The 121,896-nt window shown below is 24.3% G+C and overlaps 4 protein-coding genes, 1 long non-coding RNA gene and 1 other non-coding gene across 25 annotated transcripts; 3 read left to right on the top strand and 3 right to left on the bottom strand.

Annotated features, from left to right (window-relative positions):
- Positions 1 to 857: 857 nt before the first annotated feature.
- On the bottom strand, positions 858 to 50,712 carry LOC726887 (ras-related protein Rab-32). 9 transcript variants are annotated; one of them, XM_026445389.1, is made up of 7 exons: positions 20,131 to 20,740; positions 16,941 to 17,595; positions 14,253 to 14,693; positions 10,695 to 11,260; positions 4,220 to 4,448; positions 3,278 to 3,603; positions 858 to 1,705 (listed from the first exon to the last, which is right to left on the bottom strand). In XM_026445389.1, the coding sequence occupies exons 2-7, from the start codon at positions 17,278 to 17,280 to the stop codon at positions 1,592 to 1,594; spliced, it is 2,016 nt and encodes a 671-aa protein (XP_026301174.1). In that variant the 5' UTR covers positions 17,281 to 17,595; positions 20,131 to 20,740; the 3' UTR covers positions 858 to 1,591. The 9 variants fall into 9 exon arrangements, with proteins under 9 accessions (XP_026301174.1, XP_016772350.2, XP_006559095.2 ...); XM_016916861.2 differs by lacking the exon at positions 20,131 to 20,740 and having other exon boundaries at positions 10,713 to 11,260; positions 16,941 to 18,060; XM_006559032.3 differs by lacking the exon at positions 20,131 to 20,740 and having other exon boundaries at positions 16,941 to 18,058.
- A 737-nt stretch (positions 50,713 to 51,449) lies between these two features.
- On the bottom strand, positions 51,450 to 55,562 carry LOC727228 (conserved oligomeric Golgi complex subunit 1). 3 transcript variants are annotated; one of them, XM_026445684.1, is made up of 10 exons: positions 55,240 to 55,562; positions 54,881 to 55,048; positions 54,519 to 54,804; positions 54,229 to 54,430; positions 53,731 to 54,147; positions 52,747 to 53,653; positions 52,403 to 52,679; positions 52,122 to 52,331; positions 51,900 to 51,946; positions 51,450 to 51,719 (listed from the first exon to the last, which is right to left on the bottom strand). In XM_026445684.1, the coding sequence occupies exons 1-9, from the start codon at positions 55,374 to 55,376 to the stop codon at positions 51,905 to 51,907; spliced, it is 2,646 nt and encodes an 881-aa protein (XP_026301469.1). In that variant the 5' UTR covers positions 55,377 to 55,562; the 3' UTR covers positions 51,450 to 51,719; positions 51,900 to 51,904. The 3 variants fall into 3 exon arrangements, with proteins under 3 accessions (XP_026301469.1, XP_026301470.1, XP_026301468.1); XM_026445685.1 differs by lacking the exon at positions 51,900 to 51,946 and having other exon boundaries at positions 55,214 to 55,560; XM_026445683.1 differs by lacking the exon at positions 51,900 to 51,946 and having other exon boundaries at positions 55,240 to 55,560.
- Positions 55,563 to 55,952: 390 nt separating this feature from the next.
- LOC727223 lies at positions 55,953 to 66,283 on the top strand. Of its 9 annotated transcripts, none has more exons than XR_001705757.2 (19): positions 55,953 to 56,350; positions 56,431 to 56,618; positions 56,686 to 56,862; positions 56,941 to 57,080; positions 57,184 to 57,380; positions 57,457 to 57,596; positions 57,706 to 57,816; positions 57,893 to 58,207; positions 58,293 to 58,386; positions 58,476 to 58,551; positions 58,622 to 58,882; positions 59,000 to 59,182; positions 59,299 to 59,451; positions 59,581 to 59,714; positions 59,787 to 60,122; positions 60,213 to 61,923; positions 62,084 to 62,840; positions 63,137 to 63,367; positions 64,370 to 66,283. XR_001705757.2 is itself a non-coding variant. In XM_016916761.2 (18 exons), exons 1-17 carry the CDS (start codon positions 56,129 to 56,131, stop codon positions 62,824 to 62,826), a joined length of 5,181 nt encoding a protein of 1,726 aa, XP_016772250.2. In that variant the 5' UTR covers positions 55,953 to 56,128; the 3' UTR covers positions 62,827 to 62,840; positions 64,370 to 64,502. The 9 variants fall into 9 exon arrangements, 5 of the variants coding, with proteins under 5 accessions (XP_016772250.2, XP_001122933.3, XP_016772248.2 ...); XR_408163.3 differs by having other exon boundaries at positions 55,954 to 56,350; positions 62,084 to 62,809; XR_001705756.2 differs by lacking the exon at positions 64,370 to 66,283 and adding an exon at positions 63,537 to 63,898 and having other exon boundaries at positions 55,954 to 56,350; positions 62,084 to 62,809.
- Positions 66,284 to 74,905: 8,622 nt separating this feature from the next.
- Positions 74,906 to 92,615, top strand: LOC409835 (E3 ubiquitin-protein ligase MARCH2). Of its 2 annotated transcripts, XM_026445551.1 has the most exons (8): positions 74,906 to 75,052; positions 78,027 to 78,204; positions 89,457 to 89,743; positions 89,832 to 89,999; positions 90,509 to 90,680; positions 91,102 to 91,276; positions 91,440 to 91,630; positions 92,063 to 92,615. In XM_026445551.1, the coding sequence occupies exons 3-8, from the start codon at positions 89,701 to 89,703 to the stop codon at positions 92,256 to 92,258; spliced, it is 945 nt and encodes a 314-aa protein (XP_026301336.1). In that variant the 5' UTR covers positions 74,906 to 75,052; positions 78,027 to 78,204; positions 89,457 to 89,700; the 3' UTR covers positions 92,259 to 92,615. The 2 variants fall into 2 exon arrangements, with proteins under 2 accessions (XP_026301336.1, XP_393326.4); XM_393326.7 differs by lacking the exon at positions 78,027 to 78,204.
- A 5,888-nt stretch (positions 92,616 to 98,503) lies between these two features.
- Positions 98,504 to 99,745, top strand: LOC107965573. Its single transcript, XR_001705651.2, has 2 exons — positions 98,504 to 99,135; positions 99,525 to 99,745. It is a non-coding gene; the product is annotated as an uncharacterized LOC107965573 (long non-coding RNA).
- Positions 99,746 to 101,641: 1,896 nt separating this feature from the next.
- TRNAH-GUG lies at positions 101,642 to 101,713 on the bottom strand. Its single transcript has one exon. It is a non-coding gene; the product is annotated as a tRNA-His (tRNA).
- Positions 101,714 to 121,896: the final 20,183 nt, after the last annotated feature.

Raw genomic sequence — 121,896 nt, 5'->3', positions numbered from 1 at the left:
TTTTCCATTGAATAGCGTTCTTTTATTAGTGATAGATATACTATATCGATTATTCGTCGCAGCAATCTCGTATTAACAAAGGCAAGAGTCTTAGTAAGCAGTACTTGATTTCGATCAATATTTAACAATAAAATTGCCAATAAAAGTTTTCAGCTTTCGAACTTTCATCGTCATTCGTTGCTTTACAATCTTCTTATCACTTTCATTTATTTTCAGGTGGAAGTTTAAATATAAAATTGTAAGCTAAGAATGCTGAGATCAATTTGTTCAAAAATTAAAATTATTTCATTTTTAGAATATAGAAGAAAAAATGATTATTAAAAATGATATCAATATAACAAATTAAAAATACAAATGAATATAGAAGATATAAAAAGAATTTTAAATAAAATATATAAAAAAAGAATAGTTTAAAATTAAGAAGTGGAAAATAAAAATGATTCTTTTCTAAAATTTAATTTTATAATCTAAATACTTAATTTAGAATATAAGAAAAATCCATTATAAATTTTCAATTTACTTTTTTCAATTTTTCAAATAAAATTTTCTAGATATGTATTATACTTAATCTATAATTAAACTGAATAAAAATAATTATATTCTATTTAAATAATTTGAAATATTCATAAACAACACTATTAACTTACCATTACCATACAGAATTACTAATTATATAATGACAGTAAGTATTATATGTACATTTTCAATATGATATGATAAAAATAAATAAGTTCACAGAATGTAACACAACGTATAATACAACCAAGAAAAAAGTGATTCTATATATAAAAATATATTATAAATAAATAATAAAATTTTTCATATGAAATTTTTTCCATTTTATATATAATATAATTTATATGTAAATAAGTTCGATTTTCTTGAAAATATTTGAAATGAAAAAAATGTTCTTACATTAATAATTATTTTTATGTATTAGAATAACCTCCTGTCAATGACCAATTCGGATTTAATTAAATTCACATGTACATAAGTTTCCAAAATAAATTTTCTTTCAAAAGAGATCTTTAATAAAAATATATTCTACATTTTTCATATATTTTTGGATATATAGAATCACACTTTTCCAGATTGAATTAAAATTACTATAACACTCTGTACAATCATTCTTATTCAAATAAAATTTAAAATTAATAATTACAAACTCAACAATAACTCAAATATAACAAAATTCAAAATTAATAATTCAAACTGCTAAATATACTATTCCTCAGCATTCCAAGCTCCACTTCCACCAATGTTACTTTTATCCCGCAACAAATGCTTGTATATATGTACAAAGGTCAAGTGGAAGAACTACACGCGATTTATCATTAGTTTTCATCCAACGACGAAGAATCATCGACATCCCACGAAATATGACCATGGTCGATGAAATACTCGCCATTAAGGTATGTTTCACGAATGGGACGTTGATTACATGATCGAAATGAAATCCAACGACAACGATGACGGTTGACATGGAGCAATCGAAATGGTATTTTCGTGTCATGGCACCGATGGCTATACGGTGATGGCAGGACAACGATAACGGATCCGATGATCCTGCTATCGGTAAGTTACGGATTCGTCAGCAGGAACAAGATTTCTTTGAACTGTTCGGTGATTGATTTAACGCGAAACGTTCACCGTCCGTTTGGTCCTGTGAACCGTTTCCTTTCATCAGTTGATCGTTTTGGAGGATCTGAAAACAGAAATGTAATAAATTTATTAATAGGTTGAAGTTAATTAGAGTGATTCCTAATCTATATCTCTCAAAGAATTGTTATTTTTATTAATAAAAATCATCATTTATTTATTTTAGCATAATTTAACATTTTTCATAACAAAAATGAATTTTGTTCAGAATTTCAATCATAAGATATTATACAAAATATTATATTATACAAAAATTGTCAATTGATAATTATTTATTAAATTATGAGCAATGCAGATTTGTGTTAAGTTATATTTTTCATACTATAATCTTGCTTTATTTAATTTTAATTGGTTCTAATTTAATAAGTCAGGCTCAATTGACATTCTTATGTACCAATTTTTGAGTTTGTATATCTTTAAAATCGATTCTTCTATAAATATATTAATACCCAATGTTATAATTCATATTAGTTAAATAAATTTGTTTTTTTTTCATTATATATATTACATTTAGAATGCCTCAAAATGTATTTCTATTTATTTATGTTGTGTTATATACAAAAATGATTATATATTTCTATTTTTCATAAATTATGTAAATATTTAACTTACAATGATATAATAATACAATAGATTTTATTAATAAATGTAAATATATTCATAAATTTTATTAAATATTTATGTAAATAAATATTTCCTTTCATGAAAACAAATTGACAAAAAAAATAAATTGAAATTTTTACATTATCAATCTTTCTTCTACTATTAACTAGCATTTTCAAAATTAATTAACAAGAAATCGTTTTAAAAATTGTTTCGAAGCAAATCAATATCAGTGCATAAGAAAAATATTTTCATCTTCCAACGATGATTACTTTTGCAATAATGATATTAATAACGAATTATATATTAATTTTATAAGAATAAATTTACTAGATCTTCTAATAAAATTAACTTAATATGCTACTATTTTCTGTTATACATCAAGAGAATAAACAGAAAATATAAAATAAACTTATCGACACGCAGATGGTGTCATTGCACTGAATTAGTTTCCATCGGATAACAACAAATTAACTATGCGTCATAAGACGATCACTTTGAGAATACGTCATTGATAAATCCACGAATAACAGAGCGAATAATACATGAGAACTGTTAATCGCGAGGGCAATATTCCACAAATAACTTGCGCGTAGATCTTGGAGTTGCTATCTTTTATTAATTGAATTTCGCAGTCGAAATAATGAAAACAATTCTAAAAAATATTGATTACTCTAATATATACTTTATGTTTTAGATTTGAACTTTGTTTATTCGTTGTGTTATGATTTATCATGTTTCATTCATGGCGATGATGATAGAATAGGCTGTCTAATATTATAAATTCTTTTACTTTAGAAACAATCATTTGTGATTTATTAATCTTAAGATTGAAAAATAGAGTTGCATTTCAAGAAAAAACGTTCACAAAATGATTTTAAATCCTTAAAGTGTAATTGTTTTTTTCAAAAATCCTATAAGTAAAATAGACTTATCACATGATGTGAAATATTAATTAATTTAGAAATCAAAAAAATTGTATATTCCCTCTTTATGTAAACAAATTGTTACTCACTTTATTGACAAGAAATCGTGCAGCCTCTTCAATGTTAATGTTCTCCTTGGCTGAAGTTTCAAACCATCCGGCAAAATTCTTCTCTTTACAATATTCGTCCATTTTCGCGGGCGAATTCACCAGGCCCTCTTTCTGCTGGTCACATTTGTTCGCTAAAAGGACGCAGGGGATCGGTGAACCGTCAGGAAGTTGAACTTTCGAGTCTAAATCTTGTTTCCATTTCACCACCGCATCCAAAGTCGCGCTTCTCGTTACATCGAACACTATGAACGCGCCAACTGCTTCTTTGTAGTATACTCTCGTCATGTTTCCGAATCTCTCTTGACCTGAACATTAGTGAAAATAATTTGATTTGATCGATATCCGAATATAATTAATATTTTTCTAATTACAGCCCTATTTAGAGAAATATAATCTTGATAAATTAAAAAGATTGAGCTTTATATTATCACAAGTTATTTTACTAATTTTTTGAACAAGAAGAAAATAGATTATTTTAATTACGCAAAAGAAAATATTTTTGTAGAAATAACAAAAATATAATAATTATAATAGAAATTTAAGTAAGAATATTAAGAATCAGAAATTTTAGATCAAAAGTATTTTTTTTTAAAATATTCATTAGAACAAAAGTTTTCTAAATTTGTTTTAATAGACAAAAAAAACTTGAATTCCTGTAATTGCTGTTTGGCGCCAATTTCAAAATTGTTTTACTTAAAAATTATTCATTTTTATCTATCGATTTTACTATCAATTTGATTTAAAATTAAATAATAAATATATTATTCTTATAATTTTACTACAAATATCAATAATAAATAATTTTACATTTTACAAAAAATTTTCTGCACTTGTATTTGACATTTTCTTTTTATTTAGATTCTCGAATTCTACGAAATATGTTAATATTTATAAGATAAAAATTAAGAAATTATGACAAACCTGCAATATCCCACAGCTGTAACCTTATGATAGTGTGCGGGTCCCAGTTCAATACTTTCAATGCGAAGTCGACGCCAATCGTCGCGCGATAATGTTGGGAAAAGAATTGATGGACGTATCTCTTGATGATGGATGTCTTTCCGGCGCCCAACTCGCCGATTACCAGAATTTTATACAAATGTTCTCGTTTCTCGCCTAATCCGGCATTAGGCGAATTATTCTGTGACGACTGCGCAAACAAAAATAAAATTTTTTTTATTATTAAAAAAATTCTTTAAGAAATCTTTATTTAAATACGTTTCTTTTTTATCAATATTGAAAATATCAAATACATTTTTGGAAATATAAATTGGAAAGAAAATTTATTTCTAAATTATTAATCATTGATAATATAATTTTTATTAAAATATATATTCATAATTAAAGATTCTTGAAAGATATATAGTGTTTATATATAATCTTGTAAATTATTTGTTAAATTAAAAATTTTCGAAATTTATGAATATGATATAATTGTTGAAAAAATATTTGAATATAATTTACGATCTTATAATACTCATAATGTATATAATAATATTATAATTTTAAAATTCTTTGTCAATATTACATTTCGTTCATTACGATATATTATATTAATTATTCAATAATTATTCATCATTACATAATTAATTAAATATAATTAATGATATTGTTTAGTTACCAAAAAAATTATTATGGTCAAATTATAATAAACGATCTGGTTATCTTAAGTACTCTCATTGTTTTGTCTTAAATCCAGTACTAAAATGAATATCACTTTTCTCTCTCTTATCTTTGTTATGCAACTACATTGTTCGCTATTTGACACAATTGTTGTATATAATTAATAAAAAAAAAATAACAAAATTAACATATTTTTAGAAATGACAATGATAAAGCTCTTCGATTTATTTTAAATAAATTATTTTTTGAATGATATTTGTATTTAAATAAAATTTGTATTAAAGTTTCAGTTTAATTTTAATTTAAATATTAATTTAATTTTGTACAATTGAATTTGAATTTTAAGTACAAAATAAGTAAATACAAAATAATAATTTTAATAATTATTGGAACAAGATTTAAAATGATTCCATATTTTATAAGAAGTTCATGCAACGATGTTGCATCTTTGAACTTACTACTACTTTAGTTATCTTATCGTGCCACGAAGAAGAAAGGAAACGAAGATTAACGAGTAATAAACATTTTAACAGTGTAATAAGTAATAAATCACAATTAAAAATATTTTACACACTTAACAATATTTACTCGTTAATTCATATATTTCATCACTAATATAATTCTTCTCAATAACCCTATATTAAATTTGACTTTTAATTTTACATACAAACACAAAGTAACACAATTTTATAATTATTGTATTAAGATTTGAAAAGATTAATTTGCAATTTGTTTCAATAAAAATTTTCGTAAATTTATTTTAAATCTATTATCGGTTATAATATTCAACGAATTTCTGCAAAAATTGAAGAAAACACTTTTACAACTACAAAGAGAAAAATAAAAGAAGAAAGAAAGAATTGAATTAAATAACCAACCTTGCACCATTTCCAATTTTTTGGATTTATCTTCAAGTCGGAGAAATTTAAAGAACGTGGAAACTTTCGATTTCTTTGCTCGCCCACCATATTGTTTTCAATGTGCACACTCGAATTATTCGTTCACGAATAGCAATAGTTTGTAGCCTGATCTGAAACTTGACCGATTGTTAGTGAACCGATCGACGAACAACACACGAATGATTCACCGACGAGAATCGAGTGGAATGCAAATCTCCGTCTTGTGTCAAAGTGTGTATTGAACTGTCATTGGTTTAGCGTTTACATATATTGGAATTATTTAAGTGCAGGATAGTGTAGATATTTTTAATACATTCGATATCATTTGCTTAATTATATGAGAATAAAGTATTTATTGCATTATATGCAATATGCATTCAATATCGTGTGATTAATTGTGAATTATTTATTGTTTTTTTTTTTTTGACGTTTTAATTAAGATTCACGTTCGTTATCATATGAATTATTATTAGATATTTCGCGACTGTTCATCTTTTTCAATTTATCGATTTAAAATTTGATTATTATACTATCTCTATTAAATGTTTTTATATTTCTTCATTTCTTCATTTATACATTTTTCTATAATTCCCTTATTTCTTCATCATTTAGGTACATAATTTTTGTATATTATTTCTTCATTTCTTTATTATATAATTTCTTTTTAACTTTCTTTAAAATTTTTAATTATAATACAATTATATTTCATACAAAATTTTCTTTTTTAATATGGTTATCAATATAAATGAATATTAAATTAATAAACAAATAAATGAGCTATATTATTTTAATACGTAAGTATTATATGTATGTAAGAGAAATAGAATTGTATAAATTGCGCATTGTAATAAAATAAAACGACGATCAGAAATGTGATCCGTGTTACGTGTGGTTATACTCATGAGGATAATCCGCCATGGAAAATACCGCACGAAACCGTAACCATAAACTCGAAAGTAATAATAATAATCTGTTATAAAAGAAACCATAATGTGTGTATAAAATACCCTATAATATTGTGCTATATTTAGTAGCAAAACTTAAATTTTGTTTAAAAATTTATATGATTACTATTATAACATATAAAAATACTTTAATATTACATTAATTTTTTGTAATTAATATAATTATTTTAATTCGTGACTTTATTTACAAATGTAAATTTATATTATGATTATTATATCTTTATATCTTATATTTATTTATATAATTAAGAATTTAATTATATTAATTATTATTTAAATTAATTAAGAATTTAGTAAGTGTATACTAAATAATTAATTTTCTTACATTTTTTTTATTAAAATGAAGAAATCGAAGACATTTTACTATTCTTATTAAAAATATTTCATAACTAAATTTCATTATAATTGAAATATATAAATATTATGAATAAAACAATTATTATATTATGAATAAACGATATTATATTATTCATATATTTGTTCAGAATTGTGAATATTATCTTAAGATTAAATCAATATTTAAAAAGTGCTAGTAAAATAAGATCTTTTCAATGCAATGACACTATATTATTTTGAAAAATTATATTTTTAGATAATATAGATATTATCTACTTATCTTTTAAAGAACTTTTAAAGAAGATATTTTTAAGCTTTAGTATTTTAAATAAATAAAGATAATAACATAAGTCTTCAGAATTTTCCATAGTACAAACCATTGTTACTTTCAGGTATAATTCTCAGGTATAATTCCATTGAAATACCCTTTAAATTTTAAAAATTAAGACTTTTGTGATAAAACTTTAGAAAACATATTTAATATTTAACTTTAATACTTAAATTTTAACAATTTTAAGAAGATTTTAAAATATAAAATTAAACAATTGCAATTAAAAAAAATTATTTTATATCTATATGATTTAATAATTTTATAATTGTAATTTTTATATATTAATAATTTATTCAAATTTTAAATATTTTAAATATCAAATAATATAATGATAAATATATTATTTAATTAATAAAGATATGTTATAAATCTCAATAATGTGAATAAATAAGTATATTGTACAAGAAAAATATAAATATCTTTTTTTACTTCAAATATTCTTGATTCAATTTTCTTATTAATCTTGTACTTTAAAGTTTACAATTTATCAATGTGAATAATAAATAATAATAAAAATAAATATGAAAAATGAAATAATCATTTAAAAAGATTATCAAAGATAGAATTAATTATTTTTTTGCTATTTTGATCCCATTCACGAATTTTTTATTTATAATTCAAATTTTTCTCCATTCGTTTTCAATTTCTTTTATTATTTATGTACTATACTATTACTATACTTGAATCAGAATTTATTTTTTATTTTCAATTTTTAATTAAGAATTTAGAATTCTCTCTATTCCAATTTCTAATATGATTTAAAATTCCCTATATTCGATCTCTAATTTAATTTACAATTTTTCATTCTAATTCCTAATCTGATCTAAAATTCTTATTCTCTTTTTTAATTTAATTTAAACTTGCCTCTATTCTAATTCTTAATTTAACTTAAATCAATAAATTCTCTCTTCATTCTAATTTTAATTCAATTATTTATTTTTAATTATTATTTAATTATTATTTAATTTAGAATTTCCTTTATTCTAATTATTCATCTAATTAAAATTCCCAATATCTTTTATATTATATATATATTTATAATTACTATTCAAAATTCTCTATTTAAATTCTCTTTTCAATTTCAATGGTCAATATGACTAATAGTTAAATCTTTAAATTAAAATTCCATTCACTTTAACTTCTAATTTAATTTGGAATTATTCCAATTTCTAATCCGATTAAAAAATTCTTACATTTAAATTTATTATATTCTCTAATCTAACTTCTATAATCCCTTAGCATTACTCATTCATACAAAATTTACCAAAAAAAAAAGAACACTTCTTGAATATAATAACCCTTCTCCCTTCTTTCCTTTCGAGTCTCTTTCGCCACATTTTCCTCTCGAGTCGAAGCTGAGACGTGCTTCAATTAGGCTTCTCGGCGTAGTAGGCCAAGATAGAGGACGCTACTGTCAAGATAGAACACGGCAAACCATGTAACTCAAGAATATCGCATGAAAAATATACAAAAGCGATGGGAGTAGATACAACATGTTGGAACCGCAAACCAGGACCGCAGAACGCGCTACGCGCTATGATTTCTGCATCATAACGTTACACAGAACATTTCTACGGACAAATAGAGATAAAGAAACGTAGATTAGTGTTTTGAAATTGTGTCAGGTGTCGATATCGAGAAAGGGAAATCTGATTATGCAAAGACAACTTTGAATCGAAAAAAAAAAAAAGCAGAGCTTGATCGATAAGTTTAAACAGTCTCGAGTTTCTTGTCCTTTTTTATATCTGTATTTTTGTATTTGAAAAAAAGATTTTCTTTTTTTTTTTCTGATGGTTGGTTTATGAGAAAAATTGAAATGCTGATAATTCAATCTGTTTAAAGATAGAATATCATAATTCATTATAAAAAGAATCGATAATTGAAATCTAGAAAGTAATTATGAAATATTAATTTTCTCAATTTGATTCTAAATATTAATTTTAAATTTGTTATATTTTTTTATTCATATTATCTTATTTTTGAAAGATATTTTTTCATAAATAATGATGTATAAAAATATATCTTTTAATATTATTATATACGTAATATTATTATATATATGTATTAAATTTTAAATAAATTTAATAGAAAATATATAAATAAAAATATTAAAAATTTTGATGATAATGATTTAAATGAACTATTATTAAGTTTGATTATTATTTTCAATTATAGTTTTTCAAAAAAGTTAACGTTTTTAATAAAATAATCTGTTTTACTGTTTCAATTAATACTTTTTTTTATAAAAAATAATGTATTTGTATAACGAATACAATTACGTCTTTTTAATAGAATATATGTATTTTTATAAAAATGGTAATGAAAAATATAATAAAATGTAGCCAAGTGAAATTCAATATCTATAATAAGTAGTAGAACTCAAATTTTTTTCAGACAAGTAGTAAAAGTCTTTATATAAATTATAGATATTTATAAATCAAATAAAATTTATATAATAAAATTTTGTAAATTATTAAGAAACAAAAATAGAATAAAATAGTCCAAAATATAGCAGAAAAGAAAGCTTAAAAAAAGTGTCGAAAAAATAAGAAAATAAAATTAAAAGAAAAGCCAAAGATACTCAAAAACATTCAATGCAATAAATCATCTAAATATAAAAAGAAGAAAATAAAAGCAGTCTTTTCTATTAAAATAATCCTAGCAAAAAAGAAATAATAAATAAATAAATAATAAAAACAATCAATTAGTAGTTGAATAATACTAAAAACGAATCGAAATCTGATTTTTAATTTCGTAAAAATTCGTGAGCTCGAAATTTTCGAAACTCAAAACACTTAATTTTTTCCTTCTATTTTTTTTCTAAAATATGAATACTATCTTATCAAAATCTAAAATTTTAATATATTCTGATTTTTAAAATTTTGCAAAACTCAAATTCATAGAGAAACAGTAGTAATAATTTTTATTTCTATTCACAGAGATAAAAATGAACCAATAATCTTAAATTCAATTGAAGTATTATCAGTTTTAAATAAAAAATAAATTCATCCATCGCTAAAAATCATTCTCATTAATAACAAATTATGATAAATTATACAAATTATTCTTCATTTAAGTTTCAAAAGTATCCAAAAATTTCAGGCTTCGCGATAAATGTTTCTTTTTTTTTAAATTTCAAAATACTTTTTGACATTTCGAATTTTCACATTCCTATTAAAAATGTGTTCCAACAGAGGAGAGCCAAAAGAAAGAAAAGTTAGGGTGAGCAATTGGTTCCTCACCATGCTCTCCTGGCTGACCTTGCTCTTCTCCATCGCGTTGTCGGCCATCATGGGCCCCATGTTGGCCACGTAATTATCGCGCTGCCTCTCGTAACTCTCCGTGTAATCCTCCTCGATACCAGCCAGATAACCAATCCCTGTCTCCTCGTCGAACGTCCCCTCAAACGTGGAAAATGTGTCGAACTTCTTCACGCTAATATGCCTGGCCTTCTTCTTCTTCTTGTTCTGTTCCACACGATTTTCCTCCTCCTTGGCCGACGTTTTGTTTTCGTCGTCAAGGGTAATGGCGATCACCGTCTCGCCGGAATCCGAGTCCTGAGAAGTCTCGAACAAACGGCGTTGAAAAATTGCGCGTTTCTCTTCCAACAACGACAACTTCCGCCTGACTTCGCGGACCGAGGATTTAGATATACTGGACTCCGATTCGGATTTCGTGTTCAGTTTGGGTTTCTTAGTCGGCTCGTTCGAGGTTGATCTCGAGACCTTTTGCTCCGACCATTTTGAAATTGCGTACGGAAGCGTCGAGCTGCACCGCGCTTCCGGTCGAGGTGACTTCTGCTCGGAATCTGCGCATGCACCAGACAACGATACCAGGTTCATTCGGACGAATTCGAATGAGTTTCAATGTTGAGTTGAAGTGGTAATGATAATGTTTGATGTTAATTCTTTAGCATGTGATTTGGATTCAGTTTTGATAAGGATGTTAAGTCAGAATTCAATAATTCAGTTTAGTGTAAATGCAGGTGGATATAAGATTATAATGAACGTTAAAATTAAGTTCATTTAATAAAACATAATAGAAATATAAATAAATAATTTTAAAAGATGATAAATATTAATAATATTAATAATAAAATTGTTTTAAAATGATGATGCACGAAAAATTGGAATTAAATAATTGAGTTAAATTTAAAAAATTCAAATAAATGGCATAAATTATAAGCTAGTAAATTATAAGAATTGAATTAAATGAAATTGCAAGTAAAGAGTATTTATAAAGGTGAATTAAATGAGATAATTTAAAGTAAACAAGTTTTAAATAAATGATAAAGAACAGGTTGAAGTTGAATAATTAAATTCTGTAATTTCTTAAATATTTTAATATCAAAGATAAATTTTATTAATAAATTACTAAATTAATCAAATGAAGATAATTTAAAATAATTGAAGTAAAGATGGACTTGGAAAAATAGACTTGAAAAAATTGTTATAAGTGTATAATATAACAATTGAATAAATTAAGTACTTCTATTTATTGATTTATTTTAAAATTTTAAGATAAAATAAAAGTTGAAAAATAATTTCATTAATATAAAGAAAAAATGAAAATTTTAAATTTAATACTGTTATCGTTTTAGAACAAAATTTTATTTGAATTATAAAAAATGCAATTAGAAATTGTATATTCATTCTGGAAAATTAAATAGTTGAATCAATTAAAAGAATATTACATTAAATTTAAACATGTATTATATTATACTGTAATTGATAGATAATTCATTTAATAATGCAGTTATTATCTAGGTGTTATTTAATTGAGTTAATTAAAGTATCTATAAAACTAAAAATAATTAGATAACGAATCCTACTAAAGTTAAATCCTACTTGAAGTTGAGCAGCTAAGTTAAAGCTTAATTATTTTTGACATGATTAGTGATTTATTGGATGAAACCATTGACAGAGGTGTTAATGATATTAAGTAAGTGATATGGTAAATTAAATAATTAAACAAGTAAAATTCCAAAAAAAAATATGATTTGTATTGTCTTTTTTAAACAAAACAATTAATAAATTTATTAAATAATAAATTTTTATCTCTTGAATTTAAATTATTAATTACATTTTTATGGATTTTAGGAAATATTAATATTATCGAAAATAATTTTGTTTACAAATAGTACAATGTCATAATCTGAAATGTTATATTATAGGGAAAAATATAATTCTAAGATATTAAAAATATCTGTTTATTCCATTATATTCTTTAGTTACACAAAAATTAATCATTACACAAATACTATAAAAAATGATGATTGTTATAATGTTGTTTAATATTAGTTGTTTTGAATTCTCAATGAAATAAATTGTTTCCTATCATGTATTTTATTTATTTATTTATACAAAGAAATTATTTTTCAATACAAAAAAATAATACAAAAAAACAATATCAAAATCACATAATAATTAATTTAATATGTTTTTCGTAATACAATAATGCTATAATTATCAATACAAATTATTTTGAATAAAAAAAGTAAATTTCAATATATTAGTAATAAATTAATTAATGACATATAAGTCTTTTAAATAAAAATTCATTCATTTCTTTTAAATAAGAATTTATAAGTCATCAACTTATTTTTTTTTTAAACTTAGATAGTAAAAAGAATTAGATAGTAAAAATCAAGTTTCAAAATATCAATTTTGTCTTTAAAATATTTGTTAATCTTAAATTGAAAACAATCGTTCAATGGAAAAAATATAAAAATAAAAATTCAAAATACTCCAAAAGTTTTTAAATATTTCTTTAATGAAATATCAAAATAGATACCAACAAAAGAATTCAAGGCTTTCAAGAAAATATAGCTGATCTAATGTTAATCCAACGACTAATCAATAGAATCAGTAAAATTAATCCAACCACCACAAGCCAAAGAAACCTCAAGAACACACTAAAACAATACTCTTTCACACTCTTTATTATGTAAGTAGATTCTGTCATTCAGAAACTAACTTATTATAATTCAAATTCTTGTTCAATGTAATTAACAATTCCAGATTATAAATCAAATAGCAAGAAAAAACTCAAAATCATAATAATTAATCATTTTAAATCATCAATTAGAATATAATTGAAAATTTCAAATCATCAATGAAATAGTCACTGATAATCAAAAATTATCAATCAAAATATAATTGAAGACTTTAAATCATCCAATTAGAATATATCTAAATATATTAATCATCAGTTATACACATAACAATTGAAGACCCCAAGACTCAAATAAAATCAATTCAAAATCATTAATCAAATAATTGATAATTCTAAATCATTAGTGAGAAGATAAATGAAGACATCAAATTATATATATAACAATTGAAAATTCCAAATTATCAATCAAATCATCAGTTATTAACAATTGATCACTTCAAATTATTAAAATATAACAGAAGATTTCAAATTACTATCAAATAACAATTCAAAATCGTCATTCAAATAACAACTAATAATTCAAAATCACTAAATAAAAGATAAATGAAAACACCAAATCATCAATACGCATAACAATTTCAAATTTCAAATTATCAATCATATATACTTAAATTCCTAAATTCCCAAATCAGTTAATAAAAATTGACAATTTAAAATCATCAATTAGAACATAATTGGAAATCAATCAGAAAGCATTAAATTATCCCTATCCACATCCACCTAGAGTCAGAAGGAAGAAAAGTTGCAGAACAAAACAGAGTGGAAGTAAAAAAGGGGAGAAAAAGAGAAAAATAGCAAGAGAGAGAAAGAGAGAGAAGACAGAGAGAGAGAGAGGGATCGCTCACCGTGCTCACTCGTCAAATTGAAGCTCCTGATGGTAAACGACGGCGACTTGCTCTGTACTACGGTCACGCTGCTCACCAGTTTCTCTTGCTTCTCCGGTTTCCTCGGCTCTCCCTTCTCTCTGTCCACGTCGTACGAGGGTTCTACGGCCTCGTAGCCGTCGCGATGGCCGAGCCTCTCGACCTCCTGCCTTTTCCTCCCGATCCCGGACGAACTGTCCGAGAAACTAGGCGACTCCTGCGACGATTGGCTCTGTGGACGGCTGTTATCACCACCTTCGGGCGTGTGCCTAGGCTCTTGCTCGGTGGACAGGCGAAATTTGTTCAGGCTTAATTTGCGTACCAGCGAGTTCGACTTCTTCTTTTTCTTCTTCAAGGTCGTCGTCGAGCCACCACCCTTGCGATCATCCTCCTCCTCCACCGGGCTCTGCTTGCGATCCGTCTCTGTCACGCGAGAGAGAGAGAGAGAAAGAGAGAGAGAGAGGGGATTTCCGGTCAGAGAACAGATTTCATAGAGAAGTTTTATGGGATTGTATCGAGTTCGAGGTTTAGATTTTTTTTTTTTTTTTAGATTTCTTGGTAAGCGATGAATGATGTCCGATTTAGGGGAATTGAGTTAGAGTCAGTCTAGTGATTTTAATTGAAGAGATATAATTGATATTATTTATTTGATAATAAATATCAGATATGGTACGTTAAATTGTTAAGAAAATATAATATTTTGCATAATAATATATTGTTTTTAGTGATAAATATTTAGTTTGATCATTTTTAATAGATATAAAAAGAAAAATATAATATTTGGTAAACATTAGATTAGTGAACATATTTATGAAAATGTAAATATAAATATGTGTTGATGAACAGTGGATGGATTAAAATTGTGAAAGATAATTTTGTGATTTAATTAAGTATAAAATATATACTATAATAAATATAATTGGTATAGAATACATAAATATATAGATATATATACATGATTGGTAAAGGATATGATGTGAAAGTAAATATAATATATGATTTATTGGTGAGTAGTTAAAGAATGAATTGGAAGAATTGAAAATGGTTTTATGATTTTACAAAAATAAAAAGAATATAATAGATAAATATAATGGCAATAGATGGGTATTGATCGAATAAATAGGTAAAAGTAATAAATGTATATGAAGTATAATGCTAAATTAATGCTTAAGAAAAATATAATGCATATTATAAATTTAGAACTCATAAAAAAAATTAATAAAATACTTTATGTATTTTCTAAAAATAAACTAAAATAATAAATACTTGAGCAAAATGTGTTATATTTGTATGTGAAAGATTTATGTTATATTATTTTCTAATTAAATTATCCTATTGGGTCAGAGGTATATTTATTTATTTTTAATTGACTAAAATTAGCACATGAACAGAGCTAAAAGTTATGTAAATCAAAAAATAAGTCGATCACAGAAATCCATTATAATTAAACAGCTCTTGATAATATCGTTTGATAATAAACGAGATACAATGCAACCATTAAGATGATTAACATCTCAAGGAATTCAGAATCAAAAAAATCCTATTGATCACTTTATGTGTCAAGTATTATAACGATTAAAACAAGTATCTTTCAAAGAAAAATATCCAATTTGAAAAAGAAAGAGAAAACTTTATAATATTGAATCTTGTCTTAATATTAAAATAAACCAATATTCGTTTTTTAAAGAAAGATTATCTCTAAAATAAAAAAAATAATATTTTGTAAGAATAATAAAAAGATAATAAAAAGATAAAAGTCACAAAAAATTTTGTGTAATTGTCAATTATTTATAAAATAAATAAAAAAACAATGTATGTATGAAGAGACAACTTCAAACAATTCTACGTTCACAGAAAAAAAATCTCAAAGTGAGATGATCATCTAAATAATTATAAATATTAGCAAATTAAAATTGAAATTAAAATTAGTAGAAAGTAAATTTTATAAAAAAATAATTTTTTAAAAATCAAAATAAATATAATAAAACAAAAAAATCTTTAAAAAATTCTACAGAGTTCTTTCAGATCATCAAAAAGACAAGTAAATCCTGAAACCACCTGAAGAAGCCTTAAAACAATATTCCCACCAATAGCTATCGTCAAACCAATACCAATCATCCTCAAAGCAAACAATAACCAACAGAGATATACCAGTGATTTTCAATTTATTTTAATCATTAAATTTTTTTTCTTTTCTTCAAAAAAATTAATTCTAATTTTTATAAATACAAATTATTACTACAATGTAATAATTTGTAAATATTTCATTGAATTTTACTTAAATAAATGTGTCTCTTCAAATATCAATTGGAAGATCTAATTTAAGAATCCTAAATTCTTTCCAAGGAATATAAATAATTTTTTAAATTTTATTTTTAAGTAAATTTTTATCTTAAATATTTTCAATTATTAATTACATATTAATACAAAATCTATTTAACTATTCAAAACTTCAACATCTAATTTCACCACAAAACTTCAACCTTATAACCAAAACTCTAAGATCATAGAAAACTTCACTAACCCTTGCAAATTTCATGACAAATCAAATCAACTTCATAGAAAACGACAGAAAATCAAAAAAAAAAAAAAAAGGAGAGAAAGATAAACATTTCAAGAAATCACAACAATCCTCCTCAAACTCAAAGGACCAGATTCCAAAAAATGAACCTTTTTCCTCGACATCCGGCTGAAGCTCGGCAGCCGGCTCGTCCAGCTGCCTGCTCTTCTTCTTAATCTTGAACAATCCACCCTCTTTGCGGAAGCTGCTCTTCAACGCGCCGAATCTGCCCCTCTTTTTGTCCTCTGTGGCGGTCGCGTCGGTGGTGGTCGAGACGGTGGTCGTGCCAACGCTTGTCACCGTGTCCAGGCTGGAACTGCTATCGCCCACAGTCACGTACTCGCCGGAAGTGCTGCACGCGAGCCTGTTCCGCTCCTCTTCGGACGAGGAGCGCGCGATCACCGTGTCCGGCGAGCTTCCACCCTCGTTTGCGCTCTCGTTCCGATCCATCCGGGGTAGAAGGGGGCCAGATTAATGGGGTAGGAGTGGAACAAGTCGATTTTCTTGATCTTTTAACGATCCACGAGTCACGATTCTCACTCTGGCGGGTTCGAGAGCCAGTCCACGGGCTGGCTTCCTACAGTCGGCGTGGAAACCTTAGAACAACCGCCTTTCTAGGTTCGATCCGGTCGGCCACCACGGATAATCCGCCACGTTTCCCCCTCTATTTCTCTTATTCTATTTCTCGGCTAGTCTGTCCTATCTGAACGGATATATATCTATGATGGATAGGGGAAGGAACGCCTTCTAAGTTCGGTGGATGGTCTATTGAATGATTTGTCATGTATGTAAGTACATACATATGTAATAGGGGATTTATAATTGAAGGAATATCTTCTGGATATATATAATTCTGATCTTTGTTATGAATGGAAAACTTGTATATAAGTTGTATATTATGTATATAAGTCTCAGTTGAAAAGACAATTGAAAGTCTTTTGGATAACTATTTTTTTGGATACTTTGTTTATGTAGAATGTATTTTGATGAATGGGAGACTTGTAGTTAGAGAATATTATTTATTCCATTGATTCTAATTATATTGTGATAAAAAATTTATAAATGAAGGAAAATGTTGTGGTTTTATGTTCTTTTGAATATCCTATTTATATAAATAAAGAAATTGTAATTGAAGAAACATCTTTTAATTTCTAATTCTATTCTATAATGAAAATGTCTGTATGATAGATAGGAAATCTCTAAGAATTGAAGAAATAACTTTTTATCTACCTATATATCTTATGTAGAATATTTTTATGATAAATAAATAATCTATAAAAAACGTTTTTTGAATTTGTTAGATATTTTCTTAAATATTCTGGTCTATATATGATATAAATAGAAAACTTATAAAAAACAATTGAAAGAAATTAATAAATATTTTCTTGAATAATCTGTCTTATATTATAATAGAGCAAATCTATAAATGTCTTGTATAATAGATATTCTTTAAATACTCTATTTTAATATATCTATACTATATCTTTGATGGACTTATAGCTGAAGAAATATATTTTGGATTCAATGGATACCTACATTCTTGGGTACACTGTTTCTAATAAATAAATAAATAAATAGAAAACTTAATATAAATTGAAGACTGATAAAATTGAAATAATGTTTTTTAAATTTTAATTAAATAGATGTTCTCTAAATATTTTGTTTTATTTTCTATAATATGTCTATAATAAATAAAAAATTTATAATATAAATAATTTATGTTAATTCTATATTCAATACTCTTTTTTTCTGGATACTCTATCTTATGCATATTATATCTATAGTGAATATAAATATCTGAAGGACGCTTCATGCGAATAGAGATCAGGTTTGTTATGGGTAGAAAGTTAGTGAAATGGAGAAGCCTGGGAGCTGTGACTATTCGCGATTTCCTGGATACTGTGGTAACTCAAGGTTCTTTGACACTAGGTCAGGAAGGAGGTCGCTACTTGAGATCTTATAAATGGATCATTAAAAAATACTTTCAAAATGATTACTTCGTCAAAATAATTTAAAATAAAGATAATAGATATTATTTTTAAAAGATAAAATTTTCAATCTTATTTAAAATTTTGAAATTATTGATTTCTTTATTATATTTTATTTTAATTATCTTCAATTATTTTCTTAAGATTGATTCTTTCATTTCTAAATTAAATATGAAATAGATAATTCATTGAATACGTAATTCATACTTAATCAGAACATTATATTACTTATATCAATTATTATATTAATTTAATATAATATAAATAATATAAATATATAAAATTTAATAAATATTATAATTTATTTAAATATCCAATTGTATATATAATAAATAAATAAGTGTCTTTATATTTTTGAATTCTTTTATATCTTTCTCAAAAATAAAAGATAATTAAGCGAAAGAAAAATATTCTACTTTGTAAAGATTCTACTTTGTATATTCTGTACTAAATTCTGTACTCTTGTTTCAAGTTTCTGAATAAAAAATGATTAGAAGAATCTTGACCTCGTTTCCTGTGAAAAAACTGAAGGTAAAAAGAGAATAGGGATAAATAGGTCAAAGTTTAACTCGATGTTTTTTTACATAGAATTGAAATCTTCCTAAAAAACCATACAAATTATAAATTCTATTTATAATGAAATATAGTTGATATTTGATTTTTAATATTTATTATAAAAGCAAAAAAATCTTTACAAAGTAAAGAAGTGAAGAATTTTAATTATCTAAATATTTTATAATAAAAAATGATTAGAAAATATTAGAAAACATTTTATAATAAATAACAAATAATAACGTATAACTTAAACTCGAAATTACATTTAAAAAATTCAAGTTTGAATCGTTTTTAGTAATTCTATTAATTTTTTTAAATCACTAACTAAAAAAAATATTATCAACGATATATAATTTAAATATACAATTGTCTTTTTGTTTTTTAATTAAATGTATTATTTTATTTTTAAATTATCAAAACATCATTATACAATAAAATACTAACTATTTAAATTATTCTCATTACTAATAAATACTTATAATTTTGTATAAAATTCAGCAAATACAGTTGGATATTTTCATGATATATTCATACATATCAACTAGCAAGTAATTTCTATTTAATAATATTTATATTTCTACTTTTCCATTATCAATTCCTATTCCCTAAAGAAAAACAAAAAAAATCATAATCAATATTTTTTCTTTTCTCATAATCAAATAAAAATTCCAATCATAAAACAGATCACGTGTCCTATTCACCCAGCCCAATTCACGAAACAGAACTTTCTTTGAAGGTTCACTAGCGGAAACCTTACAAGAATTCAATCGACCACCTCGAACATCCACCATCATTCGCACGCACTTCCGCGCGTATTATACGAAAGCATCAGAACAAGAAGAAACAAAAGAAAAAAATAAAATAAAATAAAATAATTGAAAACAAAAAAAGTTGAGGAATCATTCGCGACACTAACGATCCCACGCACGATACCGCACTAAAAGCTCATATAAAAATGTAAGGAGGACACGAAGGGAGGAGCGTTATGGTACCCCTCCACAAGAAGGTGTTTGTTCGCGCATTAACCAACCTCGAGACGAGTTTTCCGCGCTTCTTGATCCCCGTAGACGGATCCACGACGCCGTGACAACACACATAGGCGTAACATGAGTGTCTTGGTCTTTGGACATAGTGTGTGGTGAGCCGCAAGGTCTTGTCATGCAAGTATCGTCCCCCCGTGCTTATTGCGGCTCCACTTCGTCGAGTAAGTAGTACGTTACGTAAAAAGTTGATTTATAGAGTTGGATGTTTTGGATAGTAAAGAAATGGATTGAAGTTGAGATTATAAGTGGTTAGATTATTAAAAACTGGATTTGTAGAAATTGGATCTTTTAGAAAGTATGGAAATGGATTGTTGTCAATTGAAATTGTTTTAGGTTAAATATTGAAAGAAATGAAATTCTTGGATTGGAATTTTGAAGATTTATTGTTAAATATTATTTAAATATTAAGAAATATAATTTTGGAAATTAAATATTCTAAAATATATAAAAGTAAATTGTTACATGATGGTTGAAGAAATTGATCTTTTAGGAAATATGTATTTATCAATTAAAATTATATTAGATTAAATATTGAGAGAGATAAAAATTTTAAGAGAAACGTTAAAATTTTGAAGATGTAAATTATTGGATTAGATTAATGAATAGAATTTTAAAATATATTTTAGATAACATAGAAGTAAATAAAAGATGATAGTCGATAAATATAAATAATTAAATAAAGAATGAAGTTTTAGAAATTAGATCTTTTAGAAGAATAGAAATAAATTGTTATATGATTGTTATATTAGATTAAATATTTTGTGATTGAAGTTTTAGAAGATAAAGACTATAATTGTTTAAAATCAGATATTAAAGAATAAAAGTTTGAAATTTAAATATTAAAAAATATTACGAACTAAATTATTAAATAATTTTTATTTGTATATAGTCAAGTATTAGAGAAATGAAACTTTTGAAGAATTGAAATTTTGAATGTAAACAATTATTATTTGGAATTGCATTAAATCAAACATTAAAAAACTAAAATTTAGAAATTAAATATTTTAGAACATAAAAATTGTATGAAAATTATTTTTAAAATTATATGTGACTAAATATTTAAAAAATAGAATTTTGAAAATTTGATGTCTTGAAATATATAGAATTAGGTTTATTGCTATTTAAAGTTACATCAGATATTAAAAGAAATGAAATTCTGAGAATTGAATATATTGTTATATTATATGATTTGAATTATATATTATATACACAATATATATATATATTGTGATGAGTTAAAAGAAATAGAATAATATATGGATTTCAGTAGAATTTAGTTTTCCTGATACAAAATATTGTAGTTTGTATAGATATTTAATTGTTGATTGTCTAATTATTGATTATCCTAGAAAGATGATTAATATTCTTATACATATTAAAATTAGACTTTTGCTTCTAGAATAAATTACAATTGTTTCCTTGATAGGAAAATATCTATTTTATGAATAATTTTTTATATATTTATTTATTATATATAATTTAAAGGAGCATTAAAAAAATTCTTATGTATATAATAAAAAATTAAAAAAATGATCTATCAAAAAATAAAAAATATATAATAGCTTTTATAATTCAATAAGTATATATTAATTGAAAAAAATTCATTATTTTTTTTTAAAACAGTTCGTTCTCCTTTTACTTTTGTTCTCTTTCTCTCTCTCTCTCTCTCTCTCTCTCTCTCTCTCTCTCTCTCTCTCATGCACGCGCCTGCGTACATACACATAAATATTATACATAATTATATTGAAATAAATGTAAATTATGATATGTTTTAAATAAATGAGTTAAAATAATAAAAAGAATATGAAGAAAATATGAATCACTTTAGTCAGACTGACCGTAGGATATTGAATAACTTGTAAGTAATTCAAATAATATCTTCATTTAAAATCTACGATCTAATCAAGCTGAACTTGATATCTGAATGCTAATAATATATTAATATTTTAATTATATAATAATCAAGAATCAACAACAAGAAAAAATATCAATTTTCCAATAATAAAATTCATTGTAAGATATTTGATACCAAGATAGAATATAATGATATTTATTACATTAAATACGTCACATTTACAATGTTTAAATTATCTTTAATATCATATCAGTATTTAAATCATTATTGTTCTTTAATAATGATAAAAAAATAATAACTATTTAAGTTATTCAAGTTATCAAAATAGTTATCACTCTCTTGATGATATATGTATATCAATCTTTCTTATAAAAAATTCCCAATTATTTTTTCTTAATCATATCTAATATCAAATATTATTTACTGATAAATATTATTCATTACTAATATATATTCCAAAAATTAGTTTAAAATTAAAATCAGAAATTTTAAATGAATGATATTACTAGATAAATAAAATAAATTTAAAAAAATTATATTTTTCATTTTTTCAAGTTAGATTCTAAAAATATCAACTTCAAATCTACTGTCCAATATCGTTATAATTTTCATTATATTTTTCAGTCATGTCGGTTCAATTAAATTAAGTTAGATTAGATTTTTTTCTATATATATATTTATTTTTTAATAAAACTTATTACATTTATGAATTTAAATTTCTTCACTCTTTAATCAACACTTTATTATGAAACATATAACTTAAGTAAAGCTTATGTTTTCAATTCAATTTCAAATTAAAAAGTACAAAAGTATAAAAGTAATGTTCAATCAAAGATTTTTTTTTTAATATCATAATTTATTTATCTATTTATCTATCAGGTATTATAGTTTATTTATTTATAAATCTTATTTTTTCTTATTCATTCTTAATTATTTTTTATCATAATAATTTAATCTAATCTATATTAAACTAATTTAATATAACCTAAATTTAATTGAAAATAATAATTATATTAATTGAAATTGAAATATAATTTAAACTTTTAATTCAAATTTTTTTTTAAATGTTGTAATTTTTTAATTTATGGACCTTATATTTTTTTATTTTTTTTATTTTTAATTCATTATGATAGATTTATCATTTTAATAATCTTATAATATATAACAAATTCAAAAAATCCATAAATTAAAATTTATAATTAAGCGTCTGGATAAATTAATAGAAATTTGAAAAAATAGACTGAAATTCCAATCAAGAGTTAACTTTCATCTAATATTTTCTAAATATACGATATCACGTGTTATTTTGTTAATTAATGATATTAATTAATTTTTAATTTAAAATATTAATAAAAGACAGTCGATCTTTTTGTTATAAAACAAATAAGAGATTCATACATGCATCTTGTTTTCAGTAAAACTATAAATATTGAGTGTTTTATTATTCAAAAATTCAATGTCTAAATGCAATGAAGAATTTGTTTTATTTTGAATACTTTTTTATTTGTTAACAATTTGATTAAAAAGAATGTAAAAAATATTAAATTATACTGCAATTATCTTCACTAATAATTATCTTCATTAAATCTTATTATGTTTAAAAAAAAATTACAAATGAAATGTTGTGAAGTCTTAAAATTTACGCGCTTTATTTGCAAATATGTATAGTAATTACATGCTATACAATATTAAAGAGCTAAGAAATTATATAATGATTTCACAAAATATTACAATCATATTATTTCTAACAAAGGTAAGTATAAAGCAGGTTCAAGTCAGGCAATCTCGTTCAAATTACAAAACATAATTAATCTTACCAATTACTAATGCTCATTTGATCTATGAGAAAATGAAAATTGAGAAGATGAAACAATGATAATTTTATTTTTAAGGACGATCTCGACGACTATTACTCCACGTTACAATCTTGTTGTCCTCGAGGGATGCTTTATGTAAGATACTAGTTTCTAAACGATTTCATTAAACACGATCTTTATCTTTTACGAGTTTTATCACAATTTTTTGATTAAATAACAAGTTAATTAAAATTCATTTAATTATATCATTTAAAAAAAGATTAAATTCTTTGACAATAATTAAATTTTTATTATAACTATGATTTAAATTTTTATATTAAGTAGATATATAATACATTAATATAGATACATTAGTAGATATAGATAATAGGTATAAATATTTAATTTCATATTATTTAATATTATTATCTAATTTATATTATTATATATAGATTAAATCTAATTTTATTATAAATTTATTTATTATCATTATGATTTAAATGTTTATTTTGTTTTAGATAAAGATGAAATCTTTTGTAAATTTTATGAAATTTATATATGTGTTATATTTTTCATTTCATATGAATTTTTAAATTTCTTTATTATAATTGTGTATATGTATAATTTAAAATTTTTTCCAAAAAATTATATTGGTAAAATCAATAAATTTTTTATAAATCAAAAAATTATTCTTTTCTTGTAATTGAAATATAATGGAAATTTATTTGCAAATAAAATTTTTATTAGTATTTCTTTCTTTTTTTTTTTCTACCATATCAATCTTTTTTTCTCTTGTCACGCAAGGGTAGATTATCATACTATTGATTTCTAAGAAAAATATGCCGAGAAAGTAGAACTAAATGCAATTAAAATGAAAAATTATTAATAATATAATGAATTTATTATATGTATATAAGAAATTATTATATTCTTATATATAAGAAATTATTTTATAATTTATTTTGATAATCATAAAAGACTTTCTATTTCTTTTTAATTTTAATCTTTCTCTTTTTCTTTCTAATCTCTTCTCTTGAAAAACAAAACATGATTCTCTATAAAAATTCAAGAAATCCATATCCAGTATATTTGAAATCAAATTTATTTTGAATTTCATTAATATTTTAATTTACTATGCTTCTTTTCATCGTATCATGTTATAATCATTATTACATAATTAGTTTGCATATTATGCATCTTTGTAATTGGCATGACCTATCATTTGATTAATTAAGTTGTCTATAATGATGAAAGAATCTGTTGTTTTTACGTAGAAATAAAATTATTTTTACACTGTTGATGAATCGTCAACAGATCTTTTTATCCTTAGGGAATTCATGTTTTTCTGTTTTTTTGCATATGAATTTGCGTTCAAGTGGCGAGTTGATTTCGTTATAAAGAAAAGAAATAAAATAAAATTGTATTTTCATTGATTCTTCTCTTCTTCCAACTATATTTCAATTTTAGAATAGAACAATATTGAAGAAAAAAATTACAAATTACACTAAATCATTGTTTTGTTAACAATTTAATCAAAACTTAATCGATTTAATTTAAGATTCGATTCGAAACCAAAATGATCCATTATTAGAGTTACAAAATATTTGTTTCTTTAAATAAAAACATAAAAATTAAAATCTATTAATGAAAATTTTTTAATTAAAATAAGAATAATTTCCATAATGATCGCAGAATCTTTTTTTCAAAATAAAAATCATTTCTCTATTAATAAAATATTTCAGTATATATTTATTATGATATATTTTATTTTAATCAATAAAATTTTTATGCATCATTTTACAAACTAAAAATATTATTTTATCGAAATCGATGAATCACAAGATATAATAGAAATAGATATCGCAAACTTCGATCTAGAATTATTTTTTATTGCTATCCATTGTCGACAAAGAAGATTTCGTAGTCATAGTGCGTGAAATGAATAAATGACTTCTGGAGAAAGAACGATCAATAGATCATGGTGATTATCGTACGCCTCATTAATTCGTCACGTTATATCGAACAGAAGAAGCGTTTCGTCCTTGACAATGTTAATTAGTAGGCTGGTGTAATTATGAATTTCTACTCGTCCGAGAAAATGTGTTTCTCTTTCTCTGCGTGAAATTCTTCGTAACTATTTATAATGTAATTTTTCAATCTACAAAATCTAAAATTCATATGATTTTATATATTTAAAATTTATAAATTTTAATTTAATATTATCTCAAATATAATATTACTATATCATTGGTGAAATGAATTAATTTAGTAAGAAATAATAATTTTTTGTAATTGAGAATTCATAACTATGCATATAAAGATAAAAATTATTCATTTTTAAATTGAAATTTGATTTGGATAAATTTTTTAATACGTGATATTTCTTTTTCTAATTTAAAAAAATTATAATATTAAACTTTTAAGTTAAAATTTTTATAATGTAATACTTTGTTTAATTTAAAAAATTTTGAGCTTAAATTGCGAATAAAATAAAAATTATAATATAAAACTATTCCTTGATTTTTTTTTTCATTAAATAAACTTCTACGAGTTATTAGCCTTAAAACCTTGACCTAAAAACAATCTTTGATCCAGTTTTTCAAGTTTCACAAAACTTGGAAAACTATTATAATGTATCTGAAATCACTGCATCGGCATATCCTAACCTATAATAATTAAAATTGCACTCTTCGAAACCTACTTTATCATTCTTACAAATTAGAAATAATAGCTATACAATTTGTCATTGAACTGTAAATTTTGTATATGAAAAAAAAAGAAGAAATAAATATTAATTTTAAAATCTTCTTTATTAAAATAATTTTATATATAGAAACTACTATGTTATTTTTATAAATTTCTATTAACAATTTTTAATATAAATATTTTAATCATAAGAAAATATAAATATAATTAACAGTAAATAATAAAAATCTCATTTTTTTATCAATTCAAATTAATAGTAAATTTATTATCAAAAATATTGATTTTTATTTTTCTTTATTTTATTTATTATTTATCCATTTTATTCTAGTTATGGATATTAATTTATTACATTTTTCATACAATTGTAATTTATTACATTTTTATACAATTGTAAAAAAATGCTAGAAAATATTTTTAGAATAAAGAATAGTGTAATCATGAATTACACTCGGATTAACACTTGTAATAGTATCTATATATAATGGATTTATTTAGTATGTCGTATGCATTAGAATGCGTCGTACGTAACATTCTAGAGAATGAAAAAAGGCGAAATCCCAATAGAGAGATCAAACAATTTGAAGGACACGTGATTTATGGAAATTATCATGAATAATCATGAAAATTTCCTTATTTATTTATAATGTAATTTATAAATTAAATTAAGATTTTTATTTTTGTCATAAAATCAAAAACTTACATAATTTCAAGATTTATTTTTAATATGTAAAATTTCTAAAAAAAAATAAACTTTATATGTTATCATATATTATATCAAATATCATTAAAAGTTAATAAATATCATTAACACAAATTATAAATGTTTAATTTATTTGTTACATAATAACATATTGTTTACTATCATATTTATTTTTTATTAGAACTATTAATTTGAAAATGTTTAAAATGTGTAAAGATATGTCAGCAGTATTCTTTTTCTGATAATTTAATCAATATATTAATTGCAATTCTTTATATATATATAACAAAATATAAAATATATATGATTAGAGGATAACTAAATTTTTTTAATATGTTTTTTCATTTCCATATTGCAAACAATTTGGATTATTGGATTAATATTGGATAATTAACGTGTAAAACCCATAATTTCTATATATAATAGAAAATTTGATCAAAATGATTCAACAGTGATATAATATCATAGAAAAAATATGCTCAATATCAATCATAAGTTTAAAAATTATATTATATTATAAATATTTATAAAGATACATTAAAAAAAAAAAATCAAACATTCAATTTTCCAAAGTTTATAATATTATAATTTATATTTATATTAATATTATAATATTATATTTTTATAATATTGATAATTATTAATGATTATTTATAATCATATTTATAATATTATTAATAATTAATAATTATTGATATATTATCAATAATTTTGAAACTTAACAAAATTTTCTGCACTCATTATGTAACTAATATGAAAATTTATATTCTTTCATAATAATATTCATAATAATTATCATTAATTAAATTATAATATATCATTAATTAAACGAAAAAAAGCAGAAAATTGAATCAATTTAATTATATTAAATTAAATAAATATTTACTGCATTTTTTCGGAGTCACACTGTATATAACTATGAAAATTTACACAGTTTGCTTAACAATAGCGATTCGACAACAGCTCAGGAAAGATTGTTCGCGGTGAAAGCTTGGATAAAATATTGAGTAAAACAAGTAAGGCAAATTATGAGCGACGTATATCTTCAACGAAGGGGAGAATCCCATGAATATCTGAGGCTGTTGACTGACAAGACGTCTTACAAGTTCTGTCTTGTTATTCTACTTCACCTGCCATTTTCTTCATATATACGTACTCTTATAAAAGTAAGCGGCATTACAATTTCTGATAAATATCAATTCGTGGAAAAACAAATCTGATTTTAAATTATAAAAAAAAACTTAATTATTTTTAACAATATAAACAATATAAAATTGAAATCTAACAATATAACTGAAATTAATCAATTTGATTTTTGAATATTTCATTTTGAATCAATATATAAAATTATTTATGTTAATAAACTTAAATTATTTATAAGATACAAAAATAGTTTCATAAATTTAATTCAAAATAGAAATTTTATTTGTTATTTAATTATTAAATTTAATTTTAATAACATTAATATGATATTTTGATTAATAATATGTGAATAAATTTATGTAAAAAAATTTAATAATTACTTTCTTCATTTATAATATTTACAATTATTAAGTTGTCATTTGTATAAAGAAGAAAATGAAAAGTTTCTGATCTCACATTGTATGAAATAATGACAGAAATAAATGTGTAAGAGTCTCTAATTATAGATAAAAAAAGAGAAATGATATACCGGAAATAAATGTCAAATGATACTGGTTACAGAATAAATTATACTGTTTCCGGTGTTTTTGTGTCTCTAAATCTAATTATTTTCATTCTATTCTATCGAAAAAAGATTCTCACACGACGATAAATTCAGAGTAAATTCAGAGAAAGTACAATAATTCGACCCTGGAAAACATAACTATGATTCGCATATTCTCACGCATCGTTTCGTATGCATCTCGTTAATTATGAGATCAAAGTTATTGTTATAGCCATTCTTCTTTTCTTTTTAATTCACGAGTTTCAAGAGTAGATCATATATAATATATTTATATGCTATAAATAATATATAAAGTATATCAATAATTTAAGAGATGATTCTATAAGCTAAAATAAAACGAAAATTAAGAATAAAAAAAAATAAAATTTGCTAAAGAAATCATAATACAAATGAATTTTACAATCATTTTTTTTTTAATTATTTGATTTACAAATCAACAATTCTAATATTAAAATTATAATAATATTATAATTTAATCTTACATAAATAATTTGATCCAAGTATATAATAGCTTATGTAAAGAAAAGGTGTAAATAACAAAGAATAAAACAAATGTAATGTAAAACCAATTAAAATTATGCTTGAAGATTGATAAACTGCAATAAACTTTGACGTTCAATCAATGGTAAAACGTATGAATGTATCATTTATATTTCTGTACAAATGATGATTTATAATAGAATCTATTATTTATTGAGATTCATCACAGGATAAAAGGCAAGAAAAATTTAATTTTAATTTATTATCGATCTTTTTATTTATTCTGTTGATTGATTAGTAGAGATATTATATTTATGAGATATTATAATTATGAATTAATGAGAAAGATACCAAAATTTTTTTTTCATGTTAGTTAAAGATACAATATCTTAAATCTAAAGTTACTTTTTCTTTAGCAAATATAATGTGATTTTGAACAAAAAATATTGATTTCCTCTTTTTGAATTTCTTTCTTCTTTTTTTTTTTATTAAAAAATCAAAAAATTAAAAAAAATTAAGAATATCTTAATTTCTTTATAAAAAATATACATTAAATAAATAATATTTAATTAAAAATATAAACTTTTCTTTCCAATTCTTATTATTTTCAATAATTCTCAGAAAATTAATTTCTGGAAACCAAAAAAAAAAAAAATACAATTTTGAAACATAAAGAAAAAAAATATCAAAAATCAAAGCCTACCTTTTTTGTTTTGGTAGTCTGTTGCTTAGTATTCTCACTGAAGTTCATGTTTAAGTCGATGTACAAATAATTATTATTCAGTAGTTGCGGAGGTGGTTCCATGGGGGGTGGATTCGCCTCCTTTTTGTGCCTCAATCGTCTCTCGGTTCTCTCATGCCTGGTTCGAAGAACCATCACTACATTACGATCCAACATTGTCGATGAAGAGGAACCAATTAAATAATACTACGATGCGTTCTAATACTTTCGGTATTTTATAATTTCCAGTAAAAATACTCTGAACGAGTCTATATGAAGATTTTGAATATTTTCTGTCTTTGACGTGGATACTTTTAATCAGTCTTTATATATTTTATAATATATTAATTATAACATATTTTTTGACAAAATTATTGATTATTAATATGTTGAAAAATTGTATTCTGATTTTTAATAGAATTTTTCATTTTTTTCTCTAAAATCATATTAATATATTTGGATAAATAATTTTTATCAATGACTTAATTCTATCATTGTTTGTAATTAGAGATATTATATTTGTAGAATTACACTTATACTTGAAACAGATCTGCTTAAGGAGATTTTAATTTAATATCATTATTTTTCAACTTTTAGATCTCCATTTATAAAATATATTTTTATTAAAATTTGTTAATACTTTGAAAAAATTACTTATAACAGCAGTTTCAAGTTTCTGATATCTGTGACTATAAACAATTTCAATCAGTTGCACTTACAAATAAAATTTTTCATCTACAGATTAATAAAGTTCTTCAATAAAGTCTTTTCAGAATCTTCAAAAGTTTTTATTTTTTGCAAATCAATGACAAAATCACTATTTAAATTATATTAAGATATTTTTTGAATACAAAAATTCCTCCTTCCTTATTTAAAAAACATTAATATCAATAATACTCCAAAATTTATAATTGGATTTAAATTTATTGTATTCAATCTTATTTTTCATTCATTCGTTTTTAAATCTAAGAATCTTTAAAGATCTTTCAATATTAATCAATGATAATTTAAACAGTTTTTTTCTTAAAGTCTATTCAACACATATTATACTAAAATATATAATTAAATATTATATTATATTAAGATCTTTTGAATGTAAAAGTTCCTTCAGTTCTAGTCAAACAACACTGTTATTTTAACAATTTTTCAAAAATTCAATTTATAAAAAAACACAATTTTATTAACAATTGACAATTAAACTTAAATTCACTGTGTTTAATTCACCCATACAACAAAACATCATTTGACAAAATTCTTATTAATCACATTTTTCATTGTAATGAAAAATACCACATGAACTTGATACTTATAGATTTTTCAACTTAAAAACTCACAGAATTTTCACTGAATCTTCTTCCAAATTCATTAGGTTCTTAGATCCTTATTTCCAGTAATAATCAATATTATTCCAGTTCTATTAAAAACCATTCCAGTTCAATTTCAATTGCTTCAGTTAATACACAAATTAAATCATTTATTCATGGCATGGCTAACTTCAATAAAATTTGAGGATGTGATTGATGAATCAATTTCAGGTTATCGAAGATTGGTTTATATTAGGATTCCAGTTTTAAAACTCCAGTTCATGGTGAATGAGGTTATATTCGTCTGGAATGACGTAGACAAAGTGGCAAAATTAGATAGAGGAGCGTGTAAGAAGCGTGAATTTGTGAAACGATTGCGTGGATTGTGCGCTACTCGGGCGCAAAGTCCCGGCATTTATTCGACCGAGGTTAGACTAAGATGACTGTTATCATTGGCGACACGTTATCGCTTTGAGCGATAGAAAAAAATAATGATACTTAGGCGCCGTATAGCCACGATTGCTTTTCGATGCGCGGGATACGGCGCGCAGAGATTGGTCGCGTGGCATATTGTTTTCTAAATAACACATTATGGATATCTATGAAATGACGCACTTCAATAAATATTCTAGATTTTATGGGTATTAAAAAACGTTTCAACTTTTGTAATATTTATATACGATAAAAATTTTAAATTTTTTTGAAAATTTCATTAATATAAAATTTCTATGACAGAGAATTTTTTAATTTAATTAAATTTTAAAAAATTTTGGAAAAATTTGGAGTTTCCTGAATTTTTGTGAAATTCAATAAAGACAACTCGATTTTAAAATCAAGTTAAAATCTTGAAATTTGAATTTATATGTATTTAAATTAAACGAATATCATATTGAAGTTTCAAATATTTCAAAAATTTAAAATTTGAAGAAAGAATTGTTTTGAATTTTAAATTTTAATATTATTATTCAGTAGTTTAATTTGAAAAAGAGTAATTATCTTGTCAAGAAAAAGCTACAATTTAAATATTTTAAACATTCCTACAATAAATAAAAATAATTGTAAAAAGAAGATACTAAGGTGAAAGTCTAGTTCTCACGTTTCAGTTTAACTTTCTCACACATGAAATAACCCTGAAAGAGCCTCGACGTTTGATGAATTTTTGAACGGTAAAAACTTCTATAGCTAAAAGTTCCTTTTAAAAAAACCTAAGATACCCATATATAATAACCATTTCGTTTCCATGAGCACTTTACATTTTCAAAAAACTATAAAAATTAATACAAATTTCCTATGAAATTCCTATGAGAATAATAATTATTAATATCAAATAATTAAAATATCAAAGTTCGAATACTTCATATAACTAATAATAACAAGTTTAGCAAATCGAATAATTTGAACGAAAACTGGAATAATTGGAATAAAAACTCAAATATCACGGATAATTCAAATAACGATTCAAATAAATAATAGCTCAAATTTTTTCAAAATTAATTAATCATTCGTTATTTTTATATAATTCATAATATCAATACATTATTATCTACACACATGCGTGAAAAATAATTTTTATACGTCAAAACATCAGATTATCCGGTACAAATTAAATCATAGAACTTCTTCCTTCTGACGTATTTATCTAACATCGACACAGATCGACCGTTTCGTGTCAGTAATTTTCGACCCGGTTCCAGAGTGCATTTCGTGCGAACATTTCGCATACGCAGTTAACCATCGCAATATCGATTTCAGTGTGCCCCAAGTACCGGAAGCCTTATTCGTTGCGCTGTTACCTGCGTCGCCTGTACGCAAACAATTGCATCATTTCCACTTGACAAATTTCCTCATCGATTGAAAAGCAAGTTTATCGCCGTGAAAAAGTTTCGAAAACTCTTAACGGAAAACTTGTTTATCAAAAAGATCGGAAAGAATCTCGTTAGAAGAGAATCTTGCTGTGTTAAATCGAATATTTTCAAATTTTCTCATGATGCACATACATATTTTTAAATATAAATTAAGTATAAATAAGTGTAAATATAAATTAAATTTTTTTAGAACGAAAATTTCTTTGTTCAAAAAGTTTTTAGATATGAATTTTCATAAATATTTGGGGAAATTTTAAATCTTAAAAATTTTAGTAAACTTTGAAGAAATTTAGAGATTTAAATTTTAAGAAATTTTCGAAAAAATCTTATTTTAAATTTTAGAAATATGAAATTTTAAATTTTAATAAAATGTAATAAAATTTAAAATCAATTAAAATCATGAGGCTTGGATTTTAACAAAATTAAAAAAAGATCAATATCTTTATTTTCAAATTTTTTCTAAATTTTTTTCACTGTTTACACTCGAAAATTTTCAGAAAAGAATTTTATAACAATCATAAGATAAATCATATATATAATCATATACAGGATGAAATATCTAAAATTATAATTATCTAAATATAAATATTTTTAGCAATAGAAAAAAGCATCAGACCAAATTTGAAATCAATACACAGAATTTTATGAAATATGAGATTTGGGAAATTAATTCTGTACATCAAAGATAAAAATCGAATCGAAACTAAAATGCAATTCCTAGCACAATTTAAGATTATAATAATCTTTGAATAATTTATAAATATAAAATTCTATTGACCATAGTCAATCAATTAAAACAAATGCAGTTTATTATATAGTATATAATTATTGTGTTTAATTGAAAACTTTTTGCATTAGTATAAAGATACACACAATAAAGAATACAGTGACAGATCAAATTTTAAATAATACAAAATGATTTTCATGCTAACATAATAATCTATAACAGAAATATTTTAACTAATAACTTACGATGTTTAATAAAATTATCATCATGAAAGAAAATACATTATATTTATTTTAAAAATTTCAATAATCAATTTCCAGAATTCCATCAATATATATACATCGCTTATCGAAGAAATTTTGATCTGTGTATTTTTCAATGCAATAATAATAAAATCAATGTTGAAAAATATGAGATAAATTAAAACAAATACTAAAAAACTGAAATATCTTCATAAGGAAATACTACTTGAAGATACTACTTCATTCAATGTTTAAATGATAGACAAATATTATTTATTGTTTATAGTCAGATTTGATAAATAAAATATTTATTTTCCATTAAAATGCAATAAATATCGAAAATGATTATATTCTATTTTATCTTTTTTATTTTTTATTGCTTACATATTCAAAATAGTATTTTTTATATTTTATGTTGTATAATAGTATGATTTCAATATATTATATTGTAATAATGTTAAAATTAAAATATTGTTTAAAATATGATATATTATTTTTTTATAATATATAAATATTCATTTTAAAATAATAATTATATAATCTAGCATTAAAATATAATATATTTTAATATTATTTTTTTATGTACCTATTATATTTCAAAGAAATATAAATATAATTAAATATAATATAAATATTTTCAATATAAATTTTATAATAAAATGTATAAATATAGAAATATTTCAAAATCATTTCTGCTTAAAAAAGTTCTAATTAAAAAATATATATAGACGCCTAATTATCATAATGTTGTTTGAGATTTCTAATCAAATTAAAGAGACAAATATAGTCATATTAGCTGTGGTTCAATGTAATCTCAAGAACGATAATAAATCATTGTCTTTGCATGACGACGAAGAGTTAAATTCTAACCGGATTGCGCGCGATTTCTCTTAACCTAGAAACGACCCGCGATAAATTTTCTACGCGACGATTCTCGAATTAGATGATTTTATATAGATAAAAAATTTGGTATCGACGAATTTTTATATTTGATTAATCTTTCTGAAGCTATTTTTAAATGTTTCGGTATTTCAGATTTGTTTGTAAATTTTTCTTAGTTATTTCGTGCTTTGTAGTTTCTAATCTTAAATATTCTAAATTTCTAATGTATCATAATCATAATATATATATATTAGATATATATTATATCATAATATTAGATATATTGTGATATATATCATAATATTAGATATATTATGATATATATCATAATATTAGATATATTGTGATATATATGATATATATATATATTATGATACATTAGAAATTATATATATATACACATATATGTGAAAGAAATTTGATTTTTTAAAGAGGAAACAAGAAAGAGAGATAAATTTTTTAAATTTTTAATATATTTTGTAAAATTCTTTTTTTAATCTTTTTAAATCTTCTAGATATTTTTTAGCTTTTTTAATTTCTTAAACCAGATTTCAGATTTTTAAAATTTTTTAATTTTCAATTTCTTTTCAATTTCTTTAACATTTTTAATTTTTTCTAGAATTTTTAAATTTGTTCTTAAGTAAAATTGTTTCTTAAGCATTTCTCAGATTTCCTATTAACTTTTTTAAATTTTTCATTTGAATAACAAATTTAATATTAAATAAAGTATATAATATACAATATTTCATTGTAATATTAAAATATTTTCTTTAAATAACCATTCCAATATTCCAATATTTACTTCCAATTCCCACAAATTTCCTATTTGAATTGGTTATTCAATACAACAAATTATTCTGCACATTTGTCAAATAGTTTATTTACATCAAAATAATTCGTTTCCATAAATGAAAAATAAAAGAAACATTGTCAAACGCATGAAAAAACAATCAAAAAAATTATTATATAAAATATGAACAGAACAAACACAATTGAACAGCAACGATCAAAAGCAAAATTTATTTTATATGAGAAAGTTTCGAACGGATGTCACAATTTTGTAAAACGATGATTGCCTTCCGCTTGCAAAAATAGGGAAACTTCAGCGATTATTTTACGCTTTATCCGTATATACGGTTCAATAATCATGCGTATTTAATCAAAGCTAAAAAGAAAAATATAAAAAAAATAAGCAAAAAAAAATTTTTATACGAGTTATCGTTATCGATGACGTTCAATGAAATTTATTCTTAATTTATTTCTTAATTTCTTAATTTATGACTTGGTAAGAGGAAAGGATGATACTAATATCCTGAATTTATAATGATTATCATAAATTAGCAAATGGATTGTTAAATTGAAATTTGGTTTGGAGATATATATATTAAATTAAAAAAAAGATACTTATTTTTGGATTTTTTAGATTTTTTTAATATTCTTTAAATATTTCATTGCATTGTTTTTTAATTTTTTAGGATCTTTAGGTTTTGTAGCAATTTTTAAAGTTTTTTCTTAAATTGTTTTATTTTGTTTAATTTTCAAGGACATCTAATTGTTTTAATATATTTAAATTTTACATGATTATCTTTTTAATATTTTAAAAATTTTTTAATTTTTCATATTTTTTATTTCTGCATCTATTTTTATTTTTTAAATAATTCTAATTCTTTTGCTTTCGTTTTTAACTTGTTTCTTAAATATTTTTAAATTTTTATCGTTTTAGTTTTTTTTAACATTTTTATATTATATATTATATATTATATATTCACGATTTTTTTAAGTTTTTTCAGATTAAATTATTGTTCTTTTATATTTTCTTGAAGCAAAAATTATATCCTAAATAATCAATCGCGAATAAAATATTTAATCAATATATATCAGGTGTAAATTTAATCAATATTCCCAAAATTTTTAATTAAGAATCGGAAATGGCATGAAACACGCCACTTTTTATCTCGTTCGATTGTCAACAAGTTATTTCACAACTAATTACTATTAAACGACAAAAATCCTTTCGCAATAGGCAAGACATCGTTTCGACGATTATCTGAGGCATGATTATCTATCTTAATTAATCAAATTTGCGGTGTTCATTTCAAATTGAACGATCGATAAGAAGGTTTAAAAGAGGATGGACCAGTTTTTACAAAATTAGTCACGACCTTTCGTGACACACGAGTCGATAAACGACTTGCTAATTAGTCGATAATGAATCATTTTTAGCGAAAAACATGAAAGAGAATAACAACCAAAAATGCAAAAAAAAACTTGGTAATTACTATTTTAAATGATTAATTTTGTTTTCAAATGTCTACATGATGTCATATCGTATTAGATGTATAAATGTTGAATTTTTGTGGCCTCCATTATGAAATAACATGAAGAAAGAAAAATAGAAAAGAAGATTGATTCGAAATGTGAGTATCACAAAGAAGGTAAGTACAAAAGAATATATAAAAAACAAAAATAAAGAAAGGAAAAAATCAAAAATATACATAAAAATTAAAAATATAAAGAAATAACAAAAAATGAACAAGAAAAATCTATAAAAAAAAAAAGAACGAAAAAAAAAGAGAAAAATAAAGAGGAAGTACATTTCAAGTTTAAAAATGACGTCAATAAGTCTTATAGTAATAAGTTAATAGATTCATTCATGTATATTTATTACAATAATGAAAATCGAATTAGATAAGGGCAAAATATTGAATAATTTAAATCATTATAAAAATATAGTTCAAGATAATTTAAATAGAAAATTCACGATTTAAAAAAATTTATTTATAAAATTTTATCAATAAAAAATACAAGCAAATTTTTAAGTTATTGTTGCATCAATTAAAAATAGCAAATTTTTATTTAACAGAGAGTTTTTTGCTTTCATTTCGTACAATACAAAATAAATATTTGATTTAGAAATAGTTATAGAATTTTATTACTAAAAAGTAATAATAATTTTGTAAATTTTTATATCACAACAGCAAATATATATAATATATACAAATATTCATGTTTTTAGTAGAACTTATTTTCGCAATCCTTTTAATACATGTACATATGTAGTAACTACTAGAGTGCATCGACGTATTAAAATCAATAAGATGATGCAACTTCGCATGTCGAGTATCTATGCTAAAATAATAAATCATAAATTACTAAATTCTTAATAATGATTATTAGTAATATTAGTAATATAATTCTTACTTAATGATTATTTAGTAATATTTATTAAAATAAAATTAATAAAACAATAGAACAAATAAGATATAAGAATATGAAAGAGAATAGAAATATAAAAGATCAAGATTTCAATCTATATTTGAACTACTCAGAAAGAATTGAAAATGATCAATTTAAAAAAAAATTTTTTGAAAAGTTTTATTGTCAAAATGTATTTAGTTCAATCTTTTTGTTGAAATTAAATAATTTATTTAAATTTATTATCAAAATTTATTTAAAAATGAGCAAAATTAAAAATCAAAATACAAATAAGTTTTTAACATTTATTCTGTATTAACATTTTTTTATTTAATTTTTGTTTTCATTTTAACAAGAAGTTGTGCATATATATTTCATTGCAATTCATTTTGATTTGTGGTTTTCGAAAAAATAAAAAAGAAAATCAATAGATTATTGTACAATAATCATAATTTTAGAATAATAATAAATATTTGATATAAGTATATTGTATTTTTGATTATAATAATAAATATGAACACAAAAGTTAGGCAAAATAAACTTCATCTTTTGAAAAATTCTAACTTTTGATATCAAAATATTTTATTAAAATATATGATTGACATTTAATTTCAAAAAGCAAATAATCTTAATGAAATTTATCAATTTGTTCTATGTATATAATTAGAAGAATTAAAAATAATGAATTCATAGTAATATAAGATATTCGAAATCTGAAATATTGCTACTAAATCATTGTTAATTACAAAGAAAACAATAAAAAAAAATAGCCAACAATCAGAACTTGAATTATATTTATTAAAAGATAAATAAAAAGAGTAAAAATAATTGTTATCTTAATAATTAACGTTTTTGGAATGTAATAATAAACTTTATATATATAATAGTTTAATCTCCATGTTTCTTGCATCAGAACTTCCTATATTACATCTGAATAAGAAATAATGATTTAAATACTTTATCGGTTAGAGACAGAAAACTGATGGTGTTTGGTTGATAACTATGGCTGTAAGAAGCGGATTCGTGATTACACCATTAGTCGGGGTCAAACTTGATAGCGAGTGATAAGGAACGCGTCGATAATCTCAAACAAACGAGAAATAAAACTTCGAGACTTACGTCGTTCGAAAGTCTTTGATTCATTGGCTTCCAAGTAAATAGTATCTTTCGACTAATTGAAATATATTTGGACAATAGAAATTAACTGACAGTATAAAATTCCAAAATAGAATATTTTGAAAATTTTTTTCTTCTCTTTTTTTGATTAATCTTGGTCGAAATAAAAAATTTATAATAAATGATTCAAAACAGAAAATTGAATATTGATAATTAAAATAAGCAAAAGTTGAAAATTAATACAGAAGTTGAATATTGATAATTCGTGAGTCAAATTTGATAGATATTATTTAATTATTGGTAAATAAAAATGTAAAATTAATAAATAGAATGTGGAAATTGAAAATTAATATTTAGAAATTCATAGATGGAAACTGGAATATTAGTAAGTAAAAATTGATGGATATTTAATAATTATTAGATAAAAATTAAAAATTGGTAATAATTGGAAATTAACAATTTAAAATTATTAATGTATTTATATTCTAGCAAATAATTGATATAATAAGCAACTAGAATAAAACTTAATTTAACCTAATTACTATAAATTATAAAATATTATTTTAACTTGAAGTTCAGATTATAAATTTTTTTATATTTTGAATTAAAAAATTTCTTGAAAAGTAAAAATGAATTAATGAAACATAAATATTAATATGGATTAGTATTTTTTAATTTTCATTCAAGAAATTCCTCAATCCTCAATATTCACAACGTGTGAAATAAGCACTCTCTATTTTAATTCATAGAAATGAAAATGAATTGCGCTGCAAGTTTCTGAATCACGTAATTATATCCTATCATAGAAATATTTCTTTAATATGTTTCGAGTGTAAAACGCACGTAGTTCGACAATGTTTACTTTCCAACTATCGTAGGTTTTATCTGGTCGGTGCATTGCCTCGATATCAACGACGATTTATAATTTTTCTTTTTTTTTTTTTTTTCATTTGAAAATACGAAAGAAAGATAAGAGTTAAAGGTTCAAGGTGCCGATCAATTAGGAACTTGATCAAACAAATTAAATACCAATTAATCTTAACGATTATAGACGACCAATGATCTCAAAATTCAATGATTTCCTCTTTCTCGATTTTGCTATTTTACTTAGATTTTTTTACTTTTATCACTATTAATTTCAATATATTGATAATTTAATATATGGTTGCATTTCGAGGATATTTATATGATTGAATTTGGAATTTTTTAAATTTTACTTTTTAAAATTTTGAGAATTATTTGTAATTTATGAGAAAATTACTTTAAAAAAATTTATGTTTTTGAAAAATTTCTTGGAAAAAGAATTTTTTTTAGAATATTTAATTATAAATATGAATATTTTTTTTGAAATATTTTAAAGTACGTAATATTGATAATACTTGATATCTGGAAGATTTTTGATAAATTTCTTTATCTTTTTAAAATTATTAATTAAAATATTTTATCTTTAAATTTTTAATTAAAAAATTATGATCAAGTATTATATAAAAGACATAAAATTAAAATATGACTCATATGTATATATGTATATATTTAAAAGAAACAATTTTCTCAAAAAATAATTGACACTTTAAATAATGATATATCAATAAATATTTTCAAAAATATATACAATATTACTATTTACAAAAAAAAAAAATATTAAATATTATTTCATTCATAAAATAATTATTTAATAGTAATTTATTTAAAATAAAAATTATTCTAAAATTCTGTCAGTCATACATATATTATTAATATTATATTTTAATAATAATATTATAGATTTTTTTTAAACTAACTTTAAACTTCAATAAGAGTATATAATAAAAAAAAATAAGAAATAAATTATTTTATATTTATATCTATAAAAATACTAATGTTTATAAAAAATAATTTTAATTATGTAATAATTGATATGAAATTAAAATATTAAATATTATTCTACTTAAATAGAAGCTCTTCTAAGACTTTGAGTAATCACGTGTAGTAATAACGTAATAGTATTCGATTTTTCTTTCTACCATCAATAGAACATATAATGAATTAAAAGGCACGGCTCAATTAATCACGATTCAAATAAGATATATCAACAGTTGCACACCTCGTTAAACACACCTATCGTCTGTTATTATAACGTTGTAATAAAACGTAAGACGTAGTTGTGTTATTGATACACGTGTTTTTTACATGCAATTGACATATTGTAATAACATCTTTCTATACAAATAACCATAAATTAATTTACATAATAAAAATTCATCAAAATGTTAATCTCCAATAAAAAACCAAAAAATAAATAAAATTCATTAATTAAAATATTATTATTAAAATTCTAAGCAATCAAAATGAGATACGTATGAATAATTAGTAAAATGAGAAAATAATCAATATAGTAATATTAACAAGCCATTAAAATTTTAACAAAACACATATTGATAGAATTAAAAGGAGTCCAATTATAACCGTGAAATTTAATTCCAATCAAAATTGCGCGCCTCTGACTCGCGGTCAGGTTCATTTAATTCAATTTAAAATCACTGGAAAAGTTTTCAGTAGTATTACCCCAGTGTGTGATCAGACTATCTCGAATCAATTGTCCTCGACTAACATACTACGCATACAAGGTTTTTACGATTCAATTTGTTTCATTTAAACATCACGAGTATTTATAATAATAACAATATTGCGTTTTAATTAAAGTTTATTGAAGTTTATTAAAGTTTTTTTAATGCATATTATTACATATTCATATAATAATATATACATATCATTTTAATTAATATTTTATATAGCTATACGTTTATTTTTTCATTTTTTATCTACTAATGTTTTATATAATTAATTTTTAATTAATATAGTTTTTAATTAATAATTACAGATATTATTATTATATAATATTTTATTAATTTTTTGATGCAAAAGAAATATTTGTTCATGCATAATAAATATTTTTCAAGCTTTCTTAATTAATGTTATTTTCACTAAGTTTTATAGTTTATATTAAGTTATATATTAATTTAGATATATATTTAAATATTTATTTTTTTTTATATTAATACATTTTGCAAATTTTATATCTTATTAATATTTAATATAGTTTTATTAATAATTATATATAATTGTATATATAATTATTAATAATTACAATAATTACTTATAACATTAAAATTTTGTAGCTTTTTATATTAATAACATAAATATAAATATAGTAATATATATAAATATAATAATAATTATAAATATAAATATAGTGGTTTTATTTATTTTTAAAAGAACTTTATTAAAATATTAAAAGATACTGAAGAAATGATACAATGAAAAATAAAAACAAAAAATATCTATTACAAAGTATAGAAATTTTGAAAGAAAGATCAGAATGAATCAGAATGAATTCGATAACAAATACATGAAGATCACACGGTAGCAAGATAGGCCAAGTGATAACGATAACGAATCGACAAACTGTTGTTTATCAAAGATTTTTAATTGTTTCTTTTATGAATCACACAATTCTTTTATCCATTTTTATCTATTATTTGTATCCATTTGCAATAAATTGATTTTTTGGAAAACCATCTTTTTAGAAACATGATATATATTTTATTAAAAAAAAAATTGACAAGAATAATAATCTTTATTATTATTAATTAATCTTTTCAATATTCAAAAAATTCAAACTATACAATCAAAACTTAATTAAATACAAATATATCAATATTTTCTGAATTTATAAAAGATAAAAAAAAATATCCAAAAATATTATTTTAAATTTTCTTTTTTTTTTACCATTAACTATTTAGAATCGTCTATTTTTTCAAATAAATATTTATTTTTCATAATTTTTAGGGAAAATTCTCTTTTTCACGAGAAAATTTTTAAAATAATCCTTCGAATAAATGAATCGTGCTTTATTTATATGAATATTTTTATAAAATTTTTTTTAAAGTTAAACGATTGGAAAATTAAAAGAGGATTGAATTATTCTGGCTGATAAATTTTTAGAATCGATTTTACAATTATGCATGAATATTTTGCCCTGGGTGCTTTTAAAGTATTTGCAAAATATTAATCCCAATGGCAATATAGAATACATGCACACGATATCCATTGATATTTCTGTAATTTGCAAATGAATGGTGGAATAATTCGATCAAATTGAATTTTTTATCGATTTGATTATAAATATTTATATACACATATTTAAGAAAAAATATTTATCTTGAAAAATAGAAATATTTATATTTATATAACATTAGAAACATATTTATATAATAATTAAAATTCGATATTGATAATCTTTATTTCAGGAAGTTTTTCAAAATTTTTCTTTCCAAATGATTTCCAACAGAACATTTAAATCATTTTTAAAGAAAATTGAAATACCATGAAATTAGAAAATATTCTAAATAAATAAATAAATTGCACAGAAATTATTTTGAATTCGAATAAAAAGAAAATACAAATATAGCTCGATTTACATCGTTTCGATGTATTACTTTTATTATTATGAGTTCATATATTATTATTATAATTGTTCATATATTATTATTATATGAACGAGAACATATCGTTCTTTGATTATTCATTCATATAATAATTCCACATATTTTTTATATTTAATCACGTATATTATTTATCACATAAGAAATTTTAATAATTAATTAAAACCTATTTCTATTATATACAAGTAAATAAAAAAGAAAAACCATTTCAAGCAAACTCTATTTAAACAATTTAGAAATCAAACATTTCCAAATGATTATTAATCGTCTTTTATTTCAAATTTTTTATTAATTTACATTTTAACCTAATTTAATTCTATTACGAAACGAATATCGTTAGAAAGACGAGACAATTTCGCTTGAAATTCGTTTAAATTTGAAACGAAAATCCGCGTTTTCACTATTTTTAAAAAAGGGAAGTTCTCGCGTTTTCTGCATGTCGAAATAACCACAAATCCGATCCGATCTGGGTTATCGACGTCTTCCACGACGAAACTCGATCGTATTTCGTATTCTTTCGCGATACGTTCGATCACAACTTTAATCCGACCGGTTTGAATAAAATCAGAAGGAAAAATAATCGAGGAGCGGTTAAGCCTTTTTTTAACCCTATTTCAAATGCCTGATTTTCAATGAAATAGCGAATGATTTTAAAGGAATTATCGATGAGGATTGATTGAAAGAACAGTTTATTTTTTTGAAAATATTTAAAAAAAAAATTGTATTATTTTGAGAAAATAAGAGAAAAAAATTTATATAGTTTTTTAGAAATTATGTATAAGATTATGACAATAATGAGAATTAATTTGAAGAATTATTTTTGATATTTTATTAAAATAATTTGAAAATTTGTAAGCATTCTAAATTTATCTAATTTTGAAAATTAAATTTGTGAATTTGGGAATTAGTTATAAAATATTTGTGTTTTAAAAATTTTGTAAAGCATTTCCTTAGTTTTAAAATTTAAGTTCAGTGTGAAAAATGAATTGCTTTTATTATAAATTTATATATTATACATTTATAATAATTTAAGTTTTTGCAAGAGATACAATAAATTTGTGAAACATTTATGTAATTTTTTTATACAATTTAATAATTTGTTAATTTTTTAAAAATATTTTATTATTTTATTATTTTATTATCATAGAATTTAATTTTGCAAGTCAAAATAATTTTTAAATATTTATTGTATGAGGTTAAGATTAGATATTGCTTAAATAAAAGATGAATTGCGATTGTACAATTCGAACAAAAGATAATAAAAAAAAAATAATAAGAAATTGTGAAAGTAAGATATTTTATTTAAAAAAATAAAAAAAATAATCGATTTTATGATTTATCATAAACAAAAGAAATTGACTCGAAAATAAATTGCAATAAATCAAGAAAAAAACAATTTTGATATAGATGAAGCTTGAAAGAAATAAATATATGATTTTCAAAATTATATATACATAATATACTATAATACCATAATATAATACTAAATAATATACTAAAAAATACTAAAAAATAGAGATAATCGCGAATCGAAAATATAAATTACTTAAATATTTTTAAATCATAATATAGAAAATGAACAAATTTAAGAAAGACTTAAGATCCATATAATAGATTTAATAAATTATATTTATCAAATTTCCAAAAAAAAAAAAAGAAAAGAATATTCTTCCATTCTCATTCACAAAAAAAATAAAATAAAAATAAACTAAAGAATAGTACGAAAATTGAATATAATTATTTTTTTTTATCAAATTTTGCAGAATAAATAATTTTCCATTTTCTTATACATTGATTTCTATTAAATGATCGTCATCAAATAATTGATTCCTCAATTTGCTTAATTTATCCGATCTTGAATCGATATCAATTTCAGCGATAATTTCAATCATTGATCGTTTATCAAGCTTAGGCATCGATTCTTTCTTTTTCATTCCGATATTTTTCCATTCAATTCTGTTACGTTTCAGGTTGGCGACAGTCTTCCGACTGATTAGATAAAATAAAATCATTTCAAGGATTATCGAGACGAAATATCGTAAAGATAAAATTTTAGTAGTGAAAGCTTAATCGATTAATAAGTTCAATTTTCTTGATCACGAAATGATAGACGATATATGATATAAATTGAAAGTAGAAAGTAGATATAATTTTGAATGAATTATTTGATAGATATGAAGTCATGGTATAGTAAAATGATAAATTAATAGTATAAAATTAATAGTAAATAAAAATAGTAATGATGCAGATTAAATTTTTCCAATATTTTGTATTTTTAAATAAGAATGATTTGATTGAAGTTAAAATACTTTTTGCGAATATTTTACTGATAGAATATATATTAACATTGATAAATATTATTAGATTTAGAACAAATATATAAAAAATAAATGTAAATGGTAATTTTAATGTTAAAATTTATAAAATTTATATTTTATAAATTATTATTATAATATAATAATATTATAGTAATTATCTTTTTTTATCTTTATTAAAATAGATATAAGCTAACTTCAATTTTTTTAAATTTTATCATTATAAAAATATTCATATAAGAATGGTTTATTAATATTACTAATAGTATTTTGAAATTTTCTTACAAGATTCTAGACTTTTATCTTTTTCTTTTTTGTATTATTAGTACTATACTATCAGCAATATAATATAGATCAGATTCAGTAATATCCAACAATAAAATGAAAATAAATTGAGATAACAGATATAGAATGAAAATATAATACGATATAAAATAATAATATAAGATAATATAATCTGATATATCTGTAACAAAAAATAGGCATAGGATAGATTTATTGCATCGATAAGTTTATTATTGATTGTTTAATTATATTAGATTTCTTCTTCTATTGGACAGTTAAATGATGATTATTTTTTGGGAATGATTTTGTTAGTTTTATCAATCAAAATTTGGAATCAATAAAATTTTTTACAATAATAATAAAGTGTAATATAAATCAAAATTCTAAATCTATAAATATAATAAGTATAATAAAAGTATAACAAAAATAAAATTCATATTAAATTAAATTTTTTGTATCATCATTGTAAATTTTTTATATATAGTTAATTTAAAAAATTTATTTCTCACTCTCTTACATATTTATATAATTATCACTTAATTGTTTATTTATTTTCATCATTGATCTTTATAATTGAATTCAAAAATAAAAATAATTAAAATCACAATAATTTATTTATAAAATATATATAATATTTATTTTTTTCTATTTATTGTTATTTATAATTTATTATAAAAAATTTATCTTCTTAATATTTTAATAAGAATTTAATCAAAAAAATTGAATATTAACCGATTAAATATATATAATTAAAAATTATTAATTTTATATTATATATAACTAATATTATATATAATTAATATTAAATGTTTTTTTATAATTAAATAATTAGTTAAAAAAGTAATGACGATCCTATTAAAATGGCTAATAAAATAAAACACATTTGAATTAATTTTTATCTTTTTAAATGTTATTTGATCTATCTAATATCATATCATTGATATATTAAAGATAACAATAATTACAATCAATTGTAACAAACGAAAACAACAAAAAAAATAAATAATAAACATACATATATATATATATATATATATAATAAAAAAGAAATAAAACAAATTTATCTTGAAATTTGCAAAATAAATTGAGAATTATGCAACAAAAAGAAAATAATTTTTAACAATTTTTAAATACTTATAATATAATATTTAAAAAAAAATTATATCACATAATAAACGATATAAAGAAATTTCATTAAAAAGCAAACAATTTATTATAGGTTTTTAATATTAAAATAATTTAATAATATTTTTTAATAATAATAATAATAATTTAATATAATTAAAATAAATAATCCATTATCTTTTTTCTAATCACATTCTAATATTAAAAATATTATAAATAATGCATAAAAAGGTATAAAACTCAATTAAAAAATATATATTAAATGAATTACTTTCACTATCGTTATATTATTCATGTGAAACAAACGAGAAAAAAATAAAAAGATCATTTCAAAAGAGAACATTCAATTATTCAAAAACAATTTAAATTAATTGTAACGTGATGAAATTTTGAAAACGGACACTTCGTTGATTCAGATTTAGTTTTTGCAAATAGACACAAAAACGATGCAACAGGTGATTTCAGTACAACAATTTTTTTTTTTACTCTGAAATAATAATATATTCGAATAATTAAAAATAGAAAATCTATTTAAAGATTTTAAAAAATTTTTTAAATAGTTTTCAATAATTAAAAAATAAAATAATTATCATTTATGATTAAGTATGATATAATAAATAAAAATTAATGAAATTACAAATTATATATAATTATATATAATTATATTTTATAAATTATATATAATATCCTGCAGCCATATAGCATCATTATTCTTACGAAACATTCTTTTAATCATCTTATGCAATTTAATATGAAAAGAGAAAACATTAAAACAGTAACTTGTTTGTGGTAAATGTTACCAAGTGGAAAAAAAAATACTCTAGTCTGATATCTTCACCATCTATTTTTCTGAGAGCAAATAAAGAAATTGAAGAACCAAGGTTACAACGATAAAAAAGAAATATTTGTCAAAACAAGTAAAGAAAATTATAAATTTATGCACATAAATATATTATTACTATAAATCTAATTGTTCAACACTAATATAACGTAATCCTATAAATTAAAATTATATTTAAAATTCTTTGCTAAATCTGTACCATGAATGTTTTTAAAATTGTTAGAAAATTTTTAAAATGTAAATTTTTCTATGAATGAAATATTTTTTACTTTTTTTTTCTTTATAATATACAATATAAAATGTTATAAATAAAAGAAATATATATTTATATTATTATATTAATTATTATAATAATTCAATTATCATTTAATCATTCAATAAAAAGTTATACTTTAAAATAATAATGAAATAATAATTGTGTTGTAACCTTACATTTGAACGAATAAATAAGAATAAATAAAAGATAAATATGGTTTATGAGATGAATTAATAAAAAGACAGATCGACATGTGTTATTTAAAATATATGATTCAATTGACGCACTTCCTCTTTCTCAGATAGCAAAGGTGAAATGTAACATTTCACCAGGGAAATGACCGCGTGGTGCCGCATCGCAACTGTTTCCGCTCAATATCACAAGTGCAAAGATTTTTTGTTCTCGCGATGCAGCCTACCGTAGAGTTGGCCTTTATCCAACCTCTTGTCGTTTGTTTTGATGGTGAATTTTGCCATCATATAAAAAGAAAAGTCGGTCATCAACCTAAATGTTTTTTATCGATTTTTTCGAGCACTCGAACAATTAATCAACAAAAAACCACATGGATTAATTTTCATGATATCATATAAAGCTTAATTTAGTTATTTTAATTTTCTATTATTATAAATGTTATTGTTTTATCTTCTTTTATCTTTCTTGAAAAATGTAATTATAAATTAATTTATAATATAATATAATATAATGTAATTATAAATAAAAATAAGTAAATATATATTGCAATTTCAATATTCATTTTTAGACATTACATGTATGTTATATTCCATTTATAATCTGAATTTAAATTTAATTATAATATTTTCGAGTTTAAAATAATGTTCTTGTCGCTAATACATGCATATTAATCTCTTATATTCGATCACAATTTACATATTCTATAGATGGCATAGATTATCATTTACATGAATTAAAATCTGACAAAAAATTTCTAACATATTTATCTAAATTTCTAACACTTAATAAAAATAAAAAATCAGTAAATATCATGTTTTACATCAATATAAATTGATGAAAAATATAGATTAATAATACGCTAATCAAAACATTACGACAATAACTTATCGCTGTTTCAGAGACATTTAAACAACTTTAATCTTAAGTTATTCTTCGAGATTAAAATTATAATGATTTCAATACATTGAAATTTCTCGTAAAAATTTTAATATTATATAGCACCATAATGAATTATGTTATAAAATATTTCCAAGTTTTAAAGTAGGATAAAATTATCTGACATTATTTGATGTATTTAACGTTTGCATTATTCAAATTCAATTATTTATTCCAAACTTCGCGATATATATTTTCAATGCTATACAACCACTATAGCAGACGACTTTTGAGACACGCAAATTCCCGGGTAGTCTGCTAGAATTTCAAAAACAGCGCGCGAAACGTCGCACGCACCGAATCGTATGTTTTTCTTATGAGCGGCAAAACGAAATTAAAAAATGTTTTCACTCACCATTTGATGCCGATGATGATACAAAGTGTCCAAGCGATATTCTTGAAGTTGAAGGGTTTCGTATTGTTGCTTTTTCTTCAAATGTGATTGAGAACGCCTTACGACCGATATCACCACAGATGGGCCCATCCGGCCATCTTGCCGTATACCAAAACGTGTACTACACTGCGCTGGCGTATTTTGCCACTTGTCTCTCCCTCTTGCCCCTCAAAAGTAATTGCGTAACTGCCCGCGATACTTTCAGTCGTTCCATCTTCATCTAGTTATCGATGCGTCCTCTTCCTCTATCTTTATCTCTTCCACCGGTGGCGCTACAAACGCTCGACAAATTTTAAACAACGCGTCGCGGTCGATGATCAAATTGAAATTGAATCCACGTATATGTACAAATCGAATGCTTGAGTTTGTATACGATCGGAAAAATTGAAGAGTTTTTTCTTTCATTTAAGACAATTTTAATTCATTTTTATCATACGCTATTATGAAATTATTTCAAGATTTAGGAAACAAATTACATTCATATTTACTACTAAGTGTGGACTGATATTTTATATATATATATATATATATATATATATATATATAATTACACGTATATATAATTTTCACTAGTTGAATACTTATTTGTTATTTTACATTGTTTTTATTAAGTAAAAATTATAAAACAATTTCGCATGCGATCGATGACATTTGAAATTTAATACAAGAATTGTCCAGCTGTGGCGCTAGCATACGGTATAACCTATCTGTACCTGAGAAAATATTTGAAAATTAAAAATGTGCAGGATTATATAAAATTATGACACAGTGTTTGTAAATAAACTTATTATTTAATTTCTCAGTAATTTACAAAATTTTTTAAGCGAATGTTAAAAAGTTAATGTTAAAAAAAAATTTTTTAAAAATTATAAAGAAATGTAATTAATATTCGAAAAAAATCATAAAGATTTAAAGGCTATATAAAATATTTTATTCAATACTGACATTGCTGTCAAAAAGGCAATTGAATAGTAAGATATTTACATGAATATACTTAGCGTATATATACATATAATAAATATTTACAATTTTTATATCAAGTTAAAAATTAAATAAATAAATTAACTACTACCAAACCAATCTGAGCCCATTGCCCCAAAAAATGCCGCTGCCCCAGATTTGATTGTAGCTCCTGCTGAATCACTTTTTGTAGTTTCCTTGCTAGTAGTTTTTTTACGCTAAATTAACATAAAAAATTAAATAAAAATTTTACATTATATAAAATTTAAGTCTTCTTTTAAATATTAATTTCAACAAAAAAATATAATTTAACACATCTGAAACATATGCTTCGTTAATTTGTTAATTTAAGCATAAGAACTTTAACAAGATGTAAAGATGTAAGATCGTTTTCTTACCACAATCAAATGCGCGAACTATGTATGTATGTGTATATTCTGGCAATCTAAAGGTACATGAAATATCTATCATGAAAGCAATCTATATGTATTTACATGAAACAAATATTCATGTATAAATAAGCAACAAAAATAATTTCATAAAATAATATTTAAATGAAATTTTATATAATTCAAATATATTTAATAATATATTTTTGAAATTAAAAAAATGTGATTTACCTGTGTTTTTTCTGGAAGAGTTGCAGTAACAAGAGGTAAATTTTTCGCTGGAGCTGTTACAGTTAAAGGTGGAAACCAAGGTGCTCCTGTATATAAAGCTAATACTGTTGGCAAATCTGATTTTACTCCTTCAATATTATTATATTCGCTTCGTGCACCTAAAATTGAATGTAACTGTTCCAAATGAGGTATAAGATTTCCTAATATGAGCTGAAAATGAAAATTGAAATAATTAAAATGTGAATGTTGATTAAATGTTGATTAATTAAACAAATACATACCAAAGATCTTTGAACACTTTTCTTCACATTAGTATGAATGAAAGGATTAAAAACATCATAATCGAACGGATCAATTTTAGATAATATAGTTTCACATGATTTGTTTGAGAGATCAATTAGAATTTTATTTTCACGAGGTATCATAAGTAGACTAGAGTATTTTATATCAAATAATACTTGAAAGGCTTGCTTTTGAGAAAGATTTGCATCATTGAATACAATTATATGATTTAATAATTCCGTTACAACATCTTCTATAACTTCATGTAATACTTTTCTATAATAAAAAATTAAAATTAAAAAAATTAAAATTTAATTTATATAAATGATAATTTGAAACTTACTTTGGGAGTGTGTGCGGTATTATTTTATTTAAATCTTTATTAATAGCAGTCAAAAATTTCTGCAAGTGAATGGATGGCTGATATGGTACTAAAATTTCCGATTTTATTCTTTTACCCTCTCCTGAATCTTCTTCAATGGTTACTTTCTCCCATTCTGATATAACCAAATGTATTGGATAACCATGTAATGATTCTTTCGATATAAACTTTTCCCTATGTTCACTTATTTTAACTTTATATGTTTTAGCCCAAACTGACCAAATAAAAGTACTTTCTTCTTTTAATTTATCACAAATTGTTTGCCATTTCATATTTGTTATAGTTAACCCAGATACTTTTGAAAGTGTAAAACATTTATTCAGATTTGAACTCAATGTTATCAATGCTAAAAGAAATCTTGCCATTACAATAGCATTTACATCACGTTGACCATAGTCAGGTTTATCATTTACACATGTAGTTTTTGCAAAATTGATAAAATCTTCGATCATATTGGTACTAATTGTTTGTAAATATTCTTGAATCTCTGCACGATCAAAAAACGAATCTGAAATTAATGATATATTTGTGGATAGTAGATTGTCTTTAATAGACATTACACGTTCTGTCTCATACAAATATTGCTCAAGATCTGCGAGTAAAACGTGCAAACTTGTATCAAAATTTTCACATAATTTAAGAATATTTGGCGAATATCCTTTGGTTTTCATCAATAAAGATCTTTTACTATCTAGGCCACCATTTTTAGTAAGTTTCTGAGGAATATCATTTGGCGAGTCTTTCCAGATAAACCATCGCAAATCATGTTCTGGATATTCAAATTTATCATAACATATTTTGCCTAAGAGTTCAATTACATCAGATTTTAACGTAGTGATAGTTTCCATCCATTTATCATTTATAATACCTGATATAATTAAAAATATTAACAGTATTATTATTTTCAATTTAATAACAAAAAATATATATATCATATTTATGTACGTTTTACTCTTTGAGATATTAAAGGTTGGAAAAATTCCATCCAAAAAGTTATTCTTGGAAGAGAAAGCTCTTCCCATATTTTATTCCAATTTTCTGGCAGATTGATATTAACAGCTTCTTCACGAACATAATATAAACCTCTTATAGATATTATTAAATCTAAAAGTTTTGTAATTTCATGATTGCAAAATTCAGCTACCCAATGAAGCCAAGATTTGATCCTCTTTTGCAGATCTAATATACAAAAATTTTCAGAATTATGCACAGTAAATGGTTTATGTTGTTTGGTTACAAGAGGAAGAAATTCTTGTAATAATTCTTGATTTAAATCTAACTGAGAAAGTAAAGAATATGCTTCTTGATCTTGAATTTTTATTAAATATTGTAAAATAAGACCTCCTGATTCACCTTCTGAATCTGTAATTTTTTAATCAATATTTAATTATATATATTTAAAATAATAATAAGAATAAAATACATTATATATGTTATAATTACTTATAAAACAAGAATAGATTAAATTGATTGTTTGAATTAATATTTTAATACATAATTTTATCTTTGTTTTAACACTGTTATCATTTTCATCTGTAACAATAGATTTAATAGCCTGATTGCGCATTGATATTAATTTATCCAATAAATCTGAGAATGAAGTTCCATTTAATAATACAAATGCTGCTAAACAATTTGCTATGCTCTAAAATTTAAATAAATTTTAATAACATCATTATAAAATTATAAATAATATACAAAATTTTATAATATAATATAAAATAAATACTAACCCCTGGCTGCACATCTAATGATTGTAATACATTGTTACATTTATTTAATATAATATTTTTAAATTGGCTAATAACATCCCATTGCTTAGATACAATTGGATATTTAATTGATAAATCTGTACTTCCCACTTCGAATAACAAACTGTAATTTATATGCTGAGCTATTAAATACAATTGTGTAGCAAATAATAAATCCTTGTTTTCAATACTAGACCAAATATATTGAGGTACATCCATCAAGATTTTTATTTGAATAATAATTGAATCTTGACTTGCTTCTACATTTCTATAAAAAAATATTATATAGTAGTACAAAAAATAAGAAAATTATATACTTCATTTAATGAAATTATTAGAAATACTTTTCATCATCATTTTGAATTGAATCAATTTTAAATCCAATAAGATATTTTTTCTGTAATTCTCCAAATTTGTTTTCAATATCAATGATTCTTGAAATTACATGTTCAGAAGTTATCTTCATTTTTCTAATTGTATCTGCAGCCAATATTAGATCACGATATCTTTCCCTAAAAATATGTAAATACTTAATAAGTATATTCGAAGATTAAAATATTAACCTTTGGTAGCAATATATATGGAACTTTATTATTTAACAACAATTTAATTAAATATTTAAGAGATATATAAATATTAATTTATACAGAAAATAAAAGAGAGTAACAACCAATTACTTTAAGTCATTAAAATAGAACTTTACCCAACTAAAGTTCTAAGTTCGATTTTCTTTCTATCACTTTCATGTTGAATTTTCTTTTGAATTGCTTCGATCTCCTTTATTGTATATTCCTCAAATAATTTATTAATATCTAAATCCAAGTAATTTGTTGTTGTCATTTTTATGACAATTTGTCTCCACGTATCTTGAACTCGGCTATTCCCACGTAGCAAGAAATAACTCGTATTTACTTCGCATTTTTATCTACAATATTCTGCAATATATTGTCAATTATCAATCAGTTGTAAGAGGGCAGTATATGTATTTTCCTTCTTTTCTCAAATGATAAGTTATTTTTGATATTTTTTTTTTTTTTCCTTTAATCTTATATCGTACATTAAATTTAATTACTAAGATAAGTTCTATGTATTTTATTCCATCACATAAACAAGTATATATATTAAATCATGGACGATAATACGTCTCTAAAGAAATAAATTTATTTACATATCAAAATGAATATTTAAACATATAAATTAGATTATATAGATTTATAGATATATAGAATAATATAGATTTATTTTTGTATTTAGATTCCTTATAATGTATTTAAAACCATTTTTTTAAAATTTCAACAAAATATTTATTTTCATTGATATTTTGAAGAATAGATTATGGTCAATGATAGTCAATGTATGGCAGCAAGCTTGCAAATACGCAATCGCTAAAGCGCGTCACCTCACGATACAATGTTGAACCACGGGATGAGCACGCGAGACGCCATATTGAGCGAATGTTGATTGAATGCAGTTTAGGTGTTTACGCGGTTTGAAATAAAACCCGTGAAAAAACGTATCAATTGTCGTATAACTCGACTGAAATATTGATAAGCGATTAGTTCAGTGTGACAATTATATTACACGGTAATAAAATGAGCGGTAGCGACGGCGAGGACGGTCAATGCAACAGGACGAGAGAAAGCAACGTAGTAGCGATGGATGACGTTCTTGTTAAGAAACACACTGACGATATTCTTCATGATGGATGCATTAGCTCTGAGGACGATTTCACGCGACAGGAAAGTGACTGGGCTGTTAATTACATGGAAGACGCTGTCAGATCTCCTGTCGTCGCGGATTCGGTTCCTGTCGCGGTATGTTTTCCTCTAGTGAACACCGTTTCATGTTCACATCGCACCAACGATCGTCAACCACGAACACGTTCTACTTGCAGAGCGTGGCACTTGACGAAAGCGTGGTCGATGAGTTTGTCAAGGGCGCGAGAGGTCCCGACAACATGGAATTGAACACGATGCAAATGAGGCCGAAGACGGTTATTGAAAATTCGAATACTACTGTGAGCCTTGAAAGCCCCTTCAGGGGTAAGGAAATGTGTTCGTGTAATGTATGCAAAGCAAAAAGGTAATTGTTATAAATAAAAAGAAATAATCTAACTAGTGGATAAATTTAATTATTACTCTCAATATAGAGAATTGCTTGGAGAAGAATTGCAAAAGGCTATAAAGTTTCAAAATCTATGGACAGAATTGCGTCAACATATTCGAGGTTCCTTTAATATTGCCTTAGAAGCTTCTCGTATTCCGGGAGGTTTACAATTTCATCAAACTCCATTTTCAGCTGATGATACGCACAAGATTGTTTTGCAGTAAGTTTAAGAAAGATTTTCCTAATGATTAATTAATGGATTAACATTTATGAATCTAACTTCAATATTTATTTTCAGATTATGTAAAAGGAATCCTCATCAATTATTTATGAGATTAGTAAGCTTGGCGCAAGAATTTGTTATAGAAGTAAAAGTTCATTTATTAGCTCTTCTACATGACCTTAGTGTAAATAATTTAGCAGAAGTTTTTCTTACAGGTTAATATAAATATATTATATTTTAAATTAAATAACTTGTTTTATTATTATTATTAGTGTATTTATTTTTATTATTATTGTTGTGTATACATCTTCTTTCTAGGTCTTTTAGATGATTATGATGCATTGATAACAACAGCTGTAAAGATTTCTAAGTTTGTAAAACTTTTAAAAGATCATTTGGGTAAATTCTATTATAAATTTCCTTTACCATGGACTGCTTTTATTAAAAAATTATATCAGATTTATATATATGATGATCCCTTTATACAAGATAATTTACCACCTTTTATTGGTCAGGTAAATAAACTTAGATTATTTTAATATTTTAATTAAATTACAATATCTAATATAGACAACAAAGTACATATCTTAGGTTTTACAGTTAAGAAAACTTTTGCCTTTAAAAGGCTCGGAATATCAACGTCTTGTTCATCGATATTTATGGTTTGACAAAGAAATGACGGTAATTAGAGATCTTTGGGCAGAAACTGAATCATGGATGGACAAGTACAAGTAAGTGACAATGTGATTATATTTTAACAATAATACAACTATATCAACTGATCACAATCCCAGGAAAGAAAATCTATGAACAAAGTTTCATAAGCGGTGCGTATTTCAGTGCAGAACAAGCATGTCGAATGACCCATCTTAGACAAGTAAGGGAAATATTCACAGCAACTAGCAAACTTCTGGAACCGCGTATGTTAAATAAAACGCCTGACATTGAAAAGTATGTCAATATAAAAATAAAATATAGTTCATATATTTTCGTAAATCACTGATTTCGATATTTATTCTTATTACAGTGAATTTCAAGAAACAGATGGACAACTTTTGACGCTTACATCACAAGCAAAAGTTGATGTATCAGAAATGGATAATAGATCTCTAAGCCCTACTCCAGATTTAAGTTTGGATTCACCTGATATGCCTCCAAGTATCGAAATACTACAAATTTTATTAGATGATTGGAGTAAAGTTGTAAAATCTCTACGACAAAAATTATCCGATGTAGCAGGTGCACAACCTGTTACAGACATTTACACTAATGGACAGGAAGATTTTTTTGATTATGCTTGTGCAACTTGCCATTTAGTACAGTCTGCAATGAGATCAGTCAAGTACTGTTATTATGTACATGAATTATAATCGTTATAATTATTTTTTTCTTTCTTTTGTATTAATATATGAATGTTTTTCAAAAAGGACTCAAATCGAAGGAACTTGTTTGGAAAATAATGTAGAAGAAGGAAAAAGTTGCGAATGTCATATGTGTATAGGACCTGCAATATCTTCTACTGTAAGAATTTTTTTATTTCAGTTATTTTTAGTTTTATTAATATAACATTATTAAAATTTATTAATATAACATTAATAATTAATTTACAGATTAATAAAAGTGATACTGAAAATATCATATTACCATTAGAAAATCCTTTTCCACAACTCACAAATGGTTTTTTAGGTAAAGATTGCTGTAACATATTAGTAAAATTTATATTATATGTTTAATTTTTTGTTTAATTTTACTATAGAAGATACAGCTAATTTTTCGGCAACACAAGTAAAGAAAAAACTAGAAGATCTAGAAATAAAAGAAATAAAAAATGATGGAAATGAAATAAATACAAATGAAGATATTGATTTATGGACATCTGATACACAACCTTGTTCATGTGTATATCAGCATGTAAGAGAGATAACAGAAAGAAAAATGGTGCTAGAAAATCCACCTTGTTTGTGTTTATTAAACTCCAAGCGAAAAATATGGGATACTTGTCCCTGTCTAACAAAATGTAATTATAAAAAAGAAATTTTATTTCTTATTGTCAATAACAAAATTTTTGTTTTAATACTATTATAATACTTTAATAATACTTTAATAATATGATGATATTTGAAAATATTATTAGGCGTACCTGAAACGGTTGTACCAAATGGTCATTCAAAGCCAGTATCGCCGTCTACTATCAAAAGTAATCAGGAGCCATCTAAACCTACAGTAAAATCTGGTACTACACAGTCTGCTCAAACGCAAACGCGACATTCGACAACTCAAACACCAAATACCGCTCATAATCATACAACACATCAAGGTAAACATAAATAAACAATTATTAAATAATTTTATACATAATTTTTTAAAAAATACTTTTATCAAAATTCAAGAGAAAGATATAACAAAAAATATATCTTCTTTGAATTTAAATAGGTACCACTCATTCTCATACACATGGGCCTCTTCCAGATTTGGTAAAAAATATGGGTCCCACTCATAGATCTCATGCACATAGCAATCATTCGTCGCATGCCTGTCACAAACAGGCTAATGTTGAGCATATTAAAAGAGTCTCGTGTAACGACTGTCAGTATTCATTAAACTATTTTTTTTTTCATTTCATAATTATTTTTTTTTTTCTTTTTTTTTTCTCTTTTGTTAAATAAAAAAAATGTGTGTATGTATATATATATATATATTATATACATTTTTTAGTGAGTTCCGGAGATGGAGATTGTTCGGATTCCGGAAGTAGTCAAGAGGATTCTTGTTCTACCAGTAGTTCAGCACAAAGAGATTCTAGTAGACATTGCGATTGTTGTTATTGCGAAGTATTTGGCCATGGTGTTGTAAGCAGATTTTTATCATTTTTATTTCGTACATATACTAATATATTATTTTATATAAATATATTTATTTAGCCTTCAGTAGCGCCTGTTAGTAGAAATTATAATGAAATGAGAGAACGTTTACGACAATTATTAACAAAGAAAAAGGCTAGAAAGTGTAAAGTTACATGTAGTCCTTCGAAAAGTCCCTCAGAATCAGTGGTATCTGATACAAGTACAGAAACAAAAACAGTAGCAAATATCATGCCTAGATTAAATACTCCAGTTTCAACTGTTTCTGTAGTTCAAACAGATCAACGAGATCAAAGAGATCTGGAGGAACTTTTAGAATTCATTGAAGGTAATCAAAATGGAAAAAAAGATAACAATAAAAAGGCTGAGAAAAAAGCTAGACAGAAGCAACGCAAGGTTAATATAATATAATAATATAAATTGAAATCAATATTTTTTTCCTTATTAATTATATAAAAAATTAATTTAAAATTTTATTTGTTATAGCTAGAAGAAAAGCTTAAAAGAGATAGGCAAGAGGCAGAAAGACAAAAACTAATAGAATTACAGAAAAAGACACCAGAAGTAACAATTACCGTTGTAGATCCACAAAAACCTGTTCCTCAAAGATTATTACCTCAGTGTAATCTACCTGAAGTATCTATTTTACCTACATCACCTCCAGTAGCGTTGCCGATTATAAAACAATTAAGTAATAAAAAGAAAGACAAACAAGAAATCTGTAGCAATAGTAGTAATACTAGTAGCAGTAGCTGTAGCAGCAGCAGTAGTAGTATTAGTACAAGTAGTATAAATACCAAAACAAAGACTGCACCTGTGAATATCAATATAAAAAACAAAAGTATTAATAAAACTGATAAAATAATGGTCTCAGGTCAGATAAATAATAAAATAGCCATTAAAAGTGACAAAACTGAAATTAGCAATAAAAATAAAATACAGATAAACAGTATCAATAGCACAAATATGAAAAATAATACTGTGGAGAAATCATTAACTATTGATTTAAATGATAAAAAATTGACAAAGAAAGAAAGAAAAAAGTTGAAAAAAAGAATGAAGAAAATGGAAGAAGTAAAAGCAAAAGAAGAAACAAAGAAACCTGTTCAGACAGAAACTCAACCTCAAATTGTGACGATTAAAAGAGTTATGGAATCTAATAGCGCAGAACCGACAGTTACGATTACATTAAAAGGTCAAACACCAGCTGAAGATAAAGTTTTATTTACATTGGTGAATGGTCAGACAAAAGAAGTCGCCAGTTTAAAATTGGAGAATGAACAAAATCAAAATATTAGTGGAAAGAAAAAGAAAACTAAAACAAATAATAATAATAATAACAATTATACTAATAGTAATAGTAATAATTCATTACAACAGGGCAATAAGCAAATGAATAATTCGAAACAACAAATGCAGAATAAAATTTGTGACGGTAAGAATAATATGAAACAACAATCAAATAATGATAAAAGCAAAGGAAAACAATTAGATGATAAGAAGATTCAACAACAAAATATCACGAAATCTAAAAAAGACAAAAGAAATACAGAAAATAAAGAAAATGTGTTACAACAAAACGTTGTAAATAAAAACAAAAATCAATCGCAAAATATATCTGGAAAGAAGCAGAATAAAATGAATACTCCACCTCAAACGCCAACTTCACAAAAGTCATCACAAAACTTGAATATCAATAATGAAAATAATAAGAAATCAAAAATCCAGTCGCAAGATAAAAATGGACAATTAAATTCCAATAAAAATAATAAAAATACATCTAATATCACTATTAAGCAGACAAAGAACGATGCGCAAAAAATTCAAACTAAAATGACGAATCAGATAAGTATCAAACAACGATCGGAAGTACAATCAGAAAGAACTACTGAAAGAATTAATTCACCATTGAGCAGTCAATTCAAGGATATTGGTGTAAATTCTAAAATTAATATAGAAAATTTAAAATTACCACCTGGTATTACGATAACGAAAGTAGATGCTCCTGCGAAACCTTTACCAATCAGATCTGCACCTTTACCTAAACCAGTAAATCCACCGAAACAAACCACAATAATCGCTGCACCAATGAGCGGTGTTCAATCGAGTTATGCAAGTTCTCAGGCAGGTGGAAATGTAATTGTAGTAGATACAGGAAAATTGAAACAAGATCTTTTACCTAAATCCATAGAAAAAGGTAAGTAAAATATTCTATATTTTAATATATATAAAATTATATAATATATAAAAATATATATAATTTTATATAATATATATATATATATATATATATATATATATATAATTTTATATAATATATATATTTATAACAATAACTTATTACTTCATCATTACAGACATATCTAAAGAAACACAACAAAATCAGAGCAGTACTAACAAAAAGAAAAAAAAGAAGAATAAAAATGTTGCAAATTCCAGCAATATGTCAAATCAAACAATAGTACAAAATAATGATCTTTTTATGAATGATCATGCAGATGAACCTGCTAGAATACTTCATAATCCAAATACTAATATGGTGACTATAAGAAATCCTGCATTTGGTCCAATGAAAGTGCCACCAACTCAACAGGCAGCAATTATAAAAGTATCGGAAAATGGTATGGTTACTATTAGGAGCCCTGCATTACAACAGGCAATTAATGCAGGTCTTACATCACCTCCAAAACCAGATTATATTGTAAAAGGCGATCTCCCGTCCAAAATGGCGACAGAAAATTCAAATTTGAAACATACTAATGGTATTATTCCATCAAGTTTGGCAGAATTAAGAAGCAGATTGACCCCAGATTGCACAACTCTAAGTGGTCTAGCTAATATACAAATCAGTAAAGTAACAAATGGTCAACCAATACCAGAAAATGGAATTAATTTAAAAGGAACTAGTGTAACATTAACGAAAGTGAGAACAGAACCTAGTATGGAAGACGTACAAAGTGCAAAAACAGCAGTTCGAGAGGCAATAAACGCCACGATAGCAGCATCGTCTACTGGGAAGAGTAAGAAAAAGAAAAAACGCGGAGCCGGCACAAGACAATATGGCGATGACTGGAACCTCGTTGGTGAGAAACAACAATAATCAAAGTTTAACATGTAAATTTGCTTCTTTCATTTTTTTGTTTTCCTTAACACACCCCCGGGTTGCATTCTTCGCTCCCGGTTTGAAAAAAACTTTCTCTTCTTTCGTTTTCTTTTTTCTTCTCTTGTTTCTTTTTTCTTTTTTTTTTCTTCCTTTTATTTAAAAAAGAGACAATAATTAGAGATAGTATCTTGTACACAATCGATGTACAAAAAATATTTAAAAAAAACTATGGACGTGTAAACGTGTAGGTTGAGTCCATGTTAAGTCATACTGACGACGGTTTTTCTTTCGTTTCGTTTTCTGTCAGGAGAGGGCAGTGTACCGCGTTAGGACCAAGTCTCAATCGCAGGCTATAGGTCGAAAGAGAGAAAATTTAATCAAATGTACCGGGGATGTGTACACTTCGGGATCTCCTCGAATTGGCCACCACGAATTTCTAGGGGGATTGACCGGAAGAGAGAACTCTGGGATAGTGAGCACTATCTTTTCTTTATTTTCCTTCCGCGCATCGACTTCATATTTCAATTCGACCAATCAGGTGATTGCTCCATCGAATTATTATCCATAGTAATTGCATTTATCAAAAGATAAATTATTATTCGATTTTAGGATAGTTATAGTCTTTTTTCTCTCTACATTTCAGGAATATCTCGATTATATACATCTTTTATACTATATTCCCCTCTCTTTTTCCGTTTCCTTTTTAGTTATTCTCGAAAATCGAGTGTGATTGCAAGTACGTGGAATATTTAAATATTGAGCATGTTTTTTAAAAAAAATTATATGATAGATTAAACATAAATAGAAATTTTGATCGATTATATGCTTAAAAAAAGAGAGAAAAATATAAAAAGAAAGATAAAGAAAAGATATGTAGATCACTTGAGAGAGTCACGCTTTGCCAAGTTTACCATTGACCATGACAGCGAGTTTTATCTACTATCTACCTGAAATCTCAGATTGTGATGTTTAACCGATTCTAGGTGATCGACAACAACTAGAGTATATGAATAATTTTTTAATCAAGTTTGAATCACGTGTTTCAATAAAACAAATCTATTTTTTCCAACGTTATGATCTCTTATTCCCTGTTGTGTTTTGAAAACTGCTGTGTTATCAAAGAATGAAAAAAAACCGTTGCATGCTTATATAGATCACGTGAATTTTCTTTTATCATCGCCAATGAAAATACTTCATTTTTAAATATTGACTCAAAATACCCGTTCTTATTTTTTCCTCACAAATTTAATCAAAATTTGTTTCCTGATTCCTTTTTTATGTCCTCTTATATTTCCATTAAAATTAATTTTTTTTTTTTTCGTTTTTTTTTTTTTTTTTTTTATTCTATAAATCATTCTTATTTCTCTTTATATAATATATATTTTATATTTTAAGTTTAAAAAGTTAAAAATGAAATCAAAGAAACGTGAGAAAAAAGATAAAAATAATACAAAGAAGCAGCTAAATCAAACGCAGATTTTTTTCCCACCCCCACCGTTAAACCTATCAATTTCTAGTATTCAGAGCGTGTCTTTTACAGAGAGCGTATTCACGCCTAAAGATATAGACCTCGAGGACGGGGAGATGGACGATGCGGAGCGCGAATTAGAGGCATTCAAGAGGTTTTGTCTGCAGTCGGTACCGCCGCCACGCAAGGAAAAGGTCAATCTCAACATCAAGGACATCGTGCTAAAGAAGAAGTCATCCTCATCATCATCGTCTTCAACAGCTGCTGCTGTGATTGCCGCGAATTGATTTTTCTTTTGACTAACATTAGACGCTCCCTACCATTACTATTACCATCACTACTATTATCATCACTACTGCTGCTACTATATTCGCGCAAGCGCGTATATGTGTATTGGCTTGACGCAGAATTAATAGGAATTTCTAAATACGAGCACGTGTTGATCGAAAAATTATTTCTTTACGAAAAAAATCAATTTATTTATCATAGATCAGACAATAATATATTATATTGTATTGTCAAATTGTCTGGTGATTATTTTATGCAAAAGCGTACCACTTCCAACATCATTCTCCTTTGTGGATGTTCACATTACTCCGTGGGCAAATCCGTAGCACGCAAGGTTAATTCTAGCTTGCAGACCGCACTGCGTGCGCATAATATGCGCGCGCAACACTATTCTAGAGTTGATTTTGAAATTGTGATTTTATTATGAAGAATATTGCAAAATAGGTATGTAGTTTACGTGCATTTTAATCATGCACGAATTAGAAAAAAAAAATGTGCTCTTTCGTTATGCATATGAATTTAATCATTAAGAGAATTCTGCTATTTTTGCATCGAGCCAATTACTGACCGAATATGTATTGTAATACTGCCACGGCCGATACGCGTAAACACACGACCGACCGAAAACGCTCGTCGATTTTTCGGATTTCGGCGACGGGGTTGCGCCTAATTGTTATGAATGATCATCAAAATGATGATGGGAAAAAATGCAATGGGATAAATAATAAATAAATGTACAAGAGCAGCCACCGCAGTACGATACTGACGATGTTGTAAAAGAGGAGTAATAATATTGTCGTCGTGTCGTCGTCGTGTCGGCACCTAGTCGACTTCATATTTTTAATATATTAATAGATGAGCGTGTTATGTTCGCAATTTTTCTCTTCAGTACAAGAAAGAGATAATTGTGAAAAATTGATACTATTAGATAGAATGTACGCGAGAAGGATGGGTGACGCGTGGCATTTTCCTCAAGACACAGCGAGAGCCGTAGATATAATATGTTATATAAATATAAAATGTATGTATGTATATGTATATCTATAAATATAGTAGGAACGAATTTTCCTGTCGAGAAGGTCGATATTGTGGAAATATCTGCCCTCGACCGTAATTGCGAAAACGATCATGGTGGCACTGACATATAATGTCTCGACGCGATATCTGCCCGAATCATGGTTCGATTAATAAAATCGTTCTCGCCATGCGAGCAAAGAAGGATCGATAATGATGCGAGATGTTTCTCGTCGTAATACCGACGATCGCATCGCGTCGCCACGATCGTGATCGCCGGCTTAGAAGCACAGTTCTCGATCGACTATCTTACTAAGACACGACACCACAGTACACATGGAGACATCTTTTTTTCTTCATTTTTTCTTTTTTTTTTTTTTTTCTTTTTTTTTTCAATAAAAGCAGATATGCATTTTTACCAAAGATCTTGCGTTTATATCTTCTTCCTTATGGATTTATTTCCTGTGGTGCAATTTGGCGATGATACATGTTTTTCGCACTTTGTAGTAAAAGTCGTATTTTTGTATGGACTTTAAGGTAATCTCACTAGCGATAGGTGAGTTAAAGGAATTTTAATAAAAATCGAAGATATCAAGTTGAAAAATTGAAAAATGGTTTATTAGATAATTTGTTACATTGCATACTGTGTAGAAAATTGGTTTCAATATATTTTCAGAAACGGCATCTTTTTCTATTTTTCTTTTTTTTTTACCAGCCATGATAAATGACCTTAAATCTACTTGATAACTTACAAGAATTTACAATAATATTTCAAAATATTACTTCTGATAAGGATTGAATTTTTTTTTATTTTAAAAAACTATTAATTTCAATAGAAAAAATAAGTCAGTGCAAAAAATATTTATAAATTATAAAAAAACATTTAAATATGTAACCAATTATATATCTTTTCGAATAAATAAGAGAATCATTTTAAATATTTATCTAATTACCGGTGTAACAAGCAAAATGTAAGAAGCAAAAAAAAATCAAAAGTGAATATATAATAAAAGGTACAAATTAACAACAGATCTGTATACAGATCTCGAGTTGTCACGATCATACGTATAATTTGTATGCACTGCGAAACAAATCGATCTGACATATTCTCGATGACCAGGCGCCAGATCGGCGCTGCGATTTCTCATGCGAACACTGTTGCAGTTAATCTCAAGTGCATGAATTATTCCACGGGAACAGACATCATTCCCATTCGATGAATCGAATCGAAGCGAAACCAGTCGAGGCGACACCATGTATCGAACTTCCGGTTTCACGGAAAATGCAACTCTCGTAGTAGTATTGCGTAATTACGAATGAGGTCGCTGCTCTCGTAATATTATTGTATCGTATTTTGAAATCATTTTGAATTCACGATTTCGTAAATCTTTTGACATTTAGAACACAATTTCGTAAAAACATTACTCGTGGCTAAATTTAAATCTCTTATAATAATAAAATTCGAATAATTTGAATTTAATTATCGAATTTAATTATTGAAAAATGAATAGTATCATTTTATAAAAATATTGATAAAATAATACCAAAAATTGATTAATTATAATTAAGGAATTTAAAGTTAAAATTCGACAAAATTCAAATTCAAAGTATCAAACTTTATAAATAATTTGAAGAAACAAGATTCTTTAACGGAAACTGTACTTAATAATAATTAAGCGCCGGAAAAAAGATTAACGATGCAAGGAATATTAGACATTGGCATGCATCTTAGCGTTATATTCGTATCGCGTGCAACTTGCACCTATGCGCGTTACACATGAGTATGAATTTACAAGAGTCAAAAGGTACATTAAGTCACTGACCTTTAGAAATTTAATTAAAATATAGATTTATGGATAATATTGTTCAAATATTTCGAAAAATATTTCATTATTTAGAAATATTTAAACAAAATTAATTACAAATTACAAATTATTCATCAGAATCTTAATATAATATCTTAAAAATTACAAAATTGAATCTAAAAATCTTGAAAAGTTAAGATTTTTCAATTTTGCCATCTGATGATTAGTTCTACTTGTTGGCCACTAGATGGTATTTCAATGTCTATAAATTATTCTATCTTCAGAAATTATTTGTAATTATTAAATGACAAAGAATATTTCAATAAATTAAATATAAATTATTCATCACAGTTTATAAATTATTCATTAAACTTAATTTAAATGTCATAACTTTGCCATTTAACGATTATTCATTGCAAGATAGTGTTTCGATATTTATTACTTGTAACAAATCGTCAAATTTGTCTTAACTATATTTTACATTAATTAATGAGATTACTTTTCATTATTTCCTTTTTTAAGTAAGATTTATTTAACAATTAATACTGAATTATTAATTTATTAAATACATATTTGATATAAATTCAAGATTTGTAAGTAATTATACTTTTTCAAATTAATTTTTATATCAAAAATGAAATCTTAATTTAATTTTAATTTATTATATTCTTTTTCAACAATGATATATATTTTATACGAATATTAAAAATTATTTCATTCTTCAATATATTGGAATAATATTTGTTTTAAAAACTATATGTAATTAACAATTGCTCATCGTGAGATTAAAATTCCGTTGGAAAAGACAGCAACTAACTATGACGATGAAAAAGAAGACGCAACGAAGAATATTAGAAAGAAAGAGAGAAATGAAGACGACGCGACATGCAGCTTTACTATTTCAAGCGAGATCAAACGAGCCAGTTTTGTGTGCCCATCGGCATTTCTGTCGTACCGACAAAGAAAAAGAAGCTTATTATTCTCGGAATGATGAACCGTTGCACTTAACGTCGACTCTATCCCTTCTTTGTGAAACTCTTCATTATGAAAAATAACAACATTCGTCAATTCTCTTCTTAAAGAAATTTCTCTATTTATTTATAAGTTTTATTTACATATTATATATTATATATATATTTGAAACTAAACCGGAAAATATCGATTTAAAAAAAAAAAAAAAAAATAGCTCAATTTAACGATCGACACGAACTTTTTAACAATTTCTATATGTTCATCAGATGAATAAACTTAGACTAACATTTCTTTGATTCAAAATTCATAACGAAATTATAACTAGTTACCTGGTAGCAACTGGATTTGAACCGATGCACTTCGCTGCGCATTGTAATGCACTATTGCGGAAGAACAATTAACGAGTTCATTTAACCTGAATGCGTTGTTCCGCGGTTCTATTAACCAGTTTTCCGTGAGGACCTCAGGAATTTCTGTTTCCTGAGTTATCCGAGGTAAAAATCGCCCATATATCGTTTTTTTTTTTTTCTTCCCATCATTCCTCGATTTCTTCGTTCGAGTCGCGAGCGAGACGAAACTGTTTTATGTCCATCGACAATTTATTTCACGTGATTTCAGTGTAATCGCAGGAATGCGGGTAATGCATGAAGTAAAGATCAATTTCAAAGTTTTTTATTGGAAAAGAATTAAAAAAATTTTTTAAAAAATAAAAATATCTATATATAATTTGTTTTAGCTAAAATATATAAGTTAGAAAATTTTTAAAAATTTTAAAAATCTTTTTGAAAAGAAATTTTGTGTGAAAATGATTACTTCGTTAGATACAAAAATTTCCTAAGAATTTATATCGATAATTTCTCTTAAGAAAAAAATATTAAATAATTATCTGTGAAGATTTGAAAATTTAATGCGAAAATGGTTTATGTTTTATCTTCTTTTATCTTTGTCAACATTTCTATGTTTTTGTAACTTAGCAGCGTGACGAAACAGTAGTTTTGTCGATCATTAACTATCTATTTTTCATAGTTGATCGCAAATCTATGAACGGCGCCGTATAAGCGGAAAACGATTGCCATCTGCACAAAAAGGAAAAAAAAGAAAGTGACCAAGGGACGCGAGACATATATATATATATACGTACTTGGTTGCTGCTTGGAACACAATAAATGCTTCAAGTATTGCCAATGGAATCGAACGAATGTTGTTACTGGAATCGAAATATTTTTCCTTTTTTTTGTAAAGGATGAAGAAACTTTCAAGGGAATAGAAATTCTGCGAACAGATTCATGAAGATAAAGTAAGTAGAATACTTTGATTTCCACATTTCAGAATAGAAAAGGTAGAAATGTCAAGTCATTTTTAAAAGAAAATTTTATAAAGATTTTAATTGTGAATAATGAATAATTTAAAATTTCGAATAAAATATATTTGATAAAAATAAGAAATAATTTGAAACTAATTAATAATAATTCTAAATTCATAAAATTATATACATATATCATGAATATCTCTAATCAGTTTCAATTAATATTATTGAAACTCGTAAATCATTTTATTAATTTTTACATCAAAATGTTTTATATATTATATTTTATTATTGAAGTTTATTTTATTTGTTAAATAATTGAATCGAATACTAAAAAGTTAACATTTAAGCTAAAATTTTGCCTCTAACAAATTGCAGAAATGTTATTAAACAATTTGTTATAATGACATATTTTCTATTACTTAAAATCAATATAAAAATAGCGCGTGGAAATTTAGCGGGAATTCTGAACAGAGTTGAAAAACAAACTAGCACCACTTTCGAAACGATCCATTCGATTTGATCATTTCATCGATTCTCACACTAGATCTTTTTATAAGTAGATATAGTTTCAAAGAATCTGGTGAAACGTGACGAGGAAAAACTCGTGTGAAAGTCAGGAGAAAATCATGAATCAAAATGCACGAGAAGTCCCTAATTGATGTTAGGTAGAGAGCAAGAGAGAGGAAGAGAGGAATAGATAGAGATGAAATAAGAAAATGCGAAAAGAAACATGCTAACAGTCATAACTTGAGTCCAGCATAATCTGGACAGCAGCTTGCTTGATGCGCTTCCTTCATAGCATTTCTATTTACGACTTCCTTCCTAGATTCATTATGGATAAATAGAAAATTCTTAATCACACGTGCGATTTTCTTGTTATGTTCTGAGTTATGTTTTTAGGATGTTGTTATTCATTGTGAGTACTACATATGTTAAGACGTTGCTATGCATATGTAAGTGCATACATATGTTAAAGTTTTAGTGCTTATTTTACGAATGACAGAAATAATTGTTATGAAAATATTTTTATATCATAATAATTCACAAAAAAATATATATATCTTATCTAAAAATGTATATTTTTGTAAAAAAAGGTATTATATTTATAATGATTATTATTATTATGAATTACTGATTATATATATATATATATTTTTCTTAATCTTCTTAATCTTCTTTCAAATTTTAATTAATTATAATTATTTCTATTATTTTTAATTTTCTTTTTTAATTATATTTATTTGTATAATTTTTCATCATGCACGATTCTATCTAAAAATCATTAAAAATTCTTATTCTTCTTCAGAGTGATAATTCTTCAACTTTCAATTCTTAAAATATCTACACAGAAATACTACTAAATGAACCACTATTTCTAAGCTATTCACATTCATTAGTGTTGAAACATCTCAAATACCAAAACAAACAGCGATTATATGCTATATTTTGTCACTGAAATAGTGACCTCCTGTTCATTAATTTATCAACGATGATGGGAGTAGTATTACATCAATTAAACGACGAAAATTCTCACCAAACAAATCTCAGTTCCGCGTTCTAGCTCGTTACTCGCATCTGCACAGAAATCGTGGATTTGTTAGCTGAATTTTCATCATCTACTCTCATTAGAGACGTTTGTCAATCTTCTCTCTTTTCTCTTCCTCCCTTTCTTTTCCCTTTTTTCTCCTTAGTTGAAAGAGTATTTTCATATCCTCATTATATTTTCGACGAGTTAAAAGGAGACGAAAAGCTCACGTTAGAACAGCTAGAACATCGACCCCGTGGCTACGAAATGTTTGTTCGTTCTCGAGGCCGCCGGTATTGCAGTATAACAAAAGAAAACAAAAGAAATTAGAGACGTAGAAACGAGGAAAGTCGAGAGAGATAATTAGAAGGGAAAACTTTCTTGAAATTTAGAAGTGCTAGAGACAGTGAAACATGAAGAACTGAGGTGGTTTTAATGTTACCTCAAATTGAGGTTAGGGGAAAATTGTGAAGTAATGAATAGATCTTTTTCTTAAAATAATAAAAAAAAAATATAAAAGATATAAAAGATATAAACATCAATATAAAAGATATTAATATTATTATTAATATATTAACTAAATATACTAATTAACTTATAACGATATTAACTAACTTTTTATATTATATTTATTAACATATATTTTTGATACTTTTTTGTTTATTGAATAGAAAAAGGATTTTATTTTATAGACATCTTTTTTTATTTAATAGAAATAGAATGAAATAGAAAGTATTAATTAACTTATTATTTAGTTTAGTTTACTATTTAGTTTGCTATTTATTTATATTAATTAGATTGTGCTAAAAATAATAAATTAATTATCATAATAAAAGTTATCTTCTTTTATTGATAAAAATTGTATAAAAATTTAAAAAAAATCTATTTAAAAATTTTCCATATAATTCAATTTCTAAATTTTATCTTTTTTTTAATTTTCTTCTTAAAAGTCTCAATTCTCAAGCTTTCCACAAAAGATTATCCTCTGAGGTAACATTATTGTCATCAATCACTATCTTGAAGACTTTCTAGAGCCATCAAAAGAGCCAACAATTACCAAATAGAAGATGACTCAATTCGGCGATCCAATAACCGTCGAACGTTAAATTATATCAATGGTCTGACGGATTGAAACGATTATTCGATTAATAAGTGTCAGTTATTTCGGTCGCATAAAAAAGAGTCCTCGACGAGGGTCGACAGTGGGCGAGGAGGAAACATCGATTTCATGGAGTCGGACAAGGAACAGGCTCTTTTCTGGGAATTCGTGGTCCGTCTAAATTCAAACCTGAAGGGCAGACAGGACAAGGACTTGAACAGACAAACCGTCTAGTAGGCAGCGCGACATTAACGCCGTTTCCCTTTTTTCATCTAGCAGGAAGAAATCAGAGGAACACACATCGTGCCGATCTTCTAGCCTGTGTCCAGACGATACTTTGATACACATATGTTTTCTATTTTTTTCATTACCATTTTTTTCATTATGTTCAATTTTTTTTCATCAGTTCTATAACATTAGATTTCTTTTTTTATTATTAATTTATTAATTTTTATAGTGGTAATTATATATATAATTCTCTTGTTTTATTTTTAAAATTGCTATTAATTAATTATATAATAATTAATAGCAATTAATTTTGATAAACATTAATAACTTTGTTGGTATACAATTAATAGCAATGCAATTAATGTCACATTATCTCATAACTTATATTTCAAAATTTTCTTAATATTTTATTTAAAAGAATTTGAATTGTTTAATAAAGAAAATTATAAAATTCTAAAGATTATATATATATAGTAATTAGGCAATATTTTCCTTCATATAAATTTTCAAGATGAATAAATCAAGCATCCAAAAAATGCAAGTTATTAAGTGAGATACAAATAGCTAGACGATAAAATAGTTTCGTGTGTATATTTTTTATCACTTTAGTAGAACCAGGTGTACCAACCAAGATAAAAAAAAATAATGAGAAAGAGGAGCAAGAAGCTTCGAATGGGCTGTGAACGTGTATTACGTACCTTTGACCAAGCACGTGTTCCTTCACCAGCACGTGCTGCACGTTGATTTACGTGGACGCTGATTTAGCAACGGCTGTTGTGCGCGCCGTATTGCTGTAAGAGTTTAGGAAAGAAAGTGATATGCCGATGATTACTTGTGTGTTTCGAGTAATTCTTTTTTGCAAACAGAGAAAAATTTAAAGGTTAATATATAGGAATTATTAGTATGTAATCATTAAATTGATATTTTATCTATCTTTCTTATAATTGATATGATAAATATATATAGTCAATATAAGTTGGAACATGCGTTTTTATATTCACTTTTAGTTCTATTTTGAGATGATCAAATAGTTGAGAAGCATTAAACAAAAACATTGATATGAAGAAGAGAAAATTTATAAAAAAAGGAATATTATAAATAAATTTTAATTTGATAAGTATATATGTTGTAAAATATAACAAATCTTCTAGAATTTATGCAATTTTAGTGTTATAAATTTATGATAATTTCAAACTAGTAAACGTAATGTGGAATTATGAGTAAAATTTCCATTATTAATTAATACCAACTGATAATATTATGGAACTATATTAAAAGACTATATATATTATATAGTATAGTTTATAATTTATAGATTGAAACTGATCATAAAACATTAAGGTATCAAGGAAAACCACTAAAAGAAACTTATAATTTAGAATATATTATAATATCATAAAATCTAAGATTTATTAAACTAGTTTCTTTAGAATTTAATAACTCCATAAATATAACTACATAGGCAAAAATAATTAGTGACACAAAATTGGAAACTATTATTTAGTTACATTACAAAATATAAGTTAGTATTGGAGCCTATAATTTGTCTCTAAATTCTATAACTCATTATTCTATGAATTTATTAAAGTGCCAGTAACTAGAATTCAGAGTATTGTTATCCTGTATACCATATACACAGATATATTACAGAGGGAATATCCAGTAGTAGCTGATTCAGTTTATAGTTTAGAGTTTAGTTGCTCCTGCTGTGTGGATTTATTAGGGTTCTGGTAGCAATGAACTTAGAAGTGTTATTAAATTGTACCTAATGTCTACCCAATATTTTAGAGATACAGAGATACCAAAATCTTAACCTTCAAACAGATATATTTTACAAATCAATTATTTTTATTGTATGAGGGATACAAAAATTACATTATAGTTATAATTCTTTTCTACATATCAGATGATTAATATTATAATATTATTATAATAATATAGATATATAAATTATCAAATTTATATTTATTATAAAAAAAGATAATATATTAATATATTATAATATTTACAAATAAGATATTTATAATTTTTTATAAAATTGAATTTATCAAATACTACAAATACTTCAAATACTCTTCTAAAAATTCCTAAAATTATTCTTAAAAATGAATCTAGTCAGTGAGTTTAAGAACACCCGATGGTTATCGAATCTGTAAGAATTAATCGATTTTGCCAGTTTACTCGCAAAACATTCGACACGCACATTCGGGCAAAAGCGTGTGCACGCCATAAACCGGCACAATGATTTACGGGACAGCGGATTTAGACTGGTGGCAGCATTCGTTCGCCACGAATTGGCGTGGTGTTCTTTAAATAAAATGCCACGAGGCTTTTAGGATCAGCTGCCACGCGAGTATCGGCCACTCGAATATCAGTATTCGCGGTTACGTCGTGGCTACGTACAACATTAAAAATGATCCTATTTTGGTTTCATGCGACACCTATCCGCTGTGTGAGTCACTGGTGATCCATAATATGACAAAGTGATTTAATGCTTCGATGCTTCAGTGAGATAGTAAGTACAAAATAGGATGCTGAAGATTTATTATTATTATACAAATTATTTTCTTGTAGTTAAAGATTCGTAAAAAGTATAATGTACTTTTACACGTACAAAGTATGTACAATTTGTTCTGGTTTTAAAATTATCAAAATTATATATATGTTATTAAGTATATTGTATATTAAATATATTTTTAATTATCAAAATTTTATATAAGGATTTTATATAAGGATATATAATTTTATTTTCACATTTTAAAATTTGTATTGTAATATTAAACTATAAACATAAAGACTTTAGAAATTAATTATTCCTAAATTATTCTTAATAAGTATTCTAATGAAAAAAAAAAATTTATCATGATACAAATTTAAAGTAACATAAAAGTCAATTTAAAAGATTTTATAATAGTACAATAATATATAGTAACGAATCATAGAAATGATCATAAAAATCGACGAAATTAATATGGTGGTCACACCCAAAAGCTGCATCAGCAAATCGATCTTGAATCGATCTAAAATCCGGTTTCATTTGACATTGAGCTCCAGCTGTGTTGACTCAATAAAGATATCATACAACGTTATGATGTTATTCTATCTATTTCGATATCCATTTGACAAAAAGAAATGGAATGAAAGGGATCAACTTCCTAGAAGTCGAAGGACTTAACTTATAGGATTTTTTTCTTGAAGAGACACATCAACTAGCTCTTGGAATGATCCTTGTCGTTCACATTAAAAGTAATGACCGTATATGATCTATACATCAATGATGTTTGAACACGAAGCTCTGTGCTTGTTAAGACAATTATCCGATCGTTGTCGATTCAGTGGAATATTTTGGAATCAAGTAATTTATTTTGATAACTCTCTATTTATTTTTCTCTACGTTTTTTATTTAATAAAACGTAATAATAGTTCCACAGCAGAGAATTTAATTGTAACATATATGAATTATGTCAAAGTTGATTTTATTTTAAGTTAAATAAATTATTATAGTTGTTGATTGATATTATTAATTTAATTGCTGATTAAAGTTAAGTGTAAAATTAAATAAAAAAAATTAATTATTGATTAAAATTAAATATAAGTAGAAAACAAGAAAAATGAATATATAATATGATAGTGAATTTAAAAACTAGAAAATATATGAAATATATTTTTTGTTTATGAAAATTGGTTTATGAATTAGAAGAAAAAATCCAAAAATTAAAAAAGAAATTATTAAAATGATATTCCATTTCTTATTTAATCATTCATCTAATATTAAATAACAAAAATTAAATAAAAAAATTTTAAAAGATAGAAAATGAAAATGAAAATAAAAATATATTATTATTTTTATATATTATATATTATATTATATATTATTATTATATATTATTATATATTATTAATTTTATTATTAAGTTATTAAATTTAAATTGATTACTTAAGATTAGAAAATAGCATATATGAAAAACTTCTTAAATTCTGTTTTAATTTACAAAATTTAATACAATAATAATGATAATCAAAACAAATAACATTATTAAGATTCCAATGGATTTCACGGAATCCAAGCATGGCGGAATGGGGCAATGACCAGTGGACTACGGAATTTATAGCCGTTCGAGATGGTGCCATTGCCTAGATGCGTCCGAGTTTCCTTGTAACATTTCAGCATCTAAAATAGACGATATGGAGCGATTCTAAATACGTCTGAGACCGATGCAGCCTGGCATATGTGTCACCGTCTGATTACGCTGTTACGCTTTCTCTGTGCAAACGTTGTGAATACTGCTATACAACATTTGTTCAAGAACATATACACATATTTAATGGGAAAATGGAGTAGCAAACAAACCAAACGCTTGATTCGCAACCAAACTACCATTTTTCTGACCGTTTTGAATCATTGTGAAATCTGTAATTGCTCTCTGCCCTTTGTATGCTTTGTAATTGATTGAACAGGTGGTCATTGTTTGATATTTGGCATATGGTTGTCTGATTGTTGCCGAATCAGAGAAACTTTGGTGTAGTTTGTGTGATTGTAAGAGTTTTAGTACAGAATACTCTGAATATGTTTTGACGAATATCATTATGATATAACATTTTATATATTAAGAGATGTATATTTAAAATATTTGATTTTTTTATCATAATATAAAAATATAATACATAATAAAATATAATATTATAAAAATAATGGATTGTATAAATAAAGTATTTTTTTTTATTTCATATATATATTAATATGTATGAGATTTCATTAGATGTATAATATAATTTACTTCTTATGCTTTGGAAGCACATTTATAAATTATAATTTAATGTCCATAGAAAGAAAATTAAACTTATTGTAATTATATTTTAATTTATTAAAATTAAATTTTAATTTATTAAATTAAAATATAATTGCAATAAGTTTTAATTTTAATTCACATAAAATATTATATATAAATTATATAGAATTTTAATATTTACCTAAATATTATAAAAATCAAATTGTAACCAATTGTAGAAAATATAAATAAAAATTCATAAAGAAAGAAGATAATATTTTTAAATTGAAAATAGGAAGTTAGATGTTACTAAGAAAAAAAAATAAAGTAAAAATTTGAATGTAAATTCTTTGATTAGAAATAAAAAGAGTTGAAACATATCTAAAATAATGAGATCAATAACATTATAACTTTTACATATTTATAAGTATTATATTTTATTATCTAAGATATCTTATTTACTAATCTTTTCAAAATAAATTTTATATCTTTTTGAATACATATATATAACAAATTTTTTTTCATTTTTACATTTATTGCAAAATTATTATATTTATTAACTTATATTGAAACTAAAATTACAAATGTATATTTTTTTTTTTAAATATTACACACTAAACAAAATATATAGATTATGTACTTGAAGAACAGCTATATAAATCTATATTATATTATTTCAAATCAAGATAAAATTTAAATTATTTTAATTATTTTAATTAGATCATTAAGTTAATTCATCAGATGAATTTGACTGGATCAACTGCATATCACTCGCGAACAATAAGAGGCCGTGTTGAAATGTCTTGTTGGTATCACTAGTCCCACGATGATACATAAATAGAAACCGCCGGAGGAGACGTCCAACTGTCTGGTGCATCCGCAAAAATAGGATTGTGTCGTGAGTATCGTCACAATTACGTAGCAAAATCAAGACTACTGAATGTTTTTGCTACTCTGTTTTCAATACATCACCATTCTGATTTTCATTAAATTTAAATCATGAAATTTAATAATTTGCAAGTTATAAGATAAATTTTGTAAGTTATTATTTTGTAAGTTTGTAAAGTATAGTGAAACAATTTATATGCTAGAATTTAAAAAATAGATTTTGTTTCTCAAGTTTCAAATAATTTATAATTTTGAAAAAAATTAGATTTATATTTTGTTTCAATATTTAAAATTTTTTAATTTAATCTTCTTTAATCTAAATAATTATATTTTTATTATTTTAATTTCAATTTTAATGAAATATTTTGAAAGAATGCGTATCATATGATTGACAAGAAAAATTTATGATTGCTAAAGTATTTATTGTATTGGATAATTTGAATTTGATAATAATTTCAATCATTTATATAATATATGAAGAATAATATATGACGGATAAAAGTAAAATGTGAAAGTTGATTTACAACATACATATGTTTATGACATATAAAAATAAAAAAGAAATCCTTCTATTTAAATTAGGAATTTATTTTTATAAGTGAAAGTGAAAGTAATAATTAACTTCACTATTAAATTTTATATAAATGAATTATAATTCATCATATATATAAAAATTATAATATTTATTTATAATCAATTTTATTGAGTATTAGGTAGTTGATAAATAAATTACTTACACGGAATTCAATTAAAAATTTTTTTACATAATACATTTAAATACTTTCCATGATGTATATTATATTATATATTATATTTATAAAACAAATTTTTATCAAATGACAAAATGTAAAACTTGTTTGATTTCATTGCTATCATCCATGCAAATACTTCAAATTGTGACAGTAGATGGGCTACGCGCAAACAGTTACATAAATCAAAGATATTGATAAAAATATTCGACGCGGAATCGAAGATCAAAATAAATGATCGTTCATTTTATCCATCGATCACACATCGATATTTTAGCTTCTATATAACATAAAATTATACATTATCCTTTATACTAATTATTCTCCATTTATTTTTCTTTGCTTTTTCTTTACTATTCTAACCTAACAATAAAAATTTCAATGATCTATTGCTAATCATTTTAGAATATAAAAAAATATAAAATTAAAATATCGAATTAATCAATAGCTCTATAAGGCTTCACTTTTTCTAAGAATCAATATATCCAATCATCAAATTTTTTTTAAACAATTCATAAACTCAGGTGAAAACGAAAGATCGAGGCCCAACCCTTTTTGTCCTTCTAGGAGGTTAAGCCGAGGCCGGCTGCGCGAGCACAGATGCATGTCACTTTACGAGCGACCACTTTTTTGCCGTCTATGTTTGCGTTTGTCGTGTAAACGACACAAGAGCCGTGTCCAACGACACACGGGTGGCATTTATCGCTCGAACCGAGCTGTTAAGCTCCGCGAATAATCCAAGCCGGTGATCCTAAACGGGCATTACAGTTGGTCGCCTTGAAATCATCCAACACTGGAGAAAAACAAAAGATATAATAATGATGAATTTAGCATTCTCTTAAATTATAATTTAAAAATAGATTTTGTATCTATTATTTCAACCTATAATTTGAATTATATTTATGCTGAATATTTCTAAATAAGAATTTTGAATTCTGTTATAAACTTTTTTTAGTTTTCTACATTAAATCTAGGTCAATTTTTAAATAAGAATTTTAATTTTCAATAAATTTAGGAAAATTATAATTTTTAATAAATTTAAGTTTAAGAAAAGATTAAAATTTCAAATTTATATAAATCTACGTTATTAGATAATCATGGAAATAAATATAGTTTGGATTAGGAACCTTTTAAATAAAAATTCCAATTTTTTAAAAAAAATTAAGATTATAATAAGAACGTACAAAAGAGAATTTTGAATTTTCGTGACAAAAATTTATTCAAAAATAAATTTTGAATTTTAGAAGAAAATAAAAATAAATATTTAAACAAATTTTAAATAACCGTGAGAAATCAACTATTGATCGATTGATTTCAAATTTTAGTTTGTTAAGAATACAAGTTCGAGATTCAATCAAAGACATAATATATCACGATGGTCGCGTTATGTTGTAATGTACAATGACTGGCGACAAAGGGACGACATAGAAGCTGTTGTTAGTACAGCAGACGGAACATTAACAGGAAGTGCTTGGCCACGTGAGTCGACGTGCGTTTTCGTCCCGGTCCCGTTTAAGCATTAGCGACGGCGCTTGCGTTACGTGATTCAATTGCTTACTAGCTGCTCGTGCTTTCCACAGAATATTGATCATGATAATAGGTGTGCATTGATTGACCCGCTACCGATCGATGGATCGCTTAGTGTATTCGCGTAAATACTTATACTCTCAATTATTTTAAGTTATTTTATATTTTTCATAGAACTTTATATTTTATTAATTTCAAATATTTTATAGATTTTAAAAACTTTAATAGATCAACAATTTATTTTTTCTTTATAACACAAAATTTTAAGTTAAATAATATATGCTAATATTTAAAAATTCATTTTTTTAATTACAGTTATGTGAATACATTTTTTGCTGTTGTTTTTTTGCTATTGTTGTTTATTAATTAAAAAATTAGTGTCGTTAAAATATCAATAATAATTTTATTTATATTTGAATTTTATAGAAAAAAATTTATTGAAGCTAGAAATTTCTAAGCTTCTAAATTGAAAGAATTTCTAATTGAATTATAGATTATTGAATTGGTAAATGAATTATTGAATTGTCAATTTAATTTATAAGTTGTAGTGTCATTTATATATCATAAAAAAAAATAATAATCTATATATATATTTGATTGAATAATAAGAAAAATAATCTTTTTGAAAACTTTAATTTAATTCAATTTATTTTCTTAATTATTCAATTAACTTTTTATTATCTTTATTTTATTTCCTTTATTTTAGTAATCATGGAATTAATTCATATATAAAAGAGACATGATAATTTCATTCCAACATGAATTTATACTTTAAAATAGCCTATAATTAACTCAATCAACATACATATCAAAAACCAAAACAATTATTCAAAAATTTTTTTTTCTTATTATTAACTTGCGTATCATGAAGAAAGGAACAATTACTCAAATATATAATACTCAAATGTTTTACAACAGAAGATTAACATATACATTTGAATTAATTATCTCAATCAAATAATTAGCTTACATATCAATCTCACAAATCACAAAATCATTCGTTTACGTCCTTTAAATGATCCTTATGTTCAGTAATCTACGATCAGGATCCAGTCTCAAGGATTCTCCAAATGATCGAGAACTCACGGGCATGTACAAGATATCAAGAAATCTCTTGTCGCATTCTTTTTTTTTTTTTTTTTTTTAATTGGTTGTGCTTTGTTAACACGCAAAGCATGTGTTGGTTTATAATCGATCGACCTTGAAGTCGACATCGATTGATTGCAGTTCCCGTCAGGGCCATTTTTTAAAAACTAATAACTCGTACCAATCGGAGATAGTATCGATCCTGTCACTCAAGGAAGAAATTGACGAATCGATATTATCGAGTTCAACAATCATATATTTTGATTAATTGTAATTAACGATTGATTAATGATAATAATAACTTAATTTGTTTAACACATATAAATTATGTACGATTTTATCGAGTGGACTAATTTATTTTTTTTATTAATCGATTTATACATTATTTTATATTGATTTTAAATTATGCAATTATTAATTAAACGTGTGAATACAAATATCAGAAATGATTGAACTTGTTATATACATTGTTTTATACAGATATTGTTGAATTATAGGAAAAATTTTATAAATATTAGAATAAATGATAATTGTTCTATCAAAATATCAAAATATTAAAATTTGTAATTTTAAATTTAAATAAAAAAATAGTAGAAATTTATATAAAAAAAGATATTCTATATAGATATATACAGATTTATTCTTTCAACTAAAAAATTTTAAAAAATTTTAAAAGACTATAATAATTCATTATCTAGATAGAATATCATTCATTTGTATATTTTATAAAATTTTCACATGTTTTTATATGAAAATAAATGTAAAATAATCTTTTGAAATCTGTCTATATTAATTTAATCTAAATTTCATCAAATATCTCAAATTGGAAAATTATCAATTGTTTAAAAAGCTTTAAAATCAAGCTAAATAAAATTTACAAAATACTTGGCATCTGTTAATGAGTATAACTAAAACAACAATTTTAAATAAGACTTAAGTAAATAAGAGATAATGATCATCTAACGAGATCTACGCCAGAATCCAATGTTTCTTCACTAAGAAATGGGATTGGAGAACAAACAGCCCGCGGATTGTTTCCAACTGGTAGCGTTCATTCTAATTACGTGACAATCGTTACTTTTTTCCTGAGTGCAAGATAAAAGCAAAGAGGATCAGTTCACAACGTCCATTCTAATTGCGAACCAATCATCATTTTCCGCAAAAGATTCTCGTCCACCGTTCTGTTGATGTTTCTGTTTCTCTGTAATTCTTTTTCTTCTTTCTTTTTGCGCTCTCCACCTTCCTTATAACCGTTTGTCTTTTCCTTTTCCGGACGCTAGTCGTTCTGCTGACATCCAATTAAAGCTTGTACTTAGAAAATAATGAAACAATTAATAGCGAGTGCTCTCCTGTTCTATTTTCATCTATTTTTCTATTTTTCTATACTACTATTTTTATTTTAAATCATAATATGAAAAATTAAATGATGTTAAGAATTTGAAATAATAGATTTTAGTAATTTTGAAAAATGAAAGTTTTAAATTTCAACAAATGTTTTTTAATTATTTGATATTTGATTTTTTAATGTAAAATTTAATGAACTAGAATTCAATTAAAATTAGAATTAAATATTTTAAAATTAATAAGAAAATTAAAAGACCAGATATAAGGATATTTAGATAATTTTAAAATGGGAAATAAGATGAAAAGAAATAATAAGGTTAAGTAGCTTCATAGAACTTTTTTTCAAAGCTTTTTATTTCTTTTATATAGATGGTATATGATAGTAGACAAGATATTATAATTAGATATCCAATTTCAAAGGAGTATATATTAAGAAACTGGAAGCAATTTAAAACCCATTAAAATCGAGATTGTCGTTACGAGGTGTACCATCAATGGAAGATTCAACATTAAAAGATCATCTGTGATATCCGTATACATTTTTTTGGAATCATAACAATCACAAAAAAAATCATTGAGATTTCTACAAGTACACTCTTTATAACATCATATATTTTCTAGATTAAATTATTATATTTTTCATTATTTGAAATTTATATATCAATAATATATATTAATGTATATTATATTATTTATTATAATTCAATTTCTCATTATGCTTCTTACAAATAAAATATTTATACCGATATTTCTAATATGATAAAAAAAATCTTTTAGCAAATAATTTTCTCATTTATAACTTAGAATTATTGAATATAATTTTGAATATAAAAATTCAAAATAAAATTATTTTTAATATAACACAAATCTTTCACAATTACAATTTTCACTAATTCACATTTATCTCTTTAATCAAAGAGAACTTTAATCAAACAAAATTCATATGATTATCATATCAATTTCAAAAATTGAAAACGTATATTATAATCTAAATCACCGATCTCTCTTCCATTATATTCCGTTTTCCTTTCGCTTTCTTGGTTATTCCTGGTTTTGCCCACAGAAATGTGCCCGGTAGCAGGGAAGGTGACAGGTGCGGAGTGCTTCTATAAATTGCAATCTCGAAAGAAGAATAAAACGAGAAAGGGAAACCGGCATGCAAAGCGAAGTCCATGCTATCTTTAGAGGGCAGCACCCATCCCATGTTACGTTCAACACTTCGCTTCATTTTCTGTTTTCATGAGATATATACACACCCATAAGAATGTCGATATATTGAGTTACTACTATTTGCACCGTCTGTTTTCGGTTTAAAACGAATTCCTGTTCGTTTCATTTGGTTATGGTATTTCGATGGAATTTCATGTAGCGAGCGTATATGTCAAATGTTGGTTCGATTTTAGAAACGACGTTCGAACACGCGAATCGTTCATGCAAATTCCATTCCGGCTAAGTATAGCGGAGTCGAATGTGTCGTTTGCGATCTTAATGCACCAATAACTTGACTAGCTGTTTCTTTATAGTTTTGTTCGATGAACATTGACGTTTAGACGCCCTCTTCCGGTGGTTTTTCCAGTTGAAAGCAATTTTGAGAAAGAATATAGAAATTATAATGAAGATTTATTTATGTTTTCAAAAATAAATCTATAAAATATTTTAATTCCAAAATCTTTTTACAGTTTTTGTAATATGGATATTTTTCATTTGTGATATTAAGTTTACTTTTTATTTTTTTTTTTTGTTTATCTTATAATTTTAATGGGTTTTTCATTTTATTGAATTATGACACGAGTTATTGTTATTATAGAGAAGTTATTATTAACTAGGGATTTTTATCTAGAATTTTTTTAACGATTCTTACAATTTATTTCCTAATTACTTTATTTTTATTTTTTATATTTCTATATAAAATACTTATAAAAAATCATTTTTACAAGAAAATTATATAAAAAAAGATATCATACGTTATATAAAAATGTAAAGAATGTTTGAAAAATATTCTTTTCTGATTTTTATTATACATTTTATTATTAAAATAGAATAGCAAAACAACACATTGCATTAGGAAAGTTGATTTGTGAAGTATCCAACTGTTTAGTTGCGTAAAAGGTCATTTACATTGGAAGATCAGTACTCAATGGATTTGTGTTGGCACTGTTAACCAAATGGAATTACGTAGATAAGTATATCGATTATGAATGGGCCTCCAGGTCCATTCAGCTTGAACATGACCCAGCCTTGGTCCATCCTCGTTTAGGAACCTGGTCACTTTCATTCTACGATACTTGATAGCTTAAGCGTCTGTTAGAACTACATTTCTTTCATATATAATAGTATTATCAAATTGAAAATTATTTTAATAATTTCATCTAATCTAATCTTTTTCTATTTTATATAAGTTACAAGACAAAATTAAAAAAATAAACGAATTAAATGTTATTACTTATCAAAAATATTGTATAAGATAAAGAATAGAAGTTAAACCAAAACAATAAAATCAATTAGATTAAAATTCTTTTTTATTAAAAAAAGAATTCATATATCAAATAAATTATACAAAAAAAGACAAAAAGAAATTGAATGAAAGAGATTAAAAAAATAAATTCATTTAGTAAAAAAAAAAGTTACAATATTTTCACTTATCAAATTATTCTAAAAAAGAGAAAAAATTAAACCAAGCAAATTGAAGAATTATATAACAAGATGCTTGATATGAATAAAAAATAAGGACTAAATTTTAGTTTAAGATATCAATTTCTTTTTTTATTAATCAATTAAAACGAAATATATAAATTAGATTGTTAGGTTGTTAGCTTAAATAATTTTTGACCAATATTTTTAAAGACTATTATATTTCTCTTCATTGAATTCAGAAAAGAACTTAAAAAAAAAGTTATGCCCGAAAAGAGAAGTTTTCTTTCAATCGTAGTCGTAACAACGATCTAAGTTTTGAAATCGAGTTAGTTCAAGCAAAAAGAACACAGTTAGATTAAGATCGCGTGTTGCACCACCGAATCGTTGTGTCTATCCAAGAATCTCTAACCCAACAGTTTGATGGCCAACGGTCGTAAACTATTTCCAGATGAATTTAATTAATCTTGAACCAAAAACGTCCAGTTGAAAATGGCGGCCGGTCGGTTGGCCCGCCACCTGGCAGAAATAGCAAGACTGTGAAAATGGCACTTGACGTTACCCCCTTGGACATCAACGGTTAGAGGGACAAGAGGGTATGAAAGATGGAAAGGGGGAAACAAGCGAAAAATAAACGCTCGCTTGGCGCACCTGCGTTCTAGATTAAATCTCCTTTAAGTTCCATTCGTGTTTAACTTCAGTTACATGAGAAAATCTGTTAAGATTTATCTATGTTGTTTTATCCTTTCCTTTAAATTTCTCTTTTTATTTCTGATTTTGATAATTAATGATTGTTAAAGATTTTTTAAAAAAAGATTATGGAAGAAATAGAAAAAAAATTGAATAGATTTATAATAGATGATGAAAGATATGAAATAATTTTATTGATTTTTTTGTATATTTATCGTATTTATTCACTTTTGTGTATTTATTATAAATTTTGTGATTGAGAAATAATGGATTTTTTTAATTGCTTTTTAAATTAACATTTCTCATATCACGATTCTATTTTGTAATTGAAAATGAAAATGATATTTAGATTAATTTTAAATGATTTTCTTTCATTTCTCAAAAATCGATAGAACATTTGTAGAATATCTAGTTAATGTTATATTATTAATATTATGAAGATATTATATTGATAATTATATTGAAATATTGTAAAAATAACTGTGATAAGATCAAGAAAAATTTAAGTTAGATATCCAATTTTTAGAATAATCATTTTGAATATCAAAATATTTTTATTAAAAATCTAAAAAAAAAAAATTTATTAATTTAAATTTATCTTTATTATGAAACACAATCCATAATTATCAATATAATAAATATATTTTATCTTTTCCATTTAAAAATCATCAAACAAAATAAATGAAAAATATTATTTTTAAGTCAAAATTTGCAAGATATCAAATTATATTCAATCAATGAACTAATTAACGAAAACGGAAAATGGAAAATTAATTTTCCGGAAACTGCTGGTCAAACTATTCTAATAATAATCGCGCACAAATTTAATTCACCGGAAACCTATTTCGAAATAAATGGACGATAGATTGCGGAAGTGTTAAAAGCCGGACTGGCATGCCTGAATCTCGTGACGCGATTCGTTCATCAGGTACACGCATGAAATTTCGAGAAATTGTGGTAATCATCCCAACCACGTTGATTTATAGTGGCCACGCGCCGCCACTTCCTGTTGAAAATTTGTCCCGCCATGAATCCACTTAATTAGTCTTATCAGATATTGAGATGGGAAAAGCTTTTTCTTAATTATATATCATGTTTTATGACAATCTTGAGATATTCTACGAATACAAAGATCATTTTCGTTTTGAATATTTTGATATCAAAAAAAAATTATAATTTTGAAAAATATAGAAAATTCAAAAAATTCTAATTTCGAGAAAAGCTTTGAATATGGATAAATTTTTATCTTCAAAAAATTACGGAATATCATAGAAGAATTGTAAATCTTTGAAAATTAAAAAAATATGGAAAATTCCTAAAATTCCTAAAAATCTATAAAAAAAATTCAGAATTTCAAGAATTATTGAGCTCAACAAATTTTTTGCATAAAAAGAAATCCTTTTTCAAAAATTAATAAAAAAAAAAAACAAAGGACATACAGAAAATTTAGAAAATTGTAATTTGTAAAAAAAAATTACAAAAGTTTTATTTTGGAAACAGTTATATAACATATAAAATTTTTTCCAAAAATAAACTTTTGGTCTAATAAAATATATTAAAAATAATAAAATCCTAAAAAAAAAAAATAAAAATACAAGATGGTCCAAAAACCATCAATTAATCCTCCTTATGATTATTGATCAAAGAAAAGTTATAAATTGCTATACATAATAATTTTATCTCCATTTTATCTTAATTAACCTTGTCCGTTACCAATAGCCAATAATATTTACATCACGCGACAACATTTTCTTATGAATGTAATCAGCCAGCATAATTACAAGAGTTTATTGCAATTTACACGAGATAGGACATCTCTATACTTGTAACATTGCACACTTACAGTGCATACTATCAAAAAGGCTATAAAGTTGCAATGTTTCCCAATGAATAAACTACGTCCATGTTGCAAAACGAAATCATGTTCATACATATCTTTCCACAAGTATGTGCATTGCGATGATTATCGTTGAATCATGATAAATCGATACGCGTAATATCAACGTTACATACGTTAAGGAGGTTACCAGTTTCTGTGCAAAACTTGTAAGTTGCATGACTAGATTTCACTTGCTCTTGATTATATGTAAATAGGGTTTTATATGAAAATGTATCTCGGTAAAACGATGGTAATTTTGTTAGTGTTTTTTTTTTAAAGTATAGCTATGAATAAGATAAGACTAAAAATTTTTGTACAAATACTCGCATAATGTTGAGGTTAGAATTTATTCCAGCATTAATGAGGTTTAGATAATAATATTTTGCCAACCATAAGTGGTATGCTTGGTTACACATCTTGTAACTTCATCGTAATATTCATAGAAACAAAAATAAAAATAATTATGTTGAAGCAATTAAATGAGGTGGCATCAAAGTTTTCTTACTTACGTGCACGTGATTTCATGTAATGATAATATCACTTGTTATTATATTGATGCTACAATGTATTTGACCACATTACAAAAATGCATTAGAAAATTCTCGGTGTTTCTCTTTTATATATTTGTATATATATATTTAATAACATAACAATAGGATCTAATTTACAATGAATATACATACAATAGTCATATTTATTATCAGAAAACGAATTGAAGATATAAATTTCTATAAATTTCTATTAAATTATTTTTCAGATGCAAATGCAACTTTAAAATATATATATATATTTTTTATAATAATATTTAAAATAATATTAAAGTCGAAATCGTGAAATTGTATTATCAAAAGTTAAATATTGAAATTTATATATTGAAATCACAAAACTTTTTATTAAACATAAAAAATAGGATTTTATAAATAAGTATTTAATTCAGTTTTGCATATCATAATTTTTTTCAAATATGAATGTGGTTTAAATTAGCTTATTAAATTTAATATATATATAGTATTTATATTATTCTTATCAAACAATAATAAAATATCTACATAAATTTGTAACTTATTTTCTTCAAATATGAATTTCATTTAAATTTAAATTTCATTAAATTACATCAAGCTAAAATAATATTATACAATTTTATTTCGTTAAACTAAATCACATAAGATCACATAATCACATAATCACACAAATTTTTAAAACTTTGAAATTCATATCATCAACTTTTCTTTGACGAATGAAATTTTATTCAAAATTCAAGTTCCTTCGAAACACAAAATATAATTTAATATTATTCTAAAATATTTTTGATTTAAATAAAATTTCATTAACTTCATTTTCTCAAATATGAATTAGATTTTACGCTTCACTCTCTTTTCTGCCGATCGTCTTCAATTGTCGGATATGCGGCGAGATTCAAGCAGTGAAAAGATGGATTCACTCGGCCCATTGTCGCGGTAGGTACAAATCAAGATACAAATCGTTCAGGCCCGATGCAACATTCGAAATAAAGCAACGGGATCTCGCGATCGCGATAGATAATCATTAGCGAAAAATTCACGGCTCTACGGCCCGGCACAATGACGCCGCTGCCTTTTTGATGTCAAACGATCAGCCTGATGACGACACCGCGAACGGTACAGGTTAGAAAAGCGATTCGATCTCCAGGCGTCGATTTCACGAACTGCCGTTTTTAGCCTGTGGCGCTTCAGAGCCCTTGTCTCGTTTCAGATTTGCCTACGGATAAGAACAGCCTGTTGGGAAATCTCTCTAGTAAACGGTCGTACGTCCAGGCTGTGACGTCCGGCTATAAAGCTGCGACGATCGAGCAAAGAACGTGGGACGAGGAGAGTACAAAGAGGATCTTGGAAAGTTTCGATTCAAAAGGAAGTGATGATGGTTAGTTGATAATTTAATTGGTGATAATCCAAAAAATTATAATCAAATAATTTTTTTTAATATATTAGAAATTAATATAAATATACTTTAAGTAAAGTTATAATTATTACAAATATTTTTAGTAAAATTAATTTTAATTTTTGTTAAATGTTATAATTTATAATTTAATCATATATAACATATAATTTAACCATTATAATTTAATCATAGTTTTTTAACACTTTTTATTTTGTTATTTTCAGAATTTTATTGGGATTATTTAAAATAAAAAGAAAAATAAATTTGAAAAAATAATTTATGATTTTTCGAAATATTTTTAGCATTTTTTTTTAATGTTCAATTAATCATATCAATTAATATTAAAAAATGTCAGATTTTTTGCTTTTATAATTATTATAAATATATAGATATAATTATTATAAACTTTATATATATAATAATATTATCATATAATGAAAACATATTATTATCACAATATTTTCCTAAATTTTTCGAAAAATTTGTTATAGAATCACGCACATCTGGTGACATTTGTCGAATATGTCACATGGGCAGTTTTTCAACTATTGATGAGAATCGAACATCTCGTGAAAGACAGAGTCAGCCTATTCGAAGAGTCGAGAGTCAAACATCGACTTTATCATCCTACGCGTATCTCGGCCCTTTGATCTCAGCTTGCAAGTGAGTTTATCTGCATCTACCGCGATTTATCCATTTCGCTGATCAGATTAGTACACATCATGCAGTAGTCGGAATAAATTGTATCTGGCTTACATCTTGAATTATTGTCGTATTCAATTTGTACACTATTCAATTCCTTTTCAACCATTAAACGTTTGAGATTTTCTTGTAAGTGTATAGTTATAAATATCTTTAATCTGTAAAGAAAGTTATTTATAAAAATATTTTATAATTTTCTTTTAAAATTTTATTAGTAATTTTTAAAATTAAAAATGAAAAATTTTTTATTTATTATAATAAATTATAATAAATTATTTTATATTAACACATATTAATAATAAATTAATCAATAAGTCATTTTATATTTTATTCAATTTTTGAATCTGTACATATTAAATCTTATTATTTCAAAATATGATAGGTGTCGCGGGACAGTAGCGCTAGTGCATGCAGAATGTCTTGAAAGGTGGTTGACAGAATCAGGTCACACAAGATGCGAACTTTGTGGATACAAATACGCAACTAAAAGAGTACCGCGTTATAACATCTTCCGTAGCATTGCGATATGGTTCAATTCGGTAATAGTGACTCGACAAGTAAGATTTTAATCGTTCATTGGCAATGAATTCTTTTTAATATCAAATTAAAAATTGCCTTAATAATTTTATTGAAAAAAGTTTTTTTCACAAAATTTATTATTTACTTTTATTTTAAGAAAATTAAAATAAGTTTTTAATGTAATAAAAAATATATTTTCAGATGCTTCTAGATATATTATATCTGGTAGTCACTACACCACTAGCCCTATTCTCCTGTTACATTTGTATTCTAGCTCTAAGAATGTTAATAAAAAATGGCTTACAAGAAATGCCCTGGATGATTGTTGCCATGCTTCCTACATGTTCTCTTACTTTGATTGCTTATTGGGGTTGGATAATAACTTTAGCCAGGTATGTTAGTTATTCATCTTTTTGTTTCATATTTTATTCAATATTATATATTTATAAAAAAAATTACATATCATATGAGAATTATAATATTATATTTACATATAATTAAGTAGAATTAATTTCACTTTCATATATAGTCCCATCAAACATATCACTATTTCGGTTGTATTATTCTTATTTCATTTGATCATTTATTCTCTGCAATTATATTATTATCATTTATTTGTTATTTATATCTAACTATTAATATCATATTACAATCAAACAAAGATAATCCAATTCAAATTTACTATATCAAGTTTTATCTCTTTCACTAAATCATATTTAAAATCTGGTTCTTATCTTATTTACCAATTTTATTCTATAAATCTATGTGCTTAATAATTTATTGATAACTTAATAATCTTGTTGAGCTACTATGTAAATTAACAGACTACATGGAAGTAGATGGCGCCGTTATTGGAGGAATAATTTCGTTGTACGTTTGGTCCCCGATCACTCGATCGTCGCAGAAATAAATCCGAGGCAAGAAGATACCATTGAGAACCAGTTTTATTTCGGAAGAAACGATATGAGTGCCGAAACGATGGAAATTCGCGACACCACGACAATTAATGGCACCGAATGATTCCCATAAGATTTAATTGTTGTAATAATTTCATTTCATTAAAAATTTAATTGAAATTGATTACCGACCATTGAGAACAATTAACTATATTAGAAAGAATAAGTTTTCACATTACTTCCGGTTGATTTATTCCATGCGATAAATCGAAATGTATATCTAACCTAAACAAATCAATATTGTGCGTTCGATTCTATGATAATGTTTACCATTATCGTTGCAATAGCGTTATTTATACTTTTGATTCATTTAATGATAACGATTAATAGCAGTTTACTTAAGATTGTGCTTAAATTTCAAATAGCTGCACTATTATTAATAAAAAATAAAACTCAATTGTAAAATATTAATTTGATTCTCTTGACTTTCGTTTGTATTAAAATGATTTTTATTGAAGAAAAAAATGTAATATTTATAATATTATAAATGTAATATTTTTTATTTCTTTATATATATATTAATCAAGAATTATATGTATGTATGAAGATTCACAAAGATTTCAATATAAAACGGAAGAAAGTAATGGAGATAAAAGAAAAAAAAGTTAACCTGATAAACCAGCTTCCAGAAGTTGTCCAAGGTAAAAGATTCCGTTTCACTTTCGATAAATCGAAAGTTATTACAAGAATAACATGATATCATTTATCATCATATCAATCATCTCGGGAAAGAAAAACAATTTTTATATTTTTGATTAAGAAATATTTAAAAATTAAAATTTAAAAAATTTTTAATATTAAGTTTTTTAATTTAAATATTATTTTATTTTATTTTATTTTAAATAATATTTCATATTTTAATTATTTTTATTTATTAAAATATAAAAATTTATTTTAAATTAATTATTTTCGAAATTCAAAATTAATTCTATTAAAAACTTATTCTCTTTTTTAATAACTGTAATAACCAATATTTGATGTTTCAAAAATAAGCAATAAGCTTTTTGTAAACACGTGTGGAATAAATTATCTAAGAAAAAAAAAAAATAAAAGATAGAGGGTTATTAAACCTCAACCAGCTCCGAGTTTCTCATGTTGCTCTCTTTGCGCCACCTACTGCCGTGTCCTCCATCTTGATTTTCTTGTTTATTTTTCGGAACCAACATTCCCTGCTGTTCTTTTCTCCACCTTATGTCTCGACCAGAGGAAGAAACTTAATTTTCTGCCTGTTTCACGTGAAATTAGCGGCGATAAAGCGGCAGCGTTTTAATAAGTATTCGCATAATTGCACGCTTCTCTCTCGACAGATCTGCCGCATCTCGTCTTTCTATTTACTGGCCAGACGTTTATCTCGCTAGATAATACTGATCGACCTCGAATCTCTCTCATATCCGCCAGTCGAACCGATTTTTCGAGCAAAACCACTTCTTGCTTGGAGCATTAACGTGTACTAAGAAAGGATTTTTAAACAATAAATATGTTTTAAGGTGTTGAAGAGAGTTGATTGAAAAAAAGTGATTTATGAAATAATGGATCAGTTAATGTGAATCCTTTGATAATGTGAAGATGACTGAAACTTATCTGAGGTTATATAGGATGTTTCAAAATATAATATTATATATTTTCAATTATAATTAATGAAAAGTGTTAAGTTTATTTTAAGAAATCATATTTTATTTTAAAGTAACATGAATATTTAATAAATTTATATTTAACTATTTTTAGTATAGGTCAATAATATTTTATTAACGAAGTTTAACTTAAAAATATTTTTTGATTAAAGTCTAATAAATAAGTTTAAAAAAGCAAATATAATAAATTTTTATGTATAATATATTTATTAATATATTTTATAATTTATTATTAATATATTTTTATATAATATGTCTATATAAAAAATAAGATAACAAAGATATATTTTCTTTTGAATAAATTGAATTTGTATAATTTCTTATAATTTTATGATGTAAGTTAAAATCTAAAATTAAATATTTTTTTCTTCTTTTATGATTATTATTTAGTTCAATATTAATAATCATTATTATTTGAAAATCTTACAATTTAATCCAGAATAAATAATTGAAATTTTTTTATTTTATACTTGTAATTGTCATTTATATACATGAATATGAAGCAACTTGTATTCTCTAATAGTGTTTATTTTTTAATTTTAAATATATAGATCCGCAACATAACAACTCTTATATTTCTTTTTAATTTAGATGTTTGTGAAGAAAATTTGCATAATGTGACGATTTATATTCAGCAAATATATATGTATAGTTGCATTAAATAATCTTATCATAATTGGCAAATATTCTTAGATTTCTAGAGTTTTTTTAGATGACTTGAATCTCTTATAATCTTAGATTAGTTCATGCAAATGACGTAAATTGTGAAAGTTTTTTGCTTCTGATATTCTTTCTTATGCTAATTATATATTTTATTTTATCGTGATAAAAATATATATTGAAATAACAATAATCTTCATTAATGTGGTAATTAATAAAATCATAAAATCATGAAACATTTTTATGAAATATATTCATGATTTCATTTCAATTCATTTCTAGCTTTTATTATACTTTATGTAGTACTTTATAAAGTACTTTATAAATTTTATTATTTAATTTATAATATGAAATGATAATATTGAAATGATAATATGATATTAATGTTGATATTAGGATTTTGATTTTTACTTTTAAATATAATTTAATATTAACATTTTTTTGGTAATATTATATCATTATAATTGGTTATGTTATATATATATATATATTTTTTTAATAATTAAAAATTATTCCATATATCTTATCAAGATAATTTTATAAGATAAAATATAAATATAATAATCATTCTTCCTACTTTAATTTTATTTATTAATTACAAATTAAAGAAACAAAATAAATCTATCAATATAAATAAAATATGAAAAACAAGATTTTATACTTATATGCATTTAAAAAAAACTCCTATAAATCTAAAAAGAAAAAATAAAAAAATAAAGAAGAAATGGAAAAAAAGATAAAAACAATAATAGGAATAACATAAAAGAAGAAAAAAGATAACTCATGATCAAATGATCAAATAATCAACACTTTTACAAATTGATATTTCTTTATGAGCCACGAAAAAAGTAATCATAAAATACTTTTAGGAATGAAAAATAATATAGTAGGAGGAAGAAGAAAGGAGAAAACGTAACAATTTGATGGTAACTCGACAATCAAGGATACAGATGAAAATAGAAGATTTCAGAGATCCGCCTCAATCCTTTCCACATGGATTTGTAGCGAGGAAGAAATGAATCTTTTACGCGTCATCACTGTGGATGCATCCGGTTCTTCCAAATTCTCCACCGGCACGTGACACTTAGACGATAGTCTCCTAGACGATCAAAAAAAAAAACTTCGGAAGAAACGATATAGCTTAGTGGATGAACCGTCACAGGGGTAAAATTTGAAAGGGGTAAAAAGAGGATGACACCGAGGGAGAGACGAATTATTGGCTCGTGACGCATCAAGGCCCTTCGCCTTGAAACAAAAATAGAAGAAATTTTAGACATGAGGTCTATAAATTCTTGAGCTAAATACTAAAAAATGCAATTTTTTGAAAAACAATATTTTTTGTGCTTGAAAAAATAATAAAATATATTTTAATTTAGGTCACTAATCTTTAAATCTCTTCATATATTTTTTTAATTATTTTATTTTTTAATTATCAAATTTAAAAATTTGATAATTTCACAATTTTTTAATAAATTTAATAATTTGATAGCTTAAGCTTAGAAATGTTAAAAATTTGAAATTTTTTAAATTAAAAAAGAATTCTCTTTCATTAAAAATATCTAAAATTTAAAAAAATTTTCATTTTTGAAAAATTGATTAATAATTTTAAACATTAAAATTTAATAATTTAAAAATTTGAAAATTTGAAATTTTTTTATAATTTTTTTTATTTTTTAATTTTTCAAAAAATTGCTATTTTACAATAATATTTTTAATATATCGCTAAAATATTTCATAATTTCATTAAATAATGACAACATTCGCTATATTTGTTGTATAAAAAGATAAAAAAAGAAAATAGAATAAGACAGTGGTTGCGTTGGCGTGAAGGACGAGGTCTCGATCTGACTTTACGATGGGATACGCATCCTTGGAAGATTAACCGCAAATCGGGGGCAGAAACGCGTGAAATTTCTGCATAAATAATGCGGCTTTCTAATCCTATGGCTTTCGCCCTGTCGGACTCGTATTTTTTAACCCTCGTTAGGAGGCTTGTCGAACGAGATAAGAAGGCCGGTCCGATGATAATCGGTCCATTCAGGCGATTTTTATTCGTGCAAGCGGAACGATATGGTCTGAATGATATATTGAAATCGATGGAAGTAACTGATTCGCATATGGAATAATACTGGTATAATATATTTAAATTTAAATTAAAACAAAAAATTTCTCTAAAGAATTTTTAACAAAAAATAGTTACAGAAAATATATATTCCTATTTTTAAATAAAGCTTTTGCCTTTTATCAAATTTTTAAATTTTATTTTTTAATTTTTTAACTATCTAATTTTTATAGTTAAAAGTAATTGTTAATTCTATGAGTATATAATATAATATATTTAAATTTAATTGATATCTACATAATTAAATACTATAATAAATACCAAATAATATAATAACCAATTAATGGTAAATATTTTCTATTGTCACATAATTTTAATATTTTTTGTAATAAGAATTTAAAGATTAAAAATTGTAAAAAGATCTTAAATAATTGATAAATTTACTAAATTAAAAGTTATCTGAATCTAAATAATCTAAATTAATTCAAAATTCCATTCAAAATTATTAATATTTTTAATAAATGTTTATAATAATTCAAATGTTTAAAAAAAACTTAATTTATGTCAAAGAGATTAATTTTAAAGATATCTAACATTATAGTCGATGTTTGACTCGAATTGTTTGACTTGAATTAAATAATAAGAATAGATTACTTATAATAGAAATACATTTATTGTATAAAATTTTTTCTTCATTGTTATTGACTAATGAAAACCTACTATGGCCACCTAGAATTTTGCTCGATCGAATCATTAAATAAATGTCAATTTAAGTCACACGTCGATCAATCTCACTATCAAACCCTTCAATTATCTTCCTTTCATACCTCTTTCCAAGTTAACGTCTCTACCTCTAATAATTCTGTCGTTCGTATCTCATATTAATCGACTCGAACGCCTTCGAGCAAGCGTTTAAATTTTTCCTAGCATATGCATGCAATAATTCATCACGTCGATGATGGAAAAATACAGTTTTTTTTTTCTTTTGTAAGAAATATTGATTTATGAACGATTTGTAAACGCAGATTAAGCCATAAACTATTTTTACATGTTTTATTTATTCTTAGTTGATCGATAAATTGTAATATTTTCTAAAAAATTTTCCAAGTTATTTATAATTATACGTTATTTTTGTTTTTGTGAATAATCGATCTAAAAATGGACGAAATTTTCATGTAATTGCTATCAATTTTTATTTATTTTGCATATATCTTATATTAATAATTATTGAATATTTTAATTAAATTCTTAGAAATGGAAATTACTTTTTTAAATATAATTTAAAAATTAAAGTAAATTTATAATACTTGTAATTCATAATTTAATGTATATATATAAATTAAATAAATTAAATTAAATAAATTAAATTTTCGTATAAAAAAAATAGTAATTTAACATTTTTAAAAAATATATATATTATATTAACATATAATTACATATCATAATATAATTTCCAATAAATTTAATCATTATAATACGCACCAAACAATATTAACCACAGACAAAAATTTCTTGAGATATCAACACTGCGATCCGATCTTTCAATTCTTTTCACATTACATACCAAAAAGGAATATTATTACAACATCCCAATGTTCAATCTTCTCTAATCACATATAGTCTTAAACCTATCATTCTCTAACAATGTTTTTTCTCCTTTATCTTCTCCTAACCTACTACCCTGTTGTACATTTCGCGCACGCACAACAGTGCACGATACAAACGTCTCAATTTGTACAGAACGTGAAAAAGAATAAAAAGATAAAGGGAGGAAAAGAAACATAAAAAAAGTTCCCTTTAAACTGGTATCGCAACTGTACGCTTGTACGTACGTAAGTACATACGTATGTATAATACTCAATGATCTCGATTGGCGCATCGTGAATCGACAGACTCGTTTCTCGCAAACTGTTCCGACCCGTGAATTATTGCCAATTACAAACGCGCGGACCCTTTCTATCGGGCGCTGCCGAAATTTATAGTCGATGATAAAGGTATCTGGCCGCGGTCGTGCCGATGTAAAGGCGGCTTAACAAGCACCACCACCGCTCTCTAACACGCGAGCCAATAAATTGAGCTTGGATTCCTCTTCTTCGTCGAATCACTTTCTTCGCCCCCTTTTTCCGCGACGTGCACACCCCTATTCTAAATCGTCCAGTGACCACAATGTATTTGTATCCTGTATACGTGTATGTGTGTGTCGCTTCTGGCGGTCTTTTATAATTGCTTCATGATACTTATTTATCGCAGTTATTAATAAACAAACGATACCAAGCGGACATCTCATCTCGTAAATATTGTAATTAATGCTCACGATAATTTCTGAGCTACACTGCCATCAATTTTCAAACTTCTCTCTGCACACTCCCACACTCTTTTATTCTTTTACGATACTGTTCGAATTATACCAGGAATTTTTCATTTTTTTGATTTTGTTCCCTTCTAAATTTTTTAAGCGTGATATTTTTGTATAATATCGATGGGAAACTATATACAACAAAAATAGCATGGTTAATTTGTGAACATACTGGTTGAGGTTATGATTTGATTACAGTGCAATCGAAAATATTCAAGAAAATCTTTACCTAGTAAGTATTAATATTAAATAAAATATTATTTATTAAATACATTTTTGCATTTTTTCTGTAAATATTATATTTTTTATATTATATATCAAATTTATATTTATTTATATCAAATATATATGTATAAATTCATATTTTATGCATTTCTATTATCTATAATTTATTACAAGACATCTTCTTTTTAGTAAAAAAAAAAAAAAAATATAGCTTTTAAAAATTAATTCGTTTTTTTGTAAAGATTTACCAAAATATTTATGAATTTTTAAGATTTTTAAGATAAGATTGTTTTAACATTGGTTAAGATCGAACATATTTGTGTTTCGACCTTCCTAAAAATACAAAACGAATACTAAAGCATGGTATAAGTGATTTATGCCTCTTTATCGCAACAGTTTTAGGGCACGAAGGTGTTAGGGAGACCAGAAATATCGCGGCATAATGCGGTGTACGTGCGACAAGATTGAAAATCGAGCTCCACGAGGATAATAACGTATGTTGGCCACGAGAACGAACACGATGGAACTGTGCCAGCTAACCCGGTGCTTTAATGTTCATATTGTATATGTTAAATGATGAGATCGATTGATAGCATGTAGTATATTTAGAATTTTTACAGATTTTATTTAAAAATTTTTTAATATAAATTTTTATACTAATTAAGAATTGCTATTAAAATCAATTAATTTTAAATTTTAAATTTTCTTTTTCTTTCAAAAAACAACTTTCCTATATTATAATAATCAATAATTCAATTATAAATAAATCAAATAATAATAATAAAATTTAATATCTTATACTTGCAACTTATTTCTTTTACAAAAAATTTATAAATTTCGACTTTTTTTCTTTATTATTTCTAAAATTTTCATCAATCAAAAATCCCTATTTATTATATTTATGTACATAAAATATCTAAAAAGAATTATTTTTATGATATATATTCATTTAATTGTTTTTTTTTTGTTTTTATTTTATCCCACAAAATTTTATTATATTCTATGAAAAAATTTAGTTCAGTTTAAATTAGATTTTAAGAGGAAATATGTAAATTTGGGAAACGATTATCACTTTTCACTTTTTACAACACATATATATATTTGATATATTTGATATATACATATGTATTAATGTATGTACATCATAAAGTATATACATTAAAAAATTCAATAAAATTACATTTAAATTATTAACTGATGATATAAAAATATTTAAGTAATCGTTTAAAAATATTTAATATAACAATAAATAATTTAATAAATAATTTAATATAACAATAAAATATTTAATATTTAATATAACAATAAATAAATTTATTGTTTGAAATTATCTCTAAATAGATTATAGTCAATTTGTTTCTCATGAGAAAACAAGAATATTGGACTTGAAATAAGATTGTAAGGAATTTTAGCTAAGATTTCAGGAAACGTGAGGAGAATATTTCTCGTTGCGAATATTAGAGCTATGAGATTTATCGTTCTCGCGACGAGGACCTACCGCAACGCGCTATACGTTCTACCAGACCTGTCACGTAGTGGTTTAGCATGGCAGCATCGAGTAAAGATCGGTCTAGGAACTTCCTGTTGATCCGCTAGGAAGTTCCTTGAACCAGACTCGTGCAAACGTGACGTTTTCTTCGGTTTAGTGAGACGTGGTATTTATGGAATTTTAATCGATGATACTATTTAAAGTTTGAAGTAATTTCGTACTTGTTTGCTTTTTTTGATGACAACTTGATTCAGTCTACAGAATTTAATGAGAGTTAAAGAATGGAATTTTAATGGATTATTTAATAAATAATTTTTTTTTTATTTTGTTAATTTAATGTAAAGGAATTTTGAATTATAATTTAAAGATTTAAAATAATATCTTTTTTTATAATACTTGAATATTGAAAAATTAATATTAAGATTTTTTTTATATTGTTATAGTTATAATTATAATTTGAAATTTAACATATTCTTATCTTTTTTTATTTATATGATATTTATGTGATATTTAATGATTATATATATTAATTAATATTAAATGTAAAAAAGTTCAAAATAGTAAACTACACTATAAATTTTATTCTTTCACTATTTAAAGTTTAAAATAATTTTTTCTTTTTTTTTACTAAATAATTTTTATAACAATTTTAATTATAATATAGAATTTGAATTAATTTAAAACATATAATAAAATTTAAATTAATTTATATAAGAAAAAATAAAAAAAATAATTTTAATTGATTATTATTATTTATTTGAAATTTATGTTTAAAATAACTTTATTTATATGATCATATTATTCATATCATATTATCATATATATATATAATATATCATATTATTTTAATATGAATTATAATATAAATTTATTTCAATCTAGAATAGGAGGATATAATAGGAAACATATTTTGCTAGATTTATATGATGAATTATATTTATTATATAATGCATAATAATTTACAAAAAATTAAAAGAAAAAAAATTAACCTCCATCCGTGACAATGTGTCAAATTGACAAACATTGCCGTGACCAGGATTCGAACCTGGGTTACTACGGCCACAACGTAGGGTCCTAACCACTAGACGATCACGGCTATTGGAGGATCTGAATGGAATGTCAAAAGTGTCAATGATATAAGAAAGCTATAGTCAATTTAATCGATCGATGAAAATTTTTCTATTTTAATATGATTAATTCTGATTGATTTATGTTTTTAAAATTTAAAATATTTTTATTCCAAACTATATTATATGTATATTAATTTTATGATACAATAAAATTAGAAAGATACAATAAAATCAGAATAATAATTTTAAATAAATTGTAATATTATATTATAAAATATTTATTTTATAAATAAATTTATTATTAATTTATTTATGAAAACTAGTATTTAATTCATATTATGATATAATATGAATACAATTTTAATTTTTGAATTAAGAAAATATATTTTGAAAAATCTTGTAGTTTTTTAGAATTTTAATTATTATGATCATTATAGATTTAGAATTAAAAAAATTTTTTTTTGTATTATTTATTTAATAATTTATATTTATAATTCATTTGTTTAAGACAATTATATAGTGTAATATATTGTAGTGTAATAAAATTTGTGTAATATGTACTTCATAATTCTTTATCTGAATGGACTCTACGAAATACCATCGAGAAGCATTAATCGTTGTTAGATAACACGAGTGGTGCTCATCTGTTCAAATATTAGCTTAATACTACATATTTTTCACATTATGTGCTCGGATTGTTCGTTTAAAATAGATGATGGTAAATATTGTGTAAGCAAACATTCGGTTCAAATGGAACTAGTTTCTTCTCACTAATAAACCCTTCTTGCTGTAAGAGAATCATAATGAATTAGTAAATAAAAATATAATTAGAATAGAATCTTATGGAAATATAATCATTAAGAAAACATTAAATTGTTATCACAAGTTCAATAACATCATTGATACAGTGTAATTCATTAAAATAATATTAGAATATCAAAATTTCAATAATTAAAATATTAATAAATTAAATTATATTGTGATAATTTTTATTGAATATTTATTTGATATTCAAATTATATCTTTAATTCTATTATTTTTATATTCCTATCAAATTTGTTTTATTAAATTTCTAAGCTTTTTTTTTTATAAAATTTTTTTTCTCTTACAAAATTTCCAATTTTTTTTTTTTTTAATAAAATTATTTCGACTTCCAAAATTTTAATATCTTTTTTTTTTGTAAAATTTTTTCAAATATTCAATTTTAAAATCCTTAATTTTCTTTTTTTAAAAAATTCAATACTCGATATTTTTTTTTACAAAATTTTTAATTTTCGATTTTTAAAAAATTCCAATATTTTTCTTTTGTAAAATTTTCATATTTTCAAATTATCTTTCATTTTTTCATAAACCAACTATGAAGCTTTTATTGTTCTATTATTCCACCTGTCAACAGTGCTTATAATTTATGTATTTTAATAACTACCGAATATTAATATAGAAACTAGTCACAACCACACACGAACACTTAACCTGTTAATTGGTAAAAGGTATAAACCCTTCCGCTAGTGTCGTCCGTGTCTTCCTGTCGAAAACGCGATGCGGAAACCCTGTCACGTTTCCTTGCCACGTGGACGGAAAAGATAAAAAGCGATGTAACGGAAAATCTGATCCCACGGAAACACCCCGGAAACGCGTGTAGCCAGCGAATCCTACTTAATCTGACATACGCTAGTCTCATCTCAAAGATCAGATCATCGTTTCTAAAATTGTGTTTCTAATTTTCATATTATTATTTCTTAGTTAATGTTTTTAATCAATTTTTTTCTTCTTTTTTTTTTTTTCTAATTGAATATATTATTAAATTATTTAAAAAATGTAATATTGATTAAAATTTATGATTATAAGTACATACTTCATAAATTATTTTTATTGTATTATTAATGTAAAATATGATGCATAAACATGGTAAAGGCAGGAATATTGATAAAGGAAAAGAAATATTTTATTTCAATATAACTTTGTTTTAATATACTTACAGATATATTTTATATATAATTGTAATTATTATGTATGTATGTATTATATACAAATATAAATTGTTTTCAATTTAATAAATATGTTTAATATATGCATATATGTATTAGCAATATATTAACATCTTATATTTATATCTTATATATAGATATAATATATTTGTATATAATAATAATATTTTTACATTTCTATCATTGTTTTTTTTTCTATTTCTTTTATTATTTCTATATGTTGAATTTCTATATTTTGTGTATATATATATTTGTATTTGCATATATAGAATTAAGACATAAAATTTTAATTTTATTAACATATTTATTTCTCAATATTTATAAAATTAAAAATTTATCCAGTTAAAATTTATTTCAATTATATTTATAAATATAAAAGTAAAATAACAGAGATTATATCTTATTAAATCTGGTATTTAAATGATAAATTAACTCATCTTTTCCAAACAAAAAAATTAATATATTTAATTAATGATTTATAAATATCTGTAATAGTTTTAATACATGTCTAAAATATATAAATATCATAAGCTCTAATACGAGTATATTATCTGAGATATCCTATCTCATTCAGCTATATTAATCTTAAATATAGGAATATAAACTTATCACACTTCTTAATACAAATTTAGCATATATCTATGAGGATTCGAAACATTTCGATTTGATAACATTATCGAATTTAAATTCTGCATTTATTATTCGTCTAGTGATATCAATGACACTCATTGCATCATAATGGTGTTAGAGTCAAGATCGAATATTCGATCTCATGGACTTCGAAATATTGATCTATCGAGTATTTGTATGTTTTCGAGGTATCAGATAACCGAAGAGTACCGTAGTTTTATATTCATTTCAGTAAAAGATATGATATTAATGATGCTGATATGAGAACAAGGTACTAGAGTCCAAAACGTCAAGTCATTGATGTAGCACTATAAATATGTCTTATATAGTAAATATAATTGGATACTATACGAAGATTTATCAAAAAGAAATCAAATTAGATTTAAAAAAATTTTATTATTCTTCATTCTTTCTCTTATATTTCTTTTTGGGTGATATTGCAATTTCAATTTCTGTCATGTATAAAATGCATTATGCAAGTATTAATTAAAAATTATATGAAGAATCTTAGTTTGATTGATTTAATGATATTTTTATTGTTCTAATATTTTTAAATATAAAAATTTTGTCTGTTTATTTTGTTGGATAATTAAAGCATTTTATCAGAAATGAAAAATATTGATTACTTTAAATATAATATATAAATGAATACAAGAGTGAATCACATAATATGATCATATCAAATGAATCATAAATTATTGCTTTATAAAAAATTGTAAAAATAATTAAAAATTTAATATAAAATAACATAAAATAAGAGATACTATGATATTATTAATTGATTCTTGTGAATTTTCATCTATTTCTATATTAATATTTTTAAAATCTTTAATTTTGTATAAATTCAATTATTTGCAAACAAAATATTCATTATAGATTATTATACAAATATAATAATGCAATTCTGTAATTATATTGCAAAAAATTACATCTTATTTAATTAAAAAATCATAATTTATAATTGAAATTGAAATTTTTATTATGGAACATCTTTGCAAGTGAAGATATAGAGATCATTTGAAAATCATAACTTTATTTTTTTGGAATGTATATTTGGATATATAATGGAATATATGTCTTTTGATTGTTTGGAATCAATGCAGATTATTATCAAAAGAGTTATTAAGATAACTTGTAAAAAATTATTAATTAGGAAAATATTTTAAAAATTTTGTATAAAACATAATGAACAAAACATAAATCCTGGAAACGATAAACTTATTTTGCATATAATAAATTTTACAAAATATAAAATTCAGTATATTTTCTAAATTAGTAATTTTTTACTACAATGATTTAATAGTGATCACGTTACTCATTCCATACGTATATCAATGAAAAATCTTTCAGCAGATTTTTAGAAATAAGTCTTATTCAAGGTGTGGTGAAACTAGCATTGATATATTCAATGAAATTCATTAGTTGTAAATCCATGTAGCTATACGACTCCTTCACTATAATAAATATTTCATTTAGAATCGAATGTTCGTTTCTAATCCGGATTCCAATAATTCTTTCAAAAATTTTCAAACGATCTGTACTATTATATATTAGATAATGAAGAAATGCTTTTATGATAGAAAAATAGATATAGATTAACATAAATAATTATTTATAAAAATTGTGTAACATTGTTCTACAGACAATTGCAAAATTGGATGTATATTAGATATTATATTTAAAAGTATACATTTCTATTTAATACACTCAATTACAATAAATTTCATGAGTGAAAATTTCTTATTCAATTTTCATTATCCCCCATTATTATAAATATAAAATATTAATATATTTATATATATTTGTAGAACATTTTTGTAGAATTAATTCTAAAGATTAAAATTTTTAAATATAAATATGTATAATTTTCCTTTCTATTAAGCAGAATAAAAATTAAGAAACTAAAGTTTTTTTTTATATTTTATATCTTTTTAAGGAAATTACAAAACTTGTTTATCTAATACTTATGAAAGATTATTATAGTATATATTGTATATGTAAATAAAATATCACCAATTAAGAATATATTACATTGTATTTTATCTTGAAAGAGCCAGATACCGATATCAGATGTATTCAATTTAAATCGCTAGTTTATCCAGGCAACCAAGGACACTCGATATTAATGATATCGAAACTTATTCACAGAACTCATCTATGCTGTCACACGCACGCCCAATTAAACACTGAATTTACTGCAATGATGTGAAGCTTATACATAGATATTGAAACCGAAATGCTACAATTTATAATTTTATTACGTTTCTGTCAAGTATATCGACTTGAAATTTGAAACCAGGATATCGATAACAGCGGGATGTGCCTCGATTCGCTTGGTATTAAAAAAGATATTAAAATATAGCGGCGATAAACTTTGAAAAATTGAGATACCAATTATTCCAAAGGTTGAAATCTGTTCAAAATCATGTAGATAGAAATTTTATATTTGCTAAATGGAAAGAATAATTGAAATATGATTGTTACCATGTGTATTGTAAATGAAAACAAGAATTGAAAATAAGAAATTAAAGAAATTGTTCATAAAGTCGTTATTTTAATATAATATTATAATAAAAAGAGAAATATTAATTGAAAAAGTACAGAATATTATAAATTAATAAAATTTATAATTCAGAGATAAAGACTAAAATAAGTAGAAAAGTTAGTATATAAAAATGCCAGTTAAGACTTATTTATTAAGTTATAAAGAATTTTACTTTGCATTTGTTGAAATGAAACAGAGAAAAAGAAAGAGAAAGCACTATAATGAATATAAAACTATCTTACTCTCCTTCTAATTTTACACAATTTTATATTGCTTATAAATTAATAAATATCAGTAAATATATCAATAATAAATATTAACTTTTGTGTTTATTATTGATCTTTAGAATTGATCCTCAAATATTTCATAAATATATGACCTCACTGTAAATATATATACATATATATATTAATATCAATTTATATAATCATTGAAATATAAGAAAATAATATTTAAAGTAATAGTATTTCAAATTAAAAATTTGTAACTTCAATTACAATAACTTCAATATTAAGTTAATTATATAATAATTATATTCTTAATTTAATATATTATATTGCATTGACATAAGAAATATAATCTCTTTTTAATGTGCAAGGAATAAGAAATAAAAAATAAAACATACGTTTATTTTCCATGTTTATTGCGTTTCAATTAAGCGAAGAATATTGGATTCACATCGAATCCAAGTATAAATAGCACTATTTGTTCATGATTTAGACCAGTGGTTCTCAACTGGTACTAGTACTCAACATATCACTATGATAAAAATTTGTTTTCAATGTTAACATATGCAATTGTTAATAATTAATAATTATGTTCAATTCTTGATTAGATAGAGTTATTTCAAATAAAGTTACAAGCTGTTTTGTCAGGAATAAAGATGGAACAATAAAAAAGAGAAGAAATATTTATTAATTTTTAAATGTACCTTGGTAATTCTGAAAAGAAGAAATCTTGAATTCGAATATTGATTTCGAGAAAATTACATATTTATGAGAAATTGAAAATCCCTGATTTAGACTACTAATAATATTTACTTATGGAAATATTTCAATTTTTTAATACTTGTTTCAAATTTTCTTTATCTCTCCTATTATCCCTATCAAATATGATTCGTAAAGAAAACTCATAAATACTACTTAACGATTCTTTAGTGATCGGTGATACGCAGATAGGTTAGTCTCACGGAGGAGTGACTTGATCGATGGTTCGATTAATATCGCGCCAAGATCTTGCTAGATCTCGGTCAGAGATACGACGGTCGATTAAATTAATCGTTATGGTTGAAATGGTGATATCTTTGCTGATATCTCGCGGTTTGGAGATATTTATGGGTAGATGGAACTGTTTACACAAATGTATGGGGATAATAAATCGGATGTATACGGGTTGAAAAATATATAATTCGATGTTATCGAGAATGTTGGTTGTTGCGGATAAGATCTTTAAAAATATACAACTGTAAATGAAAGATCCTGATGAATTTATTACTCGCGAATTTTTACTATTAAATCATTTATAGAGAAAGAGAGAGGGAGAGAAAAAAATATGATAAGCTATCCTGTTGTGAGAGATGTTATAAATTATTGTAAAAAGGATCTATTCTAGAATTTTGGATAAATGTGAGGATATTTATGCAGATTCATATTTTTTATATAATTTATTAAATAAGTGCATAAAACTACTTTATTTAACAATTTTATTTCGATCATTATATTTATTATTCGTGTAATGTATAAAATTTAAAAAAAAAATGCCAAATAGATCATATTAAATTTTTTAGAAAACGAAAAAAGGAGTATTATAAGATATAAATTCACTCGTTCGTGAATTGTATGATATACTTAATGTTAAAAATAGAAAATTTTAATTTCAAGATGAGATTTTTTTCTTTTTTTTTTTATGAAAGGAATAAGAAAGGGAAGAAGCGTCGGAACCTTTTCTACGTTAGAACGTACAAATTAGACTCTTCCCCTTTCACAACCCCTTTTTTTTGGCATCGACGACAAGGAGTGCAGCTTCCAAAAATATCCACGCGTTGGAATACGAAACCAGAAGTAACCAGCCACAAGAGCATGGTATCCAGCAGATTTTTATTTTTTTTTTCTTATGAATGGAATATTTTTAGTTCGTACGTATTTTATGAAAGTATTCGATAAAAATAATTTCATCAAATAATCGGTATTTATCGTATTTAAAAAATTAAAATAAACGAATATATTTTATTCTATATATCCTCAATTTCCATAATTTAATTGGATATATCTTTTCTTCAATATTTAAAAAAATTAAATTACATTAAAATGAAATTATTTTTACAATACATTAATATTTAATTATTAATATACTTAACGCTAAATTTAAGGCAAACTAAGTTGGAAAACAAACTTTTTTATTCTTCTAAATGAAAAAACAAAAATTATCAAGAACCATTTTTATTGTAATTTCTTTTTTACTGAGTCTTCCTTTCATTTTAATAATAAAAATACTCACGGAGAATATTTTATAAAATAAGAATAGATTCAAAAAAAGTTGAGAAACACTGCGTTGATCTCCTCAACTTCTCAAGTAAAAAACAAAAAAAATTTATCTTCACTGTAAATATTTTTACTTTTTACAACGTGACTTTATGATACGATAATAACCATATAGCATGATTACTTTATGATACCCGTACTACGGAAACTCATTCTCCATTAATTAAAAAATTTAGTTCGATAACAGGAAAGGGTTTTTCTCACGAAACGACAACCATTCATTTGTTTGCGAACGAACTCGCGCTTAATTTATTAGCGATATTGACACGGCACGGTTGAATAAATAATTAATCGAAATATTTTTGTTACAGGAGCATCACGATCGAGATGAATTATCGACGAATCTCACGAATATCTTCTATTACGCGTATCGTGGAATATGATAATGATGCACGAGGCGTCGTAAATCGCCATCACAGCCCAAGGGTGACCATCTATTTCTAAACCTTTATTAAACCCCCTCGTATCTTTTTCGATACGACGCCTTCCAGCCAACGGCGACACACAAACACGCAGGCACGCGTTTTCAACCATCTCTCATCTCGAGGTTGAACAGGAATCGAGATTATCGATTGAAAAAATTCTATGTTCGATTATCGTCAATTGCGAGGAATCGATGCACTGTGTCTGGAAATGAAGTTTTACGGTTGTTCGTAAGATGGGAAAGTGGGTATGTCGAGGTATTCACATACGTAAAACGTTGATTATCCGGATTAATTCGAAGATAAATCGATATTTCGAATAATCGATTGGCGAAAGTTTCTCAAGATGAAAGAATGGATTTGTTGAATTAATTCATGATTGGAAATTTTAGGATTGTTATTATTTTAATTAAAAAAAAAAAAAGAATTCACTATATTGTTATGAAAAGTAAGGAGAATGTAGAAATATTGACTCGAATTGGGAATTCGGATTATGAAAGTATTGAGCTTAGCAGGAACTCTACAAACATCAAACAGGCCAGAAAGAAACCAAACTTTCGCATTCGAAAAGGGCTCCTCTTAAAATAATCAGGGAAAAAAACTTCAAACGAAATGAAAGATAAAGAAATCAGATCAAAATCTTTGTATAACATAAAATAACAAAGAAGAAAAGATATTAAAAGAGATTAAAGTCAATTCAATTTTTTTATAAGAATTTATTTATTTTTTTTTTTAAAAATCAGGAAAAAATTCTAAATATTAAAAATTAAAATATTCGATCAATCATTATATTAAATATATATAAATAGATAAAAATTCATTATTAGATAAATCAAACCAAAATATAATAAAAAAATAAGCAAATAGAATAATGTATAGTTCTGCAATATTTGAAATTCCATATTTTGAAAACTGAACCTTGTATTTAAATAATATATTTAAATAATAACAGAACAAAAATAAAAAATAAACAATTGCATATACATTTCTTGAAAATTAATCATAAAAAAGGTTGAGCACCAATTATAGGTCCTGACTGAAAGTACTTATGGTCTAACTATTTGGTACACCATTTTAACAAGTACCCCTTTTCTAGTCCAAATGGAGAACGGGCGGTGAGGGAACCGTGCAAAGAAAGATCGAGACTTCTGCAAATTTATTCGATTGCCAGCTACGACTAACTTCCATCGTACCCGCATGCGGCCTCCTAACCCCCTATGGCGTTTATTTATCTCGAGTGCACCAGACCTATCGTCCAATTTGCGCTCGCGAGCGCACGCGAGCACTGAGAGTTTTCGCTTGTTACCACCGCCACTATATCACGCCATATATACTAATCTTTCGTCGGTTGAACCCTCCTCGTGTGGACAATTCTTGGTATTTTCTTGGTAGTTGATTTGTTAGAATTTTTTAGATGGAGATGATTGTTTAGAGTGGAATGTAGTGTATGGTACGATTTGGGGGGTTGGTGATGAAAAAAATTAGCAGAAATTATGGTATAAATAGAGTGAATTTAAAGAATTTATTTTTTGGAAGAATAAATGGAAAAATAAATGTGAAAGGAATGTCATTATCTTGTATAGCTCTTGGAATATATTTGTAAATTTTTTTGGGATTTAGTAGAAATTATAAAGAAATTTAAAAATAATTATTTTTAAGAAATTAATAGGATGGAAGAAGTTAGAGATTGATAATTGTAAAATAATTAATTAATATTATTTAAATTAATGTTACTTTAGAGGGAAATGAGAAATGGAATGATTTGAAGGTTAATGATAAGAAAATAGATAATGAAACTTGTTTTTTTCTGAATGAAAGAATAAATAGTTCTTAAAATTCATTGTGAATATAATATAGTACATATATAAAGATGTTTTTAAATTAAATTAATAATAGAAGAATTTAGAAATTGATGATTACAAAATTAGTAATGTATTGTGTATAAAAATTTTTTAAATATTGAACTTTTCAATAAAACTTTCAATAGTATGTTATTAAAATAATATGTTAAAGAAAAATAAAAAAAGGGATAATTTAGGTTTTGATGGTTAGAAAATTATCAGAATAATTATACATAAAGTTCAAAAAATCTTGCATATCTTTAAAATATTTTATGATTGAAATAAAATTTATCTTTACGTTATATTATTGTTTAGATATAATTTAGATATGAATCTTTATCTAAATAGAAAGTCAAACAATAGGATTTAGAATGAATTAGGTCGAGAGTGAACGATTGATTGAGAAGTAGATTAACCAAATGACGTTACTTATAGTGGTTGGAATTAATGAAATATGAGTGTTATATATTGTCACAGAGGATTAAAAACGATGTCAAGTGTTGTTGAAAATTGAATTTGGGATAAGTACTAATACAATAATACTGATGAAATGAGAATTCATTGAATTGAATTGTAGAATTTCGTAACTGGATCACGAAATATTCCTATTTTAAACTTAAAAAATTATTTTAAAAATCTAAAAAATAAAAAGAATTATAAAATTTTTAATTATAAAAATTTGTAAATTATATTCATTTTGTTTATAATGTATTTTAAAGAGATATTTCATATATTGATCAATTTTTCAAATGATTCAAATCCCATAATATAACTAAATTTAAAAACTTTTTAAAACTAATAAATTAATTTAATTTTTGAATAATTTCTTTTATTAAAGATGTATGAATAATTTATCCTACAATACATTGTCTTCATTAATGATGTTGAAATTTTTCAAGTAATTATAAAAAATTATTGAAATATATTCTGAAATATTTTCTATTGACTTAACATAATTATTTATTGAACAAATAATTAAATAAGTTTTAAATTTACAACTGTAACAATAATAAGTATTCTAATTACATCATTATAGGATTAATTTCTAAAAAAATATAAAAAAAGTTGATATTATTGATATTATTATTTGATATAGTTTCAAATATTTCCTATTAGACCACATATATTTATTTATTTCAATATACATTATATAAATTTATTATATACAACTCTAACATGACGAATAATCCTGCTAGAAGGATAAAAGGCTTTGATTGTCATTGTGATGCCATTATAATTTTCAAAAGAATAACGAGGAAAGAAAATGAAATCGTTTAAACATCCTCGAATCCAGCAACTATGGACGATAAGCTCAACGTCATTCTCTAAACTCATAGGAAAGAGAGACTACTTCCGATATAAGTGACAATCAGACGGGTACAATTGTTTCTTCTTTTCAGGAAACACTCGTGCATGGGTGTCGATCTATGGGGTCAAGGGTCGTCAACCTCCAGAAAGTGCATACGCGTCGGTGGACGATAGAGTGATAGTCATTATGTTAAATGGCAATCAGGATAATGCCGTCATCAGTGTTCGTACTAGGCAATAACTATAATACAGCTATTGCGTACACTCCCGTGTAATCTGGCCAACGGTTGTATGACTTTTCATTGACCACTACCGGGTTAGAGAGGATTGCCAAAATCATATTGTTCGATTTTTTGCAACACGTATTATTTATAATGTATCCTTTAATTTTTCTAATAATATGATATGACAGATGAATCATGATAGTTCAAATATGTTCAAAAACATACTTATATAATATTCGAAATAAAATATTTATTATATTTACAGAAAAATAAATTTTTAAAGAATTTTTTAAATTTTATTTAAGGATTCGCTTTTTAAATGAATTTATTTAAATATTTATAATAATAATATAAAAATAATGAAATGATTGTAAATTAAATTTTTTATTGTTTTTTTTCATAACTTTAATTTTTTTTCAATATCTTCTTTTAAATAAATTTTCAAGGCTTCAGATATCAACTTAACCTCAATTTCATAATCGTAATATCATAATTCAATAATTTCATTCAATTTAATAAATTTAATAATTTAACTTATTTTGTAACTTTATTTCGAATCATTTCATTTAAAAAAATTCCATTATCATGGTCGAATAATATCATCATCGATTCACTTCTACTTATCATATTTCATTTCATATTTCATTCGACATAACCTAGATACTTCCTAAATCTATAAATTCATAATTAGTTTATTAAAATGTATTTCATATTTTTATGCAAATATCATACCTTTCTTTTAAATCGAATCTTTTGAAAAATCAGTTGAGATTTCTAACTTCTAATTATAATTTCTTAATTGGATTCGATAATGGTTAACGCTAGTTTAAAATTCGCGACTCGAATTCGTATCACGTATCTGGCTTCTAGGTTGCAATTATCGTTGTCGATGAATCTATGACTAGTTGGCCATAGAAACGATGCGTAACTGTATCCCCCGGATATTTCGCGCACATGAAAACTACTGTTACTTGCTCATCATTCAATGATCGATTCCATCGTGTGCATCGCATGGAAGATTGATTGGCATTCGTGACCATGGACGACAATTAACCGCTGCGATTAACCCTGTTGGGTGAACGCTACAAAAAGTTGCAGTAATTTACGATCGATAGATTGGAAATCGATTTACTATAGTTGGAATTCGATTTGTTCTTTGATCATTTTCTTTACATTTTGTATTTTTATGTAGTCGATATATATTTCGAATTATACGTATATAGAATAGAAACTAGATCACGATTTGTCTAGTAATTTTTGTTGCCAATAGAATACTAGAAATTTAGTAATATAATATATCTAATATCTATATTTAGAAATTGGAAAAATTAGGAATTTTATGAATTTTGAAAGTTTGAAAGATCATGATAAATATTTTAAAAACTTTTATTATTGATGATATAATATATACATATCATATTCATATTACTGTGATTAAAATTTCCATGAAATATTCCTTAATTCGAAGTAAATTTTATTAAAAATATAATTATTAAAATATATAATAATATAAAATTTTATAACGATATTTTCGTTATAAATAACGAAGTTTGATGTACAAAAACGTACAAAACGAGGTTTATAACCATGTTCTATGTTATACTAATAACTTCCTACTAACAGAAGATTTTATGAATATAAAATATTATTATAGCTCTTATAACTAACCCAAGTTCTGCTATGTAAGCCTGGTTAATGAATCCAACACTCCTGATAGAATATGTAAATTCAATTTAAAATAAAAAGAACATAAATTGTTGTTCATTATGTGTAACATTCTTGTTTCGTTTCTATGTCCAAAAATAAGAGTTTCAATCTAAAATATTTTAATGAGCAAATTAAAACTGTTAAAAGCGTATTATAATTATCAATAAATAGAAATAAAAATTTTATCATTTCAAAAAAATCAAGAATTATGAATTGATTGCAAAAAAATCATGATCAACCATTATTTATTTTTATTTTTTTATACAATATGATATAAAATCTTTATGTTTTTTTAATATGAAATAAAAATTAAAATTATATTTTTTTTTATTCATTAAAATTTTCTTAAAATTTTCGTAAAAGAAAAAAATCAAACTTTGAATATTTTCAGCAAATGTATTAAGAACTTTCATAATGAAAATTATTTATAAAATATTACTAAGAAAAATCTTTTGAAAATTCTATTATATATATAAATATTATATATATAATATAATATATATTATATATATAAATATTTAAAATATTTCTAAAATTTTGAAAAATTCGATTGAATTTAAAACTTGCAATCAATCCTTTTCAAAAATTTAAAAATATAAACCTAAAATATATACGAACAATATTTAATTCTTTTCAATTCAATAATATTTTTTTATATCTCCTTATTATTATTATTTTTCTATATTTTCTATTTCATTATTTCTTAATTTTTTTTCTATTATTATTCTACACTTCTTACACGAAAACTTTTTCTTTATTCTTATTATTTCCATCGCGCCATTTTCTCGGAAAATTACTTCATATAAAAAACAAATCGACGTACGCGCATGCGCATACGAGTCGCGCATAAATCGGCGCGCACGTGCATAAATCGCGCTCGTAAAAATGTACGCGGTGGCACTTCCGGCACTGAGACCGATCGCATCCGGAAGCAGCTGCGTCGCGTATTATGTATAATACGAAGCCGTAACATGTCTTCTCCTTTCACGGCTATACGGACGATTGTGAACGAGGCCTTAACCTATACTGGCCTAACTTATACCGATGTGTACGATTAACGGTATATTATACCATTGGCTATTCTGTGTACGATTAATCTTCGTAAATATCGATTTGACAGACGCTAATAGAATTAGTTAATTGCGACCCATGCGATTAATTTGTTCAATCTTTCACGACTTCTAATACTTATATTACATTGTATTACATTGTATTACAAAGTGATAGATAATAGAAATATTTTTCTGAAAATTAAACAATTAATTTTTGAGAATATAGAAGATGCATGGAGAATAATGGTTTATAAATATTATGTTTTTGAAATGATGAATAGAATAATTTTAATTTTTAAAATTTTTAGAAACTTAATAAAATAAAATAAAATAAATAAAAATATCTTCTATTAAATTTATAAAAAAAATAAAAAGAAATAAAATTATTCAGATTTGTATTTAATTTGTTCAATTTTATATAAATAGAAAAAATGTATGAAGAAGAGATAGAAATAAGATTGTTTGTTGATATTTGGAAATTATTTTTAGGTTTTGGTAGGATATTATTTTTTAAAAAATAAATTATACAAATGAAAGAATAAAATTTGTACTATAATTAAAAATTTATAAACAAATATCTTATTATTAGTAACAAAAATTATTAATATATATTAATTATTATTAATAACAAGTTTCTTTACAAATATTTGTTACTAATTATTATTATTATCAATATATAGTATAAATTCTATTCTCTTGAAACTTTAATTTCTATAATTTGTTTCATTTTTTACAGATGATTACAGATTGATTACTTCTTAAGATATTAAAATCCAAATAATAATTAATTTTTATACATTTTCAAGATGTTACATTCTCAAGTGTAAAAAGTAAAGTACATCACTACATATTTGTGCAAACAAATGCCATGGAATTCAAAACTTACTCGTTGCTTAAAATCATATAGTGAAAGATTCTTGCTTCAGAAATATATATTCCTTAACAAAACAACATATATCCTTCCTTCTTGTTCACCTATATCTCTTTTTGCACGATTAATCATCGTTGAAAATACGCTACCATATATAGCGGCATACTTAGAAGAAAAATTTCTACAGATTATAAGTAGTTTGATAAATTGCTTCACGGAATATTATTCGATAATTTATTTCATAATATTGTATTTAAATTTTATTAAGTAAAACATTATTTAAAATGCAACATTATTATTTATCAATGAATTCGAGTTTTTAAGAAATTCTTATATTGTACTTTAAGTTATTGCATTATTAAAGTGCATTAAATAGATAATAGTTTCAAACACTGAAGTAAGTTAAATTTATTGTGTTAAATTTGATAAAATTGTTCACAATAATTTCTTAAAGCATTGTATATCATCAAATTATCATAGTATCATTTTTATCTAATTCCTTTTTTTTCTAACCTTTCACGCTTTTATTGTGTATCATTATTAAATCATCATCCACAACATCTCATAATCATTCTTCCAATTCAAACAATGAAAATAAAACATTTCAATTATATATTTTTTTAATTTAAATTATTTTTAATCTCACATAACAATCAAACAATGAATATAAAAATAATTTCTAAAACAAAAAATAATCATTTTTATTATATTTCTTTTAACATAATTTCTTTAACTCTCCAAACAATAAACAAATTTAATAATAAAAAGCAAATATAATACATCATTAATTGCACACTAATTAATCTCTGATATATAATCAATCATATACATGTAATTTATATGTTATTTTTATATTATATTTATTTAAATTTTTAATATTACATTTTTCCAATTTTTTATGTCATCATTAAATTTCCAAAAACACAATTAATTATCTCAATTATTTACGCTTCTTTAACATAACCTTTTTTCCAATCCTTAAAACAACAATAATATGTTTAACCTCTGAACCATAACTATCAAGTTTTACTTTTTAAATACCAAACTTAATCAAATCAACTTCTTCCTATTTCTTTTATCTTCCCCCCAACTCTAGGAAGAGATTAATCAGCGTCTCGTCTTATCTCCCTACCACAATAAACTCGGCACAAGTATAAACCCGTAACAATAAGAAAACTATGTTCAATTGCGGTTCTCCCTTTACGGAATCCGAATGAATGCACAAAGGCACAGCGGGAACTCGCGGATGGATCAGGTGTTTTAGAAGGGAATAAGGGTATTTAAGCGACGACGAAACGCTGGCCACAGTAGCTGAGGGTGGAGAATAGGCGATGCCAGATCAACGAACGGATAAGATTCTTTATGGTCGGAGATAGACAGATACAAACAGTTTCACGGTGAGTCGGTAACAAGCCGGCCGGTGATCGATGTGAGCGTCCCGCGATGATTTAACTATACTCGCCGACGCGTCGGGAAATGAACGTTGAATTACAAGCGGTGAAACGACTTAAGGCCGATTTACACTTGAGAAAAATATTGTGTCTTTTGTACAATGTGTATTGGTCTAGATTACTAGATCATTTAATTAGATCAAATAATTTTTTTTAATTTCTTCAGAATATGTTTAGTTTTTTTTAAATTAAGATTATTTTAAATAAACAAAAAAAAAAATTAAAATCTGTTGAAAAATTTCATTACAAAATCTTTTAATAATAACTTGAACAAAAAACTTGAAGTTGATATTTTAATATTTTAATTATAATATTTTACTTGACAATTATTAAAAATATTGTAATGTAATGTATCTTTAACATCTTTTGGAGAAGATTATTAGAGGATATAAGATTAAATATATTATTATATACAATATATTTGTTTATATATATATATATATGAATACGAGATTATTTAAGAATTATATTTTAAATTATTAAAGAATATAAGATTATATATCATAAATTTTATAGTTTTTATATATAATATAATTTATAGATATATGAGACAAATATAAGATTATTTGAAAGATAAAATATAAAATAAATAAATTGAAATAATAATAATAATATTTATTTAAAATAGTAATCTTTTTTTTGTTTCTATTCATTTGTAACATTAGAACTTTTTTAAAGATTTAATACTACATTTAAGGATTTAGTGACATTTAGCTAGTTAGTTATAAAATAAAAAAAAATTAAAAATAATATTAAAAATAATAATTGTATATAAATATTAAGTAAAGGATATAACGTTAAAAAAAAATTAGATTACTGTATATTTAAAAGATAATTTTTAAAAAAAAGAGTGAATCAAAATTTTAAGATTTATTATTAAATTTTTGATAAGTTAATAAAAATTTCAAAGAGATTATAATAAATATTCATTATAGTATTTCAATTGGTCAAATGTATACAGGGCTTAATATGGCTATCTTTGAAAAACGTTTCTACCCCCGAGCGTAATGCAGGTTTATCTGCCGAGCTAGAACTAGTATTTATTACAATGCTGACGTTGGTTGTATCGTGTTTGACATTAAGTACCAAGCTGGGAATAAATGTTAATAAAACAGTAGGTGGTTGGAATATGCAAAAAAATCAAATGATATCTGGTCATTGGATTGGATCGTCATTTTTTTGAATCGAAGGATTAATGTTGATAAAAAATTTAATAATTGAAATAGAAAAATTATTAAAGAAAATAACTGTATATATAAAAGATATTGATTTTTATGAAATTTAAAATCAATATTTTGAATAACAAAACGAATTAAAAGGAGTTGATTAAAAATAATGATTTCTGATTATAATCAAACAAATAAACGATAAAAAACGAATAGAATATATTAAAAAAAAGATTGAGAGTATTTTTAAATTTTTATTTTTTGAATCAAAAATAAATTTCTAAAAATAAATAATTAAGACTATATTGAAATAATTATAATTATTTTATATTATTGTTATACTTTGAGATAATATTGAAATAAATATTAAAAAAATAAAGAGGACAGAAGAGAAGTTAAAAGTTTTTAAATAATGATTTTTAATATTTGTTATTTTTGTTTCGTTTTCTTATTAAAACAAAGTTTTAGTTTGTTTCGATCTTTTTTTTATCTAAAATCTCGAATCACGTTAAAGAATCCTAGATTTTATTTCGATAGTATTTCTTTTTTAAATAAATGATCCGAATCAGTTAGGAATTTTTTTTTTCTTAAACTATGTTACTCGAGAACATTAAAACAAAAAATTCTTCACAATTAAACGAATTTTTTTAATCACGAAATGACTGTCTCTAGCCTCAAATTTATTTTAACCATCAGACTAAACTATCAGCATCATTACCATGGCACTAAAAAATATCCTACGTCAACAGCTTATACTTTTAAGATTAACATCTTCTATATTACAATAATAAAAGTAAATTTAAAGATTTTTTCAATTAATCTTTTTCATTTAATAATTATTAAAATCTTTCATACAAAATTTTAAGATTTATTTTAGATTTTTCATAAATTAATTATACTATTTGAATAACTATTTAAATATTTTTTGTGAAAACTTAGATGTAAAATTATTTCTTCAAAAATAATTTTTTTCATGTCATTAATCAAAGACAGATCAAACACAATCATTTTAACAATATTTAGATATTAATTAAAAACGTAAAAATAAATTTTTTTTTAAATAAATTAAAAACTTAAAATTATTTCAAAATTTATAATAACTCTTTGTTGTAAAATAACAAATAATTTCTTGCAATACATCTTCAAATAAAAATATCAATCTTTAAATGACTAATCTTAATTATATAAATATTTCTATCATGTTAGCATAAATATTTTTTCTAAATTAAAAATTTCAAGACTAAAAAAAAAAAAAAATATGCATAATATTTGATAAAAATAATAATCAATTTTTTATTATCTCAAAAAAAAAACTGTTATTAAAATGATTTATAAAATTCATAAAATAATTAATAAAATGTTAAAACTTTTTCTACAAAAATATTATCCTCTTATTTATTATTATTCAATTCCTAAATGATTATATTTAATCATATACCTTTATCATATTAATTACGAATATAAAAATATTCTCTTCAAATTAATAAAAATTTAAATTATTAATTATATTCATAATATTCAAAAATAATATTCACATATTTCCAAATAATTTATAATATGAGTATGATTTATAATTAATATATATTATCCTCTTTTTGCTGAAATCGATTAAAACCTTCTAATGATCTCTCCAAGAAGAAAGTGAAAGGAAACGAGAATAATTACATCCAATCCATAAACAATTATTCCCGATCATAAATTTTTACAGTGCTAATTAGAAGTGTAAAAACATTTGTTTCAAATTAATAAAAATTATTATTGATAATATTTATAAAAATACTTAATAACACCCATTATCCTTAAACCGTCTATAAAATTGAATATGTATTACACTTTATTGAATGAATCATTAGTCTAATTTTCTCCAAACCGATTAAAATCTTCAAACGACTAAAAAGCTAAAAAGGAACATCCTCTCCATGGGGAAATAATTCTCTCTGTCCAACGGCTATACTCAATCGTATACCTCTGCCTTCTTTACCGCTCGTAAAAACTTATATTTAATCAGTAGACCGCTACCGCGAGCGGGACGCTTTACGATTCATCCCGAGTCATTTGATTGAACGCTTTACGACCCCTTCTACTCACTAGCTAAAGAGTCTATCTTTCCTTCTCTACTCTCTCACTTTCTCTCTCCCTCTCTTTCAATTCCCGATTCAATTCTCTTCGTCGCAATGGTCGACGATGAGGTCGGTTCGTTATCGCGAAAACACCGGCGTTGAGAGCGAAATAATGCGTTGTGGGCGCAGATAACCGGTTTTACACGCGTGTCAACGATAGTCAAAGCCCCGCCTTAATCATTCTAATGTGTCTCTCCCAACCCCGGTCTCGTTCACCGTTTTCAAGGCTTTTTATTTTTCGAGGATCGGTCCAGACCGACGAAAATTACGATAACAGGGTAATCATTCTCGATGCGACACGAGCCGGCTCGCCTTCTATGCTGAATTGATGGTGGTTTTCTCGG

This window comes from Apis mellifera, linkage group LG15 (genome assembly GCF_003254395.2).
Source record: "Apis mellifera strain DH4 linkage group LG15, Amel_HAv3.1, whole genome shotgun sequence".
In the NCBI taxonomy this organism is placed as follows: domain Eukaryota; kingdom Metazoa; phylum Arthropoda; class Insecta; order Hymenoptera; family Apidae; genus Apis; species Apis mellifera.
This window is presented reverse-complemented; position numbering and strand designations above follow the sequence as displayed.

Excerpts from the sequence above, each read along its gene's own strand:
- LOC409835 (XM_393326.7), top strand. The coding sequence starts at position 89,701 with ATGTCAAACGATCAGCCTGATGACGACACCGCGAACGGTACAG. Across the intron at positions 89,744-89,831 it reads CGACACCGCGAACGGTACAG|ATTTGCCTACGGATAAGAAC; the intron begins GTTAGAAAAGCG and ends GTCTCGTTTCAG. Across the intron at positions 90,000-90,508 it reads TTCAAAAGGAAGTGATGATG|AATCACGCACATCTGGTGAC; the intron begins GTTAGTTGATAA and ends AATTTGTTATAG.
- LOC726887 (XM_026445389.1), bottom strand. The coding sequence starts at position 17,280 with ATGGATCGGAACGAGAGCGCAAACGAGGGTGGAAGCTCGCCGGACACG. Across the intron at positions 3,604-4,219 it reads ACAGCTGTGGGATATTGCAG|GTCAAGAGAGATTCGGAAAC; the intron begins GTTTGTCATAAT and ends ACTAATGTTCAG. Across the intron at positions 1,706-3,277 it reads CACGATTTCTTGTCAATAAA|ATCCTCCAAAACGATCAACT; the intron begins GTGAGTAACAAT and ends TTCTGTTTTCAG.
- LOC727228 (XM_026445683.1), bottom strand. The coding sequence starts at position 55,376 with ATGACAACAACAAATTACTTGGATTTAGATATTAATAAATTATTTGAG. Across the intron at positions 52,680-52,746 it reads ATACCGCACACACTCCCAAA|AAAAGTATTACATGAAGTTA; the intron begins GTAAGTTTCAAA and ends TTTTTATTATAG. Across the intron at positions 52,332-52,402 it reads AAAGTGTTCAAAGATCTTTG|CTCATATTAGGAAATCTTAT; the intron begins GTATGTATTTGT and ends TTTCATTTTCAG.
- LOC727223 (XM_006559029.3), top strand. The coding sequence starts at position 56,129 with ATGAGCGGTAGCGACGGCGAGGACGGTCAATGCAACAGGACGAGAGAA. Across the intron at positions 57,381-57,456 it reads TACCACCTTTTATTGGTCAG|GTTTTACAGTTAAGAAAACT; the intron begins GTAAATAAACTT and ends TACATATCTTAG. Across the intron at positions 59,452-59,580 it reads AAGAGTCTCGTGTAACGACT|TGAGTTCCGGAGATGGAGAT; the intron begins GTCAGTATTCAT and ends TACATTTTTTAG.